The sequence below is a fragment of the Stegodyphus dumicola genome, chromosome 3 (genome assembly GCF_044657685.1).
Source record: "Stegodyphus dumicola isolate Sdum_Otavi_A_Nest chromosome 3, ASM4465768v1".
NCBI lineage: Eukaryota > Metazoa > Arthropoda > Arachnida > Araneae > Eresidae > Stegodyphus > Stegodyphus dumicola.
The window spans coordinates 62949335-63093513 of NC_140770.1; the positions used below are offsets into that span (position 1 = coordinate 62949335).

Consider the following 144179-nt stretch of genomic DNA (forward strand, 5'->3'; position numbering starts at 1 on the left):
AAGTTTTTTTTTTTTTTTTTTTTACATCTCAGATTTTTTTTTCTGAGCTCTGAAAATTTTTTCCCAGTCGGCAACCAAGTGAAAAATTTCCAATCGGCTTTTACTTTCACTTTCAACTCTTTTCTATAAAAGTATTCCACGTTTTCTGTTCAGAACCGTGTGGGCTCTCCATGGTGCAACATGCTTGTTCTCTCTCTACCTCATCTGCAGCTCTATGACAGCTAACACGCTTGAGCTTTAAAAATGTATGAAAGAAGTTATTTTTAATCCATTTCAGCGATTGAGTGGGCTGGGGAAAAAAAAGGCCCTTTCCATGACAGTTAACACGCTTGAGCTTTAAAAATATATGAAAGAATTTATTTTTAATCCATTTCAGCGATTGAGTGGACTGGGAAACATTTTCTTAGAGCTCAGGGGAAAAAAAGGCCCTTTCTATGACAGTTAACACGCTTAAGCTTTAAAAATATATGAAAGAATTTATTTTTAATCCATTTCAGCGATTGAGTGGACTGGGAAACATTTTCTTAGAGCTCAGGGGAAAAAAAGGCTCTTTCCATGAGAACTAACACGCTTAAGCTTTAAAAATATATGAAAGAATTTATTTTTAATCCATTTCAGCGATTGAGTTGACTGGGAAACATTTTCTTAGAGCTCAGGGGAAAAAAAGGCTCTTTCCATGAGAACTAACACGCTTAAGCTTTAAAAATGTATGAAAGAATTTATTTTTAATCCATTTCAGCGATTGAGTCTGCTGGGAAACATTTTCTCAGAGCTCAGGGGAAAAAGAGGCTCTTTCCATGACAGCTAACACGCTTGAGGTTTAAAAATGTATGAAAGAATTTATTTTTAATCCATTTCAGCGATTGAGTCTGCTGGGAAACATTTTCTTAGAGCTCAGGGGAAAAAAAGGCTCTTTCCATGACAGCTAACACTCTTGAGGTTTAAAAATGTATGAAAGAATTTATTTTTAATCCATTTCAGCGATTGAGTCTGCTGATAAACATTTTCTTAGAGCTCAGGGGAAAAAAAGGCTCTTTCCATGACAGCTAACACTCTTGAGGTTTAAAAATGTATGAAAGAATTTATTTTTAATCCATTTCAGCGATTGAGTCTGCTGGGAAACATTTTCTTAGAGCTCCGGGAAAAAAAGGCTCTTTCCATGACAGCTAACACTCTTGAGCTTTACAAATATAGGAACAAATTTATTTTTAATCCATTTCAGCGATTGAGTCTGCTGGGAAACATTTTCTTAGAGCTCAGGGAAAAAAAAGGTTATTTCCATGACACCTAACAATCTTGAGCTTTAAAAATGTATGAAACAAATTATTTTAAATCCATTTCAGCGATTGAGTGGGCTGGGGAAAAAAAAGGCCCTTTCCATGACAGTTAACACGCTTGAGCTTTAAAAATATATGAAAGAATTTATTTTTAATCCATTTCAGCGATTGAGTGGACTGGGAAACATTTTCTTAGAGCTCAGGGGAAAAAAAGGCCCTTTCTATGACAGTTAACACGCTTAAGCTTTAAAAATATATGAAAGAATTTATTTTTAATCCATTTCAGCGATTGAGTGGACTGGGAAACATTTTCTTAGAGCTCAGGGGAAAAAAAGGCTCTTTCCATGAGAACTAATACGCTTAAGCTTTAAAAATATATGAAAGAATTTATTTTTAATCCATTTCAGCGATTGAGTCTGCTGGGAAACATTTTCTCAGAGCTCAGGGGAAAAAGAGGCTCTTTCCATGACAGCTAACACGCTTGAGGTTTAAAAATGTATGAAAGAATTTATTTTTAATCCATTTCAGCTATTGAGTCTGCTGGGAAACATTTTCTTAGAGCTCAGGGGAAAAAAAGGCTCTTTCCATGACAGCTAACACTCTTGAGGTTTAAAAATGTATGAAAGAATTTATTTTTAATCCATTTCAGCGATTGAGTCTGCTGGGAAACATTTTCTTAGAGCTCAGGGGAAAAAAAGGCTCTTTCCATGACAGCTAACACTCTTGAGCTTTACAAATATAGGAACAAATTTATTTTTAATCCATTTCAGCGATTGATTCTGCTGGGAAACATTTTCTTAGAGCTCAGGGAAAAAAAAGGTTATTTCCATGACACCTAACAATCTTGAGCTTTAAAAATGTATGAAACAAATTATTTTAAATCCATTTCAGCGATTGAGTGGACTCGGAAAATTTTCTTAGAGCTCAGGGAATGTGTGTCCAGGTTGAATGCACAGCACACACGGATGGGTAGTCGAAACTCGAGTAGCTTAAATAAATATACGTTAAGTTCTGGAAATAATTCTGAGTTCAAGCATGGGACATGAGAACAGAAGTGTATTACAATCATCATGTCATCATTGTTTTCGAAAGCCAAAAGAATTCCTCATGAAAGAACATCTTTTTTTCCTGGTTGTGGGATGGAGTAGAGTTACTGCATCTTGAACAACCCACACTGATCTGAACAGAAATATGAAATGTTTTTATAGATATAAGAAATGAACTGAAATTGAAAGTAAAAATGAAATTGTATTGGCTGGAAATATTTCTTGGCTGTTGAATGGGAAAAATATTTCCAAAGCTGAAAAAAAAAAAAAAAAAAAAGTCTTTCTTTTTTTCTATTAAATTGATGTCTTCACTTTGTTTACTTTGGAATGGAGAAACCCAAAGACTATGACTCATCCTTTCTAAAACATATAATTCCTAGAATGAGTCATGGTCTATTTTTAGAAACAGGGAGACAACATTCCCACACAAAAGGGGGGTAGGGTTAATTTTTATCATCTCTAGAAGACATGATAAAAATTAAAAAAAAGATTGTTTTTTTTTTTATTTTTTTTTTACATCTCAAATTTTTTTTTTCTGAGCTTTGAAAAATTTTTCCCAGTCGACAACCAAGTGAAAATTCTACAGCCAAGACAATTTCGCTTTTACTTTCACTTTCATCGCTTTTCTATAAAAGTATTCCACGTTTTCTATTCAGAACCGTGCGGGCTATCCAAGGTGCAGCATGCTTTTTCTCTTTCTCTATCTCATCTGGACCTAGGACCACTCTTATAGAAAGAGCTTCTGTGAACACAAGTTTCTTTCCACTTTTTAATGTCTCACAGAATAGAAATCATTAATACGTTTAGGGGAAAATGTTTCCTGTTTGAAAAGCTAGGGTTTTCGTTTGGATTTCATCAGCAACCGTTTATCAGGTTCTAGCGAAATTGGATGATCCATCCATGGATCAAAATTTCCCATCTGTAATTTGAATGGATCAATATTTCAATATAGTTTAAGAAAAATCCTTCAATCCTATTTGAAAAGAGATGTCATGATATTGAAAGACATTTTTCCATGACGGACATTGAAAGACATTTTCCCATGACTGACATTGAAAGACATTGAAAGACATTTTTCCATGACGAAATCTCTCTATCCCACAGCTTCTTCTAAAGTGAACTTAAAGAGATTTTTCATAGCGGGTTTTCAGTTTTCACCTCAAACCATACCGTTGACGACGTGTGAGACAGAAACCATGACATAAATTTCAGTTTCTATGACAGCTAACACGCTTGAGCTTTAAAAATGTATAAAAGAAGTTATTTTTAATCCATTTCAGCGATTGAGTGGGCTGGGGAAAAAAAAAGGCCCTTTCCATGACAGCTAACACGCTTGAGCTTTAAAAATGTATGAAAGAATTTGTTTTTAATCCATTTCAGCGATTGAGTCTGCTGGGAAACATTTTCTTAGAGCTCAGGGGGAAAAAAGGCTCTTTCCATGAGAACTAACACTCTTGAGGTTTAAAAATGTATGAAAGAATTTCTTTTTAATTCATTTCAGCTATTGAGTGGGCTGGGAAGAAAAAGGCCCTTTTCATGAGAGCTAACATGCTTGACCTTTAAAAATATAGGAACGAATTTATTTTTAATCCATTTCAGCGATTGAGTGGGCTGGGAAACATTTTCTTAGAGCTCAGGGAAAAAAAACGTTCTTTCCATGACAGCTAACACGCTTGAGCTTTAAAAATGTATCAAACAATTTGTTTTTAATCCATTTGAGCGATTGAGTGGGCTGGGAAACATTTTCTTAGAGCTCAGGGAATGTGTTGAATGCACAGCTAGGTTGAATGCACAGCACACACGGATGGGAAGTCGAAACTCGAGTGGCTTAAAAAATAAATATACGAAATTTGGTTCATCGAGCTGACTAGGAAAAATTCTCAGAGTTCTGGAAATAATTCTGAGTTCAATCATGGGACATGAGAACACAAATGTATTACAATCATCATGTCATCATTGTTTACGAAAGCCAAAAAAATTCCTCATGAAAGAACATCTTTTCTTCGTGGTTGTGGGATGGAGTAGAGATGTTGCATCTTGAACAACCCACACTGATCTGAACTGAAATATGAAATGTTTTTATAGATATAAGAAATGAACTGAAAGTGAAAGTAAAAATGAAATTGTATTGGCTGGATATATTTCTTGGCTGTTGAATGGGAAAAATATTTCCAGAGCTGAAAAAAAAAAAGAAAAAAAAAACTCTTTCCTTTTTTGTATTAATTTGATGTCTTCACTTTGTTTACTTTGGAATGTCCTAGAATGAGTCATGGTCTATTTTTAGAAACAGGGAGAAAACATTCTCACACAAAAGGGGGGTAGGGTTAATTTTTATGATGTCTTACAAAAAGTTTTTTTTTTTTTTTTTTTTTTTACATCTCAGATTTTTTTTTCTGAGCTCTGAAAATTTTTTCCCAGTCGGCAACCAAGTGAAAATTCTACAGCCAAGACAATTTGGCTTTTACTTTCACTTTCATCGCTTTTCTATAAAAGTATTCCACGTTTTCTATTCTGAACCGTGCGGGCTATCCAAGGTGCAGCATGCTTTTTCTCTTTCTCTATCTCATCTGGACCTAGGACCACTCTTATAGAAAGAGCTTCTGTGAACACAAGTTTCTTTCCACTTTTTAATGTCTCACAGAATAGAAATCATTAATACGTTTAGGGGAAAATGTTTCCTGTTTGAAAAGCTAGGGTTTTCGTTTGGATTTCATCAGCAACCGTTTATCAGGTTCTAGCGAAATTGGATGATCCATCCATGGATCAAAATTTCCCATCTGTAATTTGAATGGATCAATATTTCAATATAGTTTAAGAAAAATCCTTCAATCCTATTTGAAAAGAGATGTCATGATATTGAAAGACATTTTTCCATGACGGACATTGAAAGACATTTTCCCATGACTGACATTGAAAGACATTGAAAGACATTTTTCCATGACGAAATCTCTCTATCCCACAGCTTCTTCTAAAGTGAACTTAAAGAGATTTTTCATAGCGGGTTTTCAGTTTTCACCTCAAACCATACCGTTGACGACGTGTGAGACACAAACCATGACATAAATTTCAGTTTCTATGACAGCTAACACGCTTGAGCTTTAAAAATGTATAAAAGAAGTTATTTTTAATCCATTTCAGCGATTGAGTGGGCTGGGGAAAAAAAAAGGCCCTTTCCATGACAGCTAACCCGCTTGAGCTTTAAAAATGTATGAAAGAATTTGTTTTTAATCCATTTCAGCGATTGAGTCTGCTGGGAAACATTTTCTTAGAGCTCAGGGGGAAAAAAGGCTCTTTCCATGAGAACTAACACTCTTGAGGTTTAAAAATGTATGAAAGAATTTCTTTTTAATTCATTTCAGCTATTGAGTGGGCTGGGAAGAAAAAGGCCCTTTTCATGAGAGCTAACATGCTTGACCTTTAAAAATATAGGAACGAATTTGTTTTTAATCCATTTGAGCGATTGAGTGGGCTGGGAAACATTTTCTTAGAGCTCAGGGAATGTGTTGAATGCACAGCTAGGTTGAATGCACAGCACACACGGATGGGAAGTCGAAACTCGAGTGGCTTAAAAAATAAATATACGAAATTTGGTTCATCGAGCTGACTAGGAAAAATTCTCAGAGTTCTGGAAATAATTCTGAGTTCAATCATGGGACATGAGAACACAAATGTATTACAATCATCATGTCATCATTGTTTACGAAAGCCAAAAAAATTCCTCATGAAAGAACATCTTTTCTTCGTGGTTGTGGGATGGAGTAGAGATGTTGCATCTTGAACAACCCACACTGATCTGAACTGAAATATGAAATGTTTTTATAGATATAAGAAATGAACTGAAAGTGAAAGTAAAATTGAAATTGTATTGGCTGGAAATATTTCTTGGCTGTTGAATGGGAAAAATATTTCCAGAGCTGAAAAAAAAAAAAAAAAACTCTTTCCTTTTTTGTATTAATTTGATGTCTTCACTTTGTTTACTTTGGAATGTCCTAGAATGAGTCATGGTCTATTTTTAGAAACAGGGAGAAAACATTCTCACACAAAAGGGGGGTAGGGTTAATTTTTATCATGTCTTACAAAAAGTTTTTTTTTTTTTTTTTACATCTCAGATTTTTTTTTCTGAGCTCTGAAAATTTTTTCCCAAGTTGCAACCAAGTGAAAAATTTCCAATCGGCTTTTACTTTCACTTTCAACTCTTTTCTATAAAAATATTCCACGTTTTCTGTTCAGAACCGTGTGGGCTCTCCATGGTGCAACATGCTTGTTCTCTCTCTACCTCATCTGCAGCTCTATGACAGCTAACACGCTTGAGCTTTAAAAATGTATGAAAGAAGTTAATTTTAATCCATTTCAGCGATTGAGTGGGCTGGGGAAAAAAAAGGCCCTTTCCATGACAGTTAACACGCTTGAGCTTTAAAAATATATGAAAGAATTTATTTTTAATCCATTTCAGCGATTGAGTGGACTGGGAAACATTTTCTTAGAGCTCAGGGGAAAAAAGGCCCTTTCTATGACAGTTAACACGCTTAAGCTTTAAAAATATATGAAAGAATTTATTTTTAATCCATTTCAGCGATTGAGTGGACTGGGAAACATTTTCTTAGAGCTCAGGGGAAAAAAAGGCTCTTTCCATGAGAACTAACACGCTTAAGCTTTAAAAATATATGAAAGAATTTATTTTTAATCCATTTCAGCGATTGAGTCTGCTGGGAAACATTTTCTCAGAGCTCAGGGGAAAAAGAGGCTCTTTCCATGACAGCTAACACGCTTGAGGTTTAAAAATGTATGAAAGAATTTATTTTTAATCCATTTCAGCTATTGAGTCTGCTGGGAAACATTTTCTTAGAGCTCAGGGGAAAAAAAGGCTCTTTCCATGACAGCTAACACTCTTGAGGTTTAAAAATGTATGAAAGAATTTATTTTTAATCCATTTCAGCGATTGAGTCTGCTGGGAAACATTTTCTTAGAGCTCAGGGGAAAAAAAGGCTCTTTCCATGACAGCTAACACTCTTGAGCTTTACAAATATAGGAACAAATTTATTTTTAATCCATTTCAGCGATTGAGTCTGCTGGGAAACATTTTCTTAGAGCTCAGGGAAAAAAAAGGTTATTTCCATGACACCTAACAATCTTGAGCTTTAAAAATGTATGAAACAAATTATTTTAAATCCATTTCAGCGATTGAGTGGACTAGGAAAATTTTCTTAGAGCTCAGGGAATGTGTGTCCAGGTTGAATGCACAGCACACACGGATGGGTAGTCGAAACTCGAGTAGCTTAAATAAATATACGTTAAGTTCTGGAAATAATTCTGAGTTCAAGCATGGGACATGAGAACAGAAGTGTATTACAATCATCATGTCATCATTGTTTTCGAAAGCCAAAAGAATTCCTCATGAAAGAACATCTTTTTTTCCTGGTTGTGGGATGGAGTAGAGTTACTGCATCTTGAACAACCCACACTGATCTGAACAGAAATATGAAATGTTTTTATAGATATAAGAAATGAACTGAAATTGAAAGTAAAAATGAAATTGTATTGGCTGGAAATATTTCTTGGCTGTTGAATGGGAAAAATATTTCCAAAGCTGAAAAAAAAAAAAAAAAGTCTTTCTTTTTTTCTATTAAATTGATGTCTTCACTTTGTTTACTTTGGAATGGAGAAACCCAAAGACTATGACTCATCCTTTCTAAAACATATAATTCCTAGAATGAGTCATGGTCTATTTTTAGAAACAGGGAGACAACATTCCCACACAAAAGGGGGGTAGGGTTAATTTTTATCATGTCTAGAAGACATGATAAAAATTAAAAAAAAGATTGTTTTTTTTTTTTTTTTTTACATCTCAAATTTTTTTTTTCTGAGCTTTGAAAAATTTTTCCCAGTCGGCAACCAAGTGAAAATTCTACAGCCAAGACAATTTGGCTTTTACTTTCACTTTCATCGCTTTTCTATAAAAGCATTCCACGTTTTCTATTCAGAACCGTGCGGGCTATCCAAGGTGCAGCATGCCTTTTCTCTTTCTCTATCTCATCTGGACCTAGGACCACTCTTATAGAAAGAGCTTCTGTGAACACAAGTTTCTTTCCACTTTTTAATGTCTCACAGAATAGAAATCATTAATACGTTTAGGGGAAAATGTTTCCTGTTTGAAAAGCTAGGGTTTTCGTTTGGATTTCATCAGCAACCGTTTATCAGGTTCTAGCGAAATTGGATGATCCATCCATGGATCAAAATTTCCCATCTGTAATTTGAATGGATCAAGATTTCAATATAGTTTAAGAAAAATCCTTCAATCCTATTTGAAAAGAGATGTCATGATATTGAAAGACATTTTTCCATGACGGACATTGAAAGACATTTTCCCATGACTGACATTGAAAGACATTGAAAGACATTTTTCCATGACGAAATCTCTCTATCCCACAGCTTCTTCTAAAGTGAACTTAAAGAGATTTTTCATAGCGGGTTTTCAGTTTTCACCTCAAACCATACCGTTGACGACGTGTGAGACAGAAACCATGACATAAATTTCAGTTTCTATGACAGCTAACACGCTTGAGCTTTAAAAATGTATAAAAGAAGTTATTTTTAATCCATTTCAGCGATTGAGTGGGCTGGGGAAAAAAAAAAGGCCCTTTCCATGACAGCTAACACGCTTGAGCTTTAAAAATGTATGAAAGAATTTGTTTTTAATCCATTTCAGCGATTGAGTCTGCTGGGAAACATTTTCTTAGAGCTCAGGGGGAAAAAAGGCTCTTTCCATGAGAACTAACACTCTTGAGGTTTAAAAATGTATGAAAGAATTTCTTTTTAATTCATTTCAGCTATTGAGTGGGCTGGGAAGAAAAAGGCCCTTTTCATGAGAGCTAACATGCTTGACCTTTAAAAATATAGGAACGAATTTATTTTTAATCCATTTCAGCGATTGAGTGGGCTGGGAAACATTTTCTTAGAGCTCAGGGAAAAAAAAGGTTCTTTCCATGACAGCTAACACGCTTGAGCTTTAAAAATGTATCAAACAATTTGTTTTTAATCCATTTGAGCGATTGAGTGGGCTGGGAAACATTTTCTTAGAGCTCAGGGAATGTGTTGAATGCACAGCTAGGTTGAATGCACAGCACACACGGATGGGAAGTCGAAACTCGAGTGGCTTAAAAAATAAATATACGAAATTTGGTTCATCGAGCTGACTAGGAAAAATTCTCAGAGTTCTGGAAATAATTCTGAGTTCAATCATGGGACATGAGAACACAAATGTATTACAATCATCATGTCATCATTGTTTACGAAAGCCAAAAAAATTCCTCATGAAAGAACATCTTTTCTTCGTGGTTGTGGAATGGAGTAGAGATGTTGCATCTTGAACAACCCACACTGATCTGAACTGAAATATGAAATGTTTTTATAGATATAAGAAATGAACTGAAAGTGAAAGTAAAAATGAAATTGTATTGGCTGGAAATATTTCTTGGCTGTTGAATGGGAAAAATATTTCCAGAGCTGAAAAAAAAAAAAAAAAAAAAAAAACTCTTTCCTTTTTTGTATTAATTTGATGTCTTCACTTTGTTTACTTTGGAATGTCCTAGAATGAGTCATGGTCTATTTTTAGAAACAGGGAGAAAACATTCTCACACAAAAGGGGGGTAGGGTTAATTTTTATGATGTTTTACAAAAAGTTTTTTTTTTTTTTTTTACATCTCAGATTTTTTTTTCTGAGCTCTGAAAATTTTTTCCCAGTCGGCAACCAAGTGAAAAATTTCCAATCGGCTTTTACTTTCACTTTCAACTCTTTTCTATAAAAGTATTCCACGTTTTCTGTTCAGAACCGTGTGGGCTCTCCATGGTGCAACATGCTTGTTCTCTCTCTACCTCATCTGCAGCTCTATGACAGCTAACACGCTTGAGCTTTAAAAATGTATGAAAGAAGTTATTTTTAATCCATTTCAGCGATTGAGTGGGCTGGGGAAAAAAAAGGCCCTTTCCATGACAGTTAACACGCTTGAGCTTTAAAAATATATGAAAGAATTTATTTTTAATCCATTTCAGCGATTGAGTGGACTGGGAAACATTTTCTTAGAGCTCAGGGGAAAAAAAGGCCCTTTCTATGACAGTTAACACGCTTAAGCTTTAAAAATATATGAAAGAATTTATTTTTAATCCATTTCAGCGATTGAGTGGACTGGGAAACATTTTCTTAGAGCTCAGGGGAAAAAAAGGCTCTTTCCATGAGAACTAACACGCTTAAGCTTTAAAAATATATGAAAGAATTTATTTTTAATCCATTTCAGCGATTGAGTTGACTGGGAAACATTTTCTTAGAGCTCAGGGGAAAAAAAGGCTCTTTCCATGAGAACTAACACGCTTAAGCTTTAAAAATGTATGAAAGAATTTATTTTTAATCCATTTCAGCGATTGAGTCTGCTGGGAAACATTTTCTCAGAGCTCAGGGGAAAAAGAGGCTCTTTCCATGACAGCTAACACGCTTGAGGTTTAAAAATGTATGAAAGAATTTATTTTTAATCCATTTCAGCGATTGAGTCTGCTGGGAAACATTTTCTTAGAGCTCAGGGGAAAAAAAGGCTCTTTCCATGACAGCTAACACTCTTGAGGTTTAAAAATGTATGAAAGAATTTATTTTTAATCCATTTCAGCGATTGAGTCTGCTGATAAACATTTTCTTAGAGCTCAGGGGAAAAAAAGGCTCTTTCCATGACAGCTAACACTCTTGAGGTTTAAAAATGTATGAAAGAATTTATTTTTAATCCATTTCAGCGATTGAGTCTGCTGGGAAACATTTTCTTAGAGCTCCGGGAAAAAAAGGCTCTTTCCATGACAGCTAACACTCTTGAGCTTTACAAATATAGGAACAAATTTATTTTTAATCCATTTCAGCGATTGAGTCTGCTGGGAAACATTTTCTTAGAGCTCAGGGAAAAAAAAGGTTATTTCCATGACACCTAACAATCTTGAGCTTTAAAAATGTATGAAACAAATTATTTTAAATCCATTTCAGCGATTGAGTGGACTCGGAAAATTTTCTTAGAGCTCAGGGAATGTGTGTCCAGGTTGAATGCACAGCACACACGGATGGGTAGTCGAAACTCGAGTAGCTTAAATAAATATACGTTAAGTTCTGGAAATAATTCTGAGTTCAAGCATGGGACATGAGAACAGAAGTGTATTACAATCATCATGTCATCATTGTTTTCGAAAGCCAAAAGAATTCCTCATGAAAGAACATCTTTTTTTCCTGGTTGTGGGATGGAGTAGAGTTACTGCATCTTGAACAACCCACACTGATCTGAACAGAAATATGAAATGTTTTTATAGATATAAGAAATGAACTGAAATTGAAAGTAAAAATGAAATTGTATTGGCTGGAAATATTTCTTGGCTGTTGAATGGGAAAAATATTTCCAAAGCTGAAAAAAAAAAAAAAAGTCTTTCTTTTTTTCTATTAAATTGATGTCTTCACTTTGTTTACTTTGGAATGGAGAAACCCAAAGACTATGACTCATCCTTTCTAAAACATATAATTCCTAGAATGAGTCATGGTCTATTTTTAGAAACAGGGAGACAACATTCCCACACAAAAGGGGGGTAGGGTTAATTTTTATCATCTCTAGAAGACATGATAAAAATTAAAAAAAAGATTGTTTTTTTTTTTATTTTTTTTTTACATCTCAAATTTTTTTTTTCTGAGCTTTGAAAAATTTTTCCCAGTCGGCAACCAAGTGAAAATTCTACAGCCAAGACAATTTGGCTTTTACTTTCACTTTCATCGCTTTTCTATAAAAGTATTCCACGTTTTCTATTCAGAACCGTGCGGGCTATCCAAGGTGCAGCATGCTTTTTCTCTTTCTCTATCTCATCTGGACCTAGGACCACTCTTATAGAAAGAGCTTCTGTGAACACAAGTTTCTTTCCACTTTTTAATGTCTCACAGAATAGAAATCATTAATACGTTTAGGGGAAAATGTTTCCTGTTTGAAAAGCTAGGGTTTTCGTTTGGATTTCATCAGCAACCGTTTATCAGGTTCTAGCGAAATTGGATGATCCATCCATGGATCAAAATTTCCCATCTGTAATTTGAATGGATCAATATTTCAATATAGTTTAAGAAAAATCCTTCAATCCTATTTGAAAAGAGATGTCATGATATTGAAAGACATTTTTCCATGACGGACATTGAAAGACATTTTCCCATGACTGACATTGAAAGACATTTTTCCATGACGAAATCTCTCTATCCCACAGCTTCTTCTAAAGTGAACTTAAAGAGATTTTTCATAGCGGGTTTTCAGTTTTCACCTCAAACCATACCGTTGACGACGTGTGAGACAGAAACCATGACATAAATTTCAGTTTCTATGACAGCTAACACGCTTGAGCTTTAAAAATGTATAAAAGAAGTTATTTTTAATCCATTTCAGCGATTGAGTGGGCTGGGGAAAAAAAAAGGCCCTTTCCATGACAGCTAACACGCTTGAGCTTTAAAAATGTATGAAAGAATTTGTTTTTAATCCATTTCAGCGATTGAGTCTGCTGGGAAACATTTTCTTAGAGCTCAGGGGGAAAAAAGGCTCTTTCCATGAGAACTAACACTCTTGAGGTTTAAAAATGTATGAAAGAATTTCTTTTTAATTCATTTCAGCTATTGAGTGGGCTGGGAAGAAAAAGGCCCTTTTCATGAGAGCTAACATGCTTGACCTTTAAAAATATAGGAACGAATTTATTTTTAATCCATTTCAGCGATTGAGTGGGCTGGGAAACATTTTCTTAGAGCTCAGGGAAAAAAAACGTTCTTTCCATGACAGCTAACACGCTTGAGCTTTAAAAATGTATCAAACAATTTGTTTTTAATCCATTTGAGCGATTGAGTGGGCTGGGAAACATTTTCTTAGAGCTCAGGGAATGTGTTGAATGCACAGCTAGGTTGAATGCACAGCACACACGGATGGGAAGTCGAAACTCGAGTGGCTTAAAAAATAAATATACGAAATTTGGTTCATCGAGCTGACTAGGAAAAATTCTCAGAGTTCTGGAAATAATTCTGAGTTCAATCATGGGACATGAGAACACAAATGTATTACAATCATCATGTCATCATTGTTTACGAAAGCCAAAAAAATTCCTCATGAAAGAACATCTTTTCTTCGTGGTTGTGGGATGGAGTAGAGATGTTGCATCTTGAACAACCCACACTGATCTGAACTGAAATATGAAATGTTTTTATAGATATAAGAAATGAACTGAAAGTGAAAGTAAAAATGAAATTGTATTGGCTGGAAATATTTCTTGGCTGTTGAATGGGAAAAATATTTCCAGAGCTGAAAAAAAAAAGAAAAAAAAAACTCTTTCCTTTTTTGTATTAATTTGATGTCTTCACTTTGTTTACTTTGGAATGTCCTAGAATGAGTCATGGTCTATTTTTAGAAACAGGGAGAAAACATTCTCACACAAAAGGGGGGTAGGGTTAATTTTTATGATGTCTTACAAAAAGTTTTTTTTTTTTTTTTTTTTTTTTACATCTCAGATTTTTTTTTCTGAGCTCTGAAAATTTTTTCCCAGTCGGCAACCAAGTGAAAATTCTACAGCCAAGACAATTTGGCTTTTACTTTCACTTTCATCGCTTTTCTATAAAAGTATTCCACGTTTTCTATTCAGAACCGTGCGGGCTATCCAAGGTGCAGCATGCTTTTTCTCTTTCTCTATCTCATCTGGACCTAGGACCACTCTTATAGAAAGAGCTTCTGTGAACACAAGTTTCTTTCCACTTTTTAATGTCTCACAGAATAGAAATCATTAATACGTTTAGGGGAAAATGTTTCCTGTTTGAAAAGCTAGGGTTTTCGTTTGGATTTCATCAGCAACCGTTTATCAGGTTCTAGCGAAATTGGATGATCCATCCATGGATCAAAATTTCCCATCTGTAATTTGAATGGATCAAGATTTCAATATAGTTTAAGAAAAATCCTTCAATCCTATTTGAAAAGAGATGTCATGATATTGAAAGACATTTTTCCATGACGGACATTGAAAGACATTTTCCCATGACTGACATTGAAAGACATTGAAAGACATTTTTCCATGACGAAATCTCTCTATCCCACAGCTTCTTCTAAAGTGAACTTAAAGAGATTTTTCATAGCGGGTTTTCAGTTTTCACCTCAAACCATACCGTTGACGACGTGTGAGACACAAACCATGACATAAATTTCAGTTTCTATGACAGCTAACACGCTTGAGCTTTAAAAATGTATAAAAGAAGTTATTTTTAATCCATTTCAGCGATTGAGTGGGCTGGGGAAAAAAAAAGGCCCTTTCCATGACAGCTAACACGCTTGAGCTTTAAAAATGTATGAAAGAATTTGTTTTTAATCCATTTCAGCGATTGAGTCTGCTGGGAAACATTTTCTTAGAGCTCAGGGGGAAAAAAGGCTCTTTCCATGAGAACTAACACTCTTGAGGTTTAAAAATGTATGAAAGAATTTCTTTTTAATTCATTTCAGCTATTGAGTGGGCTGGGAAGAAAAAGGCCCTTTTCATGAGAGCTAACATGCTTGACCTTTAAAAATATAGGAACGAATTTATTTTTAATCCATTTCAGCGATTGAGTGGGCTGGGAAACATTTTCTTAGAGCTCAGGGAAAAAAAAGGTTCTTTCCATGACAGCTAACACGCTTGAGCTTTAAAAATGTATGAAACAATTTGTTTTTAATCCATTTGAGCGATTGAGTGGGCTGGGAAACATTTTCTTAGAGCTCAGGGAATGTGTTGAATGCACAGCTAGGTTGAATGCACAGCACACACGGATGGGAAGTCGAAACTCGAGTGGCTTAAAAAATAAATATACGAAATTTGGTTCATCGAGCTGACTAGGAAAAATTCTCAGAGTTCTGGAAATAATTCTGAGTTCAATCATGGGACATGAGAACACAAATGTATTACAATCATCATGTCATCATTGTTTACGAAAGCCAAAAAAATTCCTCATGAAAGAACATCTTTTCTTCGTGGTTGTGGAATGGAGTAGAGATGTTGCATCTTGAACAACCCACACTGATCTGAACTGAAATATGAAATGTTTTTATAGATATAAGAAATGAACTGAAAGTGAAAGTAAAAATGAAATTGTATTGGCTGGAAATATTTCTTGGCTGTTGAATGGGAAAAATATTTCCAGAGCTGAAAAAAAAAAAAAAAAAAAACTCTTTCCTTTTTTGTATTAATTTGATGTCTTCACTTTGTTTACTTTGGAATGTCCTAGAATGAGTCATGGTCTATTTTTAGAAACAGGGAGAAAACATTCTCACACAAAAGGGGGGTAGGGTTAATTTTTATGATGTTTTACAAAAAGTTTTTTTTTTTTTTTTTTTACATCTCAGATTTTTTTTTCTGAGCTCTGAAAATTTTTTCCCAGTCGGCAACCAAGTGAAAAATTTCCAATCGGCTTTTACTTTCACTTTCAACTCTTTTCTATAAAAGTATTCCACGTTTTCTGTTCAGAACCGTGTGGGCTCTCCATGGTGCAACATGCTTGTTCTCTCTCTACCTCATCTGCAGCTCTATGACAGCTAACACGCTTGAGCTTTAAAAATGTATGAAAGAAGTTATTTTTAATCCATTTCAGCGATTGAGTGGGCTGGGGAAAAAAAAGGCCCTTTCCATGACAGTTAACACGCTTGAGCTTTAAAAATATATGAAAGAATTTATTTTTAATCCATTTCAGCGATTGAGTGGACTGGGAAACATTTTCTTAGAGCTCAGGGGAAAAAAAGGCCCTTTCTATGACAGTTAACACGCTTAAGCTTTAAAAATATATGAAAGAATTTATTTTTAATCCATTTCAGCGATTGAGTGGACTGGGAAACATTTTCTTAGAGCTCAGGGGAAAAAAAGGCTCTTTCCATGAGAACTAACACGCTTAAGCTTTAAAAATATATGAAAGAATTTATTTTTAATCCATTTCAGCGATTGAGTTGACTGGGAAACATTTTCTTAGAGCTCAGGGGAAAAAAAGGCTCTTTCCATGAGAACTAACACGCTTAAGCTTTAAAAATGTATGAAAGAATTTATTTTTAATCCATTTCAGCGATTGAGTCTGCTGGGAAACATTTTCTCAGAGCTCAGGGGAAAAAGAGGCTCTTTCCATGACAGCTAACACGCTTGAGGTTTAAAAATGTATGAAAGAATTTATTTTTAATCCATTTCAGCGATTGAGTCTGCTGGGAAACATTTTCTTAGAGCTCAGGGGAAAAAAAGGCTCTTTCCATGACAGCTAACACTCTTGAGGTTTAAAAATGTATGAAAGAATTTATTTTTAATCCATTTCAGCGATTGAGTCTGCTGATAAACATTTTCTTAGAGCTCAGGGGAAAAAAAGGCTCTTTCCATGACAGCTAACACTCTTGAGGTTTAAAAATGTATGAAAGAATTTATTTTTAATCCATTTCAGCGATTGAGTCTGCTGGGAAACATTTTCTTAGAGCTCCGGGAAAAAAAGGCTCTTTCCATGACAGCTAACACTCTTGAGCTTTACAAATATAGGAACAAATTTATTTTTAATCCATTTCAGCGATTGAGTCTGCTGGGAAACATTTTCTTAGAGCTCAGGGAAAAAAAAGGTTATTTCCATGACACCTAACAATCTTGAGCTTTAAAAATGTATGAAACAAATTATTTTAAATCCATTTCAGCGATTGAGTGGACTCGGAAAATTTTCTTAGAGCTCAGGGAATGTGTGTCCAGGTTGAATGCACAGCACACACGGATGGGTAGTCGAAACTCGAGTAGCTTAAATAAATATACGTTAAGTTCTGGAAATAATTCTGAGTTCAAGCATGGGACATGAGAACAGAAGTGTATTACAATCATCATGTCATCATTGTTTTCGAAAGCCAAAAGAATTCCTCATGAAAGAACATCTTTTTTTCCTGGTTGTGGGATGGAGTAGAGTTACTGCATCTTGAACAACCCACACTGATCTGAACAGAAATATGAAATGTTTTTATAGATATAAGAAATGAACTGAAATTGAAAGTAAAAATGAAATTGTATTGGCTGGAAATATTTCTTGGCTGTTGAATGGGAAAAATATTTCCAAAGCTGAAAAAAAAAAAAAAAAGTCTTTCTTTTTTTCTATTAAATTGATGTCTTCACTTTGTTTACTTTGGAATGGAGAAACCCAAAGACTATGACTCATCCTTTCTAAAACATATAATTCCTAGAATGAGTCATGGTCTATTTTTAGAAACAGGGAGACAACATTCCCACACAAAAGGGGGGTAGGGTTAATTTTTATCATCTCTAGAAGACATGATAAAAATTAAAAAAAAGATTGTTTTTTTTTTTATTTTTTTTTTACATCTCAAATTTTTTTTTTCTGAGCTTTGAAAAATTTTTCCCAGTCGGCAACCAAGTGAAAATTCTACAGCCAAGACAATTTGGCTTTTACTTTCACTTTCATCGCTTTTCTATAAAAGTATTCCACGTTTTCTATTCAGAACCGTGCGGGCTATCCAAGGTGCAGCATGCTTTTTCTCTTTCTCTATCTCATCTGGACCTAGGACCACTCTTATAGAAAGAGCTTCTGTGAACACAAGTTTCTTTCCACTTTTTAATGTCTCACAGAATAGAAATCATTAATACGTTTAGGGGAAAATGTTTCCTGTTTGAAAAGCTAGGGTTTTCGTTTGGATTTCATCAGCAACCGTTTATCAGGTTCTAGCGAAATTGGATGATCCATCCATGGATCAAAATTTCCCATCTGTAATTTGAATGGATCAATATTTCAATATAGTTTAAGAAAAATCCTTCAATCCTATTTGAAAAGAGATGTCATGATATTGAAAGACATTTTTCCATGACGGACATTGAAAGACATTTTCCCATGACTGACATTGAAAGACATTTTTCCATGACGAAATCTCTCTATCCCACAGCTTCTTCTAAAGTGAACTTAAAGAGATTTTTCATAGCGGGTTTTCAGTTTTCACCTCAAACCATACCGTTGACGACGTGTGAGACAGAAACCATGACATAAATTTCAGTTTCTATGACAGCTAACACGCTTGAGCTTTAAAAATGTATAAAAGAAGTTATTTTTAATCCATTTCAGCGATTGAGTGGGCTGGGGAAAAAAAAAGGCCCTTTCCATGACAGCTAACACGCTTGAGCTTTAAAAATGTATGAAAGAATTTGTTTTTAATCCATTTCAGCGATTGAGTCTGCTGGGAAACATTTTCTTAGAGCTCAGGGGGAAAAAAGGCTCTTTCCATGAGAACTAACACTCTTGAGGTTTAAAAATGTATGAAAGAATTTCTTTTTAATTCATTTCAGCTATTGAGTGGGCTGGGAAGAAAAAGGCCCTTTTCATGAGAGCTAACATGCTTGACCTTTAAAAATATAGGAACGAATTTATTTTTAATCCATTTCAGCGATTGAGTGGGCTGGGAAACATTTTCTTAGAGCTCAGGGAAAAAAAACGTTCTTTCCATGACAGCTAACACGCTTGAGCTTTAAAAATGTATCAAACAATTTGTTTTTAATCCATTTGAGCGATTGAGTGGGCTGGGAAACATTTTCTTAGAGCTCAGGGAATGTGTTGAATGCACAGCTAGGTTGAATGCACAGCACACACGGATGGGAAGTCGAAACTCGAGTGGCTTAAAAAATAAATATACGAAATTTGGTTCATCGAGCTGACTAGGAAAAATTCTCAGAGTTCTGGAAATAATTCTGAGTTCAATCATGGGACATGAGAACACAAATGTATTACAATCATCATGTCATCATTGTTTACGAAAGCCAAAAAAATTCCTCATGAAAGAACATCTTTTCTTCGTGGTTGTGGGATGGAGTAGAGATGTTGCATCTTGAACAACCCACACTGATCTGAACTGAAATATGAAATGTTTTTATAGATATAAGAAATGAACTGAAAGTGAAAGTAAAAATGAAATTGTATTGGCTGGAAATATTTCTTGGCTGTTGAATGGGAAAAATATTTCCAGAGCTGAAAAAAAAAAGAAAAAAAAAACTCTTTCCTTTTTTGTATTAATTTGATGTCTTCACTTTGTTTACTTTGGAATGTCCTAGAATGAGTCATGGTCTATTTTTAGAAACAGGGAGAAAACATTCTCACACAAAAGGGGGGTAGGGTTAATTTTTATGATGTCTTACAAAAAGTTTTTTTTTTTTTTTTTTTTTTACATCTCAGATTTTTTTTTCTGAGCTCTGAAAATTTTTTCCCAGTCGGCAACCAAGTGAAAATTCTACAGCCAAGACAATTTGGCTTTTACTTTCACTTTCATCGCTTTTCTATAAAAGTATTCCACGTTTTCTATTCAGAACCGTGCGGGCTATCCAAGGTGCAGCATGCTTTTTCTCTTTCTCTATCTCATCTGGACCTAGGACCACTCTTATAGAAAGAGCTTCTGTGAACACAAGTTTCTTTCCACTTTTTAATGTCTCACAGAATAGAAATCATTAATACGTTTAGGGGAAAATGTTTCCTGTTTGAAAAGCTAGGGTTTTCGTTTGGATTTCATCAGCAACCGTTTATCAGGTTCTAGCGAAATTGGATGATCCATCCATGGATCAAAATTTCCCATCTGTAATTTGAATGGATCAAGATTTCAATATAGTTTAAGAAAAATCCTTCAATCCTATTTGAAAAGAGATGTCATGATATTGAAAGACATTTTTCCATGACGGACATTGAAAGACATTTTCCCATGACTGACATTGAAAGACATTGAAAGACATTTTTCCATGACGAAATCTCTCTATCCCACAGCTTCTTCTAAAGTGAACTTAAAGAGATTTTTCATAGCGGGTTTTCAGTTTTCACCTCAAACCATACCGTTGACGACGTGTGAGACACAAACCATGACATAAATTTCAGTTTCTATGACAGCTAACACGCTTGAGCTTTAAAAATGTATAAAAGAAGTTATTTTTAATCCATTTCAGCGATTGAGTGGGCTGGGGAAAAAAAAAGGCCCTTTCCATGACAGCTAACACGCTTGAGCTTTAAAAATGTATGAAAGAATTTGTTTTTAATCCATTTCAGCGATTGAGTCTGCTGGGAAACATTTTCTTAGAGCTCAGGGGGAAAAAAGGCTCTTTCCATGAGAACTAACACTCTTGAGGTTTAAAAATGTATGAAAGAATTTCTTTTTAATTCATTTCAGCTATTGAGTGGGCTGGGAAGAAAAAGGCCCTTTTCATGAGAGCTAACATGCTTGACCTTTAAAAATATAGGAACGAATTTATTTTTAATCCATTTCAGCGATTGAGTGGGCTGGGAAACATTTTCTTAGAGCTCAGGGAAAAAAAAGGTTCTTTCCATGACAGCTAACACGCTTGAGCTTTAAAAATGTATGAAACAATTTGTTTTTAATCCATTTGAGCGATTGAGTGGGCTGGGAAACATTTTCTTAGAGCTCAGGGAATGTGTTGAATGCACAGCTAGGTTGAATGCACAGCACACACGGATGGGAAGTCGAAACTCGAGTGGCTTAAAAAATAAATATACGAAATTTGGTTCATCGAGCTGACTAGGAAAAATTCTCAGAGTTCTGGAAATAATTCTGAGTTCAATCATGGGACATGAGAACACAAATGTATTACAATCATCATGTCATCATTGTTTACGAAAGCCAAAAAAATTCCTCATGAAAGAACATCTTTTCTTCGTGGTTGTGGAATGGAGTAGAGATGTTGCATCTTGAACAACCCACACTGATCTGAACTGAAATATGAAATGTTTTTATAGATATAAGAAATGAACTGAAAGTGAAAGTAAAAATGAAATTGTATTGGCTGGAAATATTTCTTGGCTGTTGAATGGGAAAAATATTTCCAGAGCTGAAAAAAAAAAAAAAAAAACTCTTTCCTTTTTTGTATTAATTTGATGTCTTCACTTTGTTTACTTTGGAATGTCCTAGAATGAGCCATGGTCTATTTTTAGAAACAGGGAGAAAACATTCTCACACAAAAGGGGGGTAGGGTTAATTTTTATGATGTTTTACAAAAAGTTTTTTTTTTTTTTTTTTACATCTCAGATTTTTTTTTCTGAGCTCTGAAAATTTTTTCCCAGTCGGCAACCAAGTGAAAAATTTCCAATCGGCTTTTACTTTCACTTTCAACTCTTTTCTATAAAAGTATTCCACGTTTTCTGTTCAGAACCGTGTGGGCTCTCCATGGTGCAACATGCTTGTTCTCTCTCTACCTCATCTGCAGCTCTATGACAGCTAACACGCTTGAGCTTTAAAAATGTATGAAAGAAGTTATTTTTAATCCATTTCAGCGATTGAGTGGGCTGGGGAAAAAAAAGGCCCTTTCCATGACAGTTAACACGCTTGAGCTTTAAAAATATATGAAAGAATTTATTTTTAATCCATTTCAGCGATTGAGTGGACTGGGAAACATTTTCTTAGAGCTCAGGGGAAAAAAAGGCCCTTTCTATGACAGTTAACACGCTTAAGCTTTAAAAATATATGAAAGAATTTATTTTTAATCCATTTCAGCGATTGAGTGGACTGGGAAACATTTTCTTAGAGCTCAGGGGAAAAAAAGGCTCTTTCCATGACAGCTAACACGCTTGAGGTTTAAAAATGTATGAAAGAATTTATTTTTAATCCATTTCAGCGATTGAGTCTGCTGGGAAACATTTTCTTAGAGCTCAGGGGAAAAAAAGGCTCTTTCCATGACAGCTAACACTCTTGAGGTTTAAAAATGTATGAAAGAATTTATTTTTAATCCATTTCAGCGATTGAGTCTGCTGATAAACATTTTCTTAGAGCTCAGGGGAAAAAAAGGCTCTTTCCATGACAGCTAACACTCTTGAGGTTTAAAAATGTATGAAAGAATTTATTTTTAATCCATTTCAGCGATTGAGTCTGCTGGGAAACATTTTCTTAGAGCTCCGGGAAAAAAAGGCTCTTTCCATGACAGCTAACACTCTTGAGCTTTACAAATATAGGAACAAATTTATTTTTAATCCATTTCAGCGATTGAGTCTGCTGGGAAACATTTTCTTAGAGCTCAGGGAAAAAAAAGGTTATTTCCATGACACCTAACAATCTTGAGCTTTAAAAATGTATGAAACAAATTATTTTAAATCCATTTCAGCGATTGAGTGGACTCGGAAAATTTTCTTAGAGCTCAGGGAATGTGTGTCCAGGTTGAATGCACAGCACACACGGATGGGTAGTCGAAACTCGAGTAGCTTAAATAAATATACGTTAAGTTCTGGAAATAATTCTGAGTTCAAGCATGGGACATCAGAACAGAAGTGTATTACAATCATCATGTCATCATTGTTTTCGAAAGCCAAAAGAATTCCTCATGAAAGAACATCTTTTTTTCCTGGTTGTGGGATGGAGTAGAGTTACTGCATCTTGAACAACCCACACTGATCTGAACAGAAATATGAAATGTTTTTATAGATATAAGAAATGAACTGAAATTGAAAGTAAAAATGAAATTGTATTGGCTGGAAATATTTCTTGGCTGTTGAATGGGAAAAATATTTCCAAAGCTGGAAAAAAAAAAAAAAAGTCTTTCTTTTTTTCTATTAAATTGATGTCTTCACTTTGTTTACTTTGGAATGGAGAAACCCAAAGACTATGACTCATCCTTTCTAAAACATATAATTCCTAGAATGAGTCATGGTCTATTTTTAGAAACAGGGAGACAACATTCCCACACAAAAGGGGGGTAGGGTTAATTTTTATCATGTCTAGAAGACATGATAAAAATTTAAAAAAAGATTGTTTTTTTTTTTTTTTTTTACATCTCAAATTTTTTTTTCTGAGCTTTGAAAAATTTTTCCCAGTCGGCAACCAAGTGAAAATTCTACAGCCAAGACAATTTGGCTTTTACTTTCACTTTCATCGCTTTTCTATAAAAGTATTCCACGTTTTCTATTCAGAACCGTGCGGGCTATCCAAGGTGCAGCATGCTTTTTCTCTTTCTCTATCTCATCTGGACCTAGGACCACTCTTATAGAAAGAGCTTCTGTGAACACAAGTTTCTTTCCACTTTTTAATGTCTCACAGAATAGAAATCATTAATACGTTTAGGGGAAAATGTTTCCTGTTTGAAAAGCTAGGGTTTTCGTTTGGATTTCATCAGCAACCGTTTATCAGGTTCTAGCGAAATTGGATGATCCATCCATTGATCAAAATTTCCCATCTGTAATTTGAATGGATCAATATTTCAATATAGTTTAAGAAAAATCCTTCAATCCTATTTGAAAAGAGATGTCATGATATTGAAAGACATTTTTCCATGACGGACATTGAAAGACATTTTCCCATGACTGACATTGAAAGACATTGAAAGACATTTTTCCATGACGAAATCTCTCTATCCCACAGCTTCTTCTAAAGTGAACTTAAAGAGATTTTTCATAGCGGGTTTTCAGTTTTCACCTCAAACCATACCGTTGACGACGTGTGAGACAGAAACCATGACATAAATTTCAGTTTCTATGACAGCTAACACGCTTGAGCTTTAAAAATGTATAAAAGAAGTTATTTTTAATCCATTTCAGCGATTGAGTGGGCTGGGGAAAAAAAAGGCCCTTTCCATGACAGCTAACACGCTTGAGCTTTAAAAATGTATGAAAGAATTTGTTTTTAATCCATTTCAGCGATTGAGTCTGCTGGGAAACATTTTCTTAGAGCTCAGGGGGAAAAAAGGCTCTTTCCATGAGAACTAACACTCTTGAGGTTTAAAAATGTATGAAAGAATTTCTTTTTAATTCATTTCAGCTATTGAGTGGGCTGGGAAGAAAAAGGCCCTTTTCATGAGAGCTAACATGCTTGACCTTTAAAAATATAGGAACGAATTTATTTTTAATCCATTTCAGCGATTGAGTGGGCTGGGAAACATTTTCTTAGAGCTCAGGGAAAAAAAACGTTCTTTCCATGACAGCTAACACGCTTGAGCTTTAAAAATGTATCAAACAATTTGTTTTTAATCCATTTGAGCGATTGAGTGGGCTGGGAAACATTTTCTTAGAGCTCAGGGAATGTGTTGAATGCACAGCTAGGTTGAATGCACAGCACACACGGATGGGAAGTCGAAACTCGAGTGGCTTAAAAAATAAATATACGAAATTTGGTTCATCGAGCTGACTAGGAAAAATTCTCAGAGTTCTGGAAATAATTCTGAGTTCAATCATGGGACATGAGAACACAAATGTATTACAATCATCATGTCATCATTGTTTACGAAAGCCAAAAAAATTCCTCATGAAAGAACATCTTTTCTTCGTGGTTGTGGGATGAAGTAGAGATGTTGCATCTTGAACAACCCACACTGATCTGAACTGAAATATGAAATGTTTTTATAGATATAAGAAATGAACTGAAAGTGAAAGTAAAAATGAAATTGTATTGGCTGGAAATATTTCTTGGCTGTTGAATGGGAAAAATATTTCCAGAGCTGAAAAAAAAAAGAAAAAAAAACTCTTTCCTTTTTTGTATTAATTTGATGTCTTCACTTTGTTTACTTTGGAATGTCCTAGAATGAGTCATGGTCTATTTTTAGAAACAGGGAGAAAACATTCTCACACAAAAGGGGGGTAGGGTTAATTTTTATGATGTCTTACAAAAAGTTTTTTTTTTTTTTTTTTTTTTACATCTCAGATTTTTTTTTCTGAGCTCTGAAAATTTTTTCCCAGTCGGCAACCAAGTGAAAATTCTACAGCCAAGACAATTTGGCTTTTACTTTCACTTTCATCGCTTTTCTATAAAAGTATTCCACGTTTTCTATTCAGAACCGTGCGGGCTATCCAAGGTGCAGCATGCTTTTTCTCTTTCTCTATCTCATCTGGACCTAGGACCACTCTTATAGAAAGAGCTTCTGTGAACACAAGTTTCTTTCCACTTTTTAATGTCTCACAGAATAGAAATCATTAATACGTTTAGGGGAAAATGTTTCCTGTTTGAAAAGCTAGGGTTTTCGTTTGGATTTCATCAGCAACCGTTTATCAGGTTCTAGCGAAATTGGATGATCCATCCATGGATCAAAATTTCCCATCTGTAATTTGAATGGATCAAGATTTCAATATAGTTTAAGAAAAATCCTTCAATCCTATTTGAAAAGAGATGTCATGATATTGAAAGACATTTTTCCATGACGGACATTGAAAGACATTTTCCCATGACTGACATTGAAAGACATTGAAAGACATTTTTCCATGACGAAATCTCTCTATCCCACAGCTTCTTCTAAAGTGAACTTAAAGAGATTTTTCATAGCGGGTTTTCAGTTTTCACCTCAAACCATACCGTTGACGACGTGTGAGACAGAAACCATGACATAAATTTCAGTTTCTATGACAGCTAACACGCTTGAGCTTTAAAAATGTATAAAAGAAGTTATTTTTAATCCATTTCAGCGATTGAGTGGGCTGGGGAAAAAAAAAGGCCCTTTCCATGACAGCTAACACGCTTGAGCTTTAAAAATGTATGAAAGAATTTGTTTTTAATCCATTTCAGCGATTGAGTCTGCTGGGAAACATTTTCTTAGAGCTCAGGGGGAAAAAAGGCTCTTTCCATGAGAACTAACACTCTTGAGGTTTAAAAATGTATGAAAGAATTTCTTTTTAATTCATTTCAGCTATTGAGTGGGCTGGGAAGAAAAAGGCCCTTTTCATGAGAGCTAACATGCTTGACCTTTAAAAATATAGGAACGAATTTATTTTTAATCCATTTCAGCGATTGAGTGGGCTGGGAAACATTTTCTTAGAGCTCAGGGAAAAAAAAGGTTCTTTCCATGACAGCTAACACGCTTGAGCTTTAAAAATGTATGAAACAATTTGTTTTTAATCCATTTGAGCGATTGAGTGGGCTGGGAAACATTTTCTTAGAGCTCAGGGAATGTGTTGAATGCACAGCTAGGTTGAATGCACAGCACACACGGATGGGAAGTCGAAACTCGAGTGGCTTAAAAAATAAATATACGAAATTTGGTTCATCGAGCTGACTAGGAAAAATTCTCAGAGTTCTGGAAATAATTCTGAGTTCAATCATGGGACATGAGAACACAAATGTATTACAATCATCATGTCATCATTGTTTACGAAAGCCAAAAAAATTCCTCATGAAAGAACATCTTTTCTTCGTGGTTGTGGGATGGAGTACAGATGTTGCATCTTGAACAACCCACACTGATCTGAACTGAAATATGAAATGTTTTTATAGATATAAGAAATGAACTGAAAGTGAAAGTAAAAATGAAATTGTATTGGCTGGAAATATTTCTTGGCTGTTGAATGGGAAAAATATTTCCAGAGCTGAAAAAAAAAAAGAAAAAAAAACTCTTTCCTTTTTTGTATTAATTTGATGTCTTCACTTTGTTTACTTTGGAATGTCCTAGAATGAGTCATGGTCTATTTTTAGAAACAGGGAGAAAACATTCTCACACAAAAGGGGGGTAGGGTTAATTTTTATGATGTCTTACAAAAAGTTTTTTTTTTTTTTTACATCTCAGATTTTTTTTTCTGAGCTCTGAAAATTTTTTCCCAGTCGGCAACCAAGTGAAAAATTTCCAATCGGCTTTTACTTTCACTTTCAACTCTTTTCTATAAAAGTATTCCACGTTTTCTGTTCAGAACCGTGTGGGCTCTCCATGGTGCAACATGCTTGTTCTCTCTCTACCTCATCTGCAGCTCTATGACAGCTAACACGCTTGAGCTTTAAAAATGTATGAAAGAAGTTAATTTTAATCCATTTCAGCGATTGAGTGGGCTGGGGAAAAAAACGGCCCTTTCCATGACAGTTAACACGCTTGAGCTTTAAAAATATATGAAAGAATTTATTTTTAATCCATTTCAGCGATTGAGTGGACTGGGAAACATTTTCTTAGAGCTCAGGGGAAAAAAAGGCTCTTTCCATGAGAACTAACACGCTTAAGCTTTAAAAATATATGAAAGAATTTATTTTTAATCCATTTCAGCGATTGAGTGGACTGGGAAACATTTTCTTAGAGCTCAGGGGAAAAAAAGGCTCTTTCCATGAGAACTAACACGCTTAAGCTTTAAAAATGTATGAAAGATATTATTTTTAATCCATTTCAGCGATTGAGTCTGCTGGGAAACATTTTCTCAGAGCTCAGGGGAAAAAGAGGCTCTTTCCATGACAGCTAACACGCTTGAGGTTTAAAAATGTATGAAAGAATTTATTTTTAATCCATTTCAGCGATTGAGTCTGCTGGGAAACATTTTCTTAGAGCTCAGGGGAAAAAAAGGCTCTTTCCATGACAGCTAACACTCTTGAGGTTTAAAAATGTATGAAAGAATTTATTTTTAATCCATTTCAGCGATTGAGTCTGCTGGGAAACATTTTCTTAGAGCTCAGGGAAAAAAAAGGTTCTTTCCATGACACCTAACAATCTTGAGCTTTAAAAATGTATGAAACAAATTATTTTAAATCCATTTCAGCGATTGAGTGGACTCGGAAAATTTTCTTAGAGCTCAGGGAATGTGTGTCCAGGTTGAATGCACAGCACACACGGATGGGTAGTCGAAACTCGAGTAGCTTAAATAAATATACGTTAAGTTCTGGAAATAATTCTGAGTTCAAGCATGGGACATGAGAACAGAAGTGTATTACAATCATCATGTCATCATTGTTTTCGAAAGCCAAAAGAATTCCTCATGAAAGAACATCTTTTTTTCCTGGTTGTGGGATGGAGTAGAGTTACTGCATCTTGAACAACCCACACTGATCTGAACAGAAATATGAAATGTTTTTATAGATATAAGAAATGAACTGAAATTGAAAGTAAAAATGAAATTGTATTGGCTGGAAATATTTCTTGGCTGTTGAATGGGAAAAATATTTCCAAAGCTGGAAAAAAAAAAAAGTCTTTCTTTTTTTCTATTAAATTGATGTCTTCACTTTGTTTACTTTGGAATGGAGAAACCCAAAGACTATGACTCATCCTTTCTAAAACATATAATTCCTAGAATGAGTCATGGTCTATTTTTAGAAACAGGGAGACAACATTCCCACACAAAAGGGGGGTAGGGTTAATTTTTATCATGTCTAGAAGACATGATAAAAATTAAAAAAAAGATTGTTTTTTTTTTTTTTTTTTTTTTTTACATCTCAAATTTTTTTTTTCTGAGCTTTGAAAAATTTTTCCCAGTCGGCAACCAAGTGAAAATTCTACAGCCAAGACAATTTGGCTTTTACTTTCACTTTCATCGCTTTTCTATAAAAGTATTCCACGTTTTCTATTCAGAACCGTGCGGGCTATCCAAGGTGCAGCATGCTTTTTCTCTTTCTCTATCTCATCTGGACCTAGGACCACTCTTATAGAAAGAGCTTCTGTGAACACAAGTTTCTTTCCACTTTTTAATGTCTCACAGAATAGAAATCATTAATACGTTTAGGGGAAAATGTTTCCTGTTTGAAAAGCTAGGGTTTTCGTTTGGATTTCATCAGCAACCGTTTATTAGGTTCTAGCGAAATTGGATGATCCATCCATGGATCAAAATTTCCCATCTGTAATTTGAATGGATCAAGATTTCAATATAGTTTAAGAAAAATCCTTCAATCCTATTTGAAAAGAGATGTCATGATATTGAAAGACATTTTTCCATGACGGACATTGAAAGACATTTTCCCATGACTGACATTGAAAGACATTGAAAGACATTTTTCCATGACGAAATCTCTCTATCCCACAGCTTCTTCTAAAGTGAACTTAAAGAGATTTTTCATAGCGGGTTTTCAGTTTTCACCTCAAACCATACCGTTGACGACGTGTGAGACACAAACCATGACATAAATTTCAGTTTCTATGACAGCTAACACGCTTGAGCTTTAAAAATGTATAAAAGAAGTTATTTTTAATCCATTTCAGCGATTGAGTGGGCTGGGGAAAAAAAAGCCCTTTCCATGACAGCTAACACGCTTGAGCTTTAAAAATGTATGAAAGAATTTGTTTTTAATCCATTTCAGCGATTGAGTCTGCTGGGAAACATTTTCTTAGAGCTCAGGGGGAAAAAAGGCTCTTTCCATGAGAACTAACACTCTTGAGGTTTAAAAATGTATGAAAGAATTTCTTTTTAATTCATTTCAGCTATTGAGTGGGCTGGGAAGAAAAAGGCCCTTTTCATGAGAGCTAACATGCTTGACCTTTAAAAATATAGGAACGAATTTATTTTTAATCCATTTCAGCGATTGAGTGGGCTGGGAAACATTTTCTTAGAGCTCAGGGAAAAAAAAGGTTCTTTCCATGACAGCTAACACGCTTGAGCTTTAAAAATGTATGAAACAATTTGTTTTTAATCCATTTGAGCGATTGAGTGGGCTGGGAAACATTTTCTTAGAGCTCAGGGAATGTGTTGAATGCACAGCTAGGTTGAATGCACAGCACACACGGATGGGAAGTCGAAACTCGAGTGGCTTAAAAAATAAATATACGAAATTTGGTTCATCGAGCTGACTAGGAAAAATTCTCAGAGTTCTGGAAATAATTCTGAGTTCAATCATGGGACATGAGAACACAAATGTATTACAATCATCATGTCATCATTGTTTACGAAAGCCAAAAAAATTCCTCATGAAAGAACATCTTTTCTTCGTGGTTGTGGGATGGAGTAGAGATGTTGCATCTTGAACAACCCACACTGATCTGAACTGAAATATGAAATGTTTTTATAGATATAAGAAATGAACTGAAAGTGAAAGTAAAAATGAAATTGTATTGGCTGGAAATATTTCTTGGCTGTTGAATGGGAAAAATATTTCCAGAGCTGAAAAAAAAAAAAAAAAAAAAAAACTCTTTCCTTTTTTGTATTAATTTGATGTCTTCACTTTGTTTACTTTGGAGTGTCCTAGAATGAGTCATGGTCTATTTTTAGAAACAGGGAGAAAACATTCTCACACAAAAGGGGGGTAGGGTTAATTTTTATCATGTCTTACAAAAAGTTTTTTTTTTTTTTTTTTTACATCTCAGATTTTTTTTTTCTGAGCTCTGAAAATTTTTTCCCAGTCGGCAACCAAGTGAAAAATTTCCAATCGGCTTTTACTTTCACTTTCAACTCTTTTCTATAAAAGTATTCCACGTTTTCTGTTCAGAACCGTGTGGGCTCTCCATGGTGCAACATGCTTGTTCTCTCTCTACCTCATCTGCAGCTCTATCACAGCTAACACGCTTGAGCTTTAAAAATGTATGAAAGAAGTTATTTTTAATCCATTTCAGCGATTGAGTGGGCTGGGGAAAAAACGGCCCTTTCCATGACAGTTAACACGCTTGAGCTTTAAAAATATATGAAAGAATTTATTTTTAATCCATTTCAGCGATTGAGTGGACTGGGAAACATTTTCTTAGAGCTCAGGGGAAAAAAAGGCTCTTTCCATGAGAACTAACACGCTTAAGCTTTAAAAATATATGAAAGAATTTATTTTTAATCCATTTCAGCGATTGAGTGGACTGGGAAACATTTTCTTAGAGCTCAGGGGAAAAAAAGGCTCTTTCCATGAGAACTAACACGCTTAAGCTTTAAAAATGTATGAAAGAATTTATTTTTAATCCATTTCAGCGATTGAGTCTGCTGGGAAACATTTTCTCAGAGCTCAGGGGAAAAAGAGGCTCTTTCCATGACAGCTAACACGCTTGAGGTTTAAAAATGTATGAAAGAATTTATTTTTAATCCATTTCAGCGATTGAGTCTGCTGGGAAACATTTTCTTAGAGCTCAGGGGAAAAACAGGCTCTTTCCATGACAGCTAACACTCTTGAGCTTTAAAAATATAGGAACAAATTTATTTTTAATCCATTTCAGCGATTGAGTCTGCTGGGAAACATTTTCTTAGAGCTCAGGGAAAAAAAAGGTTCTTTCCATGACACCTAACACTCTTGAGCTTTAAAAATGTATGAAAGAATTTATTTTAATCCATTTGAGGGATTGAGTGGGCTGGGAAACATTTTCTTAGAGCTCAGGGAATGTGTCTCCAGGTTGAATGCACAGCACACACGGATGGGAAGTCGAAACACGAGTGGCTTAAAAAATAAATATACGAAAGTTGGGTTATCGAGCTGACTAGGAAATTTTTCAGAGTTCTGGAAATAATTCTGAGTTCAAGCATGGGACATGAGAACCGAGATGTATTGCAATCATCATGTCATCATTGTTTTCGAAAGCCAAAAGAACATCTCATGAAAGAACATCTTTTTTTCCTTGTTGTGGGATGGAGTAGAGATGCTGCATCTTGAACAACCCACACTGATCTGAACAGAAAAATGAAATGTTCTTATAGATATAAGAAATGAATTGAAAGTGAAAGTAAAAATGAAATTGTATTGGCTGGAAATATTTCTTGGCTGTTGAATTGGAAAAATATTTCCAAAGCTATTAAAAACAAAAAAAAACTTTTCCTTTTTTTTCTATTAATTTGATGTCTTCACTTTGTTTCCTTTGGAATGGAGAAATCGAAATACTTTTTAAAACATATCCTTTTTAAAAACTTATCTTATCTTATAAACTTTAAACTCATCCTTTTTAAAACATATAATTCCTAGAATGAGTCATGGTCTATTTTTAGGAACAGTGAGACAACATTCCCACACAAAAGGGGGTAGGGTTAATTTTTATCATGTCTAGAAGACATGATAAAAATTAACAAATTTTTTTTTTTTTTTTTTTTTTTTTTTTTTTTTTTTTTTTTTTTTTTACATCTCAGAATTTTTTTTCTGAGCTCTGAAAATTTTTTCCCAGTCGGTAACCAATTGAAAAATTTCCAATCGGCTTTTACTTTCACTTTCAACTCTTTTCTATAAAAGCATTCCACGTTTTCTGTTCAGAACCGTGCGGGCTCTCCATGGTGCAAAATGCTTTTTTCTCTCTCTACCTCATCTGCAGCTAGGGTGTTTTTCCTTCTTCAAGAAGTGGAATTTTTTGGGAATACTTTACAATTTCACGAGCTAGCTGTTTCTTATATTTCGAGGAGATTTCAATGGAATTGTTTATAGATGTCATCTATTGCAGATGGGGAAAAAGTCTATACTGGATCGCTGGAGACATCTCATCCAGATAGGTCACGTTATATGTTTTCCCACACCTAAATAAACTGGACATGAGCCATCCTTTTGTTTTGTCATCCAACAAAGATAGACACTGCAGACCATTTTGGGTTTTCACTCTTCGCGAACCGAGACGAGCCGCAGCCACACTTTGCGTTTTCTATGAGCGCAATAATGGATTACGTGAGCAGCCATTTTGTTTCCCATCTCACCCAGATAGGTCATGTTGTATTTTGTTTCATGCACCTAGCCAATTTTGGACATGAGTCATCCTTTTGTTTTTTTTTTTTTGTCTATCGAACCAAGATAGACTCTGGCGACAATTTTGTTTCTCAACGGAAAAGTAAATTTTCTGAATGGGTACCGGTGTTCGAATACTTTTGTGGCCGACTGTACCCAAAATGTTTTATTGCACTGTATGTGGACAAGAGCGCTCTATCATATGCGGTGTATTTTCTCTGTGTGTCAGCTAAGGAGCGTGAGAAGAAACTTAATGGACGCATCTCTCCCTGGTTAATTTAATGAATGAAGGTACCGAAATCTGTATCTGAAGCATCGCATGTGAGAGATATAGTAACGTCAGTTGAGGCATGAACCAGCATAGTAGCGTGACAAAGCTCATTTTTGAGCTTTTTGAATGCATTGCCAGAATCCTTGGTCCACGTTAGTTGTATTTTACTATTTTTACATGTTCCACTGAGTAGTGGGGTTAGAGGTTTTTGAAGCTTGATACAGTTTGGGATGAAGCGGTGATGAAAATTCATCATCCCTAAGAACATGCGCAAGCTGGCTGGCTGATTTGTGTTCGGGAATGTTTTGCATAGCCTCAACTTTCGTCGAAAGAGGTCTTATTCTTGCAGGTTTCATTTCATACCCCAAATACTTAAGTTTAGAAGTGCCAAAAATTCATTTTGCAATATTGATGCATAAACCATAGTCGTTTAACCTTTGAAAAACTGTGTGTAAGTGCTTACAGTATGACGCTTCGTCTGGAGAAGTGATTAGTATGTCATTCAAATAGCAGAATATGATGTTTAATCCTGATAGTACCGTATTCATGAATCGCTGAAATGTCTGTGCCGCTTTGCGTAAACAAAATGTCATGAATGGGAATTTAAACAGCCCAATGGCCATTTTGGGGATGTCAATTTCGTGCAACAGAATTTGTTGATAAGCTGTAATTAAGTCAATGGATGAAAAACATCTTCTTTCCGTGTAGAATATAAGCCAGAGTCAATAAGGAACGGTAGAGGATATCGATCAGGAGTGGTGATATTTTTAAAAGCTCTCTAATCTCCACATGACATCCAGTCACCTGATTTCTTTAGGGTGAAATGTAGAGGACTAGCCCAGCAACTTTTTGAAGGTCTGCAAAGACCTTCTTATAACATAAATTTAAATTCGGTTATTGCTGCTTTTAATTTTTCTGCTGAGAGTCTTCTTAGCCTAGTGGTATTAGGATCCCCCTAACTTATCTGAAGCTAAATTCTTCATTTCGCATAACAAATGAGAAAGTCTCCTTCACCCAGTTTTCACCTCAGTTAATAATTTTTGAGACTTTTGTTTTCGGTTTCGGCGAAGTTGGATATTAGTCTGTCGCCCCGTACTTGTCATACCTTAGGATCAGGTTGTCCGACACTGTTGTGATAATATTTAAGCGTCAATGGAACTCTCGACATAATGCTATTTCGTTTGATCTCTCGTAATTGCAGCATTTCGAAAATGAGCTTCCAGTTGGAGAAACCATATCTTTGGGTCCGGTTTCCAAAACGCTGAGACTTTAATGCTAACTATAGCGGTCGACACACATACACACACACAGATCGTATCGCTTTTGTTTTCGCCTTCTTTAACCATTTTTTTCTCTTTAATTTAGAAAGCCACATTCGGAGAGAAAGCAAAAAAAAAAAAAAAAATAGTCAAACTGGATTAGGGAACAGTCAAATGAACATTTCCATTGAAATTTGAAACCTGAAATTTTTCCCGATTATGACACTTCGTACAAGGAAATACTAATAGGTTTGAATTGGTAAATAGCGAAAAAAGAATATGTCAAGAAAATTAGCACTTTAACTAATGAAGTCAATACGTGAGATTTCAATTTATTACAGCACTTGTACAACTTATTATTCATGAAATTATTCTATCATTATCAAAATTCTATTATTCATGAAATAAAAATAATAATTTTTATTATACCCTGTTTGAATTCCCCCTTTCCCTGTTTCATGAGAAAATACCCGCAACACTTTCGTGCTAAAGCGCTTTACCTGTTGCTCTGTTGTGTAATTGTTTCTTATAACCTGTTGCTCTTGGAGCAATGGGAATGTCAAAATAAGTTTTTGACTCATATTTATTGTCCTTTAAAGAATTTCCTATAGTTCATTTTAAATTCATTTTAAAGTACAAGGTGTTTTTATTTTTGAAATTAAGTTTTTTTTTTAATAAAAATAAGTCAAAATGATTAATGACAAACTAGGAGCCTTGAAAGCTGTAAGTTACACATACTTATAGTATAAGCAACATGGAAAAGAAATAAATTGTGTTAAGAGATGAAGATTTCTAATTTTTTATTTATTTTTTAAAAATTTCAATATAAAGATTCGATAATATGATATTTTTATGCAAATCAGTGTTAGTTATTCTTCAAATGTGACTAAATTTTATGTTTGTAAATGTTGCCTTTGAAGAAATAGTGTGTGTAAAATTTTAAGTAATTTATATATTTTTCAGGAATTATATTACTTCTTACCTATTATAATATGTTTCCGTAGTACATAAATTATAGTAAGTATATAATACTTAAGGAATTTTATGGTGCATAGACATACGTTTTATATACCGTAATAATATCTTCATTTAAAGGAAAAAAAAAAAAAAAAAAAAACGTGCGCTAGGATTTTCCTTTTTTTTACTAACTATAAGATCGCTTCGTACTGTTTTTAATTTTGATGATTAGATTTAATATGAATTTTGAGTCATACTAATTCATATTAATCTTCATTCATATTATGATCCAAATTAAAGATTCTGCCGTAATTTATTTAAAAATCATTTTGTTCCCAAAATTGTTTTTTTCCCACAAATTAGAGAAGATTCATAGAGTGAAATTGCTTTTATAATTTACAAAGGATTTTAAAATTTATTAAATATGCCTGTATCGTTTGAAAACATTGTATCGAAGGCATACAGTGTTTTCAAATTATTAGGACATTTAATGAACTCTAAATTTTTATCATTTAGATAAAACTTTTGATATTTATAGATTTTTTTTTCTTTAATCTATTAAAATGCTGCAGCATATGTTAAAAGTGATACTTTGATTGATTAAAATTTTGCCTTGTATTATTTAGTTTCATAAAAGTTATTTGTTTGCTACTTAGGGAAGTTGGTTCTATAAATATGCAAGTATGTGCTACAGTATTTATCTATTAAATAGCAATGATGTAGTGATGTTTATCTTAAAAAAATTGTGCATTTTAAATTTAAATTTCATTTTATATCTAAGATTTGCTAAGTAGTAGCCAGATACCTTTCATAGATAACAATATTAGCTAAATAGCTAGCTTTCATTTTAAAATGAGCTTTATTAAAGAATTCTTGCACCAAATAGCTACACTGAATGATCCAATGAAAGTTGTTTGATTTTAGACATTTATTCATTGATCAGATTTCTACAATAATTTGTCAAGAATTAAATAGCTTAAAAAATTAATAGAGGAGGCATTTATAGATATTTTAAGGAAATGTGCTTAGATGCAATATATTATTCTGATTATTTTTTTTTTCGAAACTTGTGCGCTTTGTGATTTTCAAATTTTTGCTAAATTATCTTTACTAACAACTTGAAAACTGTGTCACCTTACATCAAAATTATAATTTAAGTTTAAATGTTATTAATTTATTTTTGTTGTTATTATTTTTAATAATGCATTATGAAATTGTCATTTTTAATTATTTATTTTCAGGCTTTGAATGAAAGTTATGAAGCCAACAATGAAATTACAATCAACATGGATTCTACTGAGCCATTTCTTTCAGAATTCTTCATGGAGGTAATATTGTATAATCAGATTTATAAAAATAATCCCTTCTGTTCATCTTAAAATTTTTGGCTTATTATAAGGTGATCAATTTTTTTACAATAAAAAGGAGGACAAAAAGATGTTAGAGTTTAAGTGTTTAGTTATGGCTGCTTTGCCTCCAACTGCAATACAAAATTCTCCTCTGCAAATATTGCAGTAAACAATGATGTCTTTCTTTGACACGAGAAATGGAAATTCCTTCTTCATCTGATCGTTGAAATGGCACTTCCTCTTTGATTTTTCCATCCTTTAAATAAAAAAGGCTAATCTTTGGAATATGGTAACAGGTAGTTTGGCGACATTTTGGTAAAGCGATAAAGGTTACTAGCTAGGACTTTAGCAGTGTACATGGATAAAGTCAAGAGCGTGGGCAATGCCATTTTGTGCAATTCTGGGATGTTTTTTTAAGTGAAAATAGGTCGACGTGTACATGGATGATACCGTGTATGTGCGATTCTTAAAAATGCGGCAAGCAGTGGGCGAATTCTGTTCTTCTTCCAACTTTGCACCTAATCTTCGTCATGATTAAGCACTTTTGTTCCATAAAAGTTCTAGCATAAGCGTAATTCGGCTAGCAGATTGTTAGAAAAAATGTTGAGTAAAAAAAAAAAAAAAAAAAAAAAAAAAAGCCTTTGTGAAAACAAAATGGCGTCCAAAACAAAACTAGCAGGTTGCTGTAGCAGGGTTGGTTGCCAAATTTTCGCCAAAAAATCGCCGAGTTACTATAATCCAAAGATTAACCTAAAAAAAATATGGAGCTACACGAACAACGTAAGCACATTATAAATAAATAAAAGTAAATCTTTAATAACAAAAACTGTAAAACTTTACTAAATCTATGTTTAAATTTTAAATTATTTTATACTTGTGTTGAAAACAGAGTTGCATAATAAAAGGTTGATCTTTACATTATGGTAACTTGGCGATTTTTTGGCGAAAATTTGGTGACCAACTCTCCTACAGCAACCCTCTATTTTTTTTTCCCGCCGCCATTTTTTCTTCATGAAGTAAAGACATGTTTCTTTTCTTTTTATCTACTGAACACTTCTTCCAACAATCTACTAGCCGAATTACACTTATGCTAGAAATTTTATCTAACAAAACTGCTTAATCATGACAAATATTCACAGCAAAATTGGGAAAAAGTGCACAATACCATACTCCTTACGCGTTTTTCAAAATAACACATACACATAAACCATGTACACGTCGACTTATTTTTACTTAAAAAAACATCCCAGAATTACACAAAAATGGCATTGCGCACACTCTTCACTATATCCATGTACACTGCTTTTTTCTCATAAATTAGAAAAATTTCACGAAAATACATGACAATTTTCTGAATCTTTAAACCCGGTAAAAAGAACATATATGAAATTACCTGATCGCGAAAAAGTATATACCCTTTCCAAATATGAACATTTCCACATATAAAATAAATAAAATATTCAAAAGCTTTTACCTCTAAATCATCTATTATATTATAAACGTCACCAATGAATTCATACCGCAAGCATAACAAATACTTAGTGTCAAATATTTAAATTATTTCCATGCACGTTTACTTCAACTAAAACGTATACCAAATTCCTACAAACATAAAATTCACAAAATAACTATCATTTAATTAAAATATCACTAAACCATGTACACGTCGACTTATTTTTACTTAAAAAAAAATCCCAGAATTGCACAAGAATGGCATTGCGCACACTCTTCACCATGTCCATGTACACTCCTTTTTTCTCATAAATTAGAAAAATTTCACAAAAATGCATGATAATTTTCTGAATCTTTAAACCCGTTAAAAAGAACATATATGAAATTACCTAATAACGAAAAAGTATATACACCCTTTCCAAATATGAACATTTCCACGTATAAAATAAATAAAATATCCAAAAACTTTTACCTCTAAATTATCTATTATATTATAAACGTCACCAACAAATTCATACCGCAAACATTACAAGTACTTAGTGTCAAATATTTAAATTATTTCCATGCACGTTTACTTCAACTAAAACGTATACCAAATTCCTACAAACATAAAATTACTTTACTTCCACCTTACATTTAGAACAATGCATAAAAATAATATTCTCAAATAATTAAAAATACTAACTTACCTAATCTTCTTCAGAATCTTGATTACGTGTCCGATAAACTTTTCTTATTTCATCCGCTAAATAAAAAGCAAGTGTATGTGCGCCTGTTTCAGGATCTTTAAAATCATACTTATAGTTCACAGCAAGGTACCAGGTAAAATAAATAACTTAATAAAACATCTTTACTTCTATCTCGCACAACCTTAAAGAAACACTTATTACTACCCCTTTCAATCCCACTAAATACCCATTTTGAATTCACTTTAGTTAGGGCCATGGGATCCAAAAATTAACGAACACTGTTTCACACAACACAGAATAAAGCCAAATACAAAATTTCCAGATTTTTTCCCGATTTTTTCCCGATTTCCCCCCTTTTCTGATTAAAGAACCGTAATTCGTCCATTAATATCACATGACATATCCCATGATCTCTCATTTCCCTCACACAAAATAATGCGTAATCGGAACTGAGTACTTACTGCTCACATTATTACCAAAGTCCCAGGTAGTAACCTTTATTGCCTCCAAAATGTCGCCAAACTACCAGTTACCATATTCTAAAGATCAGCCTAATAAAATTATATTAATGAGCAAATAAAACGTGAATTCTTCTTAATAAGTATAATAATTATACAGTGAAAGAAAGAAATTCATATTTGCGTCAGATGTAAACACAAACTATAATATTATAGACACGTTAAAATAAAGTAAAGTGCGCAAAAGTGTGAGGGTGCAGGACAAATGTGGCTGCTTGAAGTTTTGATATGCCCAGAATGTGCAGTGTATGCGTTTTATAATCATGTTTTTTCGAACTGCACCATCACAAGACGATTGACACGTAACATTTCGACACGGCATCTTTTATACAGAGATAAACAGATTAGTTGTAAAATATTGAAAAGAGAACAGTTGGAAGGACACTTCTTGAGGAAGGACAGAGCCTACCAGAGGAGGACTGTCCTCACTAAAGCTATGTTCACACTGGTCCGTTGGGGTGCGGCAAAGCATAAAAAAACGCTTTCCACGTATGGCAGTTCACACTAGTGCGGCAACTTTCGCTTTAAAAATTGTCATATGCTTGCACTAGATGGCGCTTCATATCAGAAACTTGGGGAAAGACGTGAAATTTTTGTGTGGTATTTTGACATTTTACGATTACATTTAAAATTTAAAATGGATTTAATTTCTGCTCAATTAAAACTTATTTTGCTTCTTGCTTTGTGTAAGAGAAGCAGAATGGAGTGGTTTATATTAATATGTGATTATATTATATTAATACTGCAGTAAGGATATGCAAGTAATTTAATTGAAGAAATGCACTTGAACGAAACAAAATTTCTTTTAGTTACTTTCGCATGACACCTCATCAATTCGATGAATTTCTAGTGCTCATTGAACTATTTATTCAAAAGCAGAAAACTAATTTTTGTCAAAATATCCCAGAAAAGAATCGTTTGGACTATGGGAATGGGATATCCCAGAAAAGGATCGTTGTATATATCTAATTTATTTATGAATGTTGTTGAGTGATAATTAAAAAATCCTAATTGTATGATTCTATTTTGGATAGTAAATTTTTCATGTGGTAGAATACCATAAATGCTTTCGCATGATGTATGAACTTCCCTTAAATGCTTCCAAAAATAAACTTCCCTTAATTGGTTTAAATAATACAATAAAAAAGTATATTTTGTTTAAATATATGTAGGATTTACAGCATTACTAAATTAAATATCACACATAAAAAAAAGCAGTTAAGTTAATAAACAACATAAATTTTTTAAAAAAATATTTTAGTTTCTGCCTTATGTACATATTTTTTACCTTAACTGTAAGAGTAATTACTTCAATGAGTCATTCATATATTAATGAACAGCCCCTATCTAAAGGTTTATTTTATAATGTAACTTTTATCTATAACTCATTGAAATGACTGCATTTTATATAATACTTCTTTATCTGCATTAAAAATTGAATTCCACAATTAGCAAATTTGCTAATGCTCATGCAAAAGTTTTTTAAATTAACGAAAAATTATCATCAAGATTAAACCTGTTGAAAAGTGGTTATGCATGTTAAGAAAAACAAACATGAAGCCTTTAAAATGCATAGAAATATTACATGAAATCAGATACATACTAGCGAGCTTCTTTTCTGTATAAATAACAGGTTTCTTAATTTTTTTAAACAAATGATTTACTCATCACCACTCGTTTAAAATTCAGAACAAATTAAATTTTTTAATTAGATGAAACAGCAACTTTATACTAAAACCAGTATCACTTTTTCTATACAACAGGTCAACCTAAGTTGAGAACACTGGTTATACTAGAAAGTGTGTGTGTCCGCCGAAGGACATAGTTCTATCATTTTGAGAAGTAATATCATAAAAATTACGCTGTGAAATATGAATACTGCTGAAGAAGGAGAACGTAAGGGAAAAAATGTGTAATATGATAGATTACTTTGCATCCAGCTTTCTAATTAAAAATTTGCTAAATCATGTCGATCATTCGATGACCAGCACGAAGACATCCCCCTTTTTTTTGTCATTATTGGCGAAACTACAAATTCCAGCAACCCCGACTTCACCCCCTCTCTCAATGAGAAAAGCAATTAAAGCATTCATTCAATTCACTGACTGGGAGGAGAAAAAAAGCAATTGTCATGCCGTCTGCATCATCTTCGACATATGTGTTTAATTTTCAGCCTCATAAAGCTGGTAAACCATTGCGCAGTGCTGCAAGAATATCATTATGAATGTTTTTGTCAAATTACGGGCGCAATTTCCTAATAAATCCGATAACGATATTGTTACTTTTGCTGCTGATTTGACTAGCATTTCTGTAACAAGCATAAATCACATGAAATCCGAATTGAAAGAAAAATGGAGGATTTTTTGACTCCAAGTGAGAACTGACCTCTGAAATTCTGTTCGCAAACCCGAATTAAATGATGATGAGTTAACTTTAGCACGTTAGCAACAATATGAAGAAAAGTTCATGGTTTCTTTTTACGGAATGAAATTCCTGCTGTGCAAAAAGTAGCTAAAGTTATAAATGATGAAACGGATTTGCCAAATATATCCATTCACACAGTAGGACATATTATGAATGATTTAGGATTTGCGTACAGAAAACGAAAACGCTAGTCAATTTTGATTGAATGTAATAATATTCAATGCCAGAGGCATAGATATCTAGGAGATATTAAAAAAATATTGTTCACAAGGCAGGACAATTTATTACACCGATGAAACTTGGATAAATTTTGGGCATTCAGAAACCAAAATTTGGGAGAATACAACTATAAAATGTGCTAAGAGAGCCTTTTTGAGCGGTCTCTCAACAGGTTTAATTGCTCCCTCAGGAAAAGGCTCACGGCGTATATTTGTTCAAGCTGGTAATGAAAACAGATTTATTCCTGAAACATGTGATACATTCAAAGCTAAGAAAGGAGATTACCACAGGAAAATAAATTCAGAATATTATGAAAACTGGTTTGAAAAACAATTACTGCCTAACTTGCAACCGAACAGTGTAATTGTGTTAGATAGCGTGTCTTATTCACAGCGTTTTGTCTGAAAACATTCCTTCTTCAAGTACAAGGAAAGCAGACATTCAGCTCTGGTTGACAGAAAAAAATATTCCTTGGGAAGCTGAAATGTTAAAAGCAGAACTTTTAGTTCAACTATTCTAAGTTTCGAAAACAATTTGAATTCCATCGTATAGATGCTGTAGCTGCTGAAGCCGGACATACTGTTTTGTGTTTACCACCATATCATTGTAAACTAAACCCAATTGAACTCATATGGATAGTGTGAAAGGGTATGTAGCATCCAAAAACAGAACTTTTAAAAAGGATGAAGTCCGTAAATTGATTGGGAAATGAATTGATTTAGTGACTCCTATGCAACGGGCTAAATGCGTGAGGCATATAATGGAAGAGGAAAAGAAAATGTGGAAATTAGATTGTCTGGTAGAGAACACCGTTGAGTGCATGCAATTTAATATTGATGAGTCAGGTAGCTCAGATTCTTCAACGATAATCTTAGCGGGATTGAATACCTACTGAATCTTAGCGGGATAGAATACGCTAAATGCGTGAGACATATAATGGAAGGAAAAAAAATGTGGAAATTAGATTGCCTGGTAGAGAACACCATTGAGTGCATGCAATTTAATATTGATGAGTCGGATAGCTCAGATTCTTCAAACGATAATCTTAGCGGGATTGAACACCTTAGTTAAAGAAAGACCCTTTTCAGGGCCACAAATAAAAAATACAAGGGCCATTTTCAAGGCCACAAATTTAAAAAAAGAACTATAAACAGTTATAAGTAACATTATAAATACAAGCTAAAATCCATTAGAAAATAGAATATGAAAGTGTCCCACCAGTAGCCGAATGTTTAAGATCGCTGAATACTGGTAGTTTGACATTGTTTGAACCCAAGCATACAGGCTGGATTCATGGTCAGTTTTCGTGGGTTTTTTCCATGTATAACGTGAATACGAGCTCGTTTACTTTACCGTTAAGTCCTCCACGAATATATCTCATCCCTTAGTCAGATAGCTATTGTGTGCTTTGCCATATTCAAATCACCTAACGTAACTAACAAGGAAGTACTGATCAGTTAAGTTAATTATGGTAGAAGGAACAAGGATTTCTGTCTAAAGAATGAGATGTCTTCGTTAAGACTTTATAAGGGCAAAGGATTTTTTTTTTTTATATAATACATTCAGATACTCCAATGCAGAGCTTACAGTCATTACATTACAGTTTAAATTTTTAATAATTTTTTTGTTCATATGAACATTTGCGCTTTGTTATAACTAACAAAACACATTTCTAATGTTATATTTTTAACTGATTGGTAAAAACTAATTGGTATAAGATCATTTACGTCTTAATATTTATGTTTGTTTTACAATTTTAAAGTTTTAAATATTTTTCTAATACAGTCAAAAGTCTTTAACTTTCTTAAGCCGCCGGTACAACTCTAGTACCGCAAAATTTACTTACTCTTAAGCCGTTCCCACTTTTAGAGTAATTGACTATCTTTAGATTCTCTGGGTGGTCTAGTTTTCTCTTCAGAGCAGCCTCTGGCTATGTAATGTTTCACACTTCTTATCTCTTTGGCTAGGTTTTGGCAAAGACCGTAGGTTTCGTCTCGCGCCAATGTGCTTGAGGAAAAAAAAAAAAAAAAAAAAAAAAAAAAAACAGATGCTATCTCTCTTTCAATCATTAGAGCTTTTTCTCATGATTTCTGTGTAACTCGTGCTCTTAATTCACTTCTTATAATGGCACCTCATTTCAAAGGTCTCAGTCAGGATGAAATTAATAAGTTGCTAAGAGATTTAGAAGAGGAAACTTTTGCTGATACAGATTTGGACTGTTCAGATACAGAAGAAATATGTTTTAATCAATCTTTTAATGAAGATAAAGCTGTCGATAACTTCAAAAGCAACGCTAATAATTTATTTGAATGGAGACAGCCCACTGAGCATGACAAAGCAAACATATTGACCTTTACTGGTAAACCTGGCTTAAAAACTGAATTTTCAGGAATTCATCTTGCTGTTGATTTTTTTTAAGTTATACATTTCAGATGAATTGTTTAAATGATTTAAAAATGTTTGCATTTTGAAAACAATAAAGAAAAACCCGATAAAATTATGAATTATGACAGACTGGAAAATTTGAAAAGTTTTTGATCATTTAAAAACAGCTTATAAACAGATTTACAGCTCCGCAGAAGAACTCGCGATAGACGAAATTATTGTCAAATTTAAAGGGCGAGTAATATTTAGACAGTATATCCCAAAGAAACGCAAGCAGTGGGGTATAAAATTATACAAGATCGCTGATAAGGAAGGGTACACCTATGATATGGAAGTTTACTTTGGGAAAGATAAATCTAAGGATCCCAACTTCTCAGCATCTCATAATGTACCGTAATTTCCGGAAGAAAGGCCGCATCAGCGTAAACGGCACACTCGAGAAAAATGGCGGGAAAAAAATTAAAATTACACAGAAACGCCGCAATAGATTAAATTGTGCGTGACATCGTCGTGGCCCGTATAGATGCAAAAACTCAACCTATCTTCACTATCTGAATTAAAAAGATTTAGTAAATCCTGATCTAAGTCTTCCAGATCATCACATTCATCCTCTTGGTTTACAGTCTCTTTATCTAAGGATATAATTTCAGCTTTTTTGAACCCTGCTATTATTGATGATGTTTCTACTGATTTCCATGCACTTCCTGCCCACTTTGCAATTTCTTCAAAAGATGCTCTACGCATTTTATTGCTTTTGGTTTATGTATGCAATCCTTCACTCATCCAACACTCCCACCGCTTTCGGACTTCAGCTTTGAAGGATTTATTACCTGACAAATCTAAAGGTTGTAAGATTTTTTGTCAAACCACCAGGAATTATTGCTTTGGTCGTAGACAGTTTTTGGCATCTGGTTTTCACCAACACAAAGAAATGAGCACACATGGAATCCATTATCAATAACCCCTTTGGTTGGAAAAAAGATTCCATACGACACTGCCAAACTTTTTGTAGCCACTCATGCAGGATTGTTTTGCACATCTAGCCATTCTCGTCTGCACAAATAATTACGTCATTAGGAAAATCTCCCTTTGGAATAGTCTTTCATTTAAAAATGATCATCGGCTTTAGCTTGTCACCGTTTGCGGCACAAGCTAACACATATGTAAATGACGTTCTTTCATGCCCCGTCATAAACACAGATACAGTTTTTGCACCAGTTTCATTAACAGTTCTGTTTGCAGGAGAGTCGAAAGCTAACGGCGTTTCATCCTTATTTATTATCTGTGACCGAAGAAGTTTTTTTTTTGTGAATAATAGCTGTCAGATATTTTAGAAAAGATGACTTTTTATCCTGCCATTCCATTGGTAATTGTTACCCGACTGTTGTTCTAGTACGCACAGAAATATTTTTTCTTTTCATAAATCTGCTACACCTCCTTTGAAATCATTTATGTTCATTCGTTTTGCTATAAATTTTGCTTGTAAGCGAATTTTTACAGCCGAAATTGCCATTCTCCTTTCCTCGTTGCTCCTTTATCCAGTTCGCAAGATCGTCCTCTAGATTTGGCCACCTTACAGTACTTCTTTTGGCTCGTTTCTGTTGTGACATATTTTTAAGAAGTTCTTTTTCAGTTCTCCAACGTCAAATACATCTGTTGTCCACTTCAAACTCTCGAGCTGTTGCTCGATTTCCAATTTGTTCAGCATGCGAAATTACATTAAGCTTAAAACCAGCAGTATAGCTTCTGTGCCGTTTAGGGACATTTTCAAAAAATTTTCACTCCCTTCTTACTTAAAAACTATCCAACAAGTACTTGTACCCAAACTGATGGGATCTGTATCTGGCAGAATGCCAAGAAAAATCCATTCATGCTGAAGGGAAAATATGTCAGAGTTCGTTATTGTGAGGCAGGTGGAATCGTGTCCGCCTTTGAAAAAAATTGCAGAAAAGGCAGGGGTGGAGAGAGGATGGGTCCTGGAAGATTCATCGAATGGCAGAGGAGAGAGACTATTCAAACTGATGAGAATGTTGATTTGAAAGGGGGAAGAATGTTATTGTTCTGAGATCTCGTTTAGTGTGAATAAGGCATGTAGGTCCATTCAAGGGAAAGAATGGGTACTATTCCATTTTGAGGACCGTAAAAAAATTGCAGCGAAATTGTATGCGCAAAAGGGCCAAATCTAGCAAACGCACCCATTTAACAGCGCGCCAAATCTAGCCTACGCGCTGATTTCAAATTGCATAAGTTTAGAAAGTTCTATATTTCTTAAGACGCCACTGAAATACTAGTTGAATTTTTAAATCCTTTTTTTGATTTAAAATCCTTTTTTGATATCCTATGGATTTAATTTGGGAACTGTCCAAGACGAAAAGTCTGCAATAGAAATTTTTCAAAGAAAAGGCATCATTCATTATAGAAAATTATGTTTGAACAACCAACAAGATGAAATTATGCTTTAGCGATAACTCGGTAGTGAAAAAGCGATGCAGGAATCAATTCAATTATGTTTAGCCTTTTCTTTATATAAATTATAATAATGATCTGAAACAGTTATTTACTCTTATGCTTCCATTCAGTTATGTTTAACTTTTTTATATAAATTATAATAATAAAAAAGTATTACATGAAATTAACCTTTCATCTAAATTAAAACGATAATCGTAGTTATTTACTATTATACTTCCTTTCTTGCGTTAGGGTTGCCGGATTTATTTTTGGCAGCATTGGCATCAACAATAGTTAGGCGATTTTTTACGGTCCTCAAAACGGAATAGTACCAAAGAATGTAAACAAAATAACATTCGCAAAAAGCAACTGAGTGAACGCCACATGGGTAGAAACGCCGCACCTGCTGAAAATTTAAGTTTTAAATACGTAAACGCCGCGGCGTTTCTTCCGGAAATTACGGTAGTTAAAGAAATGAGTGGCACTATTAGAGACAAAGGCCATAAATTATTTATGGACAATTTCTTTTCCTCACTAAAACTTTTCGTTTATTTATTAAATGAAAATAAAATAAATTCATGTGGAACTATTCGTCCGAATAGGAAGCATTTCCCAAAAGATGTAAGCAAAGGAAAATTGAATAGAGGAGAAACCACTGTGCGTTTCACAAATGGGATGACAGCTCTACGCTGGAAAGATAAGCGGGACGTTTTCATGCTGTCAAATATGCACAATCCATTGGTTATAGCCGATGAGCAGACAAAGCCCGAGATCACAACGTGTTACAACAAAAATACGAGCTATATTGATTTAAGCGATCGCATGACCAATAGTTATACTTTTGGCAGAAGAACTTTGAAGTGGACGAAAGAACTATTTTTTCATCTACTTGACCTAACAGTGCTAAACGCGTACATTCTAAGTAAAATAAGTAATATCGAAAAGATTCACAAAGTTTTTTGCATGAATTTGATTAGAGAGCTGATTCATTATTCTGATCTTCAAGCTTATACACTGTCTCCATCAAGTCGTAAAAAACGATGCAAGTATCTATGCTCCCATTTTCCTTTTGATACAAAGAAAAGACGAAGATGTGCTGTTTGTTTTGCAAAAGGTTTACGGCGGAGATCAACTGTCATATGTAAAGCATGTGATGTATAGCACTCTGCATAAACTGTTTTGAAGCTTATCACACGTCATTTCAGAAAAACAGTTAACAAAAAAAAAAAAAAAAAAAAAAGCAATAGTTAATTAAATGAAAGCACCTTCCTATAATAGCAAAAACAAAACAAAAAATTACTAATTTTACATCAGAAAACAAAATCAGAATTTAATAGAGCATGTCTCGATTAAAGGCCTTTTTATAAGGGCCAAAAATTGAAAAAAAAAAAAAAAAAAAGAAAAAAAAAAAAAGAAACTACGCTCAGATGATCACAACAAACGTAACATTAAATATATAACTCTGAACTTTCATGTGAAAACAACTAGGTTTAGATACCAGTGAATGAGCTATCTGTATGATCCTTTACGTAGTTTTCCCGTTAAAAATGTGAACGCGAGCCAGTTCTGTCAGTCTTTCACGAAACATCACTTTTCAGCAAATAGTACTATTATACTTAATTAAATAGTCTGTCTGACATTTAAGCTTCTTCCCTTACGCCAGTAAATATAGGATTTAGTTACATTGTTACACTCAGTTGTTATGTAGATAAAACTATTGACGATTTCATTTGGTAACAGATAGTTCAATATAGATTTAATACAAGCGAATAAACAGGCTTCATAGGATTCCCCCCCATGTGTAACATGATTATAAACCACTTTCTCTCCAAATGTTCTCGACTAAGGTCACATTAATTAATTCAAAAAAGCAACTCGAGGGCTATTTCTTTATAGGTAGAGATGTTATCGTGGAAGGTTTTCTAAGGGAAACTCTCTCGCATTCAAATTATACATTAAGAGAGGCACAAAATCTCTCATGTTCATCTGGATTTTAATCCAGGTTGAACTACCAGTGTTTAGTGATTTTACTGCTCTTTAATCAGGTGGATTCCTCCACGAAGGCATTCATATTTTGAGGCAACTTATAAGATATTTTCTCCCTCCTTTCTGCATGCCTTCTTGGTGTAATGGTTAGCAGACTTTTCAAGTATTTCGAGAGATCCAGATTCCTGTCCCGATGAAGGCATTGCATATTTTTTCATGTCTTCTGCATAAAAAAATAACCTAATAACTCTATAGTGGGTGCACAAACTAAAAGGTGATGGATGGTGATTCCTCAACACCGCGATTTAGCTATTGGGTCTCCTAATCCCCTGTTGCCCTTTAAAAGGGCAAGTATATAAGGTATTTTCTCCCTCCTTCCAGCATGCCTTCGCGGTGTAACAGTTAGCACACTCGGCGCATATTTCAAGAGGTCCGGGTTCAAGTCCCGAGGAGGGCATTGCTCATTTTTCACGTCTCCAGTATCAAAATAACCTAATGACTCTAAAAATTAATCTTAGCTTGCTTTGTCAACCTCGAGTAAGCAATAAACATTTCTTTGTTATAATAAATTCCATAAAATAAATAAAAAGGTTTTTCACTTGACTAATAACATTTGCTAAAGATGCACATATTTTTATATTATGTTTCAAATTTCAGCGATCATGCACTCTGTTCGAGATTTAATGTTTCTAAAGCTCCTTTTACAAAGTAGGCAAAACTGCTTTTTTAGTACCTGCTTTACACTTGAGGCTTAAATCTATTAAGATGTTACTTTCGCCTTTCTTGCTGCCGAGGTCATAAAACTGTTTAGTAATGTTAACTCCGTTCGAACTTCTGCTATTATGCATGCAACTTTCTCTCATTTATCCTTTTGTGATTTTCATTCATTCTTAAGTAAATAAAATGGAAAAATCCACATGTAACCAACCTGTTCTCTGGGATTTGATTGGCCTTATTTGGTTCGTTCACTGGATTACACCGAAGCCTTCGATAGCTATCTGTATAAGGGGAGGGATGCCTTCATCAAGGACTTGCTCAGTAAAGCTGGCTTATACCAACGTTACGACAAAAACCATGAAAGCGCCCATGAAGCCTGTGATTCTCGCTGTTATTCGAACCCGAGAAAACTACCAGTGTTCAGCCACTTTAGCGCTCTCCGCTGGTGGGCCCGTAAAAAATAGACCAAGAAAAATGATTGAAATAACCGATTTAATTTTCTAACCTATGTTTATCATTCGGCAATACATAAATTAAAAATTTTAGGTGATTGTGAATAAACTATATTGCAGTTTTCTCCAATGTTTCATATTACAATTTTACATAGATTTTTCAATGTTTCATTTTAAGATTTAACATGGAATTGCAGCACTATGGAATTATATCTCATGCATTTATTTCGCTCCGTTCATCAGTCTGATTCTTTATTCTGCCAAAGAGAAGATTTCGCACTTTAGAAAAAAGACACATGAGAGGATACTTTATTAAAAATTTGTTGGAAACAATTTTCTTAATTTTGCTTTGAAGATATTCCTGGGTAATCGTTTTGATCACTGAAAGAAATATGAAAAAGATATTTCCTACACTGTAAATGTCAACACCCTGTATGCCCTTATTCTTTTGAAAGTATGAAAGTTTAATCTTTTAAAAATAAATTAGAAAATTTATTATGTTTATTTATTTTGTATTTATTATTTTATTATGTACACGTGTTACCATGAAAGACCGAAATTGGAGAATGTCAACTTTCACCGGAGAATGTCAACATTCACCAAATACGTCGGTGAAAAATCGAATATTGCATTACATTCTTGTACATTTGGACCCTCACTGGTGTATGTCGACAATCACAGATATGCTCTAGTGTAGGTCGAAAAGAGAGGAGTATATGTACATGCTGTCATTGCAAAAGGAAGTGTTCCACAAATAAAATCAGTTCTAAAAGCAAGGGCTTCTTGTACAATCAAAGTGTCCTAATAGTTTAAGTTGTTGCAATAAATAAGATTTGAATCACATAATTTAATAAGTTTTTAATTTATATTTTCCTTTCTCATTTTGAATGTACTGTGTGTTTTAAGTTCTTATTTTGAGTCTCAAGTGCGTTTTTTTTAGAATGAATTACAGAGAAGAAAATATAATATTCTTAATGTTCAACATTCACCATTGGCACATGGTGAATGTTGAACATTAAGAATATTATATTCACATGGCACATGGTGAATTGTCGACATTTACCTGTGTAAGTCAGAAATAAGAGTATTTGGAAAATATTTCGGACATACACCAAGCAAGTATGTGAATGTTGACATCCACCGGTGAAAGTCGACATTCTCCAGATTTCAGTGTTTCAACGTAACATATGTATATCCATTTCATTTAAAATCAAGGAAAAATCAAGCTTTGGATATAACGATGGTTTTGAATGAAATCCGCCTACTAAAGAAAATTGACGTAGAATTCTTTATACACATTTAAAACTGTTCTGAAAATATTTTTGATAAATTTATATTTTCTAAAATTTTAAATCATACATTAAATTTCTACTCAACAAATATTAAAAAGAAGTCTAAAAGTGCTTTCTCTCTCTCTTCCTACGGATACCAAGAAAATGCAAAGATTTAAGAAATTATCTCATCAGACTTCACTTCACATTGCAGCTATAAAATGGATTGCATATATGGGTATTCGGAGAATTTTTTAACTGCTAACATAAACAAAATCCAGTTTTATAAAGAAAATTCTCTCTACAGATATACCTCCTTTGCCTGATAGTCCGAAGTAATATTTGTTAAAATTATATAATCAAACGCAACTAATATATCTCTGATTTTCTTTTTTATATTACAATAACGTAGTTATGAAAAAAAAAAAAAGTTTTAAAGCTTTATTGGTATAAGTTCATCTCAAAATCTCATAGTAATGAATCATATTCTAAACATCTAACAGTAATGTATATTATTAATAAATTCATTATTATTATTTCATTAAATTATTCATTTCTGTTATTTTATTAATGAAAATAAATTATCAAATATTGCATTCCGACATGCAGGCATACAAAGCTGGTTCATATTTGTTATATTTTGTCATATTCTGTTCTCTTTTCCTAATTTCTAGTAAAAACAAAGAATTCACATAAAATTTACACATTATTACCGAGATTAATCAGAATTAGTAAATGTTATATAAACATTGTATACATTTTGCTCTTAATAAATAAATGCAGTTTAGTTTAAATTAAATCAAAGTAAACCTCGAAAAAGTCGTAAATATAGTAACCTATTCCAAACTATTGTCCAGCATGTGACAAACATGTAAATTTTACTGCATCTATGGAGAGAACAAAGGACCACCCTAATGACTTTTCTCATTAGGGAACAGTAAAGGAGGGGGAAACAGTTTTTTGGATCGCGCCGTCCTAAAGGTTATATTATGAGAATTTAAGGCCGGTTTTAGAAGGTTAATCCGGACTCGTCAGGACTTCGGCGATTCCGGATTATAGATCATAAGTTTAAATCTGGTAAGATGGCATGCAGAAATTATAAAATTAAAAATACGAAACCGTAATTTATGAAATAAAGAGCAATTATGATCTAAATAGTATCAAAATTTACAAAAAAAAGGCTTAGTATTTATTTGTTTACTTTATTAAACATTTCTTTCAACGTGTGCATGCCTAAAGCATATATTATGCATAGTCGAAATTAGAAAATTGCAACCAGAAAACTATTTGATGTGTATTCGTGATATTTATGAGGATAATGATGAGGAATTTGATTTAAATCATATCAAAGACAGAGTACATCAAGATGAAATACTACATTTAGTAAGGAATTATAAGATGAATAAAATAAAAACATCTGCCCTGAAGATAAGGATAGTGCTGACAGATCAACTTCCAGTTCAATGCGCACTGTTACGCCTTCCCCCCCCCCGCAGAGCAGCATGAAATTTATAAACAGATTTCGAAATGGTTAGAGAAACAAAGGATATGCCTTTATCCATTTTTTTGCAGCAATTCCACTTTTTGTTTGATGGACATTTCGCTTTGTAGATCCTTTGGCAGCTCCAGAATTAGAAATTCTTTTTGACATAATCGAAAGTTCAAGCTTACTTTTATAAAATTACTCTAACAGTCTGCAAAAAATTATAAGCCGGATCCAATTAGAAGATTAAGGAACAATACAATCTGTAACATTAACTGAAATAGATAATTAGATAATTTTTTTAGCTTAGCTTATACCATCCGTTATATATTAAACACGCATGCCTAAACGTATTATGTGCGTGCATAAACGCATATGTGCATGCATAAGTGCATTTTGTGTTTACACATGCGCAGAAAGTTTGTAGCTTTGAGGTCTGGATTTATAGATCATTCCGGATTATGGACATCTGGATTAAAGATTTTTGACTGTATCATGAAATTTTTAATGGTAAACTCTTTAGTCGTTAGACTGTAATCCGAAGATCTAAGTTTCCAGTATTTTTATTTATTTTATTTTTGATTTTAAACAGTAATAAAAAGATAGGATAAGACGTACTGTAGGAGAGTGATTATCTGGGAATGACTGGAAGAGTATGTGTCTTAGGAGATAATGCAGAATACAATTTTTATTGATGTCTGTTACAAAATATAATCAGAGTTTTTAAATAATTGGAAATTGAAATCAAATTAACATCTTTAGAAAATAAAAATCGGCATTTTTCTCTGATTCACTGTTTCAGAAGCTATAAACTGCGTAAACTCTTAAAAATTAAAAGAAAATAACTTCTACCAGATTTCTAAATGTATATATTTTACTTTTAACTAAGCGAACGGTCTTGGGGGGAAAAAAAATTAACCCAAACTACAAGGAATACATTGTTAGCTCTTCCGTTTCAAGTTTTCAGTAATGAATCGGGTTTTAAATGTCATCAAATTCGTATGTGTCATATTTAGGTTATAGTGAAAAATTTCATATAAATTAAGACAATTACATGCCCTATATTTTACACTACAATGAACTATGTAATAATTTCAACTGCAGCTTCATCACATTAAAAGATTGTTACTTAAAAATACGTTGGATTTGGCAAGAAGTCGCCAAATGTGTAGCGAATTGAAGGAATTGAATTTCTGTGGTCAGTTTGGTGTGTATAGATAACTTGGAGAACTGGTGTAAAGGCATGAAAAGGTCGTTCTAGCCTTGTATATGTTCTCAGGTTAGCTTGTCGTGAAGTAAAGTCTCGTGTCAGCCAAAATAGAATCAGATCATAGTAGTCAGATCGTATGAATTATACCAAAGGCTCGTTGTCAAAAGAAGGATAATGCACACAATGCCGAGCGAAAATTTGTATGAATGATGAATGAAATGAAAAATAAATATAAGTTTTATATGTCACCCCCCCAAAGAAATTGCGGTAAATTAAAAGAAAAACGTATATTTGTACCATCATTCAAAAGTAGGAAAATGCAAGGCCCGAATCCGTAATACAAACCTCTAGTAAAAGTTGAATCTTTTACCTGAGCATGTTACCTCCATGCTACGATACCTTGTAAGTAAGGATCGTTTTCACACTTCACCTTCAGGAAACTAAAGAAGCATCTGGGCTACTGTGAAACTAGCCATAATATTTTCTGTAAATATTTTTTAAAAGATACCAATTCTATTACAACACCACTCTGGTGACACTTGAATCCAAAATCTTTAACTCAAGAAGCCAACGTTTTATCCACTAAATAACAAGAGCAACCTTATATTGATGTAGATATATTTTAAGAAAAATTCAGAATCTGGGATTTCAAAATCCATCACTATTTTCTTGCAACAATCTATTGCTTTGGATTATTCTGTAAAAATTATCAACCATATATCATTTATGGTTGATTATTAAAGTTTATTACTACTAATAAACTTGATTTTCCTTTAAATAATTTATAAAGCTATTTATTCTATTAGCATATACATTTTTTTAAATTTAATCTGAAATTTTTATTAATATTAGTCTATTTGGCTTTTTTTTCCATCAAGAAGAATTTTTGAAAGTATAATGAATCATGGTATAAACATCATGATATAAAAATCATGGTATAAACTGGACGTTTGAAATGAGATGCCTGAAACTGACGCATCAATTGTAAAAAAGTTAAAGTTGAGTCAACTCATGCGGTCTCTGGCCATCTGGCAAATGCCGCTTTTGAACTCGCTTCTGTACGCATGACCGTGTTGGTGTGAACGCAGCTTAAAGAAATACAATTAGTCATTTTACTTATACTAACCCCAAAGGTCATCTTTAACAAGTCATCTTCCATGAGAAATGTCTGTCATTAATGTAAATTCTCAGGGGGAAAAAAATCTTTAGGGGATTTTTCTCTAGGGCATGATACAAATTTAATCATTTCAAATTCTAACCATTGGAAATATCAGTGCTTTAGTAGTCAGAATAGAATTTAAAAAAAAATGAAAGCTTTCGGATTTTATGTTATGCCTGAACAGGTGCCTTTTTTCATTTACAAACGCGTACATGTTTCAAGAGCATTTGGGCTAATGCCACATTGTGCTAAAAATATTTAAAAACAACATATCTTTAGAATTTCCTGTAGATGGTCTCATACACTGGAGATAAAAATGTTGTATTACCTACAGTATTCCCATTGCTGACTTTGAAATTGTTGAGTTTTTTTTTTTTATCAAAATTTGTTTAAGTTTTACAAAACATGAACTAGACAATAAAACAAATAATTAAAATCTCTAAATCTTTGCAGTACCATATTTTCAACAAATATATAATTGAAATATATTCATGGGCCACATAAGATTGCTTTGGGCCTCAAGTTTGAGATTACTGCTCTAAACACTCACATCATCATCCATTTTCAGGTAGTGGACTTTGGAAAGTTTATTATGGCAAAGTTCCATATATTTCTGTATATAAGCCGATCCACATATTAGCCAAGATTAAGTTTTTTCTTCAAAAATTTATTCATAATTCATAACTCTGTATAAGTTGAAAGGGTTAAAAAACCCATAATGTTCAAGCATGTCTCCATGAGGACAAAAATGTTGCTAAGCAGACAAAATGGGGTATTTCCAATCAAATTGCTGTAAAGTAAAACATCAATTGCTAACAACAAAAATTTTAACTCTGGTATCCCTATCTGAAGCTGGCATATTTATTTACTTCATTTGCTGTTCTGTATGCAATCTGTGGTTTCTGTGATAGTTTTATTTTCTGTGCCATTTCATTTTTCCCCTTTGAAAGATGAGTGGGAGGAAAAATTCATACAAATTTCAAACTACAAATCATCGCACTTGTCAAAAATTCTAACAATAGTATGGCTGCTCAACATTTCTTTGTAAATGAAAAACGAGTATGAGAGTTGAGAATGTCAAATACAAATTCTTTCAACATCAGATCTTTCATTACGACAATAGTGCAACAAACCACCGTTATAAACAATTCATTTTCATAAAATGTGTAAGTCATTTAATTTAAGTGTGTTATTTAGCGATTCATCACTTGTGTCTGGCTAATGGAAAAGTACCTACATTTTTTGCAACATTATCAGATGTGTTTACAAGGTGACCTCATAATTTAGCTTTAGAAAAAGTTAAAAAAATTCTTGCCTTATACACGGAATTATATTATAAAAGCAGTAAGAGCTCTGGTTCAAATTAAAGGAAGATGTTAAAATATTACTAATGTTAGCAGCATGGTGCTTTCTAGACAAATTTAGTTCTATGAAAATTTAATATGTTGATGTAAACAAGCATAAAATAATTTCAGTGTGTTAGCCCCAACAATAAATTTTAATATTAGAAAACAACATCTACTCTAAAAAATCAGCTCTTATGATAATAAATTAATGCTATTAGTTCTTCTCGTAATTCAGTTAGATGGTTTTGATATTACAAAGAATATCTTTGAACTCTAAGTGGGGTTCATATTTATTATATAAAAGGTTAAAAGATCTTTATGGTATCTAAAAATCAGTGCTTGGATTTCTTTAAATTAGTAAGATATATATTTTTGCATATTCCTTTTCAGAACATATTATTAATTACGAATTATTTTCAGGTGGAATCAATAGCACAGAACCTTGACAAAATTGTTGCTACTGTCGAAGAAGTAAAAAAGAAACATAGTTTTATACTGTCAGCACCGTCTACGGATGAAAGTAAGGTTTTTGATTTTATTAGTCTTTATTATCATGAACTATATTTGGCATTACTTTATCTCATTTACAGTACTGGTATCCCTCCTATAATGAAACAGATAGGTTCACAGTAAAATTATGTTGTATGAGAGTATAAACAAATACAAAATAGTGGGATGCGTTCTTAAAACTTTTAAAAACAAAATACTTTTTTTAATGGTTCTCACTGTTGACTCATTTAAATTTAAGCTTTTTGGAATATGAGGTGCCTTTTCTCTTTTTAGCAAACAATTCAAAATTTATATATTAATCTCCAAAGAAATAAATTTTCTTTTAAAAGTTATTTTCTTATTTTCAATCATAGTTTAGGATTGAAATATAATTTCATAATAGTTACTTCTATAAACAACCAAGCAAATTAGTAACACATACCCAAAAATTTTTTATAAAGTTTCTTCCAAAGTCATAATGTAATTTATACAATCTAGTAATTGAACACTTGGAGCACAAAATGCATACTGTGTACGTGATGGGCATTACTCAATTTCAAAAAAATTTCGGTGAGGGAACACAGAATTTATTTTATTTTTTTGTGTATAAATAAATAGGTTGTTATTGTTATTACATATGATGGCTTAATACATAACTTAATTATCTGAATGTTTAAAATAAAAACTGTGTTATCGAAATATATATACACATACACACACACACACACACATTATATATATATATATATATATACAGTCAAAAGTCTTTAATCCGGACTCGTTGGGACTTCGGCGATTCCAGATTTTCTGTTTTTCCGGATTATAGATCATCAGTTTAAATCTGCTAAGATGGCAAGCAGAAATTATAAAATTAAAAATATAAAACCATAATTTATGAAATAAAGAGCAGTTATGATCTAAAGGGTATCAAAATTTACAAAAAAAAAAAAAAAAAAAAAAAAAAAAAAAAGAAGAAGAAGAAGCTTAATACTTATTTGTTTACTTTATTAAACATTTCTTTCAACGCACACATGCATAAAGCATACATTACGCATAGTCGAAATTAGAAAATTGCAACCAGAAAACTATTTGATGTGTATTCGTGATATTTATGAGGATAATGATGAGGAATTTGATTTAAATCATATCAAAGACAGAGTACATCAAGATGAAATAGTACATTTAGTAAGAAATTATAAGCTGAATAAAATAAAAACATCTGCTCTGAAGATAAGGATAATGCAGACAGATCAACTTCCAGTTCATTGCGTGCCGCGATGTTCCCCCCATTCTCCCGCAAAGCAGCGTGAAATTAATAAACAGATTTCGAAATGGTTAGAGAGACAAAGGATATGCCTTTATCCATTTTTTGCAGCAATTCCACTTTTTGTTTGATGGACATCTAAACATGCTTTCGCTTTGTAGATCCTTTGGCAGCTCCATAATCGGAAATTCTTTTTGACATAATCGAAAGTTCAAGCTTACTTTTATAAAATTATTGTAACAATCTGCAAAAAATAATAAGCCGGATCCAATTCAAAAAGTAAGGAACAACGCAATCTGCAACATTAATTGAAATAGATAATTTTAGCTTAGCTTATACCGTCTGTTATACATTAAACGCACATGCGTAAACGTTTTATGCACATGTGTCAAGGTATTATGCGCACGTTGATGCATGGGCAGAAAGTTTGTGGCTTTGAGGTCTGGATTATGGATCATTCCGGATTATGGACATCCGGATTAAAGACTTTTGACTGTATATATATGTGTGTGTCATGATTTAATGCGTATGCGGAATTGGCTGGCAGTCATCATGGCCAGAGTTGAAAGCGTTAAATATAAATTGTTATTATGTAACTTTGGTTCACCAGTAAATGGCAGTAGTGTTAATTTGTAAAATAATAATAATAATAATAATAATAATAATGTCAAAATTACGTATATGTTTCAGTTTGTTTTTGGTGTTCGTCAATAAATGTTATGTGGAATAACGCTCTCTGTTTATTACTTTAAATTTGCTTTAGTCTGATTTATTAGAGACTTGCATATATTTTGTTTAGTGTGCCTCCTTCCCAGCATTATTACGAACCAGAATAATTGACAGACTGAATATTTCGAAAATGGAATCCGTTCTTGAAAATTTTAAAAAGAAAAGATCGGTTGTAAAGCAATTAACTATGAAACAGTAAGTCGAAATGAAGTTAGCAAATAATATTCTGTTAAACGAAAAAATTGAAATAATTGATGATTTATATGAACAGTTAATTCTGAAAATCAACGAACTGAAAAGTTTAGATACAGAAATCAAAACAAAATTAGATGGAAAATGAAGTTACACTAAGTCAAGAATATTGGGATGAAACTCTTATTGAAAATGGAGTTACGCTAAGTCAAGAATATTTGGATAAACTGTTATATGGAGAGGAAGAATGCAACGATTTTTGAAAAAGAATTTGGAATTTTCTAGAACAGCAATTCATCAGAACAAAACAGCGAATGTTGCACCTACAGATGAAACGAAAATACTTACTTACCGGTAATGCTTTAACTGCAATTTCCGGTTTCACTTTAAGTGAACAGAATTACGGTTCCGCAATAGAAATTCTGAAAGAATGTTTCAGAAGACATTATGTTGTGATCACTTTGCATATGAATAAATTATTATCTCTTGAACCAGTGGGGGAACATTTCAAATGTTAAAGCACTGCATAAGCTGTATGATGAATGCGGAATCAACACTCGAAGTTTAGAATCATCAAATGTTACTTTTAGAAGTTATGGAAATATTCTCTGTCCTATCATTTTGCAAAAATTTCCAGATGAATTCCAGAGGAGCCATTATGTTTCTGTTTTAATCGGCTCAGGCATTATGTGGAAAATAGCAAGCAAAGAAATAAAAAAGATAAACAGAAATGCTGTAGGGATGAAAACCTTGTTTGGGTGGTGTATACGGGGCAAATTTTCTTCATCATACTTTCAAATCCATGATGTGTGTTTAAACGTAAGTGTAGAAGAGAAACTTCTAGAAAGCGTTGAATCATTTTGGGATATTGAATCTATAGGAATTAAAAATATTTCTGATGAAGAACAAAATCAAATGGCCTTACGGATATTTAAAAACTCGATTACAAAAAAGGGTGATGCGTACGAAGTTAGACTTCTGTGGAAAGATGAGAATGTGCCTTTAAGTGACAATTTAAGAATGCTGAAAGATGATTTTTAAAATTGATTGGACAATTTAAATCAATTATTTTATGCACAATATAAAGACGTTATTGACAGTCAGTTTAAGGAAGAAATTATAGAAAAGGTCGATCCTGGTACTCCATCCGGGAAAGGAACTTATTATATTCCTCACCATGCTGTCATCCCTAATGATCATAATTCAACAAAACTTCAATTATTTATGATGCTTCTTCAAAGGAAAAAATCAGGAATTTCTAAATGTTAATTTACTTCAAGGTCCAAATCTTCTTCTGGAACTGAAAGTTTTGATAAATTTTCAACTTCATTGAATTGCATTTATGTCAGATATTCAAAAGGCATTTTTTGCAAATTTCTGTTGTTCCTGAAGATTTTTGTGGATTGATGAGAATCAAGTTTGAGCAACCCGAGAATTCAAGTTTATTGGATGTGCCATGTAATTTTTTGAGCAAAATCAATCCATTTTTGCTGAGCACTTTCATTAAGCATCATTTAAAGAAATTTGAAAACATCTGTCCCAGAACTGTAGAAATGTTAGAAAACTTCATGTATGTTGACGATTTTATTTGTGGATCAGATATGGAGAAGCCAATGATATAATGAAAAAGTCATCAATCACTCTGACCAAATGGAATTCAAATTCGAATTCTTTAAAGAACCAGTACAAATCAAGTAACAACTTTGTTAACTTTAAATTCCCTGACTTTAATTCCCCTTCAAAGATTCTTTGACTTCAATGGGATGCTAAGACTGTCAAATGACCAAACAAAACATTGTGTTTTGAAAGCCACTTCAAAAAACTTCGTCCCTGTTGGGGTTCTTACTTCATATGTGATTCAAGCAAAAGTTCTGTTTCAAGATTTATGGCTAAAAAGCATTGATTGGGATGAAATTATCCTATCAGAATTGCAAGACAAGTGAAACAAATGGTATAGACAACTATGTGATCTACCCAATATCCAGATATCTTGGTGGTATTTTCGTGATGTTGATGAAACACTGGAACTGCATTGTTTCTGTGTATTCTGGAGTAAGTTTCGTGATAGTCATGAGCAGAGTGGCTCCCCAGAAAAAATTATCTTTACCAATACCCGAACTCATGTCAGCAGTGTTAGGTGCAAAACTTGTAACTACAGTCTGCAGCGCCAGATTTAGCATTTTTCCTATGCGGGGCAAAAACTTAAAGCTGCCACCCTCACCTGTCTTCCTTTAAGTCTAACAAATTTTAATTTTTTAAATAAACCTAGAAATAGATAGGGTTTGAGATAAAATATAAAATCCATTTTATAATAAGAAATTATTCATATGCCATTTTTGTTATAAAAAAATATCCGTAACAAATGGTTTAGTTTCTTTACTTATGGCAAAGCATAAGAGAGCTACTGCCTAAGAGGAGAGATGTCTTTGCTGAGGACTTTCTAAGAGTAATTGGCTCAAATGCAAGTTATGCACGAGTGAAACGATGGAAATACCCATGCAGCCAGCTAATTTGCTTGATTCTAACCCCCCAGCCAAACTATCACTTCAGACTTTACCTCTCAGCCGCTGGTGGCTTGACATACATACCAAAAGTTACATAATTAAAAATCTGTGCGAACCCTCCTAACGCAGTTGCTTCTCCCGTGCACTAAAATAATCAAATTTACATTTTCCCTGAAATAGGGATTTTTTTCAATATTTGCAACAATACGTACTCATGCTAATAAATGATACTACAGTCAAAAGTCGTTAATTCGGACACCCATAATCCGGAATGATCTATAAGCCGGACCTCAAAGCTACAAACTTTCTGCACATGCGTCGCGTTCACGCACGCGCACAGGTGTTTACGAGAGCGCATAAGACCCTTACAGCTGCGAATATGTTTGTGCTCATGCGCGTTTAATGTGTAACGGAGTTATACGCTAAGCTAAAGTTATCTAATTCAGTTAATGTTGCAGATTGCGTTGTTCCTTAATCTTCGAATTGGATCCGGCTTATTATTTTTTGCAGACTGTTAGAGCAATTTTATAAAAGTAAGCTTGAACTTTCGATTATGTCAAATAGAATTTCCGATATATATTTACTACAAAGCGAAAGTATGTTTTGAAATCCGAAATCTGTTTATTAATTTCACGCTGCTCTGCGGCAGAGGGGGGGGGCAGAAACGTCATTATTAGATTATGATAGATTAGAAAGATTATGTCAAATAGAATTTCCGATATATATTTACTAATATGTAATTTGTATCTACAAAGCGAAAGTATGTTTTGAAATCTGAAATCTGTTTATCAATTTCACGCTGCGGATTGGAAGGTGATCTGTCAGCACTATCCTTATCTTCAGAGCAGATGTTTTTATTTTATTTGGTTTATAATTCCGTACTAAGTGTAGTATTTCATCTCGATATACTCCGTCTTTGATATGATTTAAATCAAGTTCCTCGTCATTATAATTTGCTTCCGATAGTGAAGAAAGTGACCCAGAGGTTATTGAAAACGAAAACATTTCGATTGACAAATTAGTCGGTATTCTCAACACAGCAATTATAGGACTTGAACAGCGGAACTTTGTAACTAAACAAGAAATTATGTCTGTTTAATAGAATTAAAGAGAAAGTATTATCACATGAAACGAAGCAACTTACATTGAAGGAAATGTTTAATAAAGTAAACAAATAAATATTAAGCTTTTTCTTTTTGTAAATTTTGATACCCTTTAGATCATAATTGTTCTTTATTTCATAAATTACCATTTCATATTTTTAATTTTGTAATTTCTGCATGCCATCTTACCAGATTTAAACTGATGATCTATAATCCGGAAAAATCAATAATCCGGAATCGCCAAAGTCCCGACAAGTCCGGATTAACGACTTTTGACTGTAATAGAAAGAATTCAGTGCCAAATATTAAAATAGTTCAGCACAGTACAAAAAAAGAGAATCACACCGTACTAAATTATAAAAAAAATCATTTAAACACATATAAGCATATTACAAATCACTAATGCAATGAATTGAATAATTTATTCCAATTTCTCCATACTAACAACAACTTTAACCTAGCACCTTAAAAATTCATTTCATAATATAACAACGCCTTCATGTAGGCTACTCAAGAACTCTACTATCTTCCTTAGAAAGCCCAATAACATAATAAATATTTACGTAGTCACAGAAAAGACTATTTTTATACTGTAATAATCAAATTTACATTGTCTATGAAATACGCAGTTTTGCTATATTTGCAACAAAACTAGCCAGACCAATGGAAAATGATTCAGTACTAAATACTAAAGCAGTTCAGCATAGTACAAAAAATAGAAATGACATCTTACTAATTAATATCTTAATATATACAAGTTACAAATAATGAATGAAGTCGATTCATTAATTAATACACCAATTTTTCTAAATTAACAGGAATTTTAACCTGGCACTTTAAATAAATGTTTACACATTCACAAAAAATTCTATTTTTGCACTGTAATAATCAAATTTACGTTTTCTCTAAATATGCAGTTTTGCAATATTTGCAACAATAACTAGCCATACTAATGGAATGTAATTCAGTACTAAATACTAAAGCAGTTCAGCATAATACGAAAAATAGAAGCAGCATATTACTAATAATAGCTTAAACGAATATATACAAGTTACAAATAATTAACGCAATGAATAATTAAATTCCTTTTTTTCTTTCAATAACATATTTAAGTAAGTCCTAACATTCAATCAAATATGCACTGGTAATAAAAATAATCTTTAGTTACAAACAACAGATTACATAAGTTGGGACAGTAAAGATGAGCTGATTAATTACATACCTAACTTTCATTAGCTATGCATAACAACAATACGGGCTACTGCTGAAAGGAAAAGGTTAATATTTGTATTTCTTTTCAAAATTCTTATTTCATTGTTAATTTTAAGTTCTTACCCAAATCTCTTAAAATATTACGGGATTAAAATTTTACTCTGCGAGCCTTTTATTCTGCAAATAAATCTAAGGCATCGTCATAAGTAAACTTGATGTACTGTTTAATTTTTGATTGCCAGAATTGCGAGACTTGATTAATGCTCCTGGCTCATCACAGATAGTTTTTAATAAATTTTAATTTGCTAAAACTTTGCTTACAGCTTGCGGATGTAGTTGGAAGCATAAAGTAAATCTGCAGGAGAGTACAAATATTGTAAAAGGTATCCTGAAAATCATAGATGTAGATCTGCTGCAAGAGATAAAAAGCTTTAGCCTTTATATCGACAAATAACACTGGAGCTTTAAAAACGGCAAGTTCCTGGCAGAACTGAAATGCATTTAGATCTCGATCATATTTTCATGCAAGATCTGCTCCACTCTTTTGCAATTCTTAAGTTGACATATTCAATATTTCACGACCATTGAGAAACACAAAATTTTAATTTATGCACGATATTTAGTGTTGTAGCTCTGTTTATCCACGTTTTAACTTCTGATAAGATTCGATCAAATACAATTTTCATTGCATTAGAAAATAGCTGAACAGGATGAAGTGTTTGTAATTCGTCCTCGCACAATTCATCAAATTGCTTTTTGCACTTTAGAATTTGTTTATTTGTTAGAATAGGTTAAACCTCACTTTTTTTGGCAGCTGCTTTAGATTCTTCTATTCAATATTCCAAAGGAATTTCTCTCATTTTTTGTGAAGTTTTTGGTCAGACCTTCCATTAATGCGACGGAACGTACAAGAATAATATCTTTCTTTTGAATTTCAATATTTATTCGGTTGATTTCTCGAAGAATATTAGCCCAAATTGTCAGGTTGATAATAAATTCAAAATTTTTTACATTATGTACTTTTGATTCAGCACTAAGAGAAAAATAATTAATTTCTTTCAAGGATTTTACTACTTCTGGTAAATTTGTTAGAAGGGCTTTCACAGCCACATATTTTGCCAACCATCTCATCTGGCTGCTTCCTTTTAAGTTGGTTTTTGTACATCTTTTCATAATATCCCATCGAATAGTGGATCCGACAAAAAAGCTAAATATCTTCTGAATAATTCCAAATAAGTTAGCTGCTTCAGGGCAAGATGAGGCAAAATGCACACCGACAATATTCAAAGTGTGAGCCAAACATGTTTTCACCATTATATCAGTAATTTCATTTTGAATTATCTTTGTTAAATATGAGACTTGTCCCTTTTTAGGTGTTCAAACTGGTACTTAAAGAGTTGAGTTATGTTTGGTTAGCATAGGCAATAAATTCAAAAAATTGCCTTGATTAGGCCGAGGACACTTTGTGAGCACAGTGCTAGGGGTTTCATCAGACCCACGAAAAGAAAGACAGTTTGTTGAAAGATACATTACAGCATCCATAACTATCTAAGGATCTCTCTCCATTCTCGATGAAGCAGGTTGTTCTCTCAGTTGTTGAAATGTAGTCTGTTTCAGAAATGTAGTCTGTTTGAGAGAGATGAAGATTCTTTATCTTGGTCATGCAAATTGCTAGCATGATTCTTTTGAATCTCGGCACCATCAGAAGTTGCGGCAGGGTCTGATGGTTCGTCGTTTTCGTGAAGCTATTGTTTTCATTTTAGCTGCAATTTGTTTTCTCTATTCGGTCCTATCTTTTGCTCTTTTTCTATATTCTGCCCCTGAGAAGTTTTTCTAGACGTTTCTGTGATTTCTTTACCCTAAATAATATACGGTAAAACTTGCCTTAATAAGAAAAGCTAAAAATTAACGTTAAATATACTCAACAGTCTTAGGGCCGCATCGGGGATGAGCACGCTAAATATGGTGAAATATGGTGAGGAATACTAGAAGCAGGCATATTAAAAGGAAATGAGAGAACAAAAAACAAACAAACAAACAAAAACTTTAAAAACTGTAAAAATAATAAATCCATTTTTAAAACAAGTTGCCGACTGGTTGCAAAAAATCAAAATGCCTTACTTCATATCTGTTGTCATTTGAATATCCCTGCCTAAAGACAGGATAACAGAGGGGCTCTAGGCGTTATTTACAGGGACCAAAGACCAAGGTGTTTACGAAGTACCTTTGTAAAAAAATTACAGGTTGGGTTGGCAGAGGGCCAGTGTTGTCTGACCTTGTCATTGATGCCTGGAGTTCCTCTACTATCCTCTCTGTAATCTTATCTTTAGAGTCATATTCTGCTGTACTTAGCTTACTTTTAACTGTTTGCTCCATCAAAAGGCTTCCGAGTAATTAATTATAAATATTCTTAAAAGAGGTTTCAAACCTGCCTTTAAAACTGCTAATGTTGTATCAAAATTTGACAAGATTCCATACACAATCCAGCGCCATGCTTGAATTTGCCGCCTGGGGAACACACCCAGGCTTGTCCCCCCTAGATCTGGGACTGACAGTCCATGTGCATTTTCTTCAAGCTAAAATTTATTTATGAACCGATTCTCTCTTTGTGCTTCACTGGATGAAGAACTCACCATGGCAATGGAAAACATTCATACAAAATCGAGTGTCGGAAATTCAAGATAAAACATCCCAGAGTATGTGGCATCATTGTACTGGATCAGACAATCTGGCCGACAAAATCACATGTGGTGGTAGAGTGAACTTGTAGTAGAACAAGTGTGGTGGCATGGACCTCCATAGCTTCATCAAGATGAAATAAATTGGCTTAAAGCAAACGAGCATTGTAACAAAGTAGACAGTGTTGAAGACAGAGTTGTGACTCAAGTTACCAGTAGTGTTCAACCTTTGCAATCTGTGTTAAAAATAGGGAACTTGGGTGACTTAGGCAAACTTTTAAGAGTCATGTCATATATATTTAGATTCACTAATAATTTCAAGTGACAGAATAAAGTGATTGGTTCTATGACCAAAAATGAAATATGTAATGCTATGTGTTATTGGATTAACTTATCACAAGGTGAGTCTTTTTTTTTTTTTTTTTTTTTTTTTTTTTGCAGAATTTAATGATGTTAAATGTAAAAAACCATTGTCTCATAATCCCAAATTGTTTGGATTAAATCCAGTAATGGATGAAAAAGGTTGTTTAAGAGTCGGAAGTAGATTAGTAAAATCATCATTAGATATCGATGAAATTCAACCTATAATATTACCAAATAATTATTTTTCTTGTTTAATTATTTTAAACTGTAATGAAAAGGTATTTCATAGTGGTGTAATTGAAACTTTAATGAAAGTAAAAGGGAAATTTTGGATTTTGAAAGCTAGACATTTTGTAAAATCTGTGTTACATTATTGTAGATTTTGTAAAAAATATAATGTTAAAACTGGACATGAGATATCGGCTCCTCTTCCTGCTGTCCTAGCAGAGAAAGCTCGACCATTTGAGGTAAATGACATAGATTTCACTGGCCCTTTGTATTTAAAAGATGGTACAAAAGTGTATATTTCATTGTTTACTTGTGCAGTGACTTGAGGAGTCTATTTAGAATTGTTATCAAATTTAAGTACAGAGTGTTTTATTCAAACATTGTGTAGATTTTTTTCATGTAGAGGTATTTGTAGAGTTATTTATTCTGATAATGCTAAGACCTTTAAAACTGCTGATCATGAATTAAAATATTTATATAAATTGTGTAAAGATGAAAAAGTTCTAAATTTCCTTGAGAAAAATGGGTTTGAATGGAAATTTATTGTGGAAGGTGCTACTTGGTGGGAGCAGATTCTGGAAAAGTTTGGTAAGATCTGTAAAAACTTGTTTAAAATGGATCTTAGGTAAAGCTTCTTTATCTTATAAAAAATTGTATACTATTTTAGTTGAAGTTGAAGCTGTTATCAATTCTAGACCTAAAACCTATGTATACAATGAACCTAATGAACCTGATCCTCTTTCGCCATCTCATTTTATAACTGGATCTAGATTAACTAGATTAACTATTTTACCTACACCTGAATCTAATTTAAAATCTACAAGATCTCAGTTGATTAAAAAAATGGAAGCATAGGCAATTCTTATTAGAGCATTTTTTGGAAAAGGTTTTATAAAGAATATTTGTTAGAATTATGATAAGTCATGTTTTCAGACTCCAAAAAATTCTCCCGCGTTTAAAAGTAATAATGTTGTACTTGAATGAGAAAATAATTTGAAATGCTGTAACTGGAAGTTAGGTAGGATTAAGGAATTAGGTTAGAGTAGAGAGAAGGGTACCCCTTGTATTATCAGCGAAGTTGTTGTTTCATTTATCATGAAGTTGTTGTTTCATTTATGGTAGCCTGAGTAGTTGAATGGAATGGAAACCCTATTATGACGTAATCGGTTGCATGGTTGTGGTAAATTCGCAAGGGCTTGTGTCTGTGTTGGTTAGGATGTATATTCCTTGTTTTGTGATTTAGACGGTAAAACAGCTGAATGTGGTAAGATTAATTTAGTAGATAGAATGTGGTGGTAAGTTTCTCTATGATTTGGAAAGAAAGGGAAAAAGAGCATTACTTCACTGGTGTGTAAATGAAGGTTTGCTTAGTAGCTATTATTAGGTGTCTTGTTTGTAGGAAGGAAATGCGTATGGTCGAACGTCAAAAATGCGTATGGTTGAATGTTGCTACAGAGGGTATTTTTGACTCTTATTTTGTGATTTATGTGGCGATGCCAGCATACAGATTCTAGTTCAGATAATTTTAGGAAGTTTTTGGAGGTTGTTAAGGATTTTTGTTTGACTGAAAACATGTTAATTTGTAAATAAGGTAAGTGGATATTTCCTTAAAACCAGAGGTAAGTGGATTTATATCTTACATATATATTAAAAAATAATCAAATGTAAGTAAGGACTATTAAGAATCCTGCACTTAGGCTGCAATGATTTAATTAAACTGAATTATAATTAAAGGAGAATACTCTTATTAAAATTCTTATATTTCAAATTAAATTAAGAAAGCTAATAAAGTAAAAGAGTTACAGTTTGAAGTCTACATAAATTCAGGTTTACAGATTCGTAAATTTTAAGTAATATTAAATAATTTTAAAATTTTAAAATGCTTAAGAAATATTTTTACAAGTATTAAATAATAAAAGTTAAATTGGCATGGAAAAATTATTTAACCAACAATGGCCAATAATAGTGGATATGAATAAAATTTTGACAAAAATTGTTAATGATAATAAAAGCCATATAAAGAAAATTACTTAAAAATGAACAACTGAAAGGAAATCAAAATAATACCAACTCTTCAGTGGAAATTAGCTTATTTCATTCTCATTCCAATCACTCAGACATCATGTTTCATCCTTGCTGTGCATATGATTCAATACTTATGTTTTGTTCTAAAAGTATTTTGGCATTTAAATAAAATTTTCCATTTCGAGTAATTTAAATTAATTTACATCATGTAGGAGAACTCTTGATATGCATATAAGTATGCAAAATTTGGGGAATTAAATTTTACATTTAATAATCTCATTTCTACTTTTGATTTGCATATTTTAACAAATATAAATAATACACTAAAAGATTTTAATGTTTGCTTCCAAAGCATTGAAAATTTGAATGTACCAGCATGGCTTATAGAACTGCTGAACTGTTATGTATCTGGTCTTAATATTATGATACAAGAAAAATTGGCTGCACTGAAAAAGGTTGCTCAAGCACAAGTCTTATTCAAAAGTACACTAAATTTCGGAATTTAAAAGTCATTTGAAAGAAATATCACAAAATAAAATGTGTTGTTGAAACCAATGTTATTGTTATCCCTTTCCTTACCTAGTAGAAGCAGGCTTAAATCAAGACAGTAATTTTTTGATGAGTGACTTGTGGTGATAATTTTGTGTGGAAAACAGGAAATTTTGATGAATGAAGGAATTTAAGAATTAAGTGAAGTGATGTTATATCAAATATTAAAAAAACTGCATCGATACTTCAAGCACTTCCATCCCATTAATTAAAACAAAATTTTTGTGTTACTAGAATCAGCGATTTTGTTTCTGAAAAGTTGATTATATTTGTAAAATGAATAATAATAATGATATGAAAAATAATAAAAGATAAATGTTATAAACCATTTCTTCAAATTTTTTATTGATATTCTTGTTTGTTACTTTTGATAAAATGTTAGGTGACTAGCCTAGCCTTTCCATTGATGGCATGCCATTGATCTTAATCTAATTCTAACAGCAAATATTTAATAGCATATTTTATGCATCGTGGTTTAAGTAGCATTTTTCAGCATTCATTCGCTAAACAATATCTGTAAACTTTGCATAAATTTATTATTGACTTGATGGTAGATTGATGTAATAATAGGTAATATGAGTGAAAATATAATTTTTGCTTTTAATTTAAAACTATCTAAACTGCCAGTTTTAACTTCTTTACCAAAAAAATTTTAGGCTCTAAAATGTTTGTATCTGTAAATAAGTTATAGTATTTGATACTGTCACCCTGTAAATATGGTGGTAGAAGAGCTGGCTGCTATATCCTTAAGCCCACTTTCTAATCCTGGATAAGGCAAGGATGTTCATAAGTGTTGTTATGGCATAAAGGCTCTTAAAATACTGTCGAGCCGAAAGTTCGTTCAAGAGGTTAGTGGCAAGGAAAAAGGGCTGTGAAATATTGGACCCATTCCTCATTCCATCAAAATAGAACTGGAGCTGGGCAAACTTATGCTGTCATCAATAAGATGCCCAAGGCCTAAGCCAATGACATATGCGACCCTTGCATCTTGGCCACTATACAATTGATAAACCTGATTTGGCCATACATTCAGATCAGAAGAGTTAGAAACAGTAAGTATGTGATACTACTGTCCTGACTTACGGACGATTTACATGTTATCTTGGACATATTTTTTCTACAGTGCAATACTTTTCATCATCATAAGTATTTTATGTGAAGTGCTATTTATTTCAGATTTTAAAAATAATTTTGGGAATTTTATTCTGCACTTATAAAAGGAATATATATTTTAACTATTCCTTTTTTTTTTTTTTTTTAATTTGCAGAAGTAAAACAAGAATTAGAAAGCCTGATGGCTGAAATCAAAACATTATCTAACTCAGTAAGAAAAAAGCTCAAAAGTAAGTTGCAATATTTTTTTTATCTAAATTTGTATTGGTAATTCATTTTATATTTTTCAACAGTATTCAGAATGTAGAGCTTGGAATCTGGTACAAGATATGAAATTCTGTAATAGAGGGACAATAGGCAATAATGGTGCAGCATTTTTATGTAACCAAATTATAGAATGAATCTAAATGCTGCATCAAAATTTATACATGTGTGGTTCAGCAGTATTTCTGCCTAGATCAACATTCACCCTAATTTAAGAGGGAGTTTATTATAATACCGAAACAAATTAATTTAATCTAGAATCTATTTAACATCCATATCAGCAACATTCAAGCTGCATCAAACAAATCAAAAACAAGTTCCAAAGTTCACGCTGTTGCCACTTGGCAATCTCAAAACAGTGCATTTCTACTAATTTTCATATTGCCATTCAGAATCAGAGAAAAAGATCTATTCAGTCGTTCATATGTGACAGTTGTCCAACATCATTTGAAAATGGAAGTGGACTGGTATTGGAGACCACTTGATGAAAGATTCAATGTGATGTTCTGACGTCCACGACTCATACTAGTCCATCCGAACCAGGAAAGATCTCCTCAACGTATGTTAGTACCCATTTCATGGGAGTCTTGTTTTTATCATTCAGCAGTACTTGTCCTACTTTGAGGTTGGATATTGGTAGATTTCGTTTTGAACGGGTGTGTAGATGGTTGAGGTTTATTGCACTTTGATTGTTCCAGAAATTAGCTTTAAGTTTCTAAATTAAAGTCCATTTAGAAGGACAAAGTATTTACTGTTTCATTTGATAATGGTATCGACAAAAGTGGAGGTCATATTAAGAAATGACCTGAAGTCAAAGTCTATCCATTGGATCAGAAGAAATAGGTGATAGAGGTCAAGAGCTCAAGCAAGCTCCTGTTTGTGTAATTAATGTATAAAGCACTTCAAAATTTAAGTAGTTATTTTCATGACCTTTATCAAAATTCTCTTCATTGATTTTATGCTAGCCTTCCGTAATCTGCCAAAATATGGCGAAGAATGAAGAATAAAATTCCACATTATGCTTCCTTTGGAACTAAAGCATTGAACAGAATCTGATCTTCAAATTCTAAAAAGGTTATCAAGAACATTTTTCAGTCCTTTAAAGTTTGTAGTGTTATCACTCTAAACAATGGATTGTTTGGACTATATGGCAAGAAATCTTCTAAGACATATTAAAAATCTCATGCTATTTCTAAATGAAATAGCCTTTGTATTAAACCATATAAATATTGTGATATATTATTTTAAGGTAACTCTAGATCTTTTCAAATTAGGTTTGGTAACTGGTGCTGCAAAGTCTAGTCTTATTTTTTGAATGGTCTAGTTGTTACTACTCTACCTCTAGGTAAATCACCAATCATTTGGTTTATAGTTCTTTTTTCTTGTCTGAAAGCAAGTCAGCATCGTACAATTCAGAAGTACTCAAACAATTTTTTTTATTTTTTTAAATTCTTTTACTGATTCCGCAAGTTTAGGCCACAAATCAATACTCAGAATTGCCACTTAGGTCCATGCAATTGCATATCACTATTTCATAGTTCCGTTCATAGCTTGTTATTCCTTTCATGGATTTGTCTTCATTTCTCTGATCAGCATATTAGTCAAGTTTTCATCTCCAGGACAGTAATTCCAGGAATCAGGTGATGTTTCCTCTCATATTTCCGTTACTCAATGTTGGTTGAATGGCTTCCTTTTATTCAAATCATCTTTTATCCAATGTAACATCACAGAAGAATTTGTGCAAAAGTGTACATTCATCTGGAGCCTCTTCTGTATTTATTCTTTGACATTTGAGGCTAATTTCACTGTGAAGAGTGCTCACATCAACTTGGACGAGACAACTTCTTCAGTGGAGCTACTCTGGTTTTGGAAATTACAAAACTACTTCCTGTTGTACTGTGCTTTGTGATGTATTTCAGATATATCACAGCTTCATATACCTTCTGACTTATCTCAGTTAAGCAGTGCATTTAAACATCTCTCAATTTAGACCTACTAATCTTTCAGAAGTAATGTTGCAGAATATTTATATTCTGAATCATTGGTAGTTCATTGGACCATTTTCTCATTCTGTTTTCAAAGTCCAATAGCAATTTATCATCCCAATAAAAATTTTCTTTGTTGGTATTTTTGCCCTCGTAGTGAATGGACTGTCCAATAGGAATGTTAAGTATTTCAGTGGTTTTAAGAACTTAGCTTGATCAGTTAGACTTTGTGATTTTATCTTAAAAAGATCTTCCTTTTAACTCTATCTATATCCCAATACCTTCTATACCAGAACTTTCTGGATTTCACTATTTTCATGATCATAAAAAACTTCTTGCAAATTTGAACAATTTGTCTTTTACTTCTGCATGTGTAAACTGGCAGCTTCAGTGGCATAGCTAGGGCGGGGCAAGGAGGGACATCTGTCCCCAGGCACAGCATCCAGAGGGCACCAAATTCATGTTACAAAATTTATAATGAAATGTTTTCCCTTCTTCGCACACGGAAAAGGGCGTAAAATCTCCATTTGTCCCCGGGTGCTGAAAACCCTAGCTACGGCTCTGGGCAGCTTTTAGTATATTTCTAATGTCTTCATTTACGAGTTTATCTTCAATTTTGTCGTCATCACCACTTATTAAGTCATCTACGTACGAACATTTATTCAATAGTTTAATCATCTGCATATAAACATTGTTCGATAGTCTTCTCATTTGTTTCTTTAAAGGTATTTAAATGGTGTTTGATAGTAGTGGTAAGCAAAACTTGGCTGGATGTAGTGCCAAACAAAATACGAGTCATCCTAAGCAGTTTTGTGTTTTGTTTTTTATAGCTTTATCTGTAAGGTTATTCGCCCACAAAAATCTATCTTCAGGTGACAGAGAACTTTGAATAAAGGCTTATTCAAGTTTGGCAGTAAATGCTATATTATGTGTACAAAATTGTATTAATATCTCTAACAATGGTGAATTTAAATTAAGACCAGAATAAATAACCTCGTTACAGAATGGACATATCATTACAGTGCATATTTGTAGCAACGGACTGTGTAAAGTTTCAGTTTTCAATTAATCAATCTGAACATCTTTACAGAGCAAACTTGCTGACACAATTTTATTTTTATCTGGTTTTGTTTCAAGTTGGAAACAAATAGATTTATTGGGGGATTTTTATTAAATATTTTATATATTCTTCTTTCTTTACATTATTTTATTCTATGCTGAGGTTTAGCATAAAATATAAGCTTAATTTTTAAAAATATTTTTCTCATCCACAGTTTTAATTTCACAGTTGTGTAGTTCATTACAATATATACAATTATTTCTAGCAATTGGAGTTCTTCAACCAAAGCAATAGATTTGTATAAATCATCATTTAACTCTGTTTGGCATTGTATTAACTTAATAAACTTTTGGAGGTATATATATATATTACAAAAGTTTCACAAAATATATCTTCAGTGTATAGTTTTAAAATATACGTAGGTACTCGGATTATCTTACCACAAAGTCACCAGTCTTTGGTGACTTGATTTTTCATCGACCTCAAACGTGAAAAACAATAGCCATTTTTAAAAATGGCAGCACATTGAAAATTGCATGAAAAAGCAAAAGGTTAACAAAATTTTAAAATGTAAGAAACATCTGTAATGAAACACTGAAAATTCTGTAAAACAGCAGCAATTTAACTAAATTAAAAAGACAAGAAATATGTGTAATAAAACACTTACCTTTCACCTCCCCACTTTTTTCCTCACATACACATTGACCTGTTTTATCGTAAAAAAATATCAGAGAATTGAACAAATTTAGAAAATTTATCACAATAAACTAAGCACAGTTGTTAAACTACTTTTTTTTGCTCTTCTCCCGTGTGTGCATTGACCTATTTTAACTTCAAAAAAATTAGAGAATTGCAGAAGTTCAGAAGAAGCTATTATCACAATCACCTAAGAACAGTTAATATGCAGCACCCACTGAGATGATTACCGAGTTTCAAAAACTGAACTCTACTCTGGTGTAATATGTGCACAAGCGTTCATAGTTTGCCACAGTTAATAAGAGATTACCTGCACATATATTTACTTACTTTTCTTATTTCATTGAATTCAAAGTTGTCATTTTTTAGGTATATGTAAATTTGTTAACCATTACAAAAGTCCTTTGATATTTCATTCTGTAAGTTGAAATTTTTTGGTACATTTAAAAAATTATTTTTTATCATTTTGCTTTGATATTTAGGATTTTTGTCATAGTTAAATTATTCACAGAAATCTGTAAATTTTAAGGTAAACTGAAATGCGCATTTTGCTCATCTTTGTTACGTATTTTATGCATAATAAATAAAGAGACAAATAACTTACGAATTAAAATGGTAGACATATTTCATCAGCAAGCAGACATTATTTATCTAAAGTTTCTATTTAGATAAGTAATTTTGGTGTGTTCTTTGATTTGTTTTCCTTCAGCTCAAATGCAAGAACTTTTCTATGTGAGCTGTTTGAAATGCAATATCACATGATATTTTATAGTTTTTATAAATTTAAATGTCTTTTCTGTTGGTTGTGAGAAAGAAATGGTATCATAGGTTATGGAGGTATTAGCTAATTAGTATGCTGTTTTAAGCATAATATTTTGAATGTTTTTGATTTTGGTTCTAGGTTGAAACTTTTGACAACTTGAAGACTATATTTAGTTCCTTCCAGATCAGCCTATGATTAGCAACAGTGATGTGCTCTGTGAGGACTTTTTCTATAGCCCATAGTTTAAGTGAAGAGAATAAACTGTTGTTGGCCAGACAACCAAATTTGTGTATATTTTTCTACTCCAAACCATCTTAAGACTATCATTAAGTTTTAGAATTTGCATATGTACTGGAAGTACCAAATGATTCATATGAGGCATTTCTTTTGTCTGAAAAGAATACCAAGTTTGCATCCTTTAGTTACCCTTGAAAATTTAAAAAAAAAAAAAAAAAAAATCCTTTGAATTTTTTCAGTTAGAATTTGTTTTTTAAGCTTTGTTCCAAATAAAGAGTTACCCCAATTAATCGATCGGACTCTTCAACAGAATCATTCATATTGTATTTCATTAAGTAAGTATATGTTGTATGTTTTATATGTAGTTGCAATGACTGCAGTAAATCATATGTGAAAGAAATATTCCTTTAAAAAAAAATTAAGGATACTTCTGGTATTCCTTATGAATCCATCTCTTTCCCTTCCCTCCTCAAAGTTGCTTTTCTAGGCATGCAGTATCTTATAGTAACAGTGATGGTATTTTGGTTTTAATAAACTTAAAAATTAATGCTTCAACTGATTCACAATTTTATCTTCTTTGGTCTTTTTACGTATCCATCAGTTCAAAAGAAATTTAAAAATAAGTTGTAAGAGAACAATTTTCTTTCCTCGAAAATTATTTTTTTATCTGCTCTCTATCTTAAAACCTATTGTTCCACAGAAAAAAATGAAACCAAAGGAAAAATTTATGAATATAATTCTAAATAGTGCTGTAGAGGAATTATATGATGCTATTTAAAATCATTATGTTTAATGTTAATATTATATATGTGTGTGTGTGTTTAATGTTAATATGCTTAATGCTGTGCTTCACTCATTTTGAATAATACAATGTTAAGAAATATTTTTTAAAAATAATTATGTACTAAGAGATTAATTCAAGATTAAAGAAATACTGTTTTCATGCTAGAAGTGTATGTAAAATTAATCTGTACTTTACTGAACATTTATCTTATTTGCATTTATGATAAATTCTGTTTTCCTCCATATTATGGAGGTGAGACAACATTCTCAGATGTATATAAAATTCCACTTAGTATTCTTATTTTTCCTGTATTAAAAAATTATTGCCATTTTTTAGTTACATCATTAAGATAGTATGTTAATTAATTTAATATAAAATTTGCATATTAATATATGCAATATTATATATGTTTTAAAAATAGTAAATGAACTTTATTAAATATAATATGTTATTATTAAATTATTTTTATTTCTTAATTTTTTTTCAATGAATCAGTAATGGGACAAAATATTGAACAAGAACAGATAAATAATGCCTCTGCTGCTGAACTGCGAATTAAACAAACTCAGGTTTGTGTCTTTTGCTTCTTCTTCTTCTTCTTCTTCTTTTTTTTTAATTAAAACAACACACAACTATTTTTATGCTTTTTACAATATCTCAAAGACAAGGTTTTATATACTGGTAAAATGTTTCTTTTATCATGTTTGTTTATTGTCTCTTGAACTGAAAAAGTTTGTTTTCTAGTCATTTTTAGATTTTGTAATGATCTTAAATGAAGTCCCAGTTACTCACATGTGGGTATTTTGGAAAAAATTCAGTTTTTTCACAGAAAATTTTCATGAATTTTATCTCTAAGGCTTGAAATGAAGTTAAAAATTTAGCTGTAAGTCCTGTTTGAAAAATAATATCCCGGATTCAAAAGCTTTGAATAAGAGGTAACAATACTGGGACTCATTAAAATCATTTCAATTAATCAAGGTTTCCAAAATGTAAGTGAGAGAAACAGAGTAGAGTGGCAGGATGATGATAAGAATGGTTAAGGCCCCACAGTTATCAAATTGTGATATTGTATGTATTGGCTAAGGAAAAAGTCTGTAAAAGAGCAGAAAGAAGAAATTGTAGATAAAATGGAGGAATAAGAATGAACTATAGTGGAGCACAGTGTGTAGGAGTGTGTGGCAACCTGTAATGTCGCCAAAAAGTATTTATGCATGCACAGTATTCTTTCAGTCAACTTTCCACTTCTATGGACATTTTTACCAGTATACTGCAGATCATGATCTCTCTATGAGAAATTTCAGTGTTTTAGTATAGCAGTGGATTGGATACTGGAGTTTTTGTCGTTGTTAACGAAATCTTAGATTTCAGCATAACATAGAATGTAATCTGGCTTCTTTTTTCCTTTTTATTTTAGGATTTTGATTCCAAGGTTTTTTTAGTTCTCTTTTTATTTATTTATTTTTTAAAGCAAAAACAGTTTACTGTGTGCATGGGAAGAAAAGCAGCACAAAAAAGTTAAGAAGTGTATGGCTGTCTTGTACAAAAAAGGAGAATGTAAAAAATAGGCAACGTTGAACTAGGCATTAAGATATCCAAACAAATCCTTCTCTCCAAAGTTGGCAACAAGTTTGTAACTTTTTGGTAAGAGTGGGAGATAAACAGAAAGTACCAGGATCCTTCTTACCATATTTATTAGAATTTTTTTTTGGGGGGGGGTTTATCAGTTAAACAAAAACTGTATTGATTTTTCATAATCCAGAGATTGATCCAGAGATGCAAGAGTCCAATTTGAGATTCATAAATTCAAATGATAGTACAGGTCCTTGTTTCAGAATTAATACTGTTTTTCCTCAGTTAACAATGATAATAGATCATTGATTTGTGATTCATATTGCATAAAATTGTGACTAGTCAACCGTCAATTGAAAAATTCAGGTCTTCACAATTTTAATATTAAGTATAGTTGAAAAATTGTAAAAAAGCTGCTTAAAAATAGTCTGATGTGCAAATAGATTTTCAAGTTTTATTACAGTTTGCTAGTTTGTATATCTTTATGACAAAAAAATCAATATTATAAATTGAAAAAGAAGAGCACAAACTCTGACATCTGCTGGAGTGATAAGTTGAGACTTGAGAATTTAATCAAAGGTGGAGAAAGTTCTAATAATTTAAAAAAAAAAAAAAAAGGGAAAAACTGCATTACTGCCATTGAAAGGTTAGTATTTTTTTATTTATTTATTATGTTTTGCACACTAAAAGAATTTTATGCTTTCAAATTTGTGATACCTTATGATAATTTAAATACATTGTATAATTTAAAATTTTTATTTAAAAAAATGTGCTTTACTATTAAATATAAAAATTAATTAGTTATGTATACATATACATTTTTGAAACTTAGTGGGATCTGCACAAGAAAACTGAATTGAAAAGCACTATTGTGAAATCATTTTTGCATCATAGTAAAGTTCTTTGAAAGTTTTATATGGTATTTTCTCCCTCCTTTCTCCATACCTTCGTGGCGTTAACAGTTAGTACACTTTTCACATATTCAAGAGGTCCAATTTTGAGTCCTGGCAAAGGCGTTATTCATTTTTTATCTCTCCTGCTTCAAAGATAACTTAATGACTCTACAGTGGTGCCCAAACTAAAAAAAGTGGTGGATGATGATTCTTCACCACCCGGATTTGGTAATTGGGTCCCCTGTGATCCCCAGTCACCCTTTAAAAGGTGGAGTATATAAGATATTTTCTGCCTCTTTTCTACATGCTTTCGTGGTGTAATGGTTAGCACACTCCTGCGAGGGCACTGCTAATTTTTCATCTCTCCTGCTTCAAAAATAACCTAATGACTCTACAGCAGTGGTGCCCAACCTTGTGCTCGCCGATCGTTTTGTATGTACTCGCCAGCCCGATTAGGTACTATGACCAAAAATTATTTTTAAAATAACCATTCATTTATATTTCCTAATTGTTAAAATATGGTAAGCATTTATAGTCATAAAAGATATCTTGCAAGACGTTATAAAATAATTGATTATTGACTGATGAACTTGATAGAAAACATGGAATCTTATTGCTTCATTCCAATGTCAGATGGCTCAGCCGGGGAAAAGTACTTCAATGATTTGTAGAACTTCTTTCGCTGATAAAGCAGTTTTTGGAACTGGAAACAAAAGTTATAAAGAATTGAACGATAATAATTGGTTATTTGATCTGTATTTTCTCACGACTATAACAGCTAAACTGAACAAACTGATCGAAGATCTCCAGGGAAAAGAAAAAAAAAAAAAAAAAAAAAAAAAAAACCTTTTCAATTGTGACTGTAACTGCTTTTCAGATAAAGTTAAATTTGTGGATGAATCAGATGAAATTAAAAAAAAATTCGCCCATTTTCAGAATTTATCATGCCATATTAATAACCACCACAAGGCAATTGAAAAGAAAAATACTTAGAAAACCTAAATGCACTGAAAAATAATTTTGAACTCCACCTCTCTGATTTCCATAAAGTTCAAACAATATTATTATTCATCTCAAACCCATTTGCCGAAATTAATATTTCAGATATATCACATAAGATTGGAAATATGTTTAACAAAAATTTTGATGTTTTGGAAATGTGCTCACGATAGGCCAGAGGTTGGGCACCTCTGCTCTATGGTGTATATAATCATATTGGAATCAGAAGATGTTTTCTATATTATCACAGAAGATTGTATTTTATATATAAATAAAATTTGGTTTGAATCCAATGTTTAAGGAACAAAATGCCACCCCGTGCTGTGACATTAATTTTCATTTCATAGTTATAGATCAAAGTTCTTGGAAAAAAGTTTGGAAAAATGATTTTTTTTAAATATGCATGCATAAGTGTGTGTACCTATCTATCTATGTATATCAATGTACCTATCCATGTATATTTATATAATACAGGGTGTGCCCGAATGCCATGTACAAACTTGGAGGGGAGGTAGAGAACATCACGAGGATCATTAATGACATCGGAAGGCATGGGCAGAAATGTAGCCCTAACGAGATAAAGAGACACGAAGACAATAAGGCCACAACACAGAATGTAGTGTAAAATGCTTTATTAAACACACACACACACACAAACAAATAAATTAATTAAATAAAAAATAAATAAATAAATAGTATGCCATAAAAGCATCACAGGAGGTGTTCGACATTCCGACCATTGGCATATATGCACGCACAACACCAATGTAACATGAATTAGTGGACATGTTAAAAAATATTGGGCATTTCATGTATCGTAGCAGCAGCGATATATATTCATGCCACCAGTTCCATTTCAGAATTGACGGGCGCGTCATACACAAGGCTCTTCATGGCACCCCAGAGAAATACATCTACAGTTGTTTAAGGTCCACATGTGCATGTTGTGCATATTGAACACCCATTCATGTGAAAAGGTTTCTTCATTACAGAACACCACGGAACTGCCAAAATTCATGTCTGTGGCACTTTTGTTAACAAACTACTGTGCAAACATGACATGTTGTGGATGATCATATGGCAGTAATAACTGCACTGTCTGTACATGAAACGGATGTAAGGTTTCGCCCTGCAGTACATGATGGACAGTTGTTCAAGATCTTCGAGTTGCAACAGCAAGTGCCTGTACACTGGTACCAGGATTTTGGTGCACATGGCAACAAACTCTCTTCGAATATGGGTATTTGTGCTCTTTTGGCTGCCCAGTACTTTCAATTCTGGCTCTCAAGGATCCAATGTCCGCCAGTTTCTGATGCACCCGAGTGAACATTTGATGATTTGGTTGCCACCTCATTGGATATTTTCCCCCATACAGCAGCACGTCCATTTCCGTTGGCTAGGCCGTAGATGAAGTGGATATCTGCCAACTCGACATTCGTATAACGATTCATGTTCATCACATGCTGTGCATGTCTGAAATGAGGAAACCACATGTGCCAACCTTGCTAGCTTGTGTACAGTGCCACCTATTGCTTTCCGCCCATGCTTTTCTACTGTAATTATAGCTCCTAATGAGGTTCTTTACCTTCCTTCCCAGGTTTGTACATGGGGATACACTGTATATGTATATATAGAGAGATATCTTTTATTGTACCACCCTTAATGTTGCACCAAAATATTGTTACGTTATTTTCTTCCTTCACTTTCATACGGGGATTGTGGATTTGAAGTGAATATCGACGACACTTGATGAAGTATTGAAACACACTTTATTTAGCTAATATTAATCAGGACAGCTGCAAAGTTATGTTTTACAGTCGTCGAAGATCTACTATAAACTCGCTGGAACAATCAGCGACATAGCCTTCAGGTTATCAGATTATAATGGTGGAGACAGCTTCACTGCAAAGCACCAGAGTACAGCTCCCGACTCTGCTCGTTTGTTCGCGGAACCCCACGTACTCTCGAGACTCTCCACGCTGCAACTCGCGATGCACTTTATGATACACAGAGCACAGCTTCCCGACTCTTCGGTTCAGTTATTCCCGGAGCTTAACACACTCTCTCGACGATGCACTAAGAGACTCTTTGATGCACTTGCTGGCTGGCTGTCAGCTCGATCGACTCCGCATGGATTGACTAACTCTAGACACTATCTATCTTGCACTCGCACTCCACGTACCAGCAGGGTATATATAGTTTTTGGTTTGTATTTGAGATCATTCTGGGCTAAACTGGTAAGAATTTGTTCCAGAAGGTTCTCCATCCATCTATGGCATATTGCCAATTTTGTCTCCAAATGGACAATTTATCACCAAATGTGGCAACCCTGCTGTCCTTTTCCATTTTATGGCAACCCTAAAACTACTTTGCGGAGAAGCTATCTTACCGCGCCTGGACATTTCATAAGAATATGTAAATTTCTTATTTCATTTTTGCTTTTGGCATGTTTTGCCTCTTTTTTTCGTGCATTTTGCTACTCTACTTCTGGTTTTTGCATATAGTTTGTACACATGCTTATAGAGCACCTAAAAAATATCTGTTCGAAATGTAAAGACAGCTGGAGAGTACAGAAATAAACAGATTTCATAATGGAATGTGTGTACAGAAATGAGACATTGAGGTGAAGAAGGGTGCTGTTAAGTAATAGGTAAAATTTTTCTACTGGCAAAGATCATCATTCCTAGTGTAGATTTCAAACATTATGTGTCTTTATGTTTCAAGCATTATATGAATACAGAGCTGGCAGACATGCATTTGTCGATGGAGCTACACATAGAAAGGGAGCAGCTGCTCAAAGGAGGTCCTCAGGAATTGAATATACTCTCTATGCCTCTTTTAAGTACTTTGAGCATCTAAATGCATTCAAAAATAAATGATTTGTTTATAATAAGTCTAATTTTTGTACCACTTTTTAATGCCTTTATTTTATTTGACATTTTAGAATTGTGCATTTTTAAATTATCACTTTTGATGTTGTATTTTTTAGAATTGACAGATTGTTTATTCAATTACATAAATAATAGTATAGTTTGATAAAATAACTCTAGTAGTGCAAATGATTGTTATGTTTTTTTTGTGTGTGTGTTTCAGCATTCAACTTTATCTAGAAGATTTGTAGATGCCATGACTGAGTATAGCCATATTCAGACAGAATACCGAGAGCGCTGTAAAGATCGAATAAAACGTCAACTTGAAATAAGTTAGTTCTGATGCTAAATTTTATATATGAATTATCATATGGTGAAATCACAAGCTATGTAATAGATGCATGTATAGTGCTCTTCTGTTTCTTGGGAAAATTAGAAATTTGTTTGAAGATAGTTATTAAAATAGATGTTATAATAATAATTATTTAATTATTTTCAGACTTGTTACTGTGAAAAATGTACTTAAGGAGTAAAATAATTATTTAAAAAACTATCTTTAAAACTTTTTTTTAACATTATTAATCAACTAAAGCTTTGGTTGTTGCATTATTTTAAACATATTCTTAATATATTTACTGAAACCTGAAGCTTTATGATTTTTCTGCATATTGATTGATATAAAGTTCAGGAACATCCATTTGGAATATTATAATGTGGAAACAAATAACAATATAGTATAATATATAAAATATATATGAGTAATATATAAAACTTCAACTAATTAAGCAAAAAACTGTATTCTTTTGAAATATTTCTTCCATTATAATTTAAGTTTTCACCTTAAATAATAAAAAAGAAATTAATAAGTTTGGTTGTTGTCATTTCATTAACATAGAAATACTCTGAAATATTTTAAAATCTCATTTTACGAAGTGAAGACATTATTATTAACACTTTATGATATCTGAGTTTTGTATAATATTTATTTGATAACTGTGTACATTCTTTGGGTATAAGAAAAATTTATTTGAATGAACCCATACAATTTTTATGTCAAAAGAATTCAATTGATTGGTAGTATGCAAGTTTCATTAAAAATGCACTCTACTTTCCACTTTTAAGGCATTCATATAGCCATTCTATTTTGAGTTTTATTTGCAGGCAGAAAACTTGAAAAAAAGAGTGTGTTAGTGTAACAGAAAAGAAACATGCCAATGTAAAATGTAAAACTGGGCAAACTTAGATTGGTGTAGATTTTCATTAAAACTTCTTTCAATTTTGAGGATGGTCAAATAAGGAAAAAAATTTTGTTTTTGGAGGAAAGAGTCATCCTTGAAATGAATAGAATTTTATTGAAAATCTCCCCCCCTCCTAATTTTAGAGCATATTGTGATAGTTTGAAAAAATTCAGTGTAATTATTAAATGGAAAAATGTAGTAGATGTCGAAAAATGTAATATAAGTAAAAACTTAGCAAGTCTCTTTTAAATACATGAAAATTAAATATTTATTCCAGTTTGCTTAATAATATTCCAGTTTGCATAAATAATCTGATGTAATATTTTTTTTCTGTGCTTTTAAGCCAAAGTAAAAACTTACCAAATCTCCTTTAAATACATGAAAATTAAATATTTATTCCAGTTTGTTTTAATCTGATGTAATAATTTTTTTCTGTGCTTTTAAGCCAAACTGTGATTCAGAATTTGAAGATATTTTGCGAGAGGTTTTGCTTTTGAAATTCATGTTACATGCTAATACAAAATTAGTTCTGAAATTTAAAACAAAGAATATAGTTTTAAAAGCTATAAATTGTGTTTGTTGTTTAGAACTATGTTGTTTTTATGAATTCTTTTTAATCGAATACGTATCAATAAAATGAATTTAAAATATCTTATGTTATTTACTGAAACCTGAAGCTTTATGAGTTCTGTGCAAATTTGATGCAAAGTTCAGGAACATCCATTTGGCATGTAACCTGGAAACAAATAACATATAAAACTTCAACTAATTAAGCAAAAAACTGCATTCTTTTGAAATATTTCTTCCATAATAACTTAAGTTTTTACCTTAAATAATAACAAAAAAGAAATTACATTTTTTTCTCAAATAATTCCATAAAAATTGAATCAAGGTAAAAATGAAGTCAGATTAATCTACAGATGATAATCTCTTACCATGGGAAATCCATTTTTCATCTTTAAAAGGGATGAATAATTCAAGAGATATTGTCAAAGTTACTTTCATATATTGCAGTTTTCACGAGTGATTTCATTTTAGGCTGTGAATGGCTAGTTGATCCTTCTGTCATACCACAACTGAAACAGACTTACATGTGTCCACTGTGCAAAGGGTTTGGAAATGAATTGAAAAAGTGAATCATGCCAGGTTTACTGGTAGATCTAGCTCTAGACAGTTGTCAGTACTCTTGGATCTATGCATCTGAAAGCATGTGGTGGTAATCAAGCAAAGAACAACTGTCAGCATTATGCAGAATGTGCAGGGAGTTTTAGATGCTACAGTATCATCATGAATGATTTCTAATTAATTGATCAGAAAGGTTTGCAATTATGCTGCCCTTTACAAAGATTGCCATAAGCACAAAGCGACTGAGGGGGAAAAACTGCAATGGTGTTGTGACAGTGATAGTCTTGTTTATGTTTCACAAATGGCAACCACTAAGTAAGTCTAGAGGCTGGAGGAAGACTGGTCTAATTATATTGCAACTGTTGAATGCCATAATGTTTGGTGAAACGACATCATGCTTTGGAGTACCATTGGCATGGATAGACAGCTGGCCACCTGTGTTTCATATCAGATTCTGCATAAAGGTTAATATAGTATGCGTGTGAAGTGCTGCAGCTGGTTGCGCTACTCCACCTTCAAAATGCTGTTTGCTAGAAAGATAATGCTCAGCTGCCGGTCATCAGCAAACAAGCCTCACAAGGTACCCAAATGCTTAATTGCCCAACGAGGTGTCCGGATCTCAAACTGATCAAGCATTTGTGAAATGTCCTAGTCTGTTGTTTGCTTGATCTACCCTAACTTTAAAAAAAGCATGTGGTCATCCATCTCTGAAGGCAGTATTGCTACTCTTCTCACTACATCCATCTGTGTTTTGAAGGGTTTCTATTCTTCGTCCAAGGGTTTTCAATAGTATGGGACCCATATTTTTCAGTTACACTGAAGAGCCGAAACACTATGACCACCTATTCAATTAACACGTTGAGCAATGTTTGGCTTGCAAAACAGCTGCAACTCACCTTGACATGGATGTCACAAGTTTTTAGTAGATGTTTGGAGACAGGTTGTACCAAATGTCTAAGCAGTGGTCACTAAGTCAAAATATTCCGACATGGTGGTGTTTGAGCGGTGAGCTCCCACTCCATACATCACAAATGTGTGTTCTATCAGGTTAAGATCCCGTAAATTATGTGACCAGGACATTAATTGGATTTAATCCTTACTTACGCTCCTCGAACCAAAGAATATTCAAGCCTTGTGACATGGGGTGTTGTCCTGCTGGAAGATTCCATTTCCATTTAGGAAGCAGATGCCATGTAAGAGCAGTTATCTGCAGTTATATTCAAATAGTCCACAGCTTTCATGGTCTGTTCTACCACAATTAAAGGTCCCAGAGTTGCCTATGAGAACATTCCCCAAAGTATAATACCACCCCAACAGAATGTGTATGACCTGCTGTACTGGGGGGGGCAGCAACTGTTCGCATGGAAGATGGCATACCCTTACACGACCACTTGCACCTGGATCTGCATTGTATTGGGCTGTCACCTGAGCCATTGTCTGCCAATGATTTTGCTGTACCAAGAGGGACAGTCTCTGATGTCTCTCTCTCTCTCTCTTTTTTTTTTTTTATGATGCATGGATGTTCAGCACCTTCACATCTACTGCTCATTTCAGCTTCATATATCCACTTTGCATAAATACTAACAATGGCAAATCGTGAACAACCAATCAGTCATGCAGTTTTGGAGATACTCATTCTGATTCTTTGGACCATTACAATCTGCACTCTATCAAATTCACTTTGATCAGCAGCCTTCCCAACACTTGGAAAAGTAAGTGCATGAATGATTCCTTACCTTCTCCAGCAGCAGTTAAATACCATTTTCACTTAATTACATTATATATATACTCCATGTCATCCAGACGAGTTCATTGAAAAATGTGGGTTTGGTCTGTGTTTTGCCTTTTTAGCGTATATATGTTTAAGCAAATGTAGACACCATGCAAAAAATTAGGTATCTTTAGCATTAAGTCTAAGTTATATATGTTATACGTTTCATGAGCTAAATCCTGGTATAAATGTAGATCCCTCTATTTTTCATATTTAATAAATTATTCTTTTTTGTCATAAACTTTTTAAATGTTACAATTTTTTTACCTTTATTATGCTTTGAATTTTACATACCATTATGAAATTTCATGTGTTTTTTATGACTTTATTTTCAAAATATGCAGCTGGACACACAAAGACTGATGCTGAAATTGAAGAAATGTTAGAGAGTGGAAATCCAACAATCTTTACTGAAGGGGTAAGTTACACTAATAAATTTTGAGGATTTAATTAAAATTAGGTTATAAGGTATTTCGTTTGCCTTCTTAGCATGCCTTCGTGGTGTAGTGGTCAGCACGCTCGATGTGTATTTGAGACATTTGTGGTTCGAGTCCCAGCGAGGGTATTGCTAATTTTTCACATCTCCTGCTTTGAAATAACCTAGTGTCTCTACAGTGGTGCCTGAACTAAAAAAAGGTGGTGGATGATGATTCTCCACCACCAAGATTTGTCAGTTGTGTCCTCTAATTCTCGGTCGCCCTTTAAAAAGGGGAGTATATAAGGTATTTCTCCCACCTTCTTAGCATGCCTTCATGGTGTAGCAGTCAGCATGCTTGACACGTATTCGTGTCCTGGTGAGGGCATTGTACTTATGTGGCAACCTGCAGTGTCTTCAAAAAATACTTATACAGTAAGACCTCGCTTAACGCTGTTTCGTTTAGCGCTGTTTCGGTTTAGCGCTCTTTTATTTCAACCCGGGGATTCTCCGAAATTGTGCGCAGCACTAGGTTTCCAAATAACATATCCAAAACAGTGTAGTTGTGTTTCTTGCTTGGTGGACGCATTTTTATTATTTGAAACATTTGTTGACATTATTGTAAGTTTAAATTTGTATAATACTATAACGATTAATACAGTGACAAATATTATGATCTTTAGTTTTTATCATGGGTGATAATAAAAAACAAGAAAAGAAAGCAACCAGAAAAAGCATTTCACTGGAAACTCAAATGCAAGTGATTAGAAGATTAGATTCTGGTGAGCGTCAATCTCAAATTAGTGCTGCATTGATTTTGGCAACTTCAACAATAAGGACAATTCTTAAGAATAAAGAAAAAATACTGTCATCGGCAACTGCAACTACGTCAAGCTCTGCAACTAGAATTACCCGTTCTAGAAATAACATTATAGAGGAAATGGAAAAACGACTGTCTATATGGATTGACGACGAAATTGAACGCAATATACCATTAAGCCAATCTATCATAATGCCTTCTTGACAAAAAGGCAGAAAATTGGAAACCCAGAATAGACTGAATGATCTGACTGAGAATTTTATTTGTTTTTAAAAGTATATGCGCTTATATTGTTTTTATTTTTGTAAGAAATAAATGTTTGATTTTATTTTTATTAAAAAAACAGTATTAAATTTAATGCCTAACCATTTTTTATCCATCTTCCCCTAACCCCATTATTTACATGTTAAGATAGCCTCGCTTAGCGCTGTTTCGCATTATGCTCTACTACGATGGAACGTATCCCCCGCGTTAAGCGGGGTCTTACTGTATGTTAATCCCGGTATGCACATAGCTCATGCATGATTGAAAGCTTTTGGATTTGTGTTTTTGATATTAATTGGCTATTTTTCTGGTTAGTATTTATTTTTATATTGAGTACATTTGTTTTTATTTTAATGAATTGCAATTGAACTGTGAAGTTTACCATCTTTATTTTTCATTACAATGCAGTATTATGTTGGACTATATTTTAAAATTCTAACTGTTTTTTGGCAGTTATGGCTAGTGCATAGTGCAGAGGTTCTGCAGTTCTGATTTTTTTATCATATTTAAATTATTAAATAAATTTAATATTATTTTTATTCATATTTTTAAACATATCACTATGTACATGAGAACAGCAGTGAAAAAATACTGCTGAAGGATTTCTATAAAAATAAGGTATGTGTTTTATTTTTTAATGAATGTAAAGAAGTAGACGGCATTGAGTGCATCATTGAAGTAGACATAAATATACCCAAACAAACATGTTTCTCCAATGTCACCAACAAGTTCATGACTTTTTGGTGGAGGTGATAACAGAAAGTTCCAGTCTTATATTAATGTGTGTTGATTTAAATTTTTGCCTGAATTAAAGAAAAGATTGTGTTATAAATTTCTGTTAAATTCCCTTTTTATTATAGTTACTTCAAAAATCTAAAGTATTTATTTTTGATATTATTTTTCTTTATATTTTTTATTTCTTACAAACATTAAATGAAGTTAAATGAATACATTTTGTATCTTTCATTTCAGATTGTGATTGAAACTCAGAAGGCTAAACAAACACTGGCTGATATTGAAGCCCGTCATGCAGATATTGTGAAGCTGGAAAAGAGTATCAGAGAACTACATGATATGTTTTTGGATATGGCTGTATTAGTCGAAAATCAGGTAATGAGTGTTTTAAACTATAAATTGATTAAAAGTATAATTTTTAATATTGGGATCGAATGGAGGAAGTTGCTGAACATTGACAGTTAAATCTTCATTTTATTCATAGTAGTGGAGTGGGTTGGATTCTTTGTGACCTTGAATTTCACCATTTCTGATGAAAATTGAGTCATTTTTGCTCTATGTCCACTTAGCACATCTTGAATTAAAGCATTATCAGCATATACCACAAGACCAAGCCTAAGTACTTCATCTAGTAAATCTACTTTGAGTCCATTCAGATGCATAATGCATCGCTTGCTTCAAGCCCATGTCAAGTGAGCCATCGCTGTGCAGTTGTTTGAGAAAGGTTAAACCATGACTTTCATTTGAAAAAAGTAATTGGTGTTATATGTTAAAATAATCACTATTGCAACTGTATGATGTTGCTAAGTTTTAAGAATTCCTATAAAGCACAGTTTTAAGAATTGAGTTTTTATTTTATTTTATTTTTTTATATATTTTTTTAATTTATAGTTTGATTATGGGTCTGATGGATCTACTAATAATGAAAGTGGTGCTATTAGTTTCTTACAATAGGTTGCTATGTGACCATCAATGTTCCAATTTTTCACAAAATGAAATTTCATTAAAGTCAACCAACAATCACATGCCAATGTTTGAAAGGCATGGATTCAGTAGGAATGCAAGTTGGCAAATAGTTTGCCATTTGTTATTGCCAATTATATATTTGTTATTTTGCCAATCAATTATATATTTGTTATTTTGCCAATCAATTATATATTTGTTATTTTGCCAATTATATATTTGCTATTGGCAAATAGATTGCCATGAGATTCATTTACTGCTGGTATAAGGAAACAACATCAATAAAATTCTTCATGGAAGAATTCAACATGGCTGATACTATTGTTATAAACTGAAGTGATTATTTGGGATAAATATGTATGTACAAGATGCAAAATCATGGAAATAAAAAAAATAGCGGGTTTTAGAGATTGATGAAAGCCTTATCCCAAAGAAGAAAAAAATAGTGGTGGCCATGTTCTACCACCTCAGTGAATTTCTGGTGGTATTTGCCAGAGAACTAAAGATTACTTTTCTTGTTACAATGCCCGATTGAAAAGCCATGACTTTATTAAATGCAATCAAAGAAAAATCAAAAAAGGAACGACCAATAAATTCAACTTCTGGGCCAGCTATAAAAATTTCAAAAAGCTGGTTTCAAGCTTTTCAAGCCTGAAGTGATTATTTGGGATTTGCATTTTTGGTTCTTTGAAAACCAAAAATGCAATTTCATGGATCCACATTCTGGAATTCATATTCAAAATATTTAGCTGACACGGGGCTCTTCAAAATGGCAGAACAAGAAACGTAGGGGTACAGTAAGACTCCATACGAAGTCATGCTTGTTTCATGTGGTGGCAGAAAGTTGTAGCTTAGGGGACAAAAAAAAAAAAAAAACTTTTGAAGCTATTTTAGAAGCCACTGCCAAGTATTTTCCATCCAGTATAAAGAAAAAAATAATTATATCAAATTACTGTCAATCCTTATTTGTTAACATTTAAGTACCCAAAAGTATTCACTGTCTTATGCTCCTCCTTCCCCCCTCCCTCATTTTAGGGAGAACTGATTGATAGAATTGAATACCATGTCCAGAATGCTGCTGATTATGTTGATAAAGCTGCTACTGATGTCAATCGTGCGACACGATACCAAAGCAAAGCACGGAAAGTAAGTTATATTTTTTCGTGAAATTTATGCTGTGTTTCTTGGAGTGAAAAATATTGTAAATTAAGTATTATGTTTTTATTTATGTTTTGCATAGAAGGAAAATGCAGATGTGATAACTTTCAAATACAAAATCTTGTGAATGAATATATCTTTTAATGTAACTTTTATACATTTACAGCATATCAAAATCACTATCAGAAAATATAGATTTTATTTGATCCTAAATGATGAATAAAATATTAATTTACTATGGATCCACTAAGGCTAATATATTAAAAATTGTTATTTATAAATTACTGAATTTTTATATTCAGTCATTTTAGCAATTTTTTTAATTACATGTGATATGTGCCCCCCAAATAGCAAACGATTAATAATATAAAAAATTCAAGAAACATTTATCATCAAATATACACTTTCTACCCCCCCCAAGAGTTTTCTATGGTCTATTTTAGCTCCAGAAAATTACACAACATAATGTAATGGCAGGCTGCCTGAAATGGAGGAGAGACTTGTCAACCACAAAAGTCAACTGATTATTTATGCTATCAGATTTATGTCTGTCTAGTAGTCTAATTTCTTTTCTTTCTTTTTTTCTCAGAAACAGCAGTTTTCTAAGTAACTGCTAAAAGCAGGTTAATATTCCTATCACAAACTGCATTTTGATATTCATGTTCAAATATGCAAAATAAACAGTATTATCTCTAATAATTTTCAGATTCTGAACTAGCATTTTGGTTAATGTTATACCGGCAAGGTAATATTTAAACTAATGAATCTAAATTTAGAAATTCTCTGCCAGTATAGAATTTCTGCCACTTCAGAAACAGTTCATTCACAATCAGTGTTGCTAAACAAATATGTTATTAGTTTCAAATAAAAGATGAAGGTCATTCTCTTTACTTAAAATAGCTCATGATGACAGAACTGATGTTGACAAGTGAGTTTATCCATTTTGTATTTTATCCAAGTAAAAATATCATTTTGTAACAATTACTCCTAGAACTATGTTGGTAAAAATTGACAAATAGGTAAAACTACCTTTGGAAATTTTTTCTCATGAAATAAATAAAAATTTATCTTTTTAAACTTTTTATAAGCTTTTTTTTTTTTTTTTTTTTACTTCTGAATTTGGAGCAGAATTGATGTATAATGTTCACATTTGTACTTCAGTATCCTTTAATTGGAAAATTTTTTAAATTATCCAAAAGAATATTCATTAAGTATACATTCAATAAATTTTTCCAGCTTCCCTTTGTTAATGCAGAATATTAATGAATTTTTTTGGTACATTTTGTGTTAGTTTTCTCCCTTCCAGTTAGCAGACTCTTTTGGTGAATGACATATTTATTTGCAGAAATAAACATACAACTAAATTCACATAACATCATAATAATATACAGGGTGATTATAATTAAAGTTTAAGTTTCAAAATGCTATAAAAAAAGAACCACTCATGAAAATGACGTCAAAATTGAAAGGAATGTTATTGAAGAAAGCGGAAATCGTATGGCAGAAGAAAAAATTTAGTTTCAAAAGTTAGCAACAGATGGCGCTGCAAGCGGAAGAAGACGTAAATTAAAATGCTAGTTAAATTTCAGTGTTATAAAGCCGCCAGGTACCAGGCTGTTCCTCAATTCGCGTCTCAGATGTTCGCCATGGGTGTTTCACTGCAGGACCGCGCTCTGCTGTATTACAAGCTGTATTACAAGAATGATGATTGTGCAAGAGTAGCTCTGCAAAATTTCAGGAAACTGAAGGGTATAAAAGAAGGCGTTGGTCCAATGAGTGTCGTAGGTCTAAAGAAAATGATGCAAAAATTCGAAACGACAGGTTCGTTTGATGTGCAATCTGGTAGAGGGAGAAAACGAGTGCATTCGACGGTAGTTGAAGAAGTGGCCACAGCATTACAGGAGGGGTCGGCCGGTGGTGTGCAACCGTGCAGTGCACGAGGAATTGCTCGAACATTTGACAGGCCTACGAGCACGGTGCTGAAAATTGTACGAAACATCCTGCAATGCTATCCGTACAAAATTGGCCATGTGCAGGAGTTGCTTCCGTCTGACCTGACAGCTAGGGAGACGTTTACGTTAGAATTCCTGGCTCGCATGGAAGTGGATAATTAATGGCCGTGGAAAATTTTGTGGACAGATGGAGTCCATTTCCATCTGACAGGATACGTGAATACCTAGAATTGTCGAATATGGGCAACAGAAAATCCACTGGCAACGCACCCCGTACCACTTCACGGTATGGTGTGGCTTTACGGCATCATTCATCCTACAACCATATTTTTTCGAGCAGACGGGTGCTTCCGGTCCTGTTACCGAAACCGTCACTGGTCAGAGGTATGCGTCTCTTTTGCGCAACCACGTGATTCCAGCTCTGCAACAGCGTGGATGTGTGGATGAAATCATTTTTATGCAAGATGGCGCTCCTCCGCACATTGCACATCTCGTGAAGCAGCTGCTGAGGCGCCATTTCAGAAATGCTCGAATTATCAGCCGTCATTTCCCTACAGCCTGGCCGTCCCGATCGCCTGATCTTACTCCGTGTGATTTCTGGCTGTGGGGATATCTGAAGGATGTTGTGTTCCGTGCTCCAATTGCAAATTTAGCAGAATTAAAGGCACGCATTCCGCAACACATTCTGAACATCACCCCGGAGACACTGCGATCCGTTATGGAACATGCTGTTTGTCGCTTTCAACTTGTTGCACACAACGGTGGACACCATATTGAACATGTTTTGCGCCAGTCTCGCGACAGTTCCGAACTTCTTTGATGAATGGTTCTTATGCGGTATGTCGCCACAAAACTCTTGAAACCGATTTGTCCCTTTCGATGTGATATGTACAGTCATGCAAATAAAATTATTCAACAATTCTAATTTATCAATGCGTTTTAATGTGTAACTTCCACCTTAGCCGTTGTTTTACGAATCATTTCTCGTTTCTCGTCGTGATTCTGTCGCTTACAGCGCCATCTGTTGCTAACTTTTGAAACTAACTTTTTTCTTCTGCCATATGCTTTCCGCCTTCTTCAATAACATTCCTTTCAAATTTCACATCATTTTCATCAGTGGTTCTTTTTTTATAGCGTTTTGAAACTTAAACTTTAATTATAATCACCCTGTATATTAAATATTTGCAATATGGGCTTTTCACAGCAGCTCATAAATTTAATATTTTGGCAAGAAACAAAATAAAAATATTTTAAATTAGAGCTTTTGTTATTTTTCTTAAATTTGGCAAGCAATTTTATTGAAATATTTTATTTATTGTTTATTTTGACTTTTTACAACTTCTGAAAGAACAAAATGATTAGTTATTTGAATTTATTAACCCTGAATACAAATAGAGGATCTTTTTTGTAAATCAAAATTTATACATACTATCTAGTAAGCATCATTATTTATCTGCAAATAATATTGCTCATAGTTGGTGATTCCAGTTTTTTCTTTTCTATTGCAGATGATTTTTCACATATTGTATTAGAATCCTTAGCAATAAAATATTTCATACAATAATATGTTTATTCAGTAAGAAAATGTAAAAAAAAAGGGGGGGGAGTTTCGGACAATTTTAGCATATTAAATCTGTATAGTATCAATGATATTTCAAAAAGTACATATAATTTTGAAATTAAAAATTTATTTGTACATGCTTTCACATCAGTTGTGTTTTATTTCTGTTTCAAATAAGTTTATTTTTTATATTTTCATTAGAAAGTTCTTTTTGTTTTTTCAACTGTATCATCAGATATGTTATTGCATGAATTTATTGTTATGTTTTTCAGTTTTGTTATCTTTATTTATTATTTTAATTTTTATTTTATTAGAAAATTATCATCATAATCATCATTTTGATTGTTGTGCTGGCTATACTTGGACTGATTATAGGATTAACTGTGGGATGAAGAAGGAAAACAAAAGTTTAAATTATAAGTTTGATACTGTGAAACACTGTTGGTGTTCAGTATTAAACTTATCTTGAGATGAACTGCAGAATATGAGCATTTAGAAAATAACTACGTTATGATGTAAAATTAAATATATCCTTTCCTTGGAAGAAAAACTTACAGAATAATTATTTTAGTTCATTGTGTCAGTAATCGTTTGGTGTACAAAAATAACTTCACTGCAATAAATCTAGCATGTAAATGCACCAAATGTGTTTTACTAATATTACACATGTATTTAAATGTATACTTTCAGTTTTTAAAACTAATTTTTCTAAAAAAATTGAATTCTTTTTTTTAAATATGAAGCATTTTATTTTTTATCAGTTTTCTGGTGCCATTTACAGTTTTTGTTTTTGTCCAGTAAAATTTCTATTATTCAAGTTTGAACTTCAATCAAAACATATAGTGCCATTCAAAAGTCCCCAAATTCTCATTGTAAATATATCTTTAACAATGTAAAAAATTGGTAAGTATTGCTGTGTGGGATATAGCAAGACAAAAAACAAATATGTTGAGTGGGACATCTGAAGGAAGGACTGTTAATTGCTCCATAAGTCTCATGTATGAGCTGAAGTTTGTTGCGTGAGAATGCTAAAAGCTGAAAGATCTGTAGATTATCATCTTTAAACAGTCATGCATGATATCTGAACTAATGCTTTGAAAAAAAGTGGCGAGAAGCATATGGCTTCATGTCGATTAGTGTGTAAAGAACATTTCATTTCTATCATCTTCTGAAGAAGAACTTTTTGTTCATTCTTTATTCTAATTGAGAAATCTTATGAGTTACACCTGAAATAAAATAAATAGATGTGTGACCTTTTTTGATTAGAGTTTGGGAATTTTTAATCGCACTGTATTACATTATTTTTTATACATTTCTTTTAGACAGGATTTTATTAATCATTTTAAAGATACATAATGCATTTTTGATGTTTTACTTAATTCATTTTCATAATTTATTTGTGTATTAATGCATAAATTAAGCATTTTGGGATAAGTTTCATAGTTATAAGTTATGAATATTTATTCAAATATGAATATAAATTAATATGATAGGTTCCTCATAATCCAGAAAAATGGCTTACTTTAATTTAGAAGAAGCATGTTAATACATAATAGTTAAAGTCAGCAAAATTTAATTTCATGTAATATGAACTTCAAAAGCTCATACTGAAGAGCTAGTCAAGAGCTTAAATAATAAATGAATAGTAAAAAAGTAAATTCCAAATTTAAAATACAAAATGTGATTTTGGTTTGGTATTAACTTCAAATAAGTAATACTGACATAATAATAGTTCAATTAAGACTACAATTTTTTTATTTAATATTTTTTTCCGGTAGCCTAGTAAAATTATCTTATACTTCTGTGTATAAGCCCAGAATTTTTGGAACTTTTTCTGAATCTAAATTACAGTGATCAGGTTACATGCAGATTTGCTTATCTTGTAAAAAATGTAGGTGCTTTTCCATTAACTGGTACAAGCGATAAATTGCCAGATATATCACTTTTTAATTCCTTTAGTTTAAGAAAAAAATTAATTTTAAATGAAAAAGAGTTTTTTTGTTTTATGAAAATGAATTGTGTTAGTCTCAAAACTGTTTATGTTGCTGATTTTTTTTATCCACTTATTTTTTATTTACGTGAAATGTCAAGCAGTTGTACTGTTAGAATTTTCACAAATGTGATAACATAGTTCCAAATTTGTCATATAAAAATTTCTGTTTTTGCTCATATTTCATATTATAAAAATAAAATGGCACAGAATAAGACTAGTGCAGGTACCATTGACCATATACAAGACAACAGATGAATAGAAAATATGTTGTAAGTTCAGATAGATTACTAGAGTTAAAACTATTGTTGTTCTCATCTGGCATTTTAGTTTGCAGTGATTTGATTGGAAAAAAGTCCACCCACTTAACCCAATTGCCCTCATGGCAACATGCTGGATCATTGCAGGAATATTTTTTTCTTTCTATATTGGCTTATATACAGGTTTTCAATTTTGGGTAAATTTTTGAATTAAAAATACTTTCTCAACTTATACACGGATCGGCTTAAACTTGGACATATATGGTAATAGCAAAAATTACTGTATCTGAAAGTATTGCCTAATTTTTTTTTATTACATTAAATTCCAAAGTCTTTAAATTTGTTCTCATCTTTTATATTAAAAGTCATATCTTTAAATGAATTTGAAGCCTTAGGTAAAGAAACTCTTTTTAATAATATAGTGTTTTGTGTGATGAATGTAACAGAATTAATTTACTTCTCGTATTTTCCATTGTAATTTATGAATTACAAATATAATATTTTATGAACCTTTAAAACTTTTATTTATAATATATTTCTGAAATAATATTAAATATCATTACATAATAAAGCAATTGATGCTGGTTGATGTACATTGCACAAAAAATGTGGTTGGGGGACAGTTCTATAGCTCGCGTTCTACTGGGCCAATTGCTGAAATTCAACTTGTGTTTTTCATGTCTCAAAAGCGCTACTTAGGATATGCATTATATATATATATATCATTATTGTAATATAGGTATTTTGAAACAAAATCAGACTTTTTTTCTGAAATGACATGCGAATTTTTTTCTATATTTTGATTCTACGACTCAAATTATGCCAAACTGCCAAGTTTTGAAAAAATAGCATGAGTAGTTTTTAAAATATTAACTCTCAAAATTTTAGATCCTCAATGTTAATTGAACTTGATATATATTTATTAACATCTCTTTTTTTTTTTATTAAGCTTATTTGATTCTTCCTTTCACATTTGGAAATTTAAAAAATTTTTACCTTCATCTTAAAGTAGATGTATTTCTAAGCATACCTACAAAAATTGGAGTTTTTTTATTCAAAATTACGTAAGATATATGTGAATTTACACACTGGAGCATTTTGAAATTTGGTTTATGCATTTTCTTAAAATTATTTGAAAGTATGAACAATTCCTTTTTTTTTCCCCACTCATGTTCAGTGAAAAAAAGAAAAGGAAAATAGATTGCCATAAATTAAGAAGTTCGCTAAATGAATTATTCATGGCGCAAACTGAAAAAAAATGTGACTAGGTAAATTTTTTAATTTCTCACAAAAAATTATAAAATTTAATATCTGGGCATAATTTGAGTCATAGAATCGAAATCTGGAAAAAAATTGGCATGTCACTTCGGAAAAAGTCCAATTTTGTGTCAAAATACCTATATTAGAACAATGCTATGTATAAATCTAATATATATCCTAAGCCACGCTTTTGAGACATGAAAAATGTAATTTGAATTTCGTCAATCGACCCAGCAGAATAGAAGATATAGAACTGTTCCTCTTTTATTATTATTATTGCACAGTATATATATGTAGGTAAATTTAGAGTTCTCAGATTTAGAATTAAAAACATTATTTTGGGTGATTTTTATGTTAGTTTTTATTTCAGAATAATCATAGTTTATTTGCTTATTTCAGAATAATCGTAGTTTATTTGCTTATTTCAGTGTATTAAACTATACATATTTAAAACTATTCTTAATTCATTATGGTATATTGGAACATATTAAAGGCTAAAAATATTTGCTATGTGATAGATTTCTCATATCTACTAAAAATATGCTATTTTATTAGAAATACAAGTAATTGTTTCCAAAGGTATATTCCAGGTTTTTATGGTTTCATGCATGAATTTAAACTTTGTTTTCAGAAATGCAAATCTGTAGATTCAGAAAGTATACAGCTCTACATTTTTTATATGACAGAATTTAATGTAACCATTTCATAAGAAGTCTTAATGTGAAGATCACTCCCCTCCCTTCTTCCCAATGTTTTTGCTATGGCTTCAGTATAGACAGTTTTCAAGAAAAGACCTTTAGTTAGTTTAATTAGTTTGAATTTATAGTTCAAAATATTTATGTATGATAATAGGTCTATTAGTCAATTTTTCTGTTTTGCTTTTAAGTTTGAATGTAAAGTAATGAACAAGAAATGGATTGATGGCAAGAAAACTGTAGCATGGAACATTGCTTTCAAAAGTAATATATTAAAGTTAGTGTACATTACAACAACAAATCTACTGACGTACTGCAGTGGATAAAATGATATCCTGGAGATTAATTTGCACAGTGCTAAAATTAATTTTGAAATAAAAAATATAATTTTAGTGTGTTCTCATGATTTATTTTTTCATTTAAAAGATAAATTCTTGTAATGCATAATATCACCCAAAAGTATATCTGTTTTCAAGCATTTTGTTACTAATAAGATCTGTTTATGGGGTTGAATTTATAATTGCCTCTTTTTTTTTTTAACTTTTTTTTGTCTCTAGTCATAATATTTATCAAAATCTGCTAATGCTATGATAAGATTAATGAAATCTACTCTTTGTTGCATTTATTGTGTAGAATAGCTTAGTAATGTTTATATATATAAGAGTTATTTCTAAAAGTAATTCATTAAAAAAATTTCATGTTAAATTTCAAGTTTTTTTACTTTATGTTAAATTTTATATGTGTTTAAAAAGCTATGACTTTTTATTGGATGTGCCAATTTATTTGCAAGCATTATCTTTACTTGCATTAGTAGCTGATGAATTGTTTCCTTAAATGATGTATATGTTTACGTAACTCTTTAGTACATAATTTTATGCATTTAAAATATTTAAGCATTATTTTTAATAAAATATGGACATTTTTAAGTGATTATTATTCTAGTCAATTAGTCTTAATTTTGGCCATGTTTTGTGATATCAGTGAGATTTAAATATACATTGAAATTTTGTTTCTTTAAAATATCAAATTACTGAATTTTTTGTTGATTTGATCATTTGTTTTGCTTAGTAGCAACTGTTAGCTGAAAAAATGTGAATCTCTGTTAAGATATTTTTGTAGTTAATTTAATGTCTTTAAATTGTTTGTATTCTCTAACTGCAAAAATTCATATCCAGATTAAAAGTCTTTAATTTTCATGTGATATTGTTAAAAAGTTTTAGCTATTATAAATTATATTTCTTTTTATTTTTATGCTAAAATGCAGTTTTGCATATATTTGATTGAGTAAACTTTCCCAGAAACAATGTATTAAAATTTAGTACAGTAAGATTAACTTGTTTAGTTTATTTTATATGTCAATGAACTGGAATTTTTAAAATCAGACTTATTTCCAGCAGATATTTTTCACATTCCAGTATTTTTCATTATTGTTTTTATATCTTAAGTCAGTGTTTCCCAACCTTTCTTTTGCCATGCCCTACCTAAGCCTTTCTAAATTCTGATGTCCCCTATATAAAATATGGATAACTTTTAATATTCCAAAATTAACCCCTTAACAAACACCCCCCCCCTCCTTTGTGGAGCATAGAACCTTTACTGAGAAACACTGATTTAAGTTGTCAGGCTCTGATATAGTTATTGTTACTTTATTTGTTGATGTTCTCATTTTTTATTTTTGCTTATGCTTTTATTTAATTTAAGCTTCATAATACTTCAGCTTTCATATTTTGTATTTCTACTACCAAAGATATATTTCGAGAATGCATTTTTATAAGTACTTAATGTAAATACATTTTGAGAAATAACATTCATGAAATCTTTTGTAAGAATTTTGAGCATTTTATTATCTGAAGATTTTGAACATCTTGGGGCAGGGTAATATAATATAAAGCCTCGGCACTTTTCTGAATATGTTATTGCATACCATATTAATTTTTTAATTGACGTCTTTTTTAATTATTTTTGAAGTACAGATTTGAGAAGCATTTAAAATGTGATATAGTATTTTGATAAATTACCGATTAAGAGAACATAATGCGTTTCAATATGTATTGTGATCAATATTTTATATCTAAACTAATTTCATTTTAAAATTTTATCACTTTGTACAAGAATGCATGTATTAATTCCCTCCCCTTTTGCATTCATTTGTTTTAAAAAGCAATTAAATGTGTAAATTTACTTTTTGTAAATCATATTTTTTTCAAAAATAAAACTTTTTTTCTTTTGGTTTTCCTTTTTTGTGTATTTAGTTGTCAAAGCATGTTTATATTCATAAGATTGCCATTTTGAAACTGACATTTTTATTTTGTATTTATCAGTAAATAAAATACTACATTAGATCCTTTAAGTTTTGTTTTGCCCTTCAGTGGCCAAGTGGATAAAATCACTAATACTGGGAGTTCGATTTGAATTCAAATTTCATCAGGCAAGCTGGTTTCATGGGCAGTTTTGGGGTTTTTATCATGTGTAACATGAATTTGAGCCTTTTCCTTAGAGAGTTCTCCATAAGAGCTTCCTTTCCTAGGCAGAGAGCCTTAAGTTCTTTTCCACTATCCAGTTCAGTTCAAAATGTTAGTAAGTCCTTTACAAAGGCAACCCACATTTCAAGTAGATAAGCATTTGTGTTCTTTGCTATTTTCATTTTAAATAAACTTTTAAAATTGCAAATTTATGAAGTATTCCTTGCTAAGAATAGCATACAAGTGTCCAAAATCCTTTTACAATTTTTAATGATTATTATTATTATGCAACTAACTGAAAAAAAATACAGAACTGTTTTAATTTTTATGTATATTTTTTAATGTGATAATAGATACTACTTTATTATTAAATTATTGAACTCAAGAGCAATTAATTTGTTTTCTAAAGGATTGAAAAGCATTTCAGATTCTTTTGTTTATCATAAACTAATTTCAAATAAAATTATTTTTGTGTAATCTTTTAATAGATTATGCAGTGTGTTTCAAAAAGAATATATGTATTTCGAATGCATATATTTATTAAACTGTATGACATACGAATATGAAACTTTACACATGTATGTACGAACCTCTCAAGTTCAGATTACAGATGTTCAATATGTCTTCCACCAGTGACATGAACAATATCACATCGATATACAAATTCCTCCCATACTTGGGCAAGCATGTCCATTGTAACTGATGTTATGGCAGTACGGATCCTGTTCTTCACCTCTTGCAGGTTCTGTGGGAGTTGTGGTACGTAAAAATTGTCTTTAATGAAACTCCACAGAAAGAAGTCACAGGGTGTCAAATCTGGTGACTGTGGAGGCCAGCTGAGACATGCTAAGTCGCCAGCTCGTTAAGGACCAATCCAACGGTTTGGTAGAGTTTCATTCAGATAATGGCACTAGGCGACACCAGTGAGGGGGTGCTCCGTCTTGTTGAAAAATGAAGTTCTCTTCATGCAGCCTAGGAAACAACCAGTTTTGTAACATAGTGAGATATTGCTGACTGTTAACCGGGTTTCCATCAAAGAAGAATGAGTCATAAACAGATGATCAGGATATTGCACAAAACACATTAATTTTGGGTGAATCTTGTACATGTTCAATGGCTGCACGTGGGTTCTGTAGGCCCTAAATTTAAACATTGTGTTTATTTACATGACCACTAACTTGAAAAGTGGCTTCATCACTGAACACGATGGGTTGTGTGAAAGTGTTATCATTGTCAATAGCATCAATAATCTCGTTACAAAATGCCACACGTTTGCGTCTGTCATCAGGACACAGAGTCTGTAACAAATGTAACTTGTACAGCTTCATAACTAACCAACGTCTCAAAACACACCAAATTGTTGTTGTAGACAGTTGTAAGTCCTGACTAGAACAACGAGTTGATTTTGAAGGACTACATTGGAAAGCAGTTTGAATTCGTGCAACATTTTCATTGGGAACACGAAGGCGGCCAGGACTCCTTTACATATACATCCTGTATTTACAAACTGTTGATACCACCTGCGAATGTTCCACCCACTCGGAGGAACACTTTGCTACCTCAACTTGAAACGTCTTTGCACTGTAATCATTGAATTGCACTTTGCAAACTCGAGAACACAAAATGATTTTTGCTGCGGAGTAGCCATTTTAAAAATGTGACGGTTACCACGCAAAATATAAGGCAACTGACGTTTAGTGGCTATTAATATAAACTAGACTATGTATTCATTTTGCTAATAGCCGAGCTGACACACAGTGATCGATAGTTTGAACAAAATAACACTTTGTAATACATATATTCTTTTTGAAACACGGTGTACTATATCAGCAGATACATTTGCTGTAGAAACTGCAGAATTTGATTGTAGAGCTCTGAATTGGCTACTGCATTGATAAATGCGTGGTATTTTCGTATGTTCATTAGTAAATTTATCATTATTTAGCTATACAATGTGCATTCAACAGAAATCGGGAATGTCACTTTTAGTGTTCAAAACCTAGTAGTAATAGAGTAGAATAATTTATAAATCTGAGATTGGCTGAGAACTGTTATACCGGGCTGTTCATAATTCTCTCCGGGTTTCAAAAGGCTTTAGTAAAAAAACTAAGATGATTATAGCAAAAAAAGGACATTGTACTAAATACAAAATGAATTCAAGTTTTATTTATAGTCTTCACAGGTGTTCTGTGTTTGAACCCTTGGTCACATGGCACAAGGTCACACATGGTCACAGGGCCATCAACGTGATAGTCCAATTCCTGCCAGATTCTGTTTAACATGTTTTATGTAAAGGACTTTAAAAGGAACTGGTAGACATTATCTGGGGCAAAAACCCTTTGCAGCTATCCCTTGTCTACCTGTTGTTAGTGAAGAATAACCAAGAACATGATACATTAGTAAAAAATGGAGTGCTTTCAAACTCAGTTTAAAATGGCAAAATAATAGGCTAATTAAAATTAGTTTCTAATTACCACCCAAGGTAAAATATTTAAATTCTTAAGTTGAGTTTAAAAACAGAAATAAATAAGCTAACCAAAAATTAATTTTTAATTACTGTCCATGATGAAATAAGGATATTTAAATTTGACTCGTAAACTGTATTATGAATTTAAGGCACTTGGCATGTGTTCAAATATGTTTCAGTTTTCAAGCAAATTTATTATAACATTAGGTATTTATAATCTGAAACTAGAAGATGATATTCTAAAAGTTAGACCGTAGGGTAACATCAATCTGTTTTAAAGAATTTGTTTAGTAAAATTATGCTCATAAATTTAAAATAAAAAATTTATATTTGGGTGTTGTAATCTGTGTCGACCAACTTTATAAATTATGCAGAGACAAAATTTTAATTATCTGATTGATGTAACTCTTATCTCCCATCAAGAAATATTTCTAAATAATTGAAAGGTTTGAATTGTACATGAGGTAGTAGTGCAGAAAGAGGCATTGCTAATAAGATTAAGAAATATTTTCAAAGATGTTGGAAATCTGATTGTTTTCATTGTGTCAGAGATTTCAAAACTTGAAATATGCTAAAAAGAGCTCTTGCTGATTTAAACTCGAAGTTAGTTTATATAAAATTATAAATTACTGGACTAGGTGGTTTTTCTTAAAGATTAAATCAAAGCTATGAATTAAGATTAGGATTTTGCTTTGCTTTTTAATAATTAAAGAATGTAAGTTTCAATCTATAACTTACTTCTTTATATGCCTATTCAGTGCTTGTGTGTAACAGATGAAACAGTGTCTAGCTAATAACTGATGTCATTCAAAAAAAGTCATGCTGTGCATCGACTTTCTGAAGTAAGAAGTTTTATTCCAAAGAAATTAAATTTTATCAATGCAAAGTTTTGTGGTTTTTTATTTTTATTATTATTATTCCTATTGTTTTATTCACGGAATGAAACACAAACTTGAATAAATTTTGGATTTAAACAGTGCCTTACTGAAGTTAAGAAACAAATGGTTTTCCCTCTATAGTGCTCACAAGAATGATAAGAGTGTGAGATGCAATGTGTGGAGATTTTTTACTTAACTGGAGCATGCTACTAATTTTTAAAGAAAGAATAAATACTGAATTTCAGAGCAGCACCTGAGACCCATTAATATTTATGCACATAAACGCATTACTTTCAAAGAAATTGTGATAGCTATCAACATTTTGTACCCACATTATTTACCAGATTCATTAAGAGGACTAATCGTTATCTGGGGAAAAGACAAAATGATAACATTTTTTAGCAATATCGTGAAAAGCCAAGGAATTAGATCCTTTGCAAGTTTACTCTTTCAAGAGTAGCAATCTCAGGTTGACTGCAGCCCTTTTGATTTTCATTTTCTGGCCCTCCTAGCTAGATGAAGTTCTAGTAACTGTATTTTATTTTCATTTCAATGCCAATCATTTTATAGCAAAAGGAATACAGAGCTATACTTCACTTCTGAGAAAATGGCTTCACTTGTATGGACTGTTTGTCAGAAGACCTTTGGTTGTTTAGTAATCTGAATGCTCCTACATTAGGCAAGAGACCATGTCAGAAGAAGCAGATTATAGTGTAACTTAGTAAAGCTGACAGTTTGAATTATGAATGCAATATAACTCACATCATGTCATAATTTGGAAAATGGAAGGGACATGACCAGTATTCTATCTAGTAGCTGCTCGAGTATCCTAGAAAGGAACAGTTCCTGAGGAAGTAACATGTATTAAAACATTTCCATTTCTTTTAATGAATGATGATGCTCAACTGTCTAGGTTGATCAGTTAAATAGAGCAAATGTAACTAACCAACATCTTGAAGATCATGGAGTTTGGCCAAAGGATTAGTGAACTTTGAAGACTTTGAAACAATCAACCATTTATGGGACCACATAGGGAGATAGATGATAGCTCTGTTTCGCTTCTAAGATAATAAAATAACAATAACAGGAGATGCAATATACATGATTTTTCTTTCTAACTGAAGTGTCTAGTAACTTGATTAGCTACGCATAGCAATTAAATCTATTAGCTTGCATTCTTCTTAGAGATGGGAAAGCTTGGACACAGATTAGTAATATGAGTGTAAATCTTAGAATAATCAGAACTTAAATTTTTACATCAATTGTTTATTATTATATTATATTCTTTTCTCTTTAATTGTTAGAATTATGTTCTGAAATTCATTTTATCCAAGGTTTATATTTTTATTGTTTCTCCTGCAGAAAAAGTTACTGATTCTAATATGCATCATTATTCTCATTATAATCATCAGCTGCATGATTGCAGCATACTTTGGATCATCCTAATATCAGTAGTTGAAGCCGTGATATGTAAGTTTACTTATTATCAATTCTAAATTAGCTACATTTGAGCAACCAAAAATTTAAAAATTCTTTCAGTTTTCAAATGTTACTTTTTAAAAATATTTTTTCATACTTTTGAAAGAAATGTGCCAATAGAAAGTGGATTAGAAACATGCCAGCAAAAAATTTATAATTTTTAAATGAAGATTTACGAAATTTTGAAATTTAACAATTTTCAATTTTTACTCAGCTTTAAATTTAAATGTTAGTTAAATTCTTATACTTTGGAGCATCCTAACCATCAGTAGTTGAAGTTGTGATGTGCAAGTTTACTTTTTATCAGTGTTAAGTTAGATTAGCCATGTTTTAACAACCAAAAATTCACTTTTTTGGAATATTTTTTGATACTTTTAAAAGAAATGTGCCTAGAGAAAATGCATTAAAAATGCCAGAAATAAATTAAATAATTTTTAAATGAAGATTTACAAAGATTTTAAGTTATATTAAATTTTTGCTCAGCTTAAATGTTAATTAAATTCTTATAATTTTTTTCAGAATAATTTGCTTCAGAAGAAAAGAAGATTGTTAAAATTATTTTGTTTTAACTTTAAACAAAGATTGATTATGAGTATTTAATAAGAATGCCAAGAATATTGATTAGGTATAAAGTATGGTTTTAAATTCTGAATAAAGGTTAAATTTTAGCTATTATTAAGATGCTGAGAATATTGATTTAGAATGAAATGTGTTTCTAAATTTTGTTAACTTAATACAGTCAAAAGTCGTTAATTCGGACACCCATAATCCGGACCTCAATGCTAAAAACTTTCTGCGCGTGCGTCGTGTTGACACATGCGCATAGGCGTTTACGCGTGCGCGTAAGACCTTCTACGACTGCGCATATGCGTGTGAGCAAGCGCAGAAAACGTTTTCGCGTGCGCTTTTTATGTAAAACGGACGGTATAAGCTAAAATTATCTAATTATCTATTTCAGTTAATGTTGATGATTGCGTTGTTTCTTAATCTTCGAATTGGATCCGGCTTATTATTTTTTGCAGACTATAAGAGCAATTTTATAAAAGTAAACTTGAACTTTCGATTATGTCAAATAGAATTTCCGATTCTGGAGCTCCCAAAGGATCGTACAAAACGAAAGTATGTTTCGATGTCCATCAAACAAAAAGTGGAATTGCTGCAAAAAATGGATAAAGACATGAAGAATGTGACAGAGAGGTTAGTGAAAACGAAAAAATTTCGATTGAGAAGTTAGTCGGTATTCTCGGCACAGCAATTAACGGGACTTGAGCAGCGGAACTTTGTAACTGAACAAGAAATTATGTCAAAAAAAGAGAAAGTATTATCACATAAAACGAAGCAACTTAAACAACTTACATTGAAAGAAATGTTTAATAAAGTAAACAAATAAATATTAAGCTTTTTTTTTTTTTTTTTTTTTTTTTTTTTTTGTAAATTTTGATACCCTTTAGATTATAATTGTTCTTTATTTCATAAATTACGGTTTCATATTTTTAATATTAGAATTTCTGCATGCCATCTTACGAGATTTAAACTGATGATCTATAATCCGGAAAAATCGATAATCCGTAATCGAAGTTCCGACGAGTCCGGATTAACGACTTTTCACTGTATTAAATTCTGTTAATTTTTGTTTTTATCGTTTATCTAATAGCTAGGTATAATAGACACACACAGTTGGCTTTATGCATAATTATGCATGAGAGGAATTCTTCTTGTCCTTGGTTTTAAGTGTTAATAACAACAATGCAAAATTTATCTGTCCCATTCCATTTGCGATTGATTGCGAACATTCAGAAGGATATAATTTTCATATACTATATGTGAAGCTGTCAAGTAGATTTTCATTCATGGATTTCTGGTAATCTTATCCTCAAAGAAATTACATTCATAAACATCCATGCGTAAAATATCCATGCATGGTATTTGGATTCAAACTAGAGCACCAGTGTGATAGCCTCCCTCTAATTGCATTACCATGGGACAACTGTTTTATATCTCTCAGAAAATAAAAAATAATAGTTTATTCTCAGTCTATTTAATTTGGATAACAATTAATTCTAAACAAAGCAATATTTAATGTACTGCATGTGATATTTCGGCTGTTGTGATGAAGCTTGACATCAAAGTTCTTGCAGAGTGGTAAGGCAAAATCCAAAAGGAAGAGACAAGATGATTTAGCTTTTAATCGCACATTTTTATTTAATCCAATTAGCAGATCATTTTCCTTTTAATTCATCTCTAAATTACATATCCATAGTGATTTTAACTAAGTACTTTCTGCATCATAACTAATTCTAACAAATGAAAGAAAGATGGGCAGAGCAGTGCAGAGTCTTGTAGCAGGGAAGCAGTCTCAGTAAAATAAGCTTCTCCCCTTAAGCATTCAGCAAAGATGAAGGTTTTATCTTTCTCCTAAATATTTCTAACAGTGCATTTTTATTCAAACAGCAGAATGTACTTGTCAATAGGAAAATCACTTTTTGATCCATCAGAAAATGGAAATTGAAATTTTTCAGCATTGTTGATTTCAGTAACTGTTGATTCTGTATTTGTTGCCATTTTATTTTTAGATCTTGTATTCATACCAATTTTGAATATGAAATCAACACTAAAAAATTTTTCACATTACACCAAAATTAATCACAGTACACTTTGCTGAAGAATTTTCACTAATCAAAACACTTCACAGCACACTTGAAAAAGGCATAATTTTGGGGCTGAAGAAAAGCAGCAAAGCCATCGTATTTTTTATATTTTACGTGCATATGTTATTAGTTTTTATTACTGATTTCTATTTTCTTCCCTATTAAGTAAAAATTTTACAATATCCAACAAAACAGATGAATCGGTTTTCAGTAATTTTCTTATCATTCTAACAAAAGGCTGTGTATAGAAATTATGTGAATTCCTTTCGTAGATCTGTTAATTATGTGAATAAGTGTTTATTTATCAAGTTTTGTTTAGGCTTCCCATTCACATTCTTCTTTTTTTCTTTGCTTAAATATTCAGTAGTTTTTATCATAATCAATTCTTCAAATATAGTAAGTATCCTTTCTTAGCTTCCCTATATATTCCCCCTTCCAGGCTCTATATTAAATTAATTTCATAAATAATTTTATGAACTCTAACATTTATTTGCCATTTTCACATTCTTAAATATGTTAAAATATTACACATAAAGAGACTTAGTTTAAAAAAAAACTCTTTTAAATGTTATAATTTTTTTTTTTAAGTAATTTGTATTTTAAGAATTTATCTGGTGTGGGTTTTTACCTTTTTTTTTTTTTTTTTTGCTTGTTCTCACAATTACAGCGACTTAAATATAAACGAGTATGCAATACCACTACTACAAAGACGAAGAAGGAGACAAACTTTAGTGATTTTGGATAACTTTAGCTATTATCCAAAATTTATAATAATAAACAGTGCTGTAATTTAGTTAATACAGTTTGTAATATGGTAATGTGTAGTACTTAACTGTATTATAGCAGTCTATATTATTGAATATTACTGCAGTACAAATACAATAGTAAATACCACTGTAGTTACTGCAGGGGCGTAGCTAGAGGGGGCAAGGGAGGGCATCTGTCCCTGGGCGCAGAATGCAAGGGGCGCCAAACTGATGTTACGACATTTTAGAATTAAATGTTTTCCATCCTTGGCAAGCAGTAGGGGGCGCGAAATCTTCAGTTGTCCCTGGGCGATGAAAACCCTAGCTACGACTCTGAGTTACTGTAATAATGAGTTCTACTGTATTTTAATAAGTAGTCTTAAATGAAAATTAACTGTAATTATGTACAGTATTACACATTATTGTTGTCTTGAGCATTCTTTAAACACTTTATCTTAATGTTGTGAGCTCGAGCTTGGATTTATATTTGTTAACGCTATTCAATAGCCGTTGTGTTCCTTTTTAGACAGAGTTTTGTTTTTGTAGTTTGGCAACAATAAGAAAGAAGAGAATAAGGTTTGGGTTTCCTTAAGTGTGTAAGCAAATAAAGTTTGGCTTTCTTAAGCAAGAAAATGCAATTGTTTATTTAAAATATTTCTTTTCAAGTGTTATAGAATGCAGTCAGATTTAATTTAAAGGCGAGAACGACTGAATGAAATAATAATCATGTAGATTCAACACAGCATTAGTGGTGACAATCGGGACGTGGTCTCACTGGATTTTGAAGGTAAATACTGTTGAACTTTTTAAGCATGGAATTATTAGTAAAGAAACGTTCGTCTGTTACAGTTAATTTTGCTAAAACTTTTAATGCCTTGAGTGATTTATTAAATCAGGAAAAACCTGATGAGGTAGAAATTCGACCGAATTTTACTAGTTTAAAAAGGATATACGCTCAGCTTTCTAGTTTCGATTCTGAAATAAGTGATTTATTAGTTGCAGATGCTGATGCAGAAAAATATGAGCGCGAGTATTTGATTATTGAAGAATACAATGAGAAGATGGATAGTATTAAAGTAAAAGTAGATATTTGTATAAATAGAATTTTAAAGGATCAGTGTAACCCGTTAGTTTGTTCTTCTCCTGTTCAGGTTAAAAGGAAGCTGAAACTACCGAGGATTGAAGTGATTAAATTTACCGGTGAAATTAAGGACTGGCTTCCCTTTTGGAGTCGGTTCCAAAGAATTCATGAAGATGAAAATATAGAAAATGAGGATAAATTTCAGTATTTAATGCAACACATGTCGAAAGACACGAGAGCTCGTGATATTGTTAACAGTTATCCGCCAACAGGTGAAAAATATAGTAAAGTGGTAGAATGCTTAAAAGCTCGTTTTGGTCGAGATTTATAGAGTTCTACGTGCGAGAACTGTTAAAGTTATTCGTAAAAAATCCTACAGGCAATAACCGAAAATTAGACACTGTTAGACTGTGTCTAATTTTCGGTTATTGCCTGATGATAAACTGGAATCTTATTTGAAAGCTCTGGAATCCATTGTTTGACATCGGATAAATATTCTGCCATGCTTTTCCCTCTCATTTCTCTCTCATACCGGAGGACAATTTTAGGGTGTGGTTGCGAAATCCGATAGTTAGTACACTGAATGAATCAGTGGAGAATCCATAAAGTGAGAAGCTAAAACGCTTGTTACTGTTTATGAAAACGGAAGTAGAAGGAGAGGAGCGAGTTCTCTTAGCGAAATCTGGGTCTTCAAATAAATATGAAAAAGGGGAGAAGGAAAAGATGAATAAAGCTCTTAATCAACCGACAGCTGCAGATTTATTTTCAGGAGTTTTCGAAAAGAGAAAATAAAACGTAGCTTGTGTATTTTGTGAAAAGGCACACGAGAGCAGAGATTATTTTAATGCTCAAACTCTGAATTTCCAGCAGAAACGAGATATTTTAAAGGATAAGAAAGTCTGCTTTATATGTTTAAGAGCCGGACATCGGTCAAAATTTTGCAAGACAAATATTAAATGTCGTCTTTGTGGAAAAAGACATTTGATTTTAATGTGTCCAGAGCTGAAAACTAACAAATTAATGAATAATTCTCTTAAATGTGAAGAATCAAAACCAAGCGATAACAGCCTGTCAAATCATCGTTACCCTGGTGAAGTTCTACTTCAGACGTTACAGGTTAGATTGAAATCAGAAAATTAAGAAAAACAAATACGGGTACTCATCGATAGTGGTTCCCAACATTCATACATATTGAAGACAACTGTAGAAGAGATGGGTATGGAACCAAATGATAAGAGGTTTTTGATTCACACACTTTTTGGAGGATTAACGACAGAGATGAAGGAGCATCGTCAGTATGAACTTGACATCGAATCCTTAAACAATACATTTTCCTGTAAGATAGAAGCTCTAGATCAGTCTATTATTTGTGGAAAAATCCCGCGACTAAAAAAAGGAGGATCATGGGAAAAGGAGTTAAAGGGAAAGAAGATATGGCTTAATGATTATGGAGAGAATTTTCCCGATATCGAGATATTGATTGGAGCTGATTTTTGTGGTCATTTGTTTACGGGGAAAACTCATTATCTTAAGTGTGGCTTAGTCGCGTACGAAACGCTTTTGGGCTGGCTGATTATGGGGAAAATGTTTGATGAGAATCCTGTTAACACCTCTGTAAACTTAATCACCTCTCTTCTTACAAAAAATGCATCAATTGCTGATTTGTGGAACTTGGATACTCTAGGCATCAGATATCCTGTTGGAATAAAATCTAAAGAAGCCTTGGCTAGAAGAACAGGAGATTGTGAAGGAAAATAAATTGGTTGCAGAGCGCAGGTGTGTATTAACTGCGGAGAAACTTATTAAGGAAAGCAGATATGCAGATTATGATGCTGTTTTTTAGAAATGGTTAGCGGAGAATATTATTGAAGAAGTACCACCTGAGGAAGAAAATAAAATCCCATGCCATTATATACCCCATCGAGGCGTTTTCAAGAAAAACTCCACCACAAGCGTTCGACCTGTTTTCGATGCTTCATGTAAATCCGGTCATTCTGCATCACTTAATGGTGTTCTAGAGAAAGGACTAAACTTCTTAGAGAAAGTCCTTCCACTGCAACTGAGGTTTCGAGAAAGATTGATTGGCATCATTTCAGACATAAGAAAGACAAATTCTTACAAATTTCTGTTGCGGGAGAAGATCAAGACTATTTGAGAGCTTCATCTGGAACTCGCTAATTCATATCCAAAATTCACTGCCCGTTAACAAAAGTCTTGGTCTAGAACGGAGAAGCAGTTAACCGTCATAAAAACACCCTTGCAGTTAAATTCGAAAAACTTCTTTTACAGTCGTTCAGTTCAAGTAGTTCAAAAAGTCTTCCCACAGTAAACATCAAGCCAATAGTTAATATTTCTAATGTTAGTCTTTCAGAAGAGCAAGAGAGAATTCTAAAATATAATTTTTACTTTTCACAAACCTGTAAATCCTCAATTCCAAAGATTTTGGCTCCAATCGAAAAAGCTTTCAAGTTCAGTAAGGTTTCAGATTCACAGAAAGATATGATTAGGCATCTTATCGCTCATAATGTGAAATTCAATAATAAACCTTTGAAACCAAATCTAACTGTGAGAGAAAGAGCTACAATGCGCGAAATTCGTTCTAACCCGGATATTATCATTTCAAAGGCCGATAAAGGTGGCCAGATAGTCGTCATGGATAAGAACACCTACATCGATGGTGTCACTAAACTCTTAAACGAAGGACCATATAATCCGATCCCTAAAGATCCTTCACCTTCGGACTTGTCAAAAATAAAAACTGCGATCAAATCTTCACAAATCATTTCAAGCACTTGAAACATTCGCTCATCCCATCTGTTGCGAATTGTGCCAGATTATATGCTCTTCCCAAAATTCATAAAAGTGGTATTCCTTTCCGCCCTATTGTATCAAATTTAGGTACTGCCTCGTATCCCTTAGCTAAATACTTAGTTTCTAGATTTTCAACTCTATTAGACAATAACATTTACACCATAAAAAATTCAATAGAGTTTGTAAAAAAGGTTAAAAACATTTCTCCTAGAAATTTACTCATGGTTTCTTTTGATGTAAAATCATTATTCACCAATGTTCCAGTGGAGGGTGCATTAAGATGTCTAGAAACCAGACTTCGCGAATTTCATTTCTCTTGCATCGAAATTGATGAGCTAATTTCTCTCACTCAACTCTGTTTGAAACAAACACATTTTGTTTTCCAAAATAAATATTACAAGCAAACTTAGGGATTAGCCATGGGAAGCCCCCTCAGTCCCATCCTGGCTGATATCTACATGCATTATTATGAATCAAAATTGTTTGAAATTTTAAACTTCCCGGCGTAGTTCCGCTACGTAGACGATACTTTTACCCTGTTTGAAGGTAATAAAGATGATTTAAATAAAGTTCTTTCAACAATGAATTCTATTGATCTTGCTATTCAGTTCACTTTTGAACTTGAGACTTGCAATTCTTTTCCGTTTCTCGACATTCTGGTCACACGTAACACATCCAACTTCAGTACTACGGTTTACCGTAAACCTTCATCGGTTTGCCTTCCACAACACTTTAAATCATGTCATCCGACTAAACAAAAGTTAGCTTCATTTTATTCCTATGTTTTCCTTGCTCTTCAAGTTTGCTCCTCCAAACTAGCCCTTGATGAAGAACTAAATTATTTAAAAGCAATAGCTATTGACAGGGGCTTTTCACACAACATTATTAATCAATCAGTTAAAAAATTCTCATCTCAACACACTAAAAGGCGCACTCTTGTTTTGGGAGATTATAAAAATTCTGTTGTCATTCCCTTCTTTCCATCAATTAGCTATAAAGTTTCACATATTTTGCAGAAATTTAACTTTCGGGTTGTTTATTCTCCCATCAATAAAATTCCGAGTTCCATACTCAAGGACCCCATTCCGGATATGAATTCCTGGGGTATTTATAGGATTCCTTGCCAGTGTGGTTTGATTTACATTGGCCAAACTAGGAGAGCCTTAAAATTTCGCGTTAAGGAACATGACGGATATATTAGAAAAAAGGAAACAGAAGTCTTCTGTTGCTCAACATTGTTGGTCCGAAAATCACACTTTCAATTTTTCTGCTGCCAAAATTATTCAAAAAACATCTTACATTGGAGAACTGGATTTTCTAGAGGCATTTCACATTCAAAAAAATCTTTCTGTTCTAGTTAACAATCCTAATTCCAATTCATCTTTGCCTTGGGCCTTTAAAGAAATTATGTTTTAGTTCTGGTTTCGCCAACAGATGGCGCCACTTGTTTATTCTTGTCCAGGCTTTCTTATCTTATCTAATCATTATTTCCTATCTTGTTCATTTGCGGTTTTGCAGCTGAGAATGGTGGTTCGGTAAAACCATCGAAACTAATCCTGTAAAAATTTTGAAATATTACGCTGATTTATGTTGTTTGACTTCTGAATTAGTATTTATTCGGCTGTTATTGTGTCTTAATTATTTGAGATTTTTATGGTGGGAGAATTTCGAGAAAAGAAAATCAAAAATTTATCGTCATAAAAGTGTGCGAGTCATTAATTTTCATTTGGAAGAATGCCTTGATGATTTTCAAAAGCTGTGCAGAAGTTAAGAAATGCCTTTTATGTGGATAACTGTGTAATATCTGTATCTGATGAAAAGGAATTACTGCAATTTGTACATGGGGCTAAACAAATTCTAGCTTCAGCATGTTTTGACTTACGTGGATGGGAATATACCTCTTTAACAGGAGATAAAAGGGAAAAGGAATTCTTCCGTTCTTGGATTATTGTGGGACAGAAATAAAGATTTTTTTGTTTGTTTGTTTGTTTGTTTTTGTAACATAGAAAATGTTTCTTTTAAGAAAAAACCTGTAACAAGAAGAAATATTTTTTCAGCTGGTAACAGTATTTTTGATCCCATTGGAATGTTGTGCCCAGTAACGGTATGCATGAAGTTGCTAATACAAGAAAGCTGGACTTTTAAATTAAGCTGGGATGAGGTATGTCCTGAAAGTGTTTGTAAACGGTTTTCACTGTGTATGGAAGATCTTCATTTATTATCGGAAATTAAAATTCCAAGATATGTTGATTGTGATGGTTCCGGAGATGGATTAAGTCTTCGCACTTTTGTAAGATGCTAGTAAATCTGCATACAGCGCAGTTGTATTTCTTCGTAAAGAAAATCGTGATGAAGTAAAAATTCATTTAATTCAAGCTAAGAGCAGAGTTGCTCCCTTGGCGAAAGCAACAATTCCCAGATTGGAATTATTAGCCTGTTGTGTAGGAGAACGCATTATATCTTACATTATAAAAGAAATGAATTTGACAGAAGTCGCAACCACATGTTGGATAGATTCTTCAACCGCTTTGTTTTGGATTAAGAATAAATGTAATTGGAGTACTTTCGTTAAAAACAGAGTTAAGGAAATTCGAAGTATCACTTCAGTGGATTCATGGAAACACATTCCTGGCAGTCATAATCCGACAGACCTCCCATCCAGAGGTTGTTCTCCAAGATTTCTACTTACATCGAAATGGTGGGAGGGACCAGAGTGGCTAAAGCAATCCGAAGACAACTGGCCCAAATCTCAGATTCAAACCAATAGTGAAGAAGTTTACGAAGAGCGAAAGAAGGGAGAAACTGCTTTAGTTAACATTTCTGTGTCAGACGAGCGATGGTACTTATGACGATTCCAAATATTCAAAGATTTTTAGACTAATAGCCTGGATATGGCGTTTCTACAATAACTGTAAAAATTCTGAGAATATAATGAAGGGATAGTTGTCTGCACAAGAAATTGAAAATTCCGAAAAGATGCTTATGAAAATTGTTCAGAGAGAAGCTTTCAATTGAAAGTCTATTGGTGACAAATTAAAAACCCTTAATACTTTCTTAGAGGATGGTGGATTGATTAAGTTAAAAACAAAAATTGTTCGACGGAAAGATGATGAAAACTTCGTGAATCCAATTGTTTTGCCTTCAGAGCATGAATTGGTGAAAAAATTAATTTATGAACGTCACCTGAATCTGCTGCACGGAGGAGTACAAGTTGTTCTAGCTGCATTCGTCAACGATTTTGGGTTTTGAGAGGAAGGAAGACAGTCCAAAGAGTTATCACAAAATGCAAAGTAAAACAAAAGTAGGAGAACTCATACGCCCTGTCCAACGGTTATACCCTTTAAAGATTACTAATCCGAACATTTTACTTAGAGCTAAAGAACTTGAACGAAATTTCGTGCCAACTGTTTCTCATAAAAGGAACATTCCTCATAAATCTGGAAATGTTAAGAGGGACAGTGACTTTAAAGAAACTGATTTTGAACTAAAAACTGTATGTGGCAGAAAAATTGTCGAACCTTCTCGTTATAAGCGATTTTTTTAAAGTATATCTTCTGTATTATTATTTAATTTATATTGTGGGTATATTGAGTACTATGTAAATCTATTGAGTAGAAAATTAAAATTTTTTATTTGTATTTAATGTTTCGATTTTTATAGACCATTTTAAGAAAATCAAAAGTTGGGAGTATGTTGTGAGCTCCAGGATTTATATTTGTTAACGCTATTCAATAGCCGTTGTGTTCCTTTTTAGACAGAGTTTTGTTTTTGTAGTTTGGCAACAGTAAGAAAGAAGAGAATAAGGTTTGGGTTTCCTTAAATGTGTAAGCAAATAAAGTTGGGCTTTCTTAAGAAGGAAATGCAATTGTTTATTTAAAAATATTTCTTTTCAAGTGTTATAGAATGCAGTCAGATTTAATTTAAAGGTGAGAACGGCTGAATGAAATAATATTCAGTTAGATTCAATGCAACACTTACATTTTAGATTTTCTTGTATTTTACAGCATTATGAAAATTTATAAATCCAGTTGATAATTATTACCTACATTTTCTGAAGGTTTATAAAAACTGTTTTTTTTTATCTTAAAACTAAATATTAATATTTAAATTTTTAAAAGTGAAAGAGTGTAATTAAAATCAGATCATCTCTCAAAACATATTAAAAATTTTATATTGTTACAAAATGTCAAGGCGCGATAAAATGTCTTCCCCGCAAAGCAAGTTTATGGTTGCCATAAAAGGGAAAGGAAAGGCATGGTTGCCACATTTGGCGATAAATCGCTCATTTGGAGACAAAATTGGCGATGGGCGGATGGAGAACCTTCTTAAACGAATTCGTACCGGCTTAGCCCAGAATGTTCTCGAACGCAAGCCGAAAGCTACAAACCCTGCTAGTCCGCAGTGAGTGTGTGTGCCTCGTCTAGCGAGCTGATAGTCAGTCATTGAGGGAGTGTCTCGAAGTCTAGCGCCGAGTTGGTTGTCGAGTGCATCGAGAGAGTCTTTTAGTGCGTCGCAAATTAGTGCATCGTCGAGTTTTGTCTTAGATTGTGCTGAGTCGAGAGCTATACTCTTGTATATTGTCGAGTGCATCGCGTGAAGAGTCTCGAGAGTACGTGGAGTTCCGAGAACGACCAAGCAGAGTTGGGAGCTGTACCAACACCTTCTTAAACACAAGCCTCCCTACTGAAGGCTCGTAGCTTAGTGACGTCACAAACTGTTGGACTTCTCGATGGGGTGCAAAAAATCGCCCCTAAACCAAGGCCATCTAGATGGCATTAGCAAGTTAGGGGAATTTCGTCCTTGGTCGTGAGAAGGCGCGTGAACCAAATCTCCTTAATTTGATATTGATATTTTTTTTTTCGATTTAATCATGCCTTTAAAGTGCTGTGTGCCGTTATGCCGAGAAAATTATTATGACGGTTCTAAAGTATCAGTATATAGATTTCCTGAGCAACAAGATGTATTACATAGATGGTTAAAATCGATACCGCGAGAAAATTTTGCCATTTCGATGTATACTCGGGTAAGTTAAGCCTAACTTGAAATTGAAATTTATTAAGGTATTTGCTTCTACATTTAAAAGAATGGATACGTTAATATTAAGGAATTTCATTTTTATAGAATACATTGTGTATAATATTGTGTAATTACGTATCGATTAGTATAATTATGTATCGAATTGTATTGTTAATAATTATGTATCGAATTGTATTGTTAATAATTATGTATCGAATTGTAAGCTAAATATTTACTTACTTTTTTAAATGTCTAATTTTTTACTTTTTGATTAATTTTATAACTTGGAACTTTTAACTTCATACGTATATGGCAGCAAATGAAATTATTTAGCTTAATATTTAATATATTTTGGCATTAAAAGTTTTTCTAAAGAAACTGTGAAGGCAATAAATATGCTTATGGTTTTTTAAATTGTAATATAAAGTGCACAGTTTTGCGTAAAACAAGAAATAATTTAAATTCCTAATGCATGAAAATTCAAATATTATTAAAACTTATGTCACTAAGAATCCTTTTCTTCCCCCCTCCCGAGTGGGAGACAAACACACATATGCTTGCTATTACCTGTTTTGTTAAAATATAAATTGCATTACTAGAAATCCTACTTTTATTACTTTAAAATTAGTAATTAGGTAATTATAGTAATCTGAGTGAGCTTTCATCATGTCTAAAAAGTGTTAAGATACCTGATGATTTAACAGTTGTGATTAAAGAAAATATTATATTTTTTTCTCCAGATAAGTACAGAATTTGCTCCTTTTATTTCTGCATCAGTCGTTATCCATGATTATCTGCAAGTGGAAGCATATTTTAGAGATATTCCATTAACAAAAATTAGTAACCGTGAGTTCCCTTTAAAAATTAATGATGTGCATAATCTCTGTTCATTGCTTAAAGAAGTTGCAAAAATTAAAGGTGATAATAATGAAAACAGCTTTAAAATTTTATTATTCGTAAATCAAGGCCTTCGTGAATTAGAAAAAAAATGTCCCTGAACATAAAAAGAAAGTAGTTCAGTTTATATTTGGGCAGCTTATCAGGGTCAATGTTCCTTCTTACCTTCTTCGGGAACATACAAGGACCTGACTCGGAACAGAGAGCTTACTAAAGCTATGTTCACTAATTGTGGTAAGTAGACAGGATACAGACGAAGGGTATACAAAACCCTTTATTATTTCTCTATATACAATAACTTCCGTACTTCGGAATACACTGACCCGCTACTTGGGGTCTAACGTAAAAGTATAAAAATAAAACTAAACTCTAATTTAACTTTAGAATAATAAACGTGGAAGATTGGCCTTATATTAACAGGAAGGCGTATGTAGTACAGATAACTGAGAACACTACAATACGTTTAAAAGTTATCAAGAGGATTAAAACCTCTGGCCTGGAAGGCAACAAGCAACTGCGTAACTTCTAAGGTAAGCGGCCTGCTTCGAACTCACTGCTTCCTCTCTCTCGCTTGGCAAAAAGCCACAACTTAAATACTTGGCGTTCGCCAAACAACTTTGCATAAAAATCTTAACGCTTATAATTCTGGCCGGAAGTAGAAAATAAGAAGTGATATTAAAGATTCAAAATAAAAATAAACGTTAGTAAAACTTAAGATCCTTACATACTTCCCGCCAGAGTTAATTAGTTTGAAACTGAGGTCTAGAACGACCTTGTTGAAAACTTTTAGCTCTAGAATCTAACGCGAGGCCAATCTTTTACAAACATACTTCGCTAGAAACTAGAAATTTAAAAGAAAGAAATTTGTTTTTTTTTTTTTTTACAATAGCAGCTCCCAGGATATACAACAATTTTTTTCATCTGTACTGCATCTAAACAGGAGCTTTTATTCAATTCTGGTTCCAGGAAAACTAGTTTAATGAAATGTTACACAATGAAATGGCAAGTAACATGTACAATTATACTTCTCTTAACATTCTTATTTCATTCATGACTATTTTAATTATCTCTCCTCGTGCTCTCTGACATGTGTTGTAAAAGAACACCAAACACGAATGTGTTTCTGTCTACGTGTTCCACACTTCCTCCTACAATCAAAACACTAACGTGTTAAAATTCAACATAACAAGACCTCTTAACACACCCTAATTTCAACTCTAAACCCTGAGGTACTATTCTGAAAGTGTCTAACTAAAGTGTAGCGTCAGAGAGCCTAACTACATCATTCAACCTTTAACACATATTCGCCATGCTTTAGTCTTTTTACAGTCACACGAATAAAAAAAAATTTAACATTCACTTTTACCATATCACGGTATTTCTTAACATTTAAAATAACAGTTCACATTGTATATAAGAACATATCAACATGCTGTTAATTTTACACATTTGAAAACATACATTAGTAGTACCTTGTTAACTTCTATCCTTTTCAAAGCAAGTGCCAATTCTTTCTACATTGAAATACTACATTTCAAAAAGTCTTTCAGACTAAAACTTCTCTCTTGCTAGAATGTTTTAAATAAAATTTATACAATAACTTTTTTTTCAATATTTAAGTCTTTACACAACGCTATTATACATCAACTTTAGTTTTACGCGCGAGTAATTTAAAAACATAATACGAAAATCGGTAACAACTCATTTCTCGCCCTTTTGGCGATAAAGGTAGACCTCGCATGAGGTAAAACTTCTTGAAATCTGCCACTTGCAGTAAGAATGAAAGATTAACTTAAGTTTGCAAAGTAACATAAAATTTTACTTATCTTTGTAATATTCGGACATCCTTTTCTGGGCCCAGTCTTTAAAGGTACTGCAGATAGTTGTGTGATTTATCCTCCTTGTACGGGCTCGCCCTTCAGTGCCTTCCTCTGGAAGCTTCCTTTTTTCACCAGTTCGGTCACCCTTAAATACCTTCTTTTTCTCCTCTGCTAGTGGTCTTGGCCGTTTGATGGCAGCTGGTCTTGGCGGAACCGGGAAACTTCTGTCGTGCTCCTGCTTGGACCTTGTTGTTGGCCGTTCAAATTTTCCTTGTAACTTTTCCTCCGCCGCTGATGGCCCTTCCGCAGTTCGGCTACATTTACTGCGGAGAGTCCTGTCGGATGAGTCGATCTTCCGTTTTAGAGCCGGGTTATAGTTGCCGTCATTTCTCCTGGTTCTCTTCACATACGTCGTCCTTCTCCCTTCTTCATTCTGGGGGTGTTCGTGAACTCTCTTTTCTGGACGGTGGAACGGCTTCTTTTCCTTGCTCCCTTCAATTTTTCCGCGGGGCAATTTTCTTTTCACTTGCTCCTGCCTCTTATTGGCTTGCCCTTGTACTTGTCGTTTTTCCACCTCTGGAGCTTGTGTCTGCGGTGTCTGCTGTGCCGGATCCTGCAAAAGATCTGAAAATATTTGCATTTTATTACGATCGAAGTAGGGCTTGATTTGATCAATGTTTGCGGAACAGGTTTCACCATTTCTGGCTTTTAACACTACTACAGCGTGAGTTATTTTTTCTATAACATATGGTCCTTCAAATCGTGGAAAAAATTTGGCAGTTTTATCTTCTGGTGCTGAAGAAAGTGAATGCTTAATTTTTAAAACTCCATCCCCTACTTTATAAGTTACTCCCCGTCGTTTCAAATCATAATAGAGCTTCTGTTTTCTTTGTGCTACTTCCGTATTCTTTTTTGCTTCTTTTATTAGTTTTTCTATATCACCCATTTTAAATTCTGGGGCTCTTTGTTGCACATAAAATAATTTATCTAACGGTGTTATAATCTTTCTGCCTAGAAATAACTCAGCAGGAGTTTTGCCCGTTGTATCAAGTTTTGCGGTCCTAAGGGCGAAAGCAAATTCATTGACATAGTTATCCCAGCTTTTATGAAAATTTTTAACATAACTACGGATAATTTTCACTATATTTCTATTGACCCGTTCCGCTATATTTGATTGCGGCCGATACGGGACCATTTTTAAATGACGTATGTCCAGTTTTTGGCACATGTCTTCAAATATATTACTTACAAATTGAGGACCATTATCCGATATAACTTTTAGGGGCGCCCCGTATTTTAAAATATACTTATTTAAAATAGAATCAGTAACTAATTTCGCGGAGGCTCGTTTTAAGGGAACAATTTCGGTCCATTTACTAAAATGATCAACCATAACAAGGAGATAGCGACTTTTATTTAACTGACTTTTTGGGAAAGGGCCCAATAAATCGATGCCAATTATTTCATTTGGAAATTCGGATTTAATACTATTTAGAAACCCGGCCGGGCGGAAATTAATATAATTAACTGCTTGACATGTTGGGCAGGACTGGACATACGCCCTTGTTAACTTTTGCAGTTCAGGAAAGTAGACTGCCTCGCGTACGCGTTGGATAGTTTTTCGAATACCAGCATGAGAAGCTAAAGGGCTGTCATGGAGCTGCTGCAGGATATTTAATCTAAGACTAGCTGGGATAACAGGTCGAAATTCGTTGTTGGAATTCGTAGTTTTTGTATAGAATAATAGACCATCTATTAGTTCGTAATGGGCCGCCCTATTTCTTATCGCCACAATATCTTGGTGGCTAAAATTTTCAGGATCCTTCAAATACTCATAAATGCTTCCAAACTCACGATCCTTACCCAGTTCGGTTATTACAGTTTTTCGGGAATTTATTGTACATGCTGTAAGCATTGCCACCTTTACGGTATTTCCTTGTTCGCCTATTTTAATTCTTGATAGGGCATCTGCTACGATATTTTCCTTTCCAGGGGTATGCTAGATTACCAGGTTATATTCTTGCAGCTTGAGTGCCCATCTTATTAACCTTGGGGATAAATTTTTCACTGAGTACAATCTAGTTACTGCCGCATGATCAGAATACACTGTTATCGGCGCCTTTCCAAAATAGACTCGGAACTTTTGCACTGCTAACAGAACTGCAAGTTCCTCTCTCTCGGTCGCGGAATAGTTTCTTTGTGTTTGATTTAAAGTTCGGCTAAAAAATGCCACGGGCTGCTGATTTTGCGAAAGTACCGCTCCTACCGCATAATCCGAAGCATCCGCTGAAATTTCTAAATTCTCATCCTTTTCAGGAAATTTCAACACAGGGGCTTGCGTTAATGCTTGTTTTAATTTTTCGAAAGCATTATTGGCTTCGGCCGTCCACGAGAATCTTGCCTTTTTCCTTTTTAATTTTAACAATGGTTCAGCAATAGCTGCAAAATTTTTTATAAAGGACCTATAATATGAATAAAGTCCTAGAAAAGAAGAGAGCTTCTTTGCCGTGTTTGGAGTCGGATACTTTTGTACAGCGATTATTTTTGATTCATCTGTCTCGATCCCTTTTTGAGATATTTTGTAACCTAAATATTTTAATTCAGGGGCTGCAAATTTGCACTTTTCGACATTAACTTTTAGACCGGCCTCATTTAATAAAGAAAACACCTATCTTAAATCCTGTACATGTTGGTCGAGATTATCACTAGTAATAATGATATCGTCTAAATAGATAAATGTGGACTTTCCAAGAACAGGTCTTAACACAATGTCCATGCATCGCTGAAATGTTGCCGGGGCCCCTGAAAGGCCAAACGGCATACGCAAAAATGCATAAGTGCCAGACTTGGTTATAAAAGCAGTCTTAGGCACGTCCTCAGGCCTCACCCCTATTTGAAAATAACCAGTCGTTAAGTCTAAAGTCGTCATAAGTTTGGTTGATTTTATGTTCCTTAGAATTTCTTCTATAATCGGTAACGAATATACCGGATATTTAGTTATGGAGTTTAATTTACGGTAATCAATAGCGAATCTCCATCTTTTTGGATGCGTCAAAGGATAGTCATTATTTTTCTTACATAAAACCACCGGGCTAGCATAACTACTTGAGATGGGCGTTATGATCTTTTTACGTAGCATATCGGTAATATGCCATTCTATAATTTTTTCCTTATTCTTATCATACCGGTATGGTTTTTGACGAACTGGCATTGCATCTCCGGTGTCAATACTATGGTTAGTAACCTGAGTAAATCCTGGAATATCACTAAATAACGAAGCAAATTCACTTACCACTTGTCGGATTCTTCCTTGCTCGTCATTAGGGAGGTGGTCAAGTTTTAACATCGGCGGTTCAGCGTTTTCTGTCCGAACTGGTTTCATTGTCAGCTTAAGGGACGCTTCATTAAAATCCAGCGTAGCTTGTGCTTCTGAAAGAAAATCTATTCCTAAAATTAAATGTGCTTGCAGATTCTTTACTATAAAAACATCACATTTACTTGTTCGTCCTTGATACGGATATACAAAGGTACTTTACCTACGCACTTACATTTTTCTCCTTGCGCCGCGAACACTGTCGTATTATCCGCATTATATATGCTGTATTTGCGAAAATACTTCGTAAAAAAATCTTCTGCCACACAGGAACACTGCGCGCCGGTATCCAGGAGTGCGGTGGCTAGGATATTATTCACAAAGACTTCAATCTTCGGAAGAGTCAAATTTTTCACCATTACTGTATTTAATTTGTAGGAAGAGGGGTTTTCGTGGCCTTCGGATTTCCACACCCTCTCGTCAGCAGAAATCCGTTTTAGTTTAAATTATTTTTCCTTTCCGTGCTTTCCTTCTTTTTCCACTGGCCATGAGACTTTTTTCCTGGGTTGCTATTGAACTGTCGACGTTCGCCGGCTGTTTTTGAATGCTCGGGTTTCCTTGCCCACTGATTCGCTTTTTCTCCGTAGCCGTGTGTTTGAGTTTGCTGTAGTCTTGGCGTACCAAATTGGTTTCGCTGTTGATATTGGCGTCTTCTTTCGACGTCCGCCGTTCTTCTACTTTCAAACTGGATTGCTAGCTCGAATAACTTTTCCAGTGTAGTCGGATTTCTCAATTCAATAAAGTCTTGCACTTGGGGTAGTAACTTCGGCAAAATCACTTGAATTATTTCAGGATCCTGACGGTTTCCATACAAGAGCTTGAAAACGTGAATTTTTCTTAAAATAAAGCTCGAGAGGTTTTCGATTCTTTGTTGATATATACTGAAAAGTTCCGTTTCTAATTTCGCACGATCCCTTACAACAGGGAAGGCTTTTAGTAGGGCAGTCTTGAAATTTTCGTAAGTATAGGTGGGACTTCCTGCTTGACCCAAGAGACTTCTGCCTATACATTTGAACCAGTTAAGCGCTTGGCCCCTCAAAGCGCTGGTAGCTAAGGTAACTTTTTGAAACTCGTGCATGGGGTAGAGCATGAAGTGGTCATCCAATTTTTCCAAAAAACTGGTTACTGGTGAGTTTCCACTAAATGTTGCTTCTGGTTTCATCGAAGCGCGCATGGTCTGGACGATGCAACGAAATCCTTCCAGGGCGGCAGCTGGCATTTCTGGATTCTGAGCCGTTTCTGCAGGCAGCACAGGTTCTTCTTGAAACTCGGCCATGGTTATTCTTCGTTGGGCGCCACTATCAGGGTCAATGTTCCTTCTTACCTTCTTCGGGAACATACAAGGACCTGACTCGGAACAAAGAGCTTACTAAAGCTATGTTCACTAATTGTGGTAAGTAGACAGGATACAGACGAAGGGTATACAAAACCCTTTATTTTTTCTCTATATACAATAACTTCCGTACTTCGGAATACACTGACCCGCTACTTGGGGTCTAACGTAAAAGTATAAAAATAAAACTAAACTCTAATTTAACTTTAGTATAATAAACGTGGAAGATTGGCCTTATATTAACAGGAAGGCGTATGTAGTACAGATAACTGAGAATACTACAATACGTTTAAAAGTTATCAAGAGGATTAAAACCTCTGGCCTGGAAGGCAACAAGCAACTGCGTAACTTCTAAGGTAAGCGGCCTGCTTCGAACTCACTGCTTCCTCTCTCTCGCTTGGCAAAAAGCCACAACTTAAATACTTGGCGTTCGCCAGACAACTTTGGATAAAAACCTTAACGCTTATAATTCTGGCCGGAAGTAGAAAATAAGAAGTGATAGTAAAGATTCAAAATAAAAATAAACGTTAGTAAAACTTAAGATCCTTACAAGCTGACATTACTCATTTCGCATAAAAATAATAATAGGTATAGTTCTTATCTGTTAATATTATCAAGTTTGATGTTTTCAGTTTCTTCACATTGCTATAAATTTTTAAGAAACAGGGCATATGTTACTTTGCCACATCTTTCTACATTGAAAAAATTGTGTTCTGAATATAATGTTGATCTAAAGTGGAGCAAACCCCTGAAAATTTTCTGAATTATGCTAAGGAAAATAATCCGCTTTTTAGACGAAAACGATAATATGTCACTTTAATGGTTGCTGAAATTCGCATTAAACCATTCTTAGATTTCAAAGGTGAAAATATAATAGGAATGTAGCAAAATATAATTGTGAAAACGCTGCTAATTTTGCTTGTGTTTTTATGCTGCAGAGTATTAGGTCTTCATATAAGGATGTTACAAGTATTGTCCCAGTCAGTCATTATCAGCACAATTTTTGCATGGATATATTGTAAAAATAATAAAAGGTTTAGAAAATTTAGGTTTTTCGTGTAAATATGTGTGCTTATAAATCTACCCTGCTAAAATTAAAAAACTTATATAATATCCTTAAAAATATAATTATAAATTACTTATATAATATTATATCCTTAAAATATTTCCACACATCCTTCTTATATATTTATGCAGTTAAGTGACTTGTATATTATTAGTATGGAGAGAGATTCCAACATTACCTCAAGTCCTTATCAAAAGTCAACCAGTACTTTAAAGCATTGTTTTAACTGTAAACATACAATATAAGATCACACAAAAATGAGTAATGTATAATATATTTTGTGCAAAGGAAAATTTATCCAATATTATATCCGCAAATCAATTGAAAATATATATGTTCAATATATTTCAAGTAAAAAAAGAAAAATAATACCCTCCTATTAGTAAAGCTTTAAAAACATATATAGTTTAAAGGCAGGTAGTAGGTGACCAACGGCGATAGTCAGCCGCCAGTTTGTGACGTCACTATCTCGTAGTTGGGCTTCTGTTTAAGAAGGTGTTGGCTGTACTCGGGTGCTTTGCAGTGAAGCTATTGCCCGACAGTGGCTGTGTAGCTGAACGTATCAGCGTGTTTATAACAGTTCGACGATTGTAAAAGTGATTTTGGAGCTATCTGATTAATATTGGTAAATAAAGTATGTTTCGATATTTCATCAAGTGTCGTCGTTATTCACTACAAATCTAGGAACCCCGTACGAACGTGAAGGAAAAGAAAAACGCAACAATATAATCATTTATTAAAATTTTTATTTTACATAAAAAAAAACATCATATGGTAGATCTGTTAAGTTGTCTGCGATATTTTGATATGAAATTCCACTAGCATCTACATTGCTTACTAACAGTTTGAAAACATGTTGAATCTTTTGGTCGTCAGTGAAATGGAATATTTATCAGTAGGAAATATAAGAAAGGCGTGTTAACATATAAGTGTATTTTAGGTTAAAATAACACGCCGAATAATGATTATTGGAGAAATAAGATGACAAGAATCAATGTAACATCTGTAAATTTTGTAAGACTAGTTTTGATGGTTTAACTACAGAAAATCTTCCTCGGCTGCCTAATTGCAAAGAAGGTTTTCTAGTTAAACCATCTAAACAAGTCCTACAAAATTCCGATGCAAGTGTATCATGTGTATTTTGTAAGAAAATAAGGAATAGGATTAGTGTTTTGTTGAAAATTTCTTACTTTATGTTAAACTAAATTTTCTATTAGTACTGCTGCTGGACAAAAACTGGATTATTGCAGTTCTTCTCAAAAACACAATAAATATTCATGTAAAAATCATAAACAATTGAGAAAGTACTAAAACACACGCATTTTTATAATGGTATGCCAGTCATGAGGTCATGGCACCAATTGTTAATGTTATGTCGCGAATTTCAATTATTAATATGTGTTTCAAGTCGTTATTATTCTAATATTTTTTATTTGTATTCATGTGTATTTTAATCTGGAAAAAAAGTATTCTTAAGCTCTTAAGGTTTTATTTAACTCGTTATTCTTCAGTAGGAATTGTAACAAAGGCGAGAGACGGTTGCAAGGAAACACATCTGGTTTATTGGTTATAGCCTTTTACTAACAATGGCGGCAGTAGAGGGTGTGTGTTGTCGCCTTTTAGCTAATGGTGTTTGAAACGAAAATTGTCTTCCTGTCGCTTTGTTAAAGTTGCAGTTTTGTGTACTTCAAGGCAGTGAGGGGTGTACTAAGTTTAGGTAATTGGATTCTCGTAAAGCTTAGTTTCGCTTGTTAGTTGGGGGGCCCATTTTTTTTCTCACGTTATGTGTACAGATGTTTTTCGGACTGGATTGTCAGATTTTCTGGTGTTTGATTCGTCATGGCTGTGTCATTTTTTCAATTTAGATAACGTAAAATTCCGGGATTGGTAAGATTTAATTTTATGATTTTTTGAAAGCCTATGAACTCACAGAGGCGGAGAAACCGAGATTTCCTGGGTGCTTGCACCAAGCTAGAGTTCATTATTCTGATTCTGATTTTTGAGCGAAAAGGAAAAGGAGAAGCAGAAAGTGTGGCGGGGGCTTCTCCCCTCGCGGGGCGAGCGACTTGAACCAGCGGGCTGCGGTGATGGTTGTAGCGGAGTCTGATTTGAGTGAATTTTGGGCAGCCGTGATGTGAAGGAGAAAGAAAGATCGAGGGGCGTTTTGCCCTGCGGCGGGCTTCCTGAGCAAGAGGGTTTGAGCTGCGCTTTCTTTTCTCCAGAAGAGACATTTTTACGGCGAGATGATTTAAAATTTTGTAATAGATGTAAAGAGCAATTTACTACAGATTTTCCCTCTTCACTTGAATCTCCAGATAATCCTTCGGAAACCGAAGCTTTGACATTCCCGAAGTGAATATGTCTGACACTTGGAAACTTCAAACAGAAGTATGTGTCATAAGAATCCGGCACTTTCCAGACTCATAATCATTCCTAGGTAGAAGTATTTGTTATTACTATCCGGCACCTGACACATAGACGTTCCACACACAAATATGATCCTGAGGAACGAACTTTTCCCTGATCTGGCTGTTGAGTTTTACAAAAAGGACTTCATCCTTTACCAGATATTCATGTGCAGAATGAATTAATCCGGCACCTCAGGTTCCAGATTCATAAACATTCCCAGGTAGAAGTATTTGTTATTACTATCCGGCACCTGACACATAGACGTTCCACACAGAAATATGATTCTGAGGAACGAACTTTTTCCCTGATCTGGCTGTTAGTTTTACAAAAAGGACTTCATCCTTTACCAGATATTCTTGTGCAGAATGGACTTCAATGCGCGAGTGTTAGTTTATTAACTGTGATCAAGGTGTTGGCTCAAGGAAATAGACTTTCTCCGTAACTCGGTGAACTGGACACTTTCCCCCAAGGTTGTGTATTCCGAGGAACATGTGAGTGAAATTTTTAAGATTATTTTCTCTCTCTCTTAGTATTCCCAAATGCCATATTGTAACAGTTAATAATGATTTATCTACCTGTTTATATTGTTAATACTTATATAAATTAGATATTACATTTAGTAAAATTAAGAAATTATTTATTATTTCAAGTGATGGCCAGTTTTGGGATGTTTAAAATTTGTTTCACCTACTGAGTTAGTGAGTCAGAAAATGTTCACCTTTAATTAATGAGAACCATTTAGTTGGAGAATTATAATGTATTACACCTTCTTAATTTGTGAAAAAAATGTTAAGTATTAATTTAAAATTTTAATTATTGTAAGCTGAAATTTGTGTAACAGTATCAGGTTCAATGTTCCTTCTAACCTTCTTCGGGAACATACAAGGACCTGACTCGGAACAGAGAGCTTACTAAAGCTATGTTCACTAATTGTGGTAAGTAAACAGGATACAGACGAAGGGTATACAAAACCCTTTATTTTTCTCTATATACAATAACTTCCGTACTTCGGAATACACTGACCCGCTACTTGGGGTCTAACGTAAAAGTATAAAAATAAAACTAAACTCTAATTTAACTTTAGAATAATACACGTGGAAGATTGGCCTTATAATAACAGGAAGCGTATGTAGCACAGAGACTGTGAACACTACAATACGTTTAATTTATCAAGAGGATTAAAACCTCTGGCCTGGAAGGCGAACAGCAACTGCGTAACTTCTAAGGTAAGCGGCCTGCGTTGACTTACTGCTTCCTCTCTTTCGCTTGGCAAAAAGGCCACACTTAAATACTTGGCGTTCGCCAGACAAACTTTGCATAAAAACCTTCACGCTTATAATTCTGGCCGGAAGTAGAAAATAAGAAGTGATAGTAAAGATTTAAAATAAAATAAACGTTAGTAAAACTTAAGATCCTTACATACTTCCCGCCAGAGTTAATTAGTTTGAAACTGAGGTCTAAAACGACCTTGTTGAAAACTTTTAGCTCTAGAATCTAACGCGAGGCCAACCTTTTACAAACATAACTTCGTTGGAAACTAGAAAATTTAAAAGAAAGAAATTTGTTACAATAGCAGCTCCCAGGATATACAACAATCTTTTTTTCATCTGTACTGCATCTAACCAGGAGCTTTTATTCAATTCTGGTTCCTTCCAGAGATCTGGAAGGAAAACTAGTTTAATGAAATGTTACACAATGACATGGCAAGTAACATATAGAATTATACTGCTCTTAACATTCTTATTTCATTCATGACTATTTTAATTATCTCTCCCCGTGCTCTCTGACATGTGTTGTAAAAGAACACCAAACACGAATGTGTTTCTGTCTACGTGTGCCACACTTCCTCCTACAATCAAAACACTAACGTGTTAAAATTCAACATAACGAGACCTCTTAACACACCCTAATTTCAACTCTAAACCCTGAGGTACTATTCTAAAAGTGGCTAACTCTAAAGTGTAGCGTCAGAGAGCCTAACTACATCATTCAACCGTTAACACATATTCGCCATGATTTAGTCTTTACAGTCACACGAATAACAAATTTTTAACATTACTTTCACTTTTACCATATCACGGTATTTCTTAACATTTAAAATAACAGAACATATCAACATGCCGTTAATTTTACAGATTTGAAAACATACATTAGTAGTACATTGTCAACTTCTATTCTTTTCAAAGCAAGTGCCAATTCTTTCTACATTGAAATAATACATTTCAAAAAGTCTTTCAGACTAAAACTTCTCTCTTGCTAGAATGTTTTAAATAAAATTTATACAATAACTTTTTTTACAATATTTAAGTTTTTACACAACGCTATTATACATCAACTTTAGTTTTACGCGCGAGTAATTGAAAAACATAATAAGAAAATCGGTCACAACTCATTTCTCGCCCTTTTGGCGATAAAGGTAGACCTCGCATGAGGTAAAACTTCTTGAAATCTGCCACTTGCAGTAAGAATGAAAGATTAACTTAAGTTTGCAAAGTAACATAAAATTTTACTTATCTTTGTAATATTCGGACATCCTTTTCTGGGCCCAGTCTTTAAAGGTACTGCAGATAGTAGCTTGGTTTATCCTCCTTCTTGTACGGGCTCGCCCTTCAGTGCTTTCCTCTGGAAGCTTCCTTTTTTCACCAGTACGGCCACCCTTGAATACTTTCCTTTTCTCCTCTGCTTGTGGTCTTTTCCGTTTGATGGCAGCTGGTCTTGGCGGAACCGGGAAATTTCTTCCGTGTTCTTGCTTGGACCTCGTTGCTGGCCGTTCAAACTTTCCTTGAACTTTTTCCTCCGCCGCTGATGGCCCTTCCGCAGTTCGGCGACTTTTGCTGCGGAGAGTTCTGTCGGATGAGTAGATCTTCCGTTTTAAAGCCGGGTTATAGTTGCCGTCATTTCTCCTGGTCCTCTTCACATACGTCGTCCTTCCCCCTTCTTCATTCTGGGGGTGTTCGTGAACTCTGTTTTCTGGACGGTGGAACGGCTTCTTTTTCTTGCTCCCTTCAATTTTTCCGCGGGGCAATTTTCTTTTCACTTGCTCCTGCCTCTTATTGGCTTGCCCTTGTACTTGTCGTTTTTCCACCTCTGGAGCTTGTGCCTGCGGTGTCTGCTGTGCCGGATCCTGCAAAAGATCTGAAAATATTTGCATTTTATTACGATCGAAGTAGGGCTTATTTGATCAATGTTTGCGGAACAGGTTTCGCCATTTCTGGCTTTTAACACTACTACAGCGTGAGTTATTTTTTCTATAACATATGGTCCTTGAAATCGTGGAAAAAATTTGGCAGTTTTATCTTCTGGTGCTGAAGAAAGTGAATGCTTAATTTTTAAAACTTCATCCCCTACTTTATAAGTTACTCCCCGTCGTTTCAAATCATAATAGAGCTTCTGTTTTCTTTGTGCTACTTCCGTATTCTTTTTTGCTTCTTTTATTAGTTTTTCTATATCACCCATTTTAAATTCTGGGGCTCTTTGTTGCACATAAAATAATTTATCTAACGGCGTTATAATCTTTCTACCTAAAAACAACTCAGCAGGAGTTTTGCCCGTTGTATCAAGTTTTGCGGTCCTAAGGGCGAAAGCAAATTCATTGACATTGTTATCCCAGCTTTTATGAAAATTTTTAACATAACTACGGATAATTTTCACTATATTTCTGTTGACCCGTTCCGGTATATTTGATTGCGGCCGATACGGGACCATTTTTAAATGACGTATGCCCAGTTTTTGGCACATGTCTTCAAATATATTACTTACAAATTGAGGACCATTATCCGATATAACTTTTAGGGGCGCCCGGTATTTTAAAATATATTTATTTAAAATAGAATCGGTAACTAATTTCGCGGAGGCTCGTTTTAAGGGAACAATTTCGGTCCATTTACTAAAATGATCAACCATAACAAGGAGATAGCGACTTTTATTTAACTGACTTTTTGGGAAAGGGCCCAATAAATCGATGCCAATTATTTCATTTGGAAATTCGGATTTAATACTATTTAGAAACCCGGCCGGGCGGAAATTAATATAATTAACTGCTTGACATGTTGGGCAGGACTGGACATACGCCCTTGTTAACTTTTGCAGTTCAGGAAAGTAGACTGCCTCGCGTACGCGTTGGATAGTTTTTCGAATACCAGCATGAGAAGCTAAAGGGCTGTCATGGAGCTGCTGCAGGATATTTAATCTAAGACTAGCTGGGATAACAGGTCGAAATTCGTTGTTGGAATTCGTAGTTTTTGTATAAAATAATAGACCATCTATTAGTTCGTAATGGGCCGCCCTATTTCTTATCGCCACAATATCTTGGTGGCTAAAATTTCCAGGATCCTTCAAATACTCATAAATACTTCCAAACTCAGGATCCTTACCCAGTTCGGTTATTACAGTTTCTCGGGAATTTATTGTACACGCTGTCAGCATTGCCATCTTTACGGTATTGCCTTGTTCGTCTATTTTAAGCCTTGATAGGGCATCTGCTACGATATTTTCCTTTCCAGGGGTATGCTTGATTACCAGATTATATTCTTGCAGCTTGAGTGCCCATCTTATTAACCTTGGGGATAAATTTTTCCCTGAGTACAGTCGGTCACAAAAGTATTCGAACACCGGTACCCTATCAGAAAATGACAAGATGGCGTTTTTTTTTCTCTTTCTCTCTGTGTGTCGTGTTATTCCATCCTAGGTTTTCTTCTCCCCCCATCTTGGAAAAAACTGGAAAAAATTGGTTACGATCTCTTTTTGAATGGGGAGATGCCATTTTGAGCAAAAGCTGACGACCCTATCTTGGAGAATGAACATGACCGCTCTACACACCCTTTCACTCTCTCTCTTTGAATTGGGAAGCCATTTTGGGAAAAATGCAGACGACCCTATCTTGGAGAATGGAAATGAACGCCTCTCCCTCTTTCTTTGAAATGGAAAGCCATTTTGGGACCTTCTATTCTTGGGGAGGGAGAAAACTGAAGTCTGCACTTCGCTGTCTCTGAAAAGCGGACCCTCTTCTTCTGATCTTGAAGAACTGAAAATGAACGCTCTACACGATCTCTCTTTGAATTCAGAAGGTATTTTGGGACCTTCTAATGTTGGAAAACTGAAATGAACGCTCTATGCATTTTCTCTCTCTCTCTTTGAGATGAGTAGCCATTTTGGAGGATTCTCCACCACCATCCTAACCTTGGAAAACTGAAATGAACGCTCTACACCTTCTCTCTCTCTTTCTTTCTTTCTCTGAAATGGGTAGTCATTTGAAAACTCCCTAACTTTGGAAAAAAACAGAAATGAACGCTCTACACCATCTCTCTTTGAAAATGGGGGGGTGTCATTTTGAGACCTCCCTCCCCTAAACTTGGAAAACAAAAACTGAAATGAACGCTCTACACTTTCTCTCTTTGGACATGGGTAGCCCTTTGGGGACCCTCTCCTCTTGGTAGGAAAAAAAAAGAACTGAAGTGAAGGCTCTACGCAATCTCTCTTGGAATGGGATCCATATTTCGGGAAACGTGGATCCCCTCATGCTGGAAAACTGAAGTGAACCACCAAGATTGGACTCTATATAATATTTTTTTTTAATTGTCATCATGACCCTCCTCCAATTTGTTATTAAAAAAATTGTTTTTGTTTGTTTTGGTTTTTATCCCATTTCCGATGTGATTTCAGAAATGCAATTCCATAACAGTTCAATTTCATTCGAGGTTAAATGATCTAAACAGTCTTTGACCCACCCATCCGTATGATTATTTTCTTCTCCTTCCTGTTGCACCAAATTTTGTAAGTCCATATAATCATTCCATACGGGAAGGGCTGGATCCTCACAAGGCTGTCTTGAAACACTTGGAGTCTCTTTGGGATGAGTGGAGGGATCTAGGATGTCTGGACCCGGCTGCGATTCTACCTCCATGATTTCTGGACCCGTTGGAACTTGTTTACCCGGCTGAAATTCTACCTCCATAATTTCTGGACCCGTTGGAACTTGTGAACCCGGCTGTGATTCTGCCTCCATGATTTCTGGACCTGTTGGAACTTGTGGACCCGGCTGACATTCTACCTCTACGATGTCGGGACTTTTTGAAGCTTGTGGACCCGTCTGACATTCTACCTCTACGATGTCGGGACAGGTTGGAGGAGAAGAAGAAGAAGAGGATACTGTAAGAGGTTCTGTCTGTGAGGAGTCCGAAAGAGGTTGCCTGTTTGAACAAGTCGGGGAAGAAGAAGAAGGAGAAGAAGCTTCTGGATTCTGAAGCGGATCTTGCACGCCAGGTAGGTTCCGGTAAGTCGACCGTTTTTTAAGAGGTAATTTTTTTTCTTCCTCCTCATCTTCAATTGTGATGACTTCAATTTCATTCCGTTGCCAGGTCGATTTTGTTTCGGGAAATAACGGTTTGGTCCAGCTCCTCTTTTCATCTAAGGAAGGGATGGGTAAAGGTGGCGGAGGGTTTTCTTCTTCTTTTTCTTGAAACATCATCGGCGATTGGAAAGAAATCTCCTCTTTCAATTGTTTCCAAAGCGAGTACGAGCACCGATGGACGAGAAAGAGACTCTTCTGGGTTGTGACGATGAGATATTGCGTTTTCGGGGGAACGACATAGTTTTGAAAACGTCTTAGAATATATTTCTTATATTTCATCCTGTCGCTGACTTTAAAACTTCTTTCCTTCAGATTGGGGGACGATGATTCGTAATAGGCGAGAGGAGCGGCTGTGGTTTGAACAATATGAACTTCGTCCTCAGCCGTCGTTCTCACTCCAAACGTAAAATATCGTTTCGTGAGAAAAATATTCTTCCACCGAAAACTCGTGCGCGGATCTGTATATCGCCGGTCTGTTTGAATGGGCCGTCTCAAAGCTCGATCTATCCGATTCCAAGAAAAGGGAGATTCCTCTTTCGTTTGTTGCGATTCGAATAAATTTCTGTATATATTCTGAACGAGCAGGTTGGAGGATTCGACGTCTTGGTTGAAAGAAACGATCGCTTGATGAGGTGGAAAATGCGGAATAAATGTCGCACAATGACACGCCAAAAAAATTTTCAAGTTGGAGATTTGCTTTAGCGTCTTCAAATCCTCCCCGTTCGAAATCCGTTGAGTTGGAAAAACGGCTAATAGCGACATGGCTCCCAATGGAAAAGAAATGATCTCGCCCAGTACTCTCGCCTTTTTATATATCTATATAGACACACACAGACACACATAGAGGCTCTATGACGTCCGTTTTATTTGTTTTTTTTTGTTGTTTCTCTCTCTCTCTTCTTTCCAAGAAATCTTATCTCCATGACCTCTTTTTCTTTTCTTAAAAAGATGAATGTGTGTGGGAATGAGGAAGTGAAAGTAATAATTTAATAAACAAAAAATTATCCAACCATGACCTTTTTTTTTCAAAGTCACCCTTTCCAATCCAAGGACGTCCAGAGATAGAGGAAGCAGGGAGAGAGGAGGAGGAGGGAAGGGAAGGTCACACTCTCTTTCTCTCTATAAATAAAAGGGGAGAGTCCCAAAGTCGTATTTTTGTCCAAGTGGATCATGAGGAGGCATCCCCAGCTCACTACGTGTATTCCTTTCAAATATAAATATGTTGATCTTTCCTTTTATATCATCCAAGGAGTCGTTTACCTGAAAGCCTCCGATTTTTCAAAATGTGCGGGTTATTATACCGTGGGGAATTATCAAAAGATGCGGGACGAATTTTTGTCCGACGAAAACGTGTTGATGGCTCGTGACATTCCACCTTTGGATGCACAAATTTTGTTAATGAAACGAGCCAAATATTTTTACACGTCCCACTTTCTAACCGTCTCGCAAATGAATAGGATTATGGATCGTCTTGAGAAGACAAAAGGGATTCTCGTTCATTTTAGTGAATGGTTGCACAAATGTTTGCACGAACCTCTCTCGATCGAGAAGACTGGGAAGAATACCTATTATATTCTTCTCGAGGACTCTCCTCGTTCGTCTCATCATAGAGAAGCTACGACTTTTGAAAAAATCCTCGAGCAAGAAAAAATAGAATGGTGGAACAACTACCCCATCCCTCTCCCCGAGCATCAAGAGGAGCCTGTTCAGAAGAAAAAGAAAAAACTTTCCAAAAGCCTATCCCCATCCTCCTCGATAATGATGGGGATGAGGAGAAACCTGTTCAGATTCCTCTCCGTTTGTCAAAACCCGTCGAGGATGAAAAACCTCTCCCTTCCTCAAAACCCCTTGAGGAAGAGAGACCCCTCGAGAAGGAGAAATCTCTCCCATTGTCAAACCTCGTCGAAGATGAAAAACCTCTCCATTTATCAAGACCCCTCGAGAAGGAGGGACCTCTTCCTTTATCAAACCCCCTCGAAGATGAAAAACCTCTCCATTTATCAAGACCCCTCGAAAATGAGGGACCTCTCGATTTGTCAAAACTCCTCGAGGATAAGGGAACCAAAACTTCTCTCTCTTTCGAAGAGGAGGGACCTCTCAATTTGTCAAGACCCCTCAAGAATAAGGGAACCGAAAATCCTCTCCCTTTCTCAAGACTTCTCGAGGAGGAGGAGGAGGAGGAGAGACCGCTCCATGTCTCAAGACAGGACCCCCCCCTCTATCTCTTGAGGATCCGAGGGAAACGATTCCTATTGAAAAACCATCTATCGACGATCCCCAGAAAAGGTCTTCGGAGGAGATTAGACTTCCATGTATAAAACGAATCTGCCACAATCATAATAATAATAATAATAATAATAATAATAATAATAATAATATACCCCTTCTCAACAACAGAATCCTACAACATTTGCAGATAAATGCATTCAAACCAATCCCTTTATAGTAACCCTTTTGATTGGAGAACCTGTGCATTAGCCTCGAAAAATAAAATGAGATTCTGGCCTGTTTCTATGACCAGAATGTTAAGCCAATAGATAGGTCTAGCTCAGAATTTTTCTTTTTAAAAGAAAATAAATAAATAATCCAAAGACTATTCGTAAATATAAATGGTAAAGTCTCGAGTCGGCTGGAAAAAAATTTTCAGAGCTGAGAAAAATTCTACAACTCAAAAAAAAAAAAAAAAAAAAAAAAAAACTTTTTGTTAATTTTTATCATGTCTTAGACATGGTAAAAATTTCATGTCTAAGACCCTTTTCGTCTGGGAATGTTGTCTCACTCTTTTGAAAAACAAATCGTGATTCATTCATGGAATGATTGCCATTAGAGAAAGGATGAGTCATGGTCTATTTTTAGAAAGGGTGAGACATCCTTCCCAGACAAAAAGGGAGGGTCATTAATTTTTATCATGTCTAAAGACATGATAAAAATTAACCAGATTTTTTTTTTTCATTAGAGAATTCTATTTCAGCTCTGAGAAATTTTTTTTTCTCCCAGCCGATTCGAGACTTTACCCATTTGTTTTTAAGAATGATTTCTCCCTGATCTATTATTTCAAAATTCCAAGTTTCGCTTCAGAACCATCTGTGCTGTTGAAGAAGTAACATGATATATGTATTTTTTTTAATGAGTTCTGTCAAGATTGAATTGTGCAGGATCGACCTTGCGAATTTCTTCTCTGTGTCTTTAAATAATAATGATACCGAACTGCTTTTTGTAGAGCGCAATGGAAAAAACCTTTTGTATGGTTAGGACAATTCATGTGTTCGATCCCATTGTATTTGAGAATCTCTTGCGTCGATCCCGAAATGCAATAAATGGATCTTTGCAACCATTTCTCTAAAAACCGCCGTTTCATTTCTCCTCGCACCCAAATCATGGAAAAAGGTTCCGTCAACATCGTTAACACCCATGGAAAATAACTGTACGGAATTTCTCCTTCGTACCACGACAAGCCGTGATAATAATCACTCGCCCACACAGAGGTTCGTTTTTCTTTCTCGGTGAGCATTTGCCATGGAAACGGGGGTTTAAAAACAAATACCCCTCGAGAAGTACCGTCCAATGTGACGTAAGCCAATTCTTTCACAATAAAGGCTCCTTGAGAATCGTAGAAACCTTCAAAGTCGAGCACGAGTTCCATGTTTTTTATTTCTTTTTCTTTCCAAGGTGACCTTTATTATTATGATGATGGATGTGTATTGAGATACGCACGATATTATTCAAAAAACAAATATATATATATACGAATGTGACCTTTCCCAGAATTCATACGACCTGTCACGTGCAACCTTCTCTCTCTCTCTCTATAAAAGAAGAGACGGCGAGAGAACGCTATCCATTTTTTCCTTCAGGACACACAGCGAGAGAGAGAGAATTTTGTTTTCTTTTTTTCCTCAATTGAAGAAGATGGACATTTTGAGTACCAAACCTCTCAAAGATTCCTACATTGTTCTGGACATGGAATACTTTCACTGTTATGATCCAAAGACGGGAGATATATGTTTCATCTTGAAAGAACTGGGCTACATCACTTGCGATTTAACCTTATGCGGATCCATGATTTTTCTCCCTCCTGTCCATTACGATGACTTATCGTCCCGCAATCAAGCTGTGGTCAACCAGACTACAAATAACCGACGCGGCCTGCAATGGACCGAGGGTCGTCTTTCCTACGAGCATCTTCCTACAATCCTGAAAATACTGACCGAAAATGTGGAGGTGATCTACGTCAATGGATACGATAAAGCCGAATTTTTCAGCAAGCTCTGCCAGCGATCCGTTTACGAGTTTTACATCCCAGGGAAAACCGAGTGGCGGAACAAGTCGAAATGCACGCGACACCAATATTTCCAAAAGATGATTCATTGTGCCGAGAACAAGGTGAGAAATTTTCGATACCATTTGATGGAGGGTAGTTACGTTTTCCGGAAATTACATTGTTACCCCTCCGAGAGCAAAGCTGTCGAAGACGAAGAGGAGGCGGAAGAATCTCCCCAGGAGAACTCGTGCGACGATGAGGAGGAGGAGGATGAACTTTCTAATAATAATAATAATAAATGTCTAAGTTGGGATGCTTTAGAGACCCAAGAATATTGGTCTCAACCCTTATCTCACCTAGACCTGAAAGAGGATCCTCAAGTGTACTCTTTGTGGTCCTCTTCTAAAATTTGGTCTTGGAGAGAACCCTTGAATGTTCATGAATGAAATGGTATGTAAATCCCTAGAGAAAAAAAATAGAAAAAAAAAAGTTCCTTTTTTTTGTAATATGTTGATTTCTTTCCAATCCCATTTCTTTTCCATAACTCCACCCCAATCGACGAGAAGAAGAAGAATTTTCCAAGTTACACAAGACGTAGAAATATTTCACAAGGATTTATAAATTACACGCTCCCATATGATATATGTATAGAGAGAAAAAACCCTCTGTTCTCTAGCCAATACGTCAAGACTTCCCTAAACTAAGAGAGATCATGAGTACCGAGGAAACCTTAGCAGAGCAAGTGGAAAGACTTTCAAAGAGATTAGAAGAGTTAAGACGGGATAGATTTACAGTTCCGCCGATAAAGAGGAAACTATCATCGATTTCAACAAACTGATGTACTTTCATCCCCTACCCCAAAGAATGAGACGAATGGACAAGCCGTTGAACAGTTCCAATGAGAAACAAAATGTCACTTATTTGAATAGCCAATTTCAACACATGAATATTTCATAAGTTTTTTTTTTGTTTTTTTTCCCCTAAAGCGTAGGGAGATCGGATCAGTAGTTTTTCCCTTTTCATCGTCGAAAAAGATTGGGAGCAAAAATCTTTCTCAGCTCTCTCAGAAAAATTTTTAAGCCTTTAAAAAAAAAAAAAAAAAAAAAAACTTTTTGTTAATTTTTATCATGTCTTAGACATGATAAAAATTAACTCTCCCCCCTTTTGTCTGGGAATGTTGTCTCACACTTTCTAAAAATAGACCATCACTCCTCCTTTCCTAAAGAATAGAATTCCAAGAATGGGATCTGGTCTATTTTTAGAAACGGTGAGACCCTATTCCCAGACAAAAGGCGGGTAGAGTTAATTTTTATCATGTCTAAAGTTCAGGGTCCATCCATCTTCTTATGTGAAACGGTGACCCTGACAAGATCGAGATAAACAAGTCCTGTGAGTTGTTTTGTAATCTCGACGCGATCCAAGAAAGACATTTTTTTTTTGAAATAGGCGGGGGGTGGGGAGAGAAAATATTCTCACGACCCTCAGATATCTTTTCATAAATATATTTTTTATCAAAGTGTTTCTTTCATTCCGATCCTTTTAAGAGGTTGGAATGAACCTGACATTTAGATGGGGTCGCGATCCCGACAGATGTCGCGCGAGTATAAAAGTGTGTATCCTCCGCGAGATTTCTTCAGAGAACAGAAGAAGACGTGAACTGAGCTGGTAAGTCCCTTTGGTCCTATGAATATGGTTTAATCATAACTTCATTTAAAAAGACCTTTGAAACTTTGAAACTTCTTAACCCTTTGAAAAGAAAAATGTCTCTTTCAAGACGACGACTCTAAAACGTTTTATTGTTTTTTTTTCTTTCTAGATCTTCCCTGTTATACATATATACCTTTTCGATTCTCTTTTTTTGCTCCTGTTTGTGGAAGACATCACCGTATTCATCGCCATGGCGTGTTCAGAAAACTTTATCGTGCTCGATCTAGAGGGTTTCCAGTCCTACAACCACAATAAGGATGAATTTACCTACGTTTTAAAAGAATTGGGCTATGCGACAAAAGATTTTTGACCGTGGGATCTTTGACGTTTACTCCTCCTCACCCCTTCCACCAACTGAGTGAAAAAAACCAAAAGACAAATGCCTGGCTGACAAGAAACCGGCACGGACTTCGTTGGAACGAGGGTCATATTCCCTACAACCATTTAGGACGCATTCTCCAATCGCTCACTCACAGCTTCTCCACGATTTATGTGGTGGGATGCCAGAAAGCTAAATTCTTTGCTAAAGCCTTGGATTATCAAAAACCCGTGACGGAAATTTATGTGCCAGATGGAATCATTTGGAAGTATCGGGAAAAATGTGCCCGACATCATCAAAGGATGAAATATTTCCATTGTGCCGAAAACAAAGTGCGCAACTATCGATGGCATATTATGGAAGGAGATTTTCATATCAATCACGTCTATCCAGACGGAACGGAGAAAGAGGAGAGGATTCAGGAGGAAGCAGACAATCCTCTGCAAGCTTTTGATAAGGCCTACGATCAGTTAGAGAAGGATCCGTCCCCAAAAGCGTACGATAACCTCATCCAGAAATGGGATAATCTGTCCTGTTTCCAAGTGATGGAACATCCGGATGAGCATACGCCTTTAAACTTGATGGGCTCTTCTACTTCTTCCTCTTTGTCGTCAACTTCCTCCAATAACTCGAGGAAGACGGAGGGTTGGGGAGACATACCTGAAAATATTCCCCATTACGATCCAGCAGCCTGTTGGGACGAACCTTCCAAAGAATCTCATGAGACCCCCAAAATATCTTCAGAGGATCCAAAGACAAAATCCACTGAGTGTTGGGACGATAAACGCACGACTCATGCTCCAAAATCCACTAAGACTATATCCACTGAGTGTTGGGACAATGAACGGACGACCCATGCTCCAAAATCCACTGAGACTATGTCCACTGAGTGTTGGGACGATGAAACCGAAAAAACGACAGAGAATAGGGATGACCGTTCTCAAAAGTATTTGAATTGATATATACATAAACTCAGGAGAAAAAAAAATAAAGAAAAGATTTTTAGAAATAAGTAGGGAAAGGTTCTCCGCTTTCCCTATATTTATGGAAATGGACTGAGAAGAGAGAGAGAGAGAGACGAATCAGGAGACCAAAAAAATGGGTCTTGGAAGGAATGAGTGCAAATGCATTCGATTCCTTCCGAGACCCATTTTTTTGGGTCCCTCTCTCATCCAATCTTGGAAAAGAACTTTGTCCTATTTTTCTAGGTCCATTCAAAAAGAAATGAATCTATCCATAAATTTTCTTAAAAGAAAAAAAACAAAAAGATCCATTACCTCTTGACGGTCCAAAGTCGAGAATCTTGGAAAACGTCATCCACTCTCTCCATCCAGTCAAGCTTCTCTGTAGAAAATCTGGTAGGTGCATCTACATTCTTGAACACCCGGCAGTTATTATTGGACGCGAAACGTCGAATGCTGAAATAGTTAACAGTGAGCCCATTCTTAAAGAAACGGGGATGTTTTATTCACCCAGTCGAGTGCCGAAAAATTTCTGAGAGCCGAAGAAAAATTTCTCTAGCTGAAAAAAAAAAATACCCCCCTTTTAGTCTGAAAATTGATGTCTTCAATTTTTCAAAAATTGAAGACATCAATTTTCAAATTTTCAGAGTAAAAGGGGGGGTAATTTATTTTTCAGAAACTTTTCCCAGCCGACTCGATGTGAATAAAACTTTACTGTTTGTTAAGAATGTTATTTAATGGATCGATTTCAACCTATTGAGTTTCACTTGAGTTCCGGCCGTGCTGTGGGCCCACCTGGATACAAGTTTTGCCCTTTTGGAATAGAATAAAACTTTACTGTTTTTTAAGAATGTTATTTAATGGATCGATTTCAACCTATCGAGTTTCGCTTGAGTTCCGGCCGTGCTGTGGGCCCACCTGGATACAAGTTTTCCCCTTTTGGAATAGAATTTCCGTCAAGGTAGGCAGGCTACTTTTCCTCTTTTTGCATTTTTCATGTCATTTCATTTGTATTACAATATACTGAAAACGGGCGTTCGAACTGATTTCTAGGCTATTTCTATACAAATGGAGCTCGATCCAAGAAAGAAATGATGTCTTT

General features: G+C 33.7%; 1 protein-coding gene across 2 annotated transcripts; it reads left to right on the forward strand.

Moving 5' to 3' along the window:
- Nucleotides 1-34605: 34605 nt before the first annotated feature.
- On the forward strand, nucleotides 34606-101228 carry LOC118191483 (syntaxin-like). Of its 2 annotated transcripts, none has more exons than XM_035362286.2 (10): nucleotides 34606-34875; nucleotides 36351-36437; nucleotides 56638-56737; nucleotides 70822-70896; nucleotides 76951-77024; nucleotides 83010-83118; nucleotides 87265-87338; nucleotides 89392-89529; nucleotides 91153-91263; nucleotides 99185-101228. In XM_035362286.2, exons 1-10 carry the CDS (start codon nucleotides 34843-34845, stop codon nucleotides 99317-99319), a joined length of 936 nt encoding a protein of 311 aa, XP_035218177.1. In that variant the 5' UTR covers nucleotides 34606-34842; the 3' UTR covers nucleotides 99320-101228. The 2 variants fall into 2 exon arrangements, with proteins under 2 accessions (XP_035218177.1, XP_035218178.1); XM_035362287.2 differs by having other exon boundaries at nucleotides 95103-99327.
- Nucleotides 101229-144179: the final 42951 nt, after the last annotated feature.

Coding starts and splice junctions, on each gene's coding strand:
- LOC118191483 (XM_035362286.2), top strand. CDS start 34,843: ATGATTAATGACAAACTAGGAGCCTTGAAAGCT. Junction 36,438..56,637: donor TTTCAGAATTCTTCATGGAG/GTAATATTGTAT, acceptor AATTATTTTCAG/GTGGAATCAATAGCACAGAA. Junction 89,530..91,152: donor CTGTATTAGTCGAAAATCAG/GTAATGAGTGTT, acceptor CCCTCATTTTAG/GGAGAACTGATTGATAGAAT.